General features: G+C 39.2%; 2 protein-coding genes, 1 long non-coding RNA gene and 1 other non-coding gene across 25 annotated transcripts; 2 read left to right on the top strand and 2 right to left on the bottom strand.

Moving 5' to 3' along the window:
• The first annotated feature begins 58,868 nt into the window (after positions 1-58,868).
• On the top strand, positions 58,869-62,431 carry LOC18430637 (peroxidase 9). Its single transcript, XR_016051058.1, has 4 exons — positions 58,869-59,264; positions 59,806-59,997; positions 60,210-60,375; positions 61,826-62,431. It is a non-coding gene; the product is annotated as a peroxidase 9 (transcript).
• Positions 62,432-62,898: 467 nt separating this feature from the next.
• On the bottom strand, positions 62,899-129,505 carry LOC18430636 (G-protein coupled receptor). Of its 22 annotated transcripts, none has more exons than XR_016051048.1 (19): positions 129,437-129,505; positions 127,735-127,803; positions 127,485-127,573; positions 127,312-127,350; positions 126,417-126,470; positions 97,891-97,965; positions 95,474-95,542; positions 95,328-95,373; positions 90,026-90,074; positions 83,032-83,125; positions 82,864-82,916; positions 81,489-81,573; positions 81,302-81,404; positions 81,138-81,230; positions 67,027-67,093; positions 66,526-66,672; positions 63,734-63,800; positions 63,556-63,609; positions 62,899-63,410 (listed from the first exon to the last, which is right to left on the bottom strand). XR_016051048.1 is itself a non-coding variant. In XM_020665106.2 (18 exons), exons 5-18 carry the CDS (start codon positions 126,417-126,419, stop codon positions 63,273-63,275), a joined length of 996 nt encoding a protein of 331 aa, XP_020520765.1. In that variant the 5' UTR covers positions 126,420-126,470; positions 127,312-127,361; positions 127,485-127,573; positions 127,735-127,803; positions 129,437-129,505; the 3' UTR covers positions 62,899-63,272. The 22 variants fall into 22 exon arrangements, 12 of the variants coding, with proteins under 12 accessions (XP_020520765.1, XP_088716635.1, XP_011622053.1 ...); XR_016051051.1 differs by having other exon boundaries at positions 81,315-81,404; XR_016051053.1 differs by having other exon boundaries at positions 81,337-81,404.
• A 1,729-nt stretch (positions 129,506-131,234) lies between these two features.
• LOC105420359 (pentatricopeptide repeat-containing protein ELI1, chloroplastic) lies at positions 131,235-133,721 on the top strand. The gene has a single exon (XM_020665113.2). The coding sequence runs from the start codon at positions 131,305-131,307 to the stop codon at positions 133,276-133,278; it is 1,974 nt and encodes a 657-aa protein (XP_020520772.1). The 5' UTR covers positions 131,235-131,304; the 3' UTR covers positions 133,279-133,721.
• Positions 133,722-136,626: 2,905 nt separating this feature from the next.
• Positions 136,627-141,725, bottom strand: LOC148782833 (uncharacterized). The gene is made up of 2 exons (XR_016051047.1): positions 141,594-141,725; positions 136,627-136,848 (listed from the first exon to the last, which is right to left on the bottom strand). It is a non-coding gene; the product is annotated as an uncharacterized LOC148782833 (long non-coding RNA).
• Between the last annotated feature and the right edge of the window lie 2,454 nt (positions 141,726-144,179).

Raw genomic sequence — 144,179 nt, 5'->3', positions numbered from 1 at the left:
CGTGCATTATGGTTTAAGGTCACACAACTGGACCATGGTCGTATAGCTTTTAGTCGTGTGACGAGGACTAAACAATTTAAGGTCGTGCAACTATACCTCCGCTACAGTTTAAGGTCATGTAGTTTGGACCCCGGTCGTACAATTTTGATTCATGCGACAAAGACTAAGCAGTTTAAGGTCGTGCACCTAGACTTCCTCTACAATTTAAGGTCATATAGTTTGGACCATAGTGGTGCAGTTTAAGGTCATGCAGCACAAACCGTTAAGTGGTGAAGGCATGCGACTCCATGGGAGACGGAGCCGTCACCGGATACTAGATTCCCGGAGGCGTGAGACTGTGGCTCAAGGAATGAACCTCCTAAGGCAATAGGACAGTGGTCCAAATGGCAGTGTCGTGACATGATCACGACACTAAGTGTTGGATGGAGAGCACAGCATTAGGGCTAGATGATGCGCACAAGGCAATAGCCACCTATTGAGGCGCACGGCATTAAATCCTAAACGAAGGGCATGACGATAGCCTCTGAGCGAAGCCGCAAGGTGATGGCCCTTGATGAAGCCATGCGGCGATGGCCCTTCTCTAGTAGGGCGTGACCTGCCCCGGCCCGGTCTTTTTTCCATCTGAAGATGAGGACTACAGCATCTTTTCAGATTTGTCAAGAGAAGTTTACAATACTGCTGAGTATAAAAGGGGGAAAGACCCCTCTTTACTGTTTTATCAAAGGGGAAAATAGTTGAAGAGCTTTCTTCTAGAGAGAGATAAGGCCTGAGCTTTTGGTGAGAGATTTATCGACTAGAATTTCCCGACTGAAATCTATAGCAGAGAGGGAGCTCTTTCTGGCGAGCTTCAGTGGGTTGTGGGCCTTCGCGACATGCTTACGAGCATCTTTGGAGAGTGTTGAGGCTCTATGAGTAAGGAATAGGGTTTCTCGGGGCCTCAGCCAGGTTCCCAAAGGGGCCCCGCAGGAGTTTGAGTGCTCCTTCGGTCGTTCCGTGGTTGAAGGGGAGGTCGCAGATAGTTCAGAGGGTTCTGTCAGTCCTCTAATTATTGGAGGAGAAGGAGGAGGAACAGTAGTGGGTTCACTGGGAACTCAGTAGAATTTCGATGATCTTGTGGCAAATTGCCGAAGTGCAAAAGCAGGGAGAGGGAGAAGGGAAACCTGCAGGGTCACAAGGAGCTTTCGGGGATTTTCGATGGTGTTCGTGGTATTCCTGTCCGTCAGAGAAGGGGAAAGAACAGGGTCAGATGGGGATTCCCATTGGACAAAGAAGTGTTTTCGAAGGGGAGAGGCTACATCGGTAGGGGAAAGAACAAGGCCAGGTGAGGATTCCCTATGGTTGAAGAAGTATTTTCGGTGAAACCCGAAGGATTGCGAGGGAGGCAAAGGGTCGTGACAAGGTTGACCATCACTGCGGGGAGATAGCTGGGAAATCGAAGAAATACGAGGGTTAATGCCCTATGGGAATTGGGGACTGTGGGAACCGAGGTACAACGAGGGCATGTGCGCCATTAAGTAACATACCTTCACATGTCCCTAAGCCATGTACATTGATAGCCACGTTCTAGAGCATGCTGGTCACGGTGATGGTCTCGTGCAGTGATGGCTTTCCCATGGTGCTAGTAGAATGCAACATTGTGTTGCGCACGACGATGGTTGTGCATGGTGTTGAGTCATGCGCGGCGATGATCATAGACGACGATGTCTTGCGAGGATCAAGAGTGATGGCAAACGAGAAGGTTGTGTCACCGTGGTTTGTTGGAAGCCAAGTCCTCCAGCAAAACCGTGAAGTCCACGTTGTTCCATCTGGTTCGGTTCCCTGGAAGCTAGCCATTGGCCTGTAACCATCCTTTTTTGTGGCACTGAAGGTAACTTTCTTCATGAGGAGAGCATTTGCTTCTTCTTCATGAGGAAGACATTTCTTTTTAGCCTGTAACCGTCATCTTATCCTCAAATGCAAGGGCTTTGTAACTTCCCTAGTAACGGGCTTTCGATTGTAACTTGTAACTCGTTTTAATGCAATGAAAGAATTGAACTTCTTTTGAACTGGCTTAATGTTCTTCTTTTCCATTTCCTTCTTTTCTTACTACACGCACCGCATTTTAAGGATTCATCAAGGATAGTACTTCTTTAGGTATCATCCATTGATAGGGGGCATTGCCTCTCCTCCATCCGAGTTCGCCAGTACATAGGCTTCATTTGGTGTGACCTTTTTGACTATGAACAGACCATCCCACTTGGGTTCGAATTTTCCTTTGCGGTGCCCATGCATGACAATCGGTCTCTTGACTACTAAGACTAGATCCCCGTGAGTGAACGAGCAAACCTTGACAGATTTGTCAAAGGCTCTCTTCATTCTTCCTTGATTGAGCTTGAGGTTATGCTGGGCCTCTAGTCTCTTTTCGTCAAGGGCATCCAACTTTTGGTAATGGAGCTTAACCCTTTTATCTTCCGCCAGTCCCTGATGTATAGCAACACGGAGTGAGGGTATTTGAACCTTGAGGGGTAAGACCGAGTCACCTCCATAGACCAGGGAATAAAGAGTGGAATTTGTAGAATTTTGAGTGGTGGTGGGATAAGCCCACAGAGCTTCAGGCAGTTTCCCGTGCTAATTCTTTTTTGACTTCCAAACTGACTTCCGGAGCATCCCACTTAGCGTTTTGTTGAACGCCTCAGACAAACCGTTGGCTTGAGGGTAGTACATCGTCAATTACTTCCACTCGAAGCCGAACTGGTTGGCTAGGCAATCAACATGATGGCTTCTGAAATAGAGGCCATTATCAGAGATTATTTGGTCCGGAAGCTCGAATCGGTAGATGATGTGGTGATGCACGAAGTTGGTTACCACAGTCCCTGGAACCTTCTTGAGGGGGACCACTTCAGCCCACTTGGAAAAGTAATCTGTCGTTGCTAAGATGAAGGCATGACCCAAGGTAGAAGGAGGATGGATGGGTCCCACAATATCCATACCCCACTGGGAAAAAGGCCATGATGTCACTGTAGGTTGGAGAGGTTCCGGGGGTTGGTGAATGAGGCTTGAGTGAATCTGGTAGACCTGACATCTCTTAGCATAGTTTTGGGAGTCAGCCACCATTGTAGGCCAATAATAGCCGAGCCTGCATATGCACTCGTAGAGCTTAGGGCCGGACTGATGCAGCCCACAGATACCAGAGTGCACTTATTCGAGTACATTGCTTGCTTCTTGTGTATAGAAGTATCTGAGGGGAATTCCTTCAAACGACCGACGAAGGAGAACATCCCCGTTGAGAAGGGTGTACTTGATAGACATCAGTCATATGCTATTACATTCCGCCCGATCTTGAGGTAGCCTTCCATGTTTTATGAAGTCTATGATTGGCTCGCTCTAGTCTTCGACTTGTTCAACTTGTGCACACATCGGGTTTAAAAATTCAAGCTCCTGCTCCTTGACCTTGGATTCTTTACCTTGGGGAATCTCTTGCTCTGCCTCAATGATGTCTTTGGCCACGAGGAGTGCCCCAAATGAGTAAGGCGGGCATTCCGGGAAGACGTCCCTCTCATCATCTGCATCAACTTCAGTTCTCATGTTGACATGTCTCCATTTGGTTATCCAAACTGGAGTGGGCCCTGATGAAGACAATTGAATGGTGGCATCGAGCTATGAGAGCGCATTTGCCTATGGGTTTAGCCTTTTAGGGATGTGACTCAAGGAGAAATCATCCAACTAGGCTATAAAAGATTTGGTTGTGTCATGATAAGGCTTGAGGGTATCTTTCCTTGGGTCATAAATCCCCTTAAGCTTCTGGATGACCAGCTCAGAGTCGCTGAAGATGTTTAGGTGCTCCAGGTCTAGCTCTTGGGCGATTTCCAATCCTATTATGAGGACTTGATACTCGTCTTCATTATGAGAAAATGCCTCTACAGGTGAGAAGGATAAAGGGATTATTACGCCATCGGGAGTTAAGAACACAACTCCGGTGCCCCCTCTATTAGACTGGAATGCTCTGTCAAAGTACATATCCCACGGCAAAGTTAGCGCCATATAGAAAACTTCCTCATCTGGGAGGTCGCTCGACAGGGGAGATTTTGAAGGGACAGGGTGAGCTGCGAGGAAATCTGTTATGACTTGACCTTTAACTGCCTTATGTGGTACATACGTTATGTCGAACTCCATCAACAATAATGCCCACTTGGCCAAACGTCCTGGCAAGCTTGGCCAGGTCATAAGGAACTTGACTAGGTATGCCTTGGAGATTAACTTGACCTCTTGACCGAGTAAGTAATGGCGGAGCTTTTGTACTGCAAAGATCAAGGCTAAGCACATCTTTTTGATGGGAGGGTAATTCTTCTTGACTCCTTACACTCTGTGGCTGAGATAATAGAGCATTGTCTCTCTCCCTCATCATTGTTCTGCGCCTAGAGTGCCCCGAGTGACTCATCAAGGGGGGTCAAATAAAGGATAAGAGGCCTTCCGAATACTGGAATGGAGAGTATCAGTGGGTTCAACAAGTACTGCTTGATGTCATCGAGCGTTGCTTGGCACGCTTCATCCCATGTGAAAAGAGTGTCCCGCTTCAGGAGGTGTGAAAAGGGTCTGCATTGCCCTGAAAGGTTTGAGATGAACCTTTGAATGTAGGCGAGCAGTCCTTAGAGAGACCGCAGTTTATGGAGGCTTGTAGGTGGCGGTATGTCCTGAATTGCCTTGATTTCGACTAGCTCAATCTCCAGACCACGGTATCTCACAATGAACCTTAAGAACTTTCCTGAGCGTACGCCAAAGCCGCATTTCAGAGGGTCATCTTGAGTTGGTGACGCCGTAGTCGTTCAAAGACCTTCTTAAGGTCTTGTATGTGAGTATCCTTTGTTTCAGACTTCACCACCAAATCATCCACATATCACTCGACTTCCTTGTGGATCATGTCCTTGAAGATGGTCATCATGGCTCGGTGGTAAATGGCACCGGCATTTTTAACCGAAAGGCATCACAGTGTAGTAAAAGACACCTTTTGGGCTTAGGAACGCAGTGTCCTCCTCATCTTCTAGTGCCATCCTAATTTGATTGTAACCAGAATATCCATCCATAAAGGAGAAGATCTGGCAATGAGTTGTGGAGTTGACAAGCATCTCGGTGAACGACAGGGGGAAGTCATCCTTGGGGCAAGCGGTGTTCAAATCTTGAAAGTCAATGCAGACCTTGATTTGACCATTTTTCTTCTTGACTGGGGCGACATTTTCCTACCATCTTGAGTATTTGACTTCACGTATAATCCAGTATGCCTGAGTTTATTCATTTCAGCGTCGATCTACATCTCGAGGTCAGGTTTAAACCTTCTTGATTTCTGCTTTATGGGTTTGATGGACCGATCAATGTTGAGTCGATGGAGAGAAATTTGAGGGTCTAGATTGGGCATCTCATGATAATGTCAGGCGAAGACGTCTCGATTTGCTCGGAGGAGGGAAATATAATTTTCTTTCTCCTCTAGGGACATCTTCGCTGAGATGAAAGTTGGCCTCAGGTCTGCCTCATCCCCAGGTTGATATCTTCGAGCTCGTCAGTCATGGCCTGACCGCCTTCTTGCTATTCTTCTGGAGCTTCCTGAAGTTCCTCGTCAAGGGACTCACAAGTATTTCAGTTGACCTCGAGTGCAGAAACCCATGATCCTGACATCTCGGCTTCTAGGAGGGTCGAGTGTGGGAGAGGGCCGGTCTCTGGCTGGTCCAGGCGAAATAAGGGTCAACTTTGAACGAAGAGTCCATGATCTCGTGGATGTGATCACTTGGTTCTTACCTCAAGCTGGGGGCTTCATGCACTTGGATCATGTGGCAGGCATCGTGGGATCGGGAACATGAGAATGACTCCATTTTGGCTTGAGGGGACAGAGCTTCGGCGACTGTTGAGACTCCTGCTGCTTGAGTCAGCATCTCTCTAAGGTACTCTTGCTGCATCTTACTAAGGCTGGTGCCTCCGAACTCTCTATTTAGAGTGTCGAAGTCTAGGCACCATAGAGCTGCACTTGTGGAGAAAATAGAAGAGGAGAGAGGAGAAGAAGAGTTAGAACATTTCGGGCAGCTTTTTACGTCATCGCTGGAATTTGATGCTTGTAGGGGGTATTTTAGGTCTTGCCCCAGCTTTGACCATTATGGGGTGCTTTTAGCATCATCACCCATATTGGAGGAATCCCGAGCTGCTGGTGGCTCAAGGATTAAACGAAAGGAAAAGGCAAGTTGTGCCTGGGATGAAGTCTTGCAAGGTCAACAGTGGAGGAAGGGGCCTGAGGAATTCTTCCTCGACTGGTGATTGAGGGATGGGATTCCTTCGGCAGGCTGACCTACGTGCTTGCCATCTCCTTCTGGATCCATGAGGGGGTGTTTGGACCGCCCTCCCTGGCTGGTGAGTAGTCCTAGCTAGATGGACTGCCTCACACTTCAAAGACTTGAGCCTACTTCTCCTATGGTATGGCTGAAAGGTCGAGGGCTCTAAAGTGTCCAGTGTATGCTCACGAGGGGCTTGTAGTGTGACTTCCTCTTGAACAGGTGTGATGGCCTGGGCTCGTTCTGAGAGAACCGCATAAATGATGTGGCCTTGCTGGACTTTCTCCACGACTATAGCTTCGAACCCAGAGCACTCATTTAGTTCGTGGCGCCATACTTGGTGATATGAGCACCAGAGATTTTTTGTGCCTTGGGAAAGATGCCTCAGCTGCTGGCAGGCTTGGGAGTGACAAGGCCCTGTCAAAGCATTGTCTCGAAGAGGGCCTATAGAGGGTCTTACTCGGCATTTCCCTCGGCTAGTGCAAAGAGGTCTTCTTGCACAGGCAAAGTTGAGGCTTGAGGGTGTCATTCTGGGTTACCATAAACTTCCTGACACTGCTGGATCTTCCCTGCTAGAAGCTTACGGCGGCCGGTGCACTCGCTGACGTCATGGCCTCGTATCTGGTGATATGCACACCAGAGATTCTCAGTTCATGGAGGCAGGAACTTGGGCTGCCTTGTCCGCTTGGGAGTGACGAGTCCTTCTTCGAGCATTATGGAGAAAAATGCATGGATAATAGTGGGTGCCTCGTCACCCTCTTGGATTGTGACTATGTGAGAAGCCTCAGTTGCCTCGAATGCTTTCTTCAACTCTTTGAGCTTTATCTGACCCTTGTTGATAAGGTCTTTGATAGTGTCATGGAGCTTATAGCAGTCATGAGTAGGGTGGCCTACTCTCATGTGATAAGCGCAGTACTTCTCATTCTTCTCCGGCCTAGCTGACTCTACAATATTGGCCTTCAGTAGCTAGATCATGTTCTGTTCTAGAAGCAGTCAAAGTAGTGCAGGAGTCCACTCCTTGTCGAAGGGGTAAACCTTATTCTTGTGCTGGGCCAAAAATCGTTGCGCTTAGTATTTTTAGGTGGCGGGATGTTGTTGTAGGTCTTCTGCTTGCCTCCGGTTTGAGGCATTTGTGCCTTGGAGAGGTTCAGAGTCTGAGGGGCCACGCTCTTTGTGTCAGTCACTATGACGACCGCGCTGATCACTGCTTTTTCGTTGCCCCGACTGTTGAAGTGAGAGTTTGGGCTGGGGGGTTGCTGACGAGGGCTGCCATGGTGCTTGAACAACCCCTCATACGAACTACCTTAGAGATGAGCTCTGACATGGAGGGTGGATTGGATGCCTCGACATGCAAGGAGATCTCAAGAAGCATGTTCCGTATGCAGGTCTGGACCGCTTCCTTCGCAGTCATGGGAATGGCGTCGAAAGTTGCCAACTATCTCCATCGGGTGATGAACTTGTCAACCAGCTCACCAGGGTCTTGCATCAAGGTGAGGAGTTCGATGGTCTCCACATTCCTCTGGACTTCGGAGAAGCATTAGTAAAACTACTTCTCCATCTTGCCACGTGTGTACCAAGTTGGGAGGCATCATAGCATACCATTGGAAGGCTGGCCCTTCAAGAGTCTTGACGAACTGGCGGAGGAGGAGGAGTCCGTCAGTTGGCGAAGGAGGAGGAGACTGTCAGTTGCCGTCTCTCGACAGGCCGCCTGGAAGTGAGCAGTATGCTGGTATGGAGACGTAGTACCATTGAACAGGGGGAGTTTCCCCTTTTGATAGTTTGGAGGGAAGGGTACTTGGTCAATGTATGAAGGATATGGCTTCTGGTAGAGCGGTGTCTCTTACATGCCTGGGACCTTGTTCTTGAGGCAATGGGCGAACATAGTATCTATGTCGGTTTGGGAGACCCCACGAGAGGCAGAACTTTCTTGGGAGACCGATGGGGGAATTTTCCTAAGAACTGTGTCTTCACCAATCGGGGAATCGGTCTCATGGTGAGAGGAAGTGGGCCTGGAGGCATCTAAGCATTCCATCTTTTCAAGGATGGATTGCATCATTACCTCAAATTTGGTCATTCTGTCTACCTGGGCTTTGTTCAGGTCATTGATCACCATGAAGTTGACCATCTCTTCTAGAAGGTTAGAGCCAGGAGGAGGAGCAGACTGCCGAGGTCAGTGAGTCATGGGTGGCAAGTCAGTCTGCAGGGGCTCACTTACCCCAACTAGATTCGGGCCTTGTATGCCGATCGTATGAGGACTAGATCTCGACGGTCTTGGGACCGTGGCTTCTGGGCAGTGAAGACCAGCAATACTCTTGGACTCGCTCAGGTCTTGGAGTTTGAAGAGGTAAAAAGGGGTTACGAGGCAGGAGCTCATCAAGGGTGGCGACCTCGACTGCCTTGGAGGCTTCTTTGGTCAAAATCTAAAGGCCTCTCTTATGCTTAACCCTGAGAAGGTTGTAGACTTCATTCTAGAACTGAGCTTGAGACCAGGACTGCCCCGCCGTCTTTGAACATGTAAGGTCGTTTCTATGAGTTGGAGCAAGGAGAGGGGTGTAAGGACAGAAGCAGCCTGGGTTTTTACCTTGGAGGCTGGGGGCCTCTCTGTCTGACATCAGGTCGTTACCCCGAGTTCCTTTGTGGGGCCCATGTGCATGGCTGGCTCAAGATGGTCCTCTTAGGGAAGACCTTTGAGTACCAGGGCTCGAGGTGTTTGCTTGGTGTCGGGTGAGCGATAGAGGAAGTAGCTGGTTCATAACTCCGCCTGAGTCTGGACCAGGGAAGAATCTGCAAAAGCGGTGTGTGTGAACCTTTAAGGTTAGTCATCCGAGTGACTTGAGGGTCAACCCGGGCTCGGTCAATTGGTTCGACCTTGGGAGGTCGAGACCCACGAGCTTGTGTTTTTGAGGGACGAGGCGGAAACTCATCTCTCACAGAGTGGAGTCATGTGAGCTGAGAAGGAGGACGAAGTGGTCGACCCTCGTGTGATTGAGGTGGCATAGAGCTAGCGCTGCCCCAAGCTGGGGAAAGCGAATGCATGGCGCATGCAATGTTTGGACCAAGAAGGCCTAGCCCTTGATGCGAGCTCAAGGCAATGTGGGGGTTGTCTCGAGGTGTGGCTCGAGTGAATAGACCACGAGCCCTTGGGTGTGTGCAAGAGATGGAGGCTGCTGGGTCTCCGCCTTGGTGTGCGGAGCCTCTAAGTCTAGAGGTTCGAATGGGTAAAAGAGTATAGGGGGTTGCCTTGGAGTGAACCTCAGGAGCGACGGCAACTTGCTTGTCTCTCGCGAAAGCAGTTAGGGCAGCCTTCCGGCATGCCCCAGCAATATGACCGACAAGAGACTTGCCAGTAGCAGAGTGCGTGCTATGTACACTGGCAGATGTGCCACCGCTGCAATGGGCCTTCCAAGGCAAGGAAGCGGGGAGTTAGGGTCCCCTCTTATGCCAACCCACGCAAGAACCTAAGAGTCAAACTGTGAGTCTTGATTCAGAAGGAGAGTAGGGAACGAAGCTTGAGCAGCTCGCTTCCCTGAGACAGTCACGAGTACGGGGATAAGGAAGTCCCTGACTCAGATGAACAGGTTGAACAACCCAGGTGCCATAGAAATTAATGCAAAAAGTAAAAGAGGATACTAGTCAAACAAGAGCGAACCGACTAAGGGGTAGTAAGTCCCCAGTGGAGTCGTCAAGCTGATTAGGTGACTTGATCTCACCCTCCGGATCTAGATGATATGGAAGCACATATCTCGGGTCTAATGAACCTGAGATTTGAGATCACTCTCTCGGAACCTTGCTTAAGAGCAAGGGCAGGTATACCGACAGATGAGAGAGGAATTTAAGGTGGGTTCGGGACTTACTGGGGCTGGCTCGCTTGGGTGCCTTCTTAGATCATGTCAAAAAGCGCCCCAGCTGCTTTAGCTGGTTCAAAATTACCTCCCTTGACCTGTAATCTCCTTGTTTTTCTGTACAATACTACTATGGTTAATTTTCAAGACAAGTGGGTCGAAGAGATCCACCCTTGTCTTAGGGCGTTACACATCCTTATAGCTAAGAATGTGCAGGGTTAGAGTGATGAAGTGGAAGTTTTGAGCAAAGGTACAAAAAAAAAAAAAAACTTGATGAAGGGATAAGACTAGCTTGATAGCCGGACAGTGACCAACTCGGAGTGGTAGCAAGACGGACATGGTACTCAAGACCAGCACGGCAGTAATACTACTCAAAACCAAGACTGATGTGGCGATGCTAGGTTAAGTCCACCTCAATCGAGTGAAGAGAGAAAACAGTGAAGAGAAGGAAAGAGAGAGAGACGGCAGAGGGGATAGGGTCCCGACGGTGCTAGGCATTGTCACCCATGACCATGGAGTAGCAGTGTCACGGCCCTAGAACGGCACTAGACACTACTGCTCACAGCTAGAGAGTGAGTAGAGGACTATGAACAGCACTAGACATCGTTGTTGGCAACATAAGAAGGTAACATACTCCTGTGCGGGGGACGATATCCTCTCATGGAGCACGCAACGATAGCCATTTGTGAAGCGTGTGGCGATGAGTACTGATGGCATGGAGGAAACTGGTGGACGGCAATAGGCACCGAGTTCGCGAAGGAAGCTCGTGGACGGTGATAGGTGTTGCCGAGGCCTCTTACGAGCGGCGATAGGTATGGTCATCTACGATAGGCACGAAACAGGGGAAGACCCCTACGGGTGGCAACGAGTTTCACCATCATGGCTCTTCATAGAGACGTCGAAGCTACGTTTGCGGACTGCGATGAGTAGCGTCATCTGCAGGTGTCACTGAGAGAGAGAGACAGACGAACAGTAGGGGAAGAAGACTCACGCATGGCACTACCATCACCATGCGCGACCTGTGAGACCACGGGAGAGGCACAGCATTGCCACTGCCTCACATGGCCTCCGCAAGGAATTCAGACGGAGAAGAGGAAGAAGAAAGATAGGAAGAGAAAGAAGAAGAAGAAGAAGAAGAGCGAGAATAAAAGAAAAGGAAGAGAGAGAACATCTACCTCAAGCCTTGGGGTACCGATCAAAAGTTTCTCCCACCTTGTTCTCTCTCCAAATGTGACCCAACAATGGTAAGAAAGAGAAACTGTATTAAGTAAAATCTCCCTCTTTTATGAAAGGTTGAGTCCTGTTGTGCGTAGAATGATGGTACGTATATATAGAATTTTCCCCAAACATGGGTGAATGATCAAAATTAACCCTAATTTTTTAAAATTAAGATTAAAATGAATTAAAATAAATTTAGGGTGCAAATTGACAGATTTACCCCTTCCTAACAATTCATAGAATTTCATAACAGTCCCTATGTTGCTCTAGAATGTGCATGATTTTTCATGGATGATCCAGGGTCATTCCGATATTCGATTAATCAAAAGATGACTGTTTTCTTGTAGGGTTCAGCATGGCGATCGATTTGATACCAACTTAGAGTCATGGATTATGTTTTTAGTGCACGATCAAGTGACTTGAAATTTGAATGGATCAACAGTGTGCTCGTTCTTTGATGATTTCTTCACTAGATCACGCTGAGAATGCCATTACAATTGTGGGACAACAAACACATCTCGATTTTGTGCCCAAACAAAGATTTTGCAACCTTGGAATTTTGGCCGAAATATGCAATTCCGCCAACAGAATTTGCAGTAGCTTCATCGATTTCATGTGTGGAATCTGACCATTCATCATGTATGGGGTTCAGGTCAGAGATGGCCCGAGACCTTATGCACGCGATGGAATTGGTCTCACGTCAATTGGGCTCACGAGCGGCATGATTCGTCCGCTCGCGCAAGGTACGATGTTGTTGAAGTTCCTGCACTTTCTTCATGGATCAACAACTGCTCTCTAGCTTTCTTCACGCTTAGGTATCCTCACGAGGCGTGCCACATATCGAATCATTAGTCTTGATTCTATGAACATGCTCACCAAATTTCAACGTGATCCGGAAGGGCAAGATATGAGTGTCGAAAGTTACTATTCGTGAGTGTCCCTTCAATGGTGTAAAGTTGCAGGGTTGCCGCATGGGAATAGCGTGCGACTCCTCCTGTTTCCTTCTTTTTCCTATAACTTCTTCATAGAGTGTCCATTCGAGTTGAAATTTGACCCCTGGGAGTTTTCAACCATATTAAATCTAATGGCGGTGATCTTAAAGTAAATTGAGATACCAAAAATGTAGCTCTAGTTATAGGGTCTGTTTCATGGTGCAAGAGGCCGATCTACTGGAACTACTTCTCAGTCTGCACTATCTTAATCGTGTTGAAATGTGACGAAACTTGGCAGGAGACTTTTAAGAAACCTTATGAAGATCTTGACCAGTTTTGGGGCTTTTATGAAACTATCAGAATTTCCACTGTCAGGCTTTATTGAGCAGGGGCCCCATGATGATGAAAAATATCTTCCAACAGAGGCTATTCTTCTATGCAAACAATGAAGGAGGCCAACCCCTGCTTCTATTCTTACATTCTTGTCATTGTCTTGTCTAACTTCAAAACGGACGGGGTCACTACCAAAGGTGATGGCCACCTTGGTTTACACAAATTTCGGTGAGCCAGATTGGTTCACCCCTCACCAAGCTTTCGCCGGTGAATTCATTAGTACCAAGCCCCTACTCGTGGGAGGTTCTTCACGTCAAGAATGACGCTTGAAGGGTGGGCCATGAAGCTGGAGCAAAGGCTTCATCGCCTCACAAAAGCCACTAAGAGGCTGGACTATGCCACTAAGAGGCTGGACTATCGCCATGCGTAAAAGGCAGAGCTATCGCCGTCTCATGACTAACGGGGCTATCGTCGTCGCACGACTAAAGAGGCTATTGCCATGTGCAAAAGGCAGTGCTATCGCCATCACACGACCAAAGAGGCTATTGCCATGTGCAAAAGGAAGGGCTATAGCCATCTCACAACTAAAGGGGATATCGTCGTCTCACGACTAAAGGTGGGCTAACGCCATCTGCGTTTAACACCGGCTGCGCTCAAGCTATTCGCACGCATCACACTTGCATGGACACACCGCCTGACACTCGTGACGTGGTCTGTGATCGTGCATGTAGAGGGCGACTGTTCGTCATCTCACGGCCCTTTGCCTCCCTAGCTGTTACAGGCAGTCCCCTACCGGTATTTCCTCTGCTCGTCAAAAACACTTCAGTCCTCTTCTCCAAATCGAGATAAGTCCAGGCCGGGGCGGGTCAATCCCGAGGCCCAAATGTGAGTCAGTACCAACTGTGCTCCATGAACTTGCTACCATCTATGGCTTAACATCATTTGATGTTAACACTGCATGGTCTACTAAAGAGGCTATCGTCGTGCGCTTCATAAGAAGCTACCATCGTGCGCTTCACAAGAAGTTATCGTAGTGTGCTTCACAAGAAGCTATCATCATGTGCTTCACAGGAAACTATCGCCATGTGCTTCACAAGAAGCTATCGTCATGCGCTTCACAAGAAGCTATCGTCGTGCGCTTCACAAGAAGCTATCATCGTGCGCTTCATAAGAAGCTATTGTCGTGCTCTTCACAAGAACCTATCGTCGTGCACTTCACAAGAAGCTATCTTTGTGCGCTTCACAAAACGGTATCGTCGTGCACTTCACAAGAAGCTATCGTTCTGCGCTTCACAAGAAGCTTTCTCCGTGTGCATTATCAAGGCCTAACGAAGCGCCATATGCATGGCCACCATTCTGCATCCCTAGGGAGTCTTCAATTACGGCTCTGTTCCCCATGGAACCACATTTCCTTGCCACCTAAACAATCTAGGTGCTCCACCCTAAAATGCATGGTCCAAACTATATGACCTTAAACTGTAGCAGATGTCTAGTTGCACGACCTTAAACTGCATGGTCCTAGCCGTATGACTTTAAACTTCATAGCCATGTCCAAACTATATGACCTTAAACTGTAGCGACGGTCTAGTTGCACGACCTTAAACTGCATGGTTCTAGCTGCATGACTTTAAACTGCACAACTTTGGTCTAAACTATATGACCTTAAACTGTAGTAGAGGTCTAGTTGCACGACCTTAAACTGTGTGGTCCTAGCAACATGACTTTAAACTGTATAGTCATGGTTCGAGCTACAAGACCTTAAAATTGCAACGCACGTCCTTATGGCAAGACGTTAAACTGCGTGACAAATAGTCCATGCGCATGACTTTAAACTGAGAATTGGACACACCTCTCCACCAGGAGTATTCTACCACTATCCCTAGTGGGGTTACACCTGTGCTCCGAACTGTCATTCCTAGTGGAGATACATGCAGGCAACTATCCCTTATCCTCAGTAGGAGTCGAATTCGTATTGCAACCCATTATCTCCAACGGAGTTAGGCTCCCCAGTGTGGTTACATCTGTGCTCCAGTCTGCCATTCTCAACGGATTTACATGCATACCAGTGCTCATTATCCCCATGGAGTCATATTTACCCCATAAATCCCTAGTGAGTATGCTTCTAACCGGGCCACTCTATCCCCCCACAGAGCTTTACTTACATGGCAACCCACACAGCGGTCTAGATGCACGGCCCTAAACCGCATGGTTCAAACTATATGACCTTAAACTGTAGCGGAGGTCTGGTTGCACGACCTTAAACTGCATGTTCTTAATTGCATGACTTTAAACTGCACAGCCAGGGTCCAAACTATATGACCTTAAACTGTAGCAGAGTTATAATTGCACGACCTTAAACTGCGTGGTCCTAGTTGCAAGACTTTAAACTGCACGGCCACGGTCCAAGCTATGTGACCTTAAACCATAGTGCACGTCCTGGCCGCATGACATTAAACTATTTTGCACAGGTCCAAGAGGCATGATCTTAAAGTTTCCCCCACAATACGCGCACACACCCTTTACATGCATTTTCACGCATCTCTTCCCTAACCGACCCATCCGTGTGCGCACCACCTTCATCAAACTCCCCAGTAAATCCATCTTCCTCCATTACTATTCATCATTCCCCAATGAGTCTCACCCATGCTCACATAACGGTGAACCATCCCGCAATCCACATTCGTCGTCAGCTAGTGGGTCACCACTATCTACCTCCCATTTCCCCAAAGTGAGTATAATCACCACCATGCTCACTCCATGGCCTCCAAATACTGCCATTTATCATTACCATGGTCCAGCTGTATGACCTTAAACTGTAGTGCACGTCCTGGTTGCATGACATTAAACTGCTTTGCACAGGTCTCGAAGGCATGCCCCTGAACACGCCTTCACAAAAAAAAAAAGAGAAAATAAAGGGCATGGACTATACCTAAACAAGGAAACGTCATGAGTAAAAATGACAGACAGGCATGGTCACGAAACCATGAGTAACAGAGTTCCATGAAAATAAAGCACGGGCACAGTGAAAACCCTAAAAGGGCAACCGTGAATAAAAAAGGATGAAAAGGGGTGGACATGGCTGCAAGGTCATGGGTAAAACAGCCTAAAAATAAAGGAGGTTGGTGAAAATCATCTTTATGGCACCACTTCCCAAGCTAGGTGAAAACCTGCAAAGGGCTCTTGGACAAAAAAAGCAGGTTGATGCAGCATCACAGCCTCAGCTGGCACCCAATTGCTAAACAGGTGTAATTCTGGCTAACAAGGTCCACACAAAATCCTTAGCTGTCAGGAGCCAATCAAAAACACAAGATGACTCACCCGAGAGTGAGAGCATCACAAGATCTCCCAAACACCAAAAATAAAGAGAGTCTTTTAGGGTGAGGACGATGACCGAAAGATCCCTTCAAAAACAAAGAGTCCTTAAGGGTGAGGACGTTGACTGAAAGATCCCTCCAAAAACAAAAGAGAGTCCTTGAGGGTGAGGACGATGACCGAAAGATCCCTCCAAAAACAAAGAGTGTCCTTGAGGGTGAGGACATTGACCGAAAGATCCCTCCAAAAAAAAAGTGAGTCCTTGAGGGTGAGGACGATGACTGAAAGATCCCTATAAAAACAATAAGATTCTTTGAGGGTGAGGACGTTGACCAAAAGATCCCTCCACAAACAAAAGAAAGTCCTTGAGGGTGAGGACATTGACTAAAAGATCCCTCCAAAAACAAAAAAGAGTCCTTGAGGGTGAGGACAATGACCGAAAGATCCCTCCAAAAACAAAAGAGAGTTCTTGAGGGTGAGGGTGAGGACATTGATCGAAAGATCCCTCCAAAAACAAAAAGAGTCCTTGAGGGTGAGGAAGTTGACCGAAAGATCCCTCCAAAAGCAAAAAGAGTCCTTGAGGGGGAGGACGATGACCGAAAGATCCCTCAAAAATACAAAATGTCCCTCAAGGCCATCCGATAGGATGAAAACTGTAACTACCAATCTCTCCATGTCGCAAACTCGTTTGACAAGGTGAAGACATTAAAAACTAACCCCTATGGTTCCGTGAGGGTGAGAACCGTGACAAGATCCCTCAAAGTCTCATCTCCCCCTAAAGTCTCCACAGATAGGCTTGTACATTGCATTCAAACATCTGAGCATCCTAGTTACAACATTGCGTGAATCTCCTCGTTGTTCACGTGGTCTTGTGGCTAGAAAGAAAAAAGAAATAAAGCCAGAGGAAAGTTTTTTAATGTTATCCTTCTCGCCTCTCTCGAAGCACAACATTTGGTGAGGCATGCGATTTGAAGACATATTTCAGCACCATGGATCCCCGATGCGGAATAGAAGAGAGAAGCCGGTCAATAAAAGACTAACAAACAGTGGAAATTATGACAGTCTTAGAATGGCTCCAAAACTGGTCAAGATCTTCATAAAGACTCTTAAAATTCTCTTATCAAGTTTTCTCGCTTTTTTACATCTCTAATGCAGTGCATACTAGAAACAGTTTCATTATAATCGACCTCTAGCACCTTGAAAAGGACTCCTATAACTGGAAACCTACTCTTGGAGCATCAAACGGCCTTATGACCACCGTCATTAGATCCGACACGGTTGAAAACCCTCAGGGGTCAAATTTGAGCTTAAACGGACACTCTAGGAAGAAGTTATAGGGGGAAGACCGAAATAAAAGAGGTTGTACACTATTCCCATGCGACCACCCTGCAAGTAATCTCCATTAAAGGGACAGTCACAAACAGTGACTTTCGAGATCCATATCTCATTCATTCCGAGTCAGATTGCCCTCATTTTGTGAGCGTGTTCATCTCGTTAAGGCGAGAGTTTCGATATATGGCACGCCCCATGATGATGCTCAAACAAGGAGAAATGCTAGAGAGAACTTGCTGATCAGTGAAGAAAGTTGCAGGAAAATCAACAACAACATGTCTCGTTCGAGTGGCCAAATCATGGTGCTCACCATCGAATTGACACAAGACCAGTTCCATTATATTCATAAGGTCTAAGGCTATCTCTGGTCCAAACCCCATACATGATGAACGGTCGGAGTTTGTATACGAAGCCAATAAAGTGACTATAAATTCAAGTGCCGGAATTTCAGATTTTGGCCAAAACTCCAAAGTTGGGAAATCTTTGTTCGGTCACGAAGTTGAGCTACGTTTGTTGTCACACGATCGTGACGGCATGATCAGTGTGATTTAACGAAGAAATCACATAAAAACATCAAAAAATGAGCACATTATCAATCAAAAGTTTTCAAGATTCATCTAAACTTCAAGTCGCATGATTGTGCCTTAATAACACGATCCATAGCTCGCAGTTAGTATCAAATTGATCGTCATGCCAAGCCCTACAAGAAAATAATCGTCTTTTGGACAAATGGGCATCAAAGCAACCTCAGATTATCCACGGAAGATCACGCACGTTCTAGGGCAGCAACAGGGATTGTTTTGAAATTTCATGTATTGTTAGGCGAGGGCAAATCATTCATTTTGTAACCTATTTTCTTATTTCTTTTAATTCAAATAAAACTTAATTATCATCAATTAGGGTTATTTTTGGGTGATCTACCCACGTTTTAACCTTAGTCTATAAAAAGATGCTACCTCTTATTGAGATGAGGTTGGAAAATCATTGTAAAGGATCCCCCTTTCTTTCTCTACATTGAGCAATAAAATTTGAGATTCTTCCTTGAATTCGTGAGTGTGCCTTGAAGAGAGAGAGATGAGAGAGAAAGTTTAAAACGATACCCCTCCCACCTTCAAGGTATTTTCTATCTCCTCCTTTCTTCTCTCTCTGGTTTTCTTTTCCACTCTTCTTCTCTCGTCTTCTCTTTCTTATTCATCTCCTCTGCTGAGTCTTTCTCAGAGGTGTCATGCATGACAGTAGCAGTGTCGTGCATGCCTCTTTCTCTCTTTCTCCTCCTGTGACTTCGCAGGTCGTGCATGGCGATAGTAGCGCCATGCGCAAGCTACTCTCTCTCTCTCTCTCTCTCTCTCTTCATTCTCTCTCTTTCTTCAACATGGTTCGCGCATGGCAATAGTCGTCATTGTGCGTAACACCGTCTGAAGGAGCACACAGTGAGCCGGGCCGCGCTCAAGTAGTGGGTCGGGCTCTTGTTTCAGTTTCAGAATTGGCGTCACGCATGGCAATGTGTATCGCCGACTGCGGACTATCTTTATTCCTATTACGGGTCACATATGGCGATGCCTATCGTCGCCCGCTAGGATCTCACCAATGCTTCATGCCCATCGCAGACGGTGATGCCTATCACCACCCACGAAGTGGCGATGCATGATGCCGTCCACAAGCTTCTCTTGCAGCCAGGGCCTATCGCAGACTGCGATGCTTATTGCCTCCCGCAAAGGGTCGCGACGATGTGTAACGCCGTCCGCAGGCTTCTCGTGGTCCCTGTGCCTATCACTGCCCACGAAGGGTCGCAGTGATGCGTAACGCCGTCTGCAAGCTTCTCTTGCACCCTACGCCTATCACAGAAGGCGATGCCTATCACCACCCTTGAAGGGTCGCGGCGATGCATAACGCATTCCACAGGCTTCTTTCATGCGCTCTATACCTATCGCCGCGCGCTGCCTTCTCATGTTGTCGACGGTGATGGCTAATGCCGTCTGCAGTTCACTACTTGCCCTTTCACCGCAAGCAGCAGTGCCCAACGCCGCCCAGGGACCATGACACTGTTACTCCATGGCTATGGACGTCAATGACTAATTCCATCTGGGACCTTCTCTCTCCTTTGTCTCACGTCTTCTCTTCGCTCTCTTCTCTTCTCTTCTCTTCTCACTTGATTGAAGGATAGACTCAGTCTAATATTGTTATAGCGGTCTAGCTTTCGAACAGTATTTTCGTCATGTTAGTCCAGAGTACCATGCCCGTCTTGCTGCCACACCAGATTGCCTTGGTTTCGAGTAGTAATTCTGTCGTGCCTATCTAAGTTACTGTGCCCGTCTTGCTACCACTCCGAGTCGGTCACTATACTTGTTCAGCTATCAAGCTAGCCTCATCCCCTTGTTGAGTCCTCTTCTCTTTTCTCCTCTTATTGATCACCCTAATTTCTCGTCTTCTTTGCCATATGAATGTGCATCGTCCTAAGACAAGGATGGGTCCTTTAGCCCACTTATCTTGTAAATTAACCATGTTATTGTTGTATAGAAAATAAGGAAATTGCAGGTCAAGGGAGGTGAGTCTGAACCAGTTAAAGCAGCTGGAGGGCTTTCCGTCATGATCTAAGAGGGCACCCACACAAGTCAGCCTGAGTAAGTCAATGACCCCGGTGAGGTTGGTCCCCATCTCACGTTCAAAATTCCTCTCTCACCAGTTGGGTACATGTCCTTGTTTTGTGAACATGGTTCTCGAGAGAGCAGTCTCAGGTCTAGGGTCTTTCAAACCCGAGACATGTGTCACCCGATCACCTAGATCCGAGGAGGCGAGATCGAGGCATCCGACCAATGGGTTATTAAGAAAATATTGTGAAAGTGGCCCAAGTGGACCCCTTAGAACTTCTAGGGGCTTGAATTCTTTTAACAATTGTGGAGGTGTTGGATCTTTAGGAATGATCAAATTTGGATACCTCTCTTCTTCAATGTTGATTGCTGGATCAATCATAAAAACGAATGTAATTGATTGATTTGGGCTCAACTCTTAGGATTTCAAGAGGTTCAATTTATTTCATCCATTCATAAGGGCATGGATATTCTTTTGGGTTCACATTAAGGAATAGTTCAATTGAATCCTCTAACCTTATCCCCTTTGTTTCTTCTTGAATTTTATTTTTGAGATTAAGACATTCCTCACTAATGTAGTCCTGATAATCCCTAGCTTCGGATCTCAGTTTAGCTCATGGATGACTTGAGCCTCCTGTAGGTCACCCATTGTACTTATTTGAAAGATGAGACTGATTGAGTCATTTTCTTTTATGGAGACATGTATCACAAGGATGTCCTGAACGTTTTTTGGACTCTTTTCTTTAATTGGAATAGAGATTTTTCTTGTAATTTCCTCACTTTTTTTAGTTGCAAAATTCTGGCTACAATTACTCTACTCAATTTTAATTTGAGAATCTATAACCTCAAGATTTGGGTCATCTAACCCTACCCTGCTATCTAGGATAGGGGTGTCTTGAGCCTTGTGTAAGTTTCTTCCTTCCACTTCAATTGGAACTTCTTGTGTGGAAGTTTGCTCTTTCATTCTCTATTGGACCATGGTCCTTGTGCTAAGGCAATCCTTGGCATGTTTTTTATGAAATTCCCTAGCCATAGGGTTTTGAGTGTCCTCATGCTCATCTGGTATTTTTTTCATAGGGTGGATAATTTGGTCCCTTTGTTTCTTCATATTCTCGACTTTTATTGGGACTGTTGGAATTGTTTCCTCCTTTTGTGGGTTGGACTTCTCTAATTCTATAAGATTTCCCCATGGAATAGATCCAAACCCAAGGTAATTTTTATCATCCGGTTTTTGAAATACGTCAATCTACCATTTCGGTCTTCATTTTCAAGCGTTGCCTCCTGTGCCCAAAGGCCATACTAGATGATTTTTAGGCTTAAGCATGGATTTTGACTCATCGATCTTTATCAGGTTGATACCGGGTAGGACTTCTTCATCTTCGTCAGTCATATCATCTGATATTGCCTGGGTTTACTTTGAGTAAGCACCATCTATGTCCTTAAATGATTTTGGTGATGGTTTTGACATGGGATAGGCTACACATTCTTCAATTGTTTCATCGGGCTCTTGCCCCAACATCATTGGTGACCGATCTCAAGCCCTTACCTTTGCTATCTCATAACATGAAACTATTTCTAATATTGAGTCAAAAGAGAAAGGCCGAATACTTTTACTGAGGTAGAATTTTGTAACGACCCCAGATTTGTTCCAAGTCAGAGAAAAAGAAAAGACATACATGGCTGGAAGAGTGAAGCAATGTCATTTGGAGAAGAAAGAGAGAGGTATCGCGTGTGTAATGGACCAGCGCCAGTTGTGAAGAGAGAGAAAGAAGCAGTGCCGATTGTGAAGAGAGAGAAATACGTAGCACCAGGTGTGAAGAGAGAGAAAGAGGCAGTGTTGGTTGTGAAGAGAGAGAAAGAGGTAGTGCTGGTTGTGAAGAGAGAGAAAGAGACAATGTTGGCTGTGAAGAGAGAGAGGGAGGCAACGCTGGCTGTGTAGAGCAAGAAGTGTAATACCGTGTGTAGCACTGTCGTGCATGGTCAGTGTCTACCACTTGTCTAACTGCATGGGGGTTGTTTTCTACCTGTCAACTTTAGGCTGCCGCCTGCCACCTGAGGGAGTATTTAAGTCCTCCTCCTCTCTCTCACACCATTCCACTCGCACTCTCTCATTTTCTCTCTCTCTCTCTGGAGCTAACTCTTAAATCCCTTACTCATTGTTACCCCATTATTACTCACCAAGAGAAGCTTGAGAAGACTGTGTAAGAAGAAATTAGGAACACCATTTTCTCATCTTGCAAGTGGATTTAGAAGCTGTGCATCATTACTTTATTCAAGCATGAAGTGTAGATTAGTAGAATGTAAAAATATATGTATGAATGTGCAATAGGAAGCTTGAAGTCTTGAATTTAAGTGCTTGAATCCATGCATATTTAGTCCATGCTAATAGTAAAAATTCTGACAAAATCCTCCTGTGAATCTAGTTTAAGTGAAGTAAGTTTTGACTGAATACTAAATTGTAGATTGAAAGATATTGTTATGCTTGTGTATGTAGTAAAAATATGAGAAAGGAATGGGGAAATGAAATTTCCAGTAACTGTGGGTGTTTTTGTATAGAAGCACTCAGTGACCAAACGGTGTCCAAATGGGCTCAAATTACTATTGAATGAAATATATGCTTGTCTACTACAACTTTACTTGTTGTATAATCTTGAAATTCTTCATATTTTAGGATTTACACTCTAAAATGTATGATTATGTCACTGTTAATAGATAGCAGAAATTCCAGCTACTGTCATCTACTTTGTACCGAACTTTTCGACAACTATAAGTGTCCAAATTCCTCCAAATCACCACCATTTGAACCACATAGGTGTCTAATACAATTTTCATGGCCAAACCTTGTTTAAATCCATCACGAATGAGAATATATAGTCTATAATACGCCACTAGGTCACTGTGGACAGCTTTCATAAAATCTCAGAAATGATGCCTCTATTGCCACGGTTTTTGACTGATCAAAAGGGACTTATTTTCTTCCAAACCACCGCCATTTGAAATATTTATGAGAATAATTAAAGTTGCATGAAAGATCATCTTGAAAAACCCCCTAGATTAAAAGTTACACCCTTTTTAAGGGGAGTATGTCACTGTTGGCAGAACTTCCAGAAATTGTGCTTGCTAAGTGTGAATGTTATTTAGTGAGTGCCATGTGATATTCAAGTAATGAATGTGAATTCTACATGATGAGTACCATGAAATATTCATGTGATGAATGTGAATGCTATATAACGATTTCCAAGTGATATTCATGTGATAAGTGTGAATGTTATTTAGTGAGTACCATGTGATATTCAAGTAATGAATGTAAATGCTACATGATGAGTATCATGTAATATTCATGTGATGAATGTGAATGCTATATAATGATTTTCATGTGATATTCATGTGATAAGTGTGAATGTTATATAATGAGTACCATGTGATATTCATGTGAAAAGTTGTGAATGCTATACAATGAGAGTCAAATGGTGAATTGCATGTGTGAATCATGTAATAGGCGTAAATGCCAAGTGATGAATGGCAAGTGATGTGTGATCTGACGGTATGCTCCAGGGATGACCTCCATTTTTGTGTTTGAAAATTGTAAAGTGATTTAAGAGATGCCACACGTGGGTTACCCGTGGTAGTGTGATGCGATCTAAGAAGAAAGTGAGACCGACAATGTTCCCTAACTCCTTATGATAGGTGGGGAGTTAGTTGAAAGTGTAGTGGGTGGGTCGCGCTCCCCAAATTTTAGTGCATTATAAAAAGAAAATAGTGAACCGTGTCTTGCAAGGCAAGTGGCTATCAAAAGCCCCAAAGCACGTTGGGGACTGTTTGTGTGAGTGTGAGGGCATTATCAAATGGGGCACTCATAGTCATTGCCCTCCCTCCCGAGTGATGGTAGAAGTCCTAAACAATGGGAATAGCCTAGCCTAATGAATAAGGCTTCTACTTCAGGAATAGGTGAATCTAAAGAGTGAGTGGCTAATTATTAGATGTGTGAATGTGAATGATGCTAGTTATGCTGATTATATGATAGCCATGATATTTGATATGTCGTCCATGATTAATATATTGATAATATTACTAAATTGAATGTTTTTCACCATGATTGCTTATAGTCAAAAGAATTATTCCTGATGCCTGGAGGGATATATCACTTATGCATAGCAACTAGATCCTCTTACTGGGCTTTATAACTCATTCCTCTTTTTCCATCCCCATAGAGTAGAAGCTGCCGGTCAAGAACAGCCGGTGGGGTGATCGATCTAGTCGACGAAGGCTTGTACCTGTCGAGGAGATCTTTTGCTTGTATGTGTCTGATGGTCGTGGGCCATGTCTTTTTTTGTATTGATGTTAGATGTTGTATACCCATGCCATCAGTGCCTTGAATAATTGTATTACTCCAAGTTGTTTATGTAATAATATAGGTTTCAGTTTTATTTTACCCTGATCTTGTGCTTTTTGTTTAGAGTTTTTACTTTCTTGGTTTGCTTGGTTTATCACTTCATTAAAGAACCGCGCCACTCCGACTTGAATAGCATTCGCTACATTTGAATCACGAACCCGGACCCTGCCACCCTCTAACCGAAACGGTCGGGGCCAGGGAGTGGGGTCATGAAAGTTATGGTATCAAAGCAATCAGGATAGGATTCTTGGCTTGGGGAGTCTTAAAAGTGTTAGGGCAGTTTCTGGATTGATTAGTAATTAAGTGTTTCTCTGCTAAGTTGACGAGGACTCGTGCTAATAACACAAGCTCCAGCAATGAGAACACTGAAGCATTTGGAGAATTCTTAAGGACACTCGGGAACATGACCCAGATCATGAAAGATAATATGTCAGCCATGTCCACCCTTGCCTCTAACCTAGCAAATAGTGAGTTGATCGAAAGATTCAGGAGGTTGGCACCTCTTGCATTCTCAAGGCATGGGGTGTAGAAAAAGTAGAGAAATGGAAGAGACAGATGGAGAAGATTCTGGAAGTGTTGCAGTGCTCAGAGGAACAGAAAGTTAGACTCGGAGCCTTCATGCTGAAAGGGGAGGCGGAATATTTATGGAATTTAGTGAAGCAATCCTGGAGGGAATCAGGGACTGAAGCCACATGGGACAATTTCCTGGTGGTGTTCGATTAGAAATACTTTCCTGAGTCTGTCAGGGAAAGGAAAGAAGTTGAGTTTATTGAACTCCAACAGGGGAGATTAACAGTCGAGCAGTAAGTCGCCAAGTTTGTGGAGCTTTCTCGCTATACGCCTGACATCATCAATATAGAGGCACGAAAGGCAAGTAAATTCGAGAGGGGTCTTCGTCCAGACATCAGAGGAAGGGTGTTAGCGGCCAATCTTAAGTCGTATGCCCCACTGGTAGACCTTGCAATTAAAATTGAAAGGGATTGCGAAGAGTATCGCTCGAGAAAGGAAGGAAGGGCACCAGTAAAACAGTCATAGCTACAGATACTATTCTGAATCAAAAAGAGAAAAATGTAATATGTGTTTATGTAGCTATTGGTCAAAAAGCATCTTTCGTGGCTCAGGTAGTGACCACTTTCCATAAACAAGGAGCAATGGAATACACTATTATGGTAGTTGAAATGGCGGATTCACCTGCTACATTGCCCGATCAGGGAATTTTGGGAAGACAGTTCGGCCACCCACGAAGATAGATTTTAGAGGAAAACCCTACCCGGGAAAACTGAGGACTTAGGGGACTTTGCATGGCAACAAAGGGGACAACCGACGCCCGACGTGGACATACTGTGGAATAGGTAGTCACACGGAGGCTGAGTGTTACAAGAAATTGATCAAGTGCCTTGAGTGTGGTAAGCCTAGCCACTGGATCCGAGACTACCCCATGATAAAGCCGGAGAACCGACCAAGGGCTCAAGGTCGGGTGTTTGTGTTGATAGAACATGAGGCTAAGGCATCTACCTCGGTGATAAGAGGTACACTTTTTGTTTGCGGTAGGGAAACAAAAATCTTGATTGATCTTGGTTCCTCTCACTCTTTTGTTGCACCCATTTTACATGTCATCTAAATGATAGACCTGCATGTCTTAATTATACTTTAATAGTACACACACCGGTGGGAGATTCTTTAGAAACTGATAAGGTATTCAAGCAATGTGAATTCCTGGTAGAAGGATGTGTCTTACCTGCAGACTTAATATTTTTAAATATTCGAGATTTTGATTTTATTCTAGGTATGGACTGGTTGTCTACCCATCGAGCTACTATTAACTTCCATGATAAGACTGTGGCCTTTAGGCGCCCTGATCAACCTGAATTACTCTTTATGGGCACTCCAGACGTTTCCCCCTACATCTTATTTTGACCCTTTAGGCTTCCCGCCTTTTGGCTAAAAGATTTGTGGGGTTTGTAGCTTATGTAGTAGAGAATCAGGGTGTCCAATCTAAGTTAAAAGACATTCCAGTGGTACGAGAATACCCAGAAGTCTTCCCTGAAGAATTAGCCTCTTTGCCTCCCATGAGAGAGATAGAGTTTGAAATAGATGTGGCCCTTGGTACTATTCCCATCTCTAAAGCCCCTTATAAGATGGCTGCAGCTGAATTGAAAGAGTTGAAGGGCCAATTATAGGAAATGTTGGATAAGGGGTTCATTCAATCAAGTGTGTCTCCTTGGGGTGCACCAATCTTGTTTGTTAAAAAGAATGATGGATCCCCGGGACTTTGTATTAACTATAGGCAATTAAATCAGGTTACAGTGAAAGACATGTATCCCCTGACCAGGATTGATGACCTTTTTTATCAGTTACACGGGGCCCAAATATTTTCAAAGATCGATCTTCGATCAAGTTATCACCAATTACGGGTCAAGGAAGAAGATATTCCCAAGACCGCATTTAGAACCTGTTATGTCCATTATGAGTTTCTAGCAATGCCATTCAGTTTAACTAATGCCCCAGCTATTGTCATGGACCTAATGAATGGAATGTTTCGACCTTTTCTGGATAATTTTGTTGTAGTCTTCATTGATGATATTTTGGTGTATTGAAAGAATCTGAAAGAACATGAGCAGCACCTGAGAATGGTCCTTCAAACTCTAAAGTCAGAGAAATTGTAAGCCAAGTTGAGTAAAAGGGAATTCTGGCTTCCCAGCGTGACCTTCCTGGGGCATATCATTTCTAAGGATGGGATCGCGGTCAACCCTTTTAAGATTGAAGTTGTGCTTAAATGGGGAAAGCCGACAAACATAACCAAGGTCCAGAGTTTTCTGGGGTTGGCAAGATTCTACATGCGATTTGTGGAAGGGTTCTCAAAGATAGCACTCCCTCTAACTCGTCTGACTCAGAAGAATGTGAAATTTGTGTGGTCAGATAATTGTGAGGGAAGCTTTCAAGAATTGAAGAAAAGATTGACCACAACCCCAATTCTAAATTTACCTTAAGAGAATGAGGACTTTGTAGTCTATACCGACGCTTTTAATAAAGGACTCGGGGGTGTACTTATGCAAAGGGGAAATTTTATTACTTATGCCACTAGACAATTAAAGTCATTTAAGCAAAATTATCCAACCCATGATTTCGAGCTTGCGGCAATAGTGTTCGCTTTAAAATTTTGGAGACACTACCTATACGGGGCCCAATTTAATATGTTTACATATCATAAGATCCTCAAATATCTATTATCTCAAAAGGAGTTAAATATGAGGCAAAGAAGATGGATGGATCTATTAAATGACTACGATTGTACCATTGATTACCACCCGGGCAAGAATAATGTCGTAGCTGACACTTTGACCAGAAAGCTCGTAGTATCGATGGCATATTTGATGATTCAAGAGATGGAAATGTTATAAGATGTGGTAAATTGGCATCCAACTTTACCTATGGGTAATGAGAAAGGAATGACTACTGGTATAAGAGTAAAAGCCCGACTCTTCCAACAAATTCAATTGGCGCAAGAGAAAGATCCCCAGCTTATAAAAATTCGGAAAGAAATGAAATCAAGAAAGAAGGATGATTTCTCTATGAGTATGATGGCTTGTTAAGATTCAAAGGTCGAGTCCATGTTCCAAAGGATGAGGATGTAAACGGAACTATTCTAGAGGAAGCACATCGCTCTCATTATTCTATCCACCCCAGGAGTGCTAAGATGTATCAAGACCTGAAAAAGGATATTCTGGTGGAACGACATGAAGAAGCAAGTGGCCCTATTTGTTTTCAAGTGTTTAACGTGCCAACAGATGAAAGCTAAGAACCAAAGGCCCGTCGGATTATTACAGCCCTTACCGGTGCCCCGAATGGAAATGGGAGCGTAGTACCATGGATTTTGTCTCGGGCTTACCTAGGACGAATACCGGGATGACAGTATTTGGGTCATTGTGGATCAATTAACCAAGGCTGCACATTTTCTATCAATCTACACCACTTACACCTCAGATAAACTGGACCAATTATACATTAAGGAGATCGTCAGGTTCATGGTATACCGGTCAGCATCATGTTTGACAGGGACACTAGGTTTACTTTCAAGGTTTTAGGCTAGTTTACATTCAGCCCTAGGGACAGGACTTACTTTTAGGTTACAGAAGAAGTGACCTTAAGTTTGAAGAGGCCGACCGGGTTTTCTTGAAGGTGTCACCAACGAATGGCATTAGGAGGTTTGGTAAGAAAGGGAAACTGAGCCCACGTTTCATTGGGTCTTTTGAAATTCTGGAAGAATTGGAAGTATGGTCTATTGACTTGCCCTACCACTTGAGTTGGCAAACATTCATAATGTTTTTCATGTGTCCTTTTTAAGGAAGTATCTGCCTGAGTCGTCCCATGTTATAAGGTACAAACCAAATCCGGTCCCACAAGACTTGTCTTACATTGAGCAACCAGTAGAAATTTTGGATCAGAGGATACTAGTATTACGTAACAAAGAAATCCCTCTGGTTCGTGTTTTGTAGCATCACCATTCACCAGGAGAATCAACTTGGGAACTGGAAAATGAAATTAGAAATAAGTACCCTCAGTTATTCATGGTAAGGTTTTGAGGACAAAATCCCTTTTTAAGGGGGGATGAGGTAACCAACATTTTTTCCAAGTCAGAGAAAAGGAGAAGACATACAGGGCTGGAAGAGTGAGCCAATGCCATTTGGAGAAGGGTGAGAGAGGTAACACCGTGCGTGTAATGGACTAGTGTCGGCTATGAAGAGAGAGAAAGAGGCAGCATCGACTGTGAAGAGAGAGAAAGAGGCAGCACTGCCTATGAAGAAAGAAAGAGGCAGCACTGGTTGTGAAGAGAGAGAAAGAGGCAATGTCAGTTGTGAAGAGAGAGAAAGAGGTAGTGTCGACTGTGAAGAGAGAGAAAGAGGCAATGTCAGGTGTGAAGAGAGAGAAAGAGGTAGAACCGGTTGTGAAGACAGAGAAAGAGATAGCACCGACTGTGAAGAGAGAGAAAGACACAGTGGCAGCTGTGAAGAGAGAGAAAGAGGTAGCAGCTATTGTGTAGAGAGAGAAAGAGGCAGTGTCAATTGTGAAGAGAGAGAAAAAGACAAAGACTGTGAAGAGAGAGAAAGAGGTAACATCAGCTGTGAAGAGAGAGAAAGAAGCAGCATCGAGTGTAAAGAGAGAGGGAGACAGTGCCGACTGTGAAGAGAGAGAAGTGCAACACTGTGTGTAGCACTGTCGTGCATGGTCAGTGTCTGTCACTTGTTCAGCTACATGGGGGTTGTTTGTCATCTGTCAACTTTAGACTGCTACCTGCCACCTGAGGGAGTTTTTAAGCCCTCCTCTCCCTCATGCTATTCCACTCACACTTTCTCATTTTCTCTCTCTCTCTAGAGCTAAGTCTCAAGTCCCTTACCCATCGTTACCCCATTACTACTCACTAAGGGAAGCTTCAGGAGACTGTGCAAAAAGGAGTTTGGAACACCATTTTCTCATCATGTAAGTCGATTTAGAAGCTATGTATCATTAATTTATTCAAGCATGAAGTGTAGATTAGTAGAATGTAGAAATATGTGTATGAATGTGCAAGAGTAAGCTTGAAGTCTTGGAATTTAAGTGCTTGAATCCATGCTTGTTTAGTCTATGCCAATGGTGAAAATGTTTGCAAAATCCTCCTGTGAATCTAGTTTAAGTGAAGTAGGTTTTGACCGAATACTAAACTGTAGCTTGAAAGATATTGTTATGCTTGTGTATGTAGAAAAAATGTGAGAAAGGAATGGCGAAATAAAATTTCCAGGAACTGTTGGAGTTTTTGTATCGAATCACTCAGTGACCAAATGGTGTCCAAACCAAATTGATCTTGAATGAAAGATATGCTTGTCTACTACAACTTTGCTTCTTGTATAATCTCAAAATTCTTCATATTGTAGGATTTACACTCCAAAATGTATAACTATGTCACTGTTAATAGACAACAGAAATTCCAGCCATTGTGATCTACTTTATACCAAACTTTTGACCAACTATATGTGTCCAAGTACCTCCAAATCACCACCATTGGAACCGTGTAGGTGTATACTACAATGTTCATGTCCAAACCTTGTTTAAATCCTTCACGAATGAGAAGCTATACTTCATAATATGCCAGTAGGTCACTGTGGATAGCCTTTGTTGCCATGATTTTTGACTAACCAAAAAGGATCCATTTTCTTCCAAACCACCACCATTTGAAAGATTTATGGGAATACTTAAAGTTGCTTGAAAGATCATCTTGAAAAACCTCCTAGATTGAAAGTTATGCCCTTTTTAAGGGGAGTATGTCACTGTTAGCAGAACTTCCTAGAAATTGTGCTTGCTAAGTGTGAATGTTATTTAGTGAGTGCCATGTGATATTCAAGTAATGAATGTGAATGCTACATGATGAGTACCATGTAATATTCAAGTGATGAATGTGAATTCTATATAATGATTACCATGTGATATTCATATGAAAAGTGTTAATGCTATACAATGAGAGCCAAATGGTGAATTCCATGTGTTAATCATGTAATAGGCGTAATGCCGAGTGATGAATGGCAAGTGATATGTGATCTGACGGTATGCTCTATGGATGAGCTCCTTTTTGTGTTTGATAATTGTAAAGTGATTTAAGAGACACCACACACGGGTTACCCATGGTAGTGTGATGCGATCTAAGAAGAAAGTGAGATTGGCAATGTTCCCTAACTCCCTATGATAGGGTGGGAGTTAGGATGAAAGTGTAGTGGGTGGGTTGCGCCCCTCAAATTTAGTGCATTACAAAAAGAAAATAGTGAACCGTGTCTTGCAAGGCAAGTGACTATCAAAAGCCCCAAGTACGCTGGGGACTGTGTGTGTAAGTGTGATCGCATTACCTAATGGGGCACTCATTGTCATTGCCCTCCCTCTTGAGTGTGGTAGAACTTCTAAACAATGGGATTAGCATGGCCTGATGAATATGGGCTTCTACTTCAGGAATAAGTGAATCTAAGGAGTGAGTGGTTAATGATTGGATGTGTGAATGCAAATGATGCTAGTTATGCTTATTACATGTTAGTCATGATATTCTATATGCCGTCTGTGATGAATATATTGATAAGATTGGTAAATTGAATGTTTTTCCACCATGATTGCTTATAGTCAAAAGAATTATTTATGATGCATGGATGGATTTATCACTGATGCAAACCAACTAGATCCTCTTACTGGGCTTTATAGCTCATTCCTCTTTTTTTGTCCCTATAGAGTAGAAGCTGCAACTCAAGAACAGTCGGTTGGGTGATCGATTTGGTCGACGAAGGCTTGTACCTACCGAAGAGATCTTTTGCTTGTATGTGTATGGCAGCCGTGGGCCATGTCTTTATCTATGTTGATGTTAGATGTTGTGTACCCAGGACATCGGTGCCTTGAAGAATTGTATTACTCCAAGTTGTTTATGTAATAATATAGGTTTCAGTTCTATTTTACTTTAATCTTGTGCTTTTTGTTTAGATTTTATTTACTTTCTTGGTTTGCTTGGTTTACCGCTTCATTAAAGTAACGCGCCACTTCTACTTGAGTAGCATTCGCTACCTTTTAATCACAAACCCGCACCCTGCCACCCTCCGATGAGAACGATAGGGGCCAGGGGGTGTGGTCGTGACAAATTTATACTCAGGGGAAGCAGTTTCTATGGCCATACTGATCTTAGAGGCTTCAGAAAGCGTGCAATCAATAATTTGATGCAATATCTCTAAATCTTTAAGACAAAGTCAGTGAAAAACTCTTCATGATTTTGTCTGGTGGAGACCAATTCTCCAAGGGGTCATTAGTCTCTCTTTGGTCTTGTGATATTTCTTAACAAAACATTGAAACAACTCATCGGGAGTTTGATTCAGGTATTTAGTAACTACCTCCCGAAAGCCCATTAAAGGTTGTCCAGAGAGAGTGTATGGAAACATGGACTTGAGACGACGAGGTTTCTCTTCAAGTGCAGGAACAGTCAATAGGTAAGTGATGATGTGATTTTCAGGATCACGTTTCCCATTAAACTTGTTTTTAAACTAAGGGAATTCGAAACCCGGAGAAAAAGATTCGACATCCCAAAAAACATCCTTGAGGTAAGATCTTGGAGAAAATATATTTGGAACTCTGATCTTGGCCAAGGTCTCTTTAAATGTGTTTAGTTCGCCTTTCAGTTGGGCGAGCTCAACTCTCTCAAGGGTTTTGACTTTAGAAGTTCGTTGGTTGCCCAAAACTGATGGCACAATCTATGGCGCAAGAGATGCAGCTGATATGTGATGCACCAGACTAGGAGCAGGTTCAACCTGCGAGATGGCTAGATCCGGATAAAGAAGTGGTGCAGACATAGGGGCTTGAGTCGGGAGACAATACGGGTAGATCTGAGAAGTGACCTGGATTAGAGGAGCTAGGGGCTGGAAAGCCGGTGCCAGCACATGAAAATGGACAACGGGGGATTGGTGCAAAGGATATCTCAATAAGGATAATTGAAGGTCGGCGGTGCGGTCAGAGGGTATGTAACCAACAAGTACGGTTGGCTCAAGGGATACTGAGTTGGAACATGGGTTGAATAGGCCACCTGCAACTGATGATATGAAAGTGGGGTGGCCTGAAGAGGCTACACCGGTGGATGACTATACATGACCTGTTGTCTGGACTGATTATGGGATGGACAGTCCCGTAGTCGAGCCGGTTCTATAAAAGGTGGAGGATGAGAAGATTGGTTGTACCGGCTCGCTAACGGGGTGGAATTCACATGACTTTGTTGTTCAGGGGCTAGAGAGTTCCCTTGACTCTGACCAAACTGATGACTCAACACACTAGGCGGGGCATGTGACACAACAAGGGCATCACGGCTCAAGAAAGCCTTGACCTTAGGTAAGTTCTTAATACACTCAATTGGAAGGGACTCGTAGTTCATAGAATTGGACAAGGGTTAACTTTGAGGAGTAGAGGCATGGCTTAAAGAACTCTTAGGTTTAGGTGAAAATATATTACTCTCTAGTTTTCCTTGGTGGCTGACCGTGCTTGGGCCTTGACTTAATCTTCGGTAGTACTTGAAGTCTAACAGGTTAGCTGGCTTGATGAACTCGTCATCTAGGTTTCTATAGACCTTATTGAGTTAGTGGCCCCTAGAATGGGCCTTTTGAGAAGGTGGGTAGTATGCCCCTAATTGGGTAGCATCAACTCTAGGTTTTGACATAGATGGGCAGTGTGCCCCTAGTTGGTCAGCGTCACCCTTAGACATGGATATTTGTCAGAGGTTCGCCCCTTATTGGGCCACATATTTCCTACAACTAGACGTAGAGATGAGTGCGGGTTCAAACCTAGTTCTATAGTCTTGGGTCGAAGGCCCTGACTATTTTGAGTAGCTCAAGCCATGCATATTTGCTAAACTACTCGGCTTGGCTAGACAACAGATGGGCTAGCTAGGCTTAATGCTGGATGTGGGATTATGGACGTACTGAAACTCGATCGGCTACCCTGAGACAGTGTAGACACATGGAACTGAGCCATAAGGTCTTGTAGATATAGTCATCTAAAGGAGTCTAGACTATGCAGTACCCTAAATAACTGATTCACCACGAACTATGGATATAACTACAAGACTAGAAGATTTAAGAAAAGAAAATCCTTTCCTTTCTTTTTTTTTGAATTTTATCCCCTTTTGTTTTTTTAATCTATCTAAGAAAGGTGTCTTTTCAAAAATGAGATAAAGATGCTTCTAAAAGAAAAAAGGATTTTTTTTTGTCCTAAAAAAAGAAGATAAAGTCAAGAAAATGATAAGCTATACAGATAAGGCTTCAAAGTAAAAGATAAGATAAAAAAGATGAGATCTATTTCTAATCTAAACAGATAAAGCAGAGAAAACCTATATCTATCTTTTTCTTTTCTCTTTTTTTTTTATAAAAAAATTATTTTATCAAAAGAGATAAAAATTCTTCTTTTATTTTCTAGGAAAGAGAAAAATATTATTTGTAAAAGATGTCTTCTAAAAAGATAAAGATACATTTAAAAAAGAAAAGCATGCTCTAAAGAAAATAAAAGATGATCTAAAGATGATAGAGATTAATGAAATAAGATATAAAAAAGATGATATAGATGATATCAAGATGAATCTAAAGATGTTCTAAATAAACAAAGATGATAAAGATGATCGAAAGATGAAAATAAATGAAGTTGATCTAAAAAAATAAAGATTATCTAAAGATTATCTAAAAAGATGACATAAAAAGGTGAATATAAAAGATCTAAAGATAAAGATGATCAAGATGGATCTAAAATAAGATTATATAAAAAAGGTAATAAAGATTAATCTAAAAGATGAATCTAAAAAACGATCTAAAGATAAAGATGATCAAGATAGATCTAAAAGAAGATTATCTAAAAATATTAATAAAGATTGATCTAAAAGATGAATCTAAAATAAGAAGATCTGAAAAAGATGAAAAAATTGATCTAAAAGATAATCAAGATTGAAAGAGATCCTAAATTTTTTATGGAGAGAGAAAAATAAAATAAAATAAAATAAAATAGGGAAAGAAAACATAGAATTTAAAAAAGAAATATTTTCAAATCTACCTTAAATTTATATTTTTATTCTTTTTTATTTTATATTTTTGCTGAAAAATAAATATGAGAATGAAAAAGAAGCTTTTTTTTTTTTTTTAAACTCTAAAATACATATCTAAAGCTTAAGTTGCCCCATGGTGAGCGTCAAACTTTTACGCTTCGATTTGTGCCGATCTCTGAGATGAGATCTACTCAAATCTTAGCAAAAATTGTTTTATTTTTTAAAAAACGGCAGAGAAAGTCGGGTTGCTCAAATTAGGGGCTCAGAAAAATGTCAAATCTATACAAATCTGATCTTTTTCTGAGTCCACTGGCCGCGCCTGGTCCAAATATGTATTTTGACTAAAAAACGCTTCTAATTTTAATTAAATTTTAGTAATAAATAAATTTTCAGAAAAATAAAATAAATTAGATAATTAAATGAAGAAAAACTAACTAAATTAAGCAAAGAAAAAAATAATTAGCTTTAAGGACCCGAAACCTGGAGTTTCAGGCTTAGATTAGGCCGCTTTTCTGATTTGCGTCACCATCTTCTTTTTTGGATACATTTGCTTATTGGAATTAGTTGATCTAAGTCTCTTTAACCTAGATCTAGGGTTCTTAAGGTAGGGAGAGAAGCTAAGAATTTTAGGTAGGATCTACCTAGGCTTTACTTAAGATTTCTTGGGATTCGAAAAGAATTTCATTAGTTTTTTAAGGGTTTTGGGATCTCCAGAAGTTGATTATGAATTTTGAAATTTTTTGTGATTTTTTTAGATTTTTCCTAATTTTTCAAAAAATTTCTAAAGGTTTTTTTATTTTTGTCCTATTTTTCTAATTTCGATAATTTCTAAAAGATTTATTGATATCTTTTTGTTTTGGTCCCACTTTGGAGTTATGAAGGGGTGTATTTATATGATTCAATTGGTAATTTTTCTTGATTTTTTTAGAATTTTTTGAGAATTTTTTAGATTTATCTTGAAGTTTTAGTTTTATCTAATTAAAAAAAACGCCTTTACTGTATCATAATTATTATAGTTACGAAAATTTACATGTATATCCCATATAAATATTATAGTTACGAAAATCCCCACTAATTTTTGTATATTGAAAACCCAAATTCACATAGCCTGTTAATGACTTTGGACATTCCATATCTGTGGTCATCTTTGAATTTTAATGGGCTGTATTACAACCATATAGAGGAGAAAATCTCTCTCATGGAGAGAGAGGTGGAGCTTGTAAGTGGAAATGATGATGATGGTGCTGACGTTAGGGAGCACCTTCCGTTGTTGTGGAAGAGGGAGTTTTGAAGGAAGTGTTGAAGAGAATTGTTCTCTCGAAGTGGGTTTTTTTTACCTACCATCAAATGATATCTTTGGATTAGAAGATTGGGCAAAGCGAGCATGGAGGATGTCCTATGAGCCTAGGTGCAGATCTTTGTAGATCACGGGATCTTGTTTTGCCTTGGATGGGAGATTGATGTGAAAAGGCCCTGTCTCAGATACATTGGAGAGCAATGGTTTAAAAACCGGATCGGTGATCCGGATCGGGCTTTTCAAAAACCGATCCGGATCGGCGAATCGGCGATCCGGATCGGAATCGGGTAAATCGGTCAGAATAAAGCTTCAAAAAAATCCGAAAAAATTATTAAAATTCATTATAAATATTAGTTTTTAGGAATTCAATAAAAAATGAGGGTACTCCATTAAGAATTTTCATGTTTTTGAATGAATATGCGAATATTGATATGTTCTTTCCCTGCATGAACCGCCATTCAGCATTTAATTTACAGTATTTCGTGCTCATCCCTACACTGTTGCTGTTGGGACTCGATATGTGAATAATATGGCTGGGATAGGGTGGCCTCAGAATCATCATCTCTCTCGTTTTCTCTTTGAATTATATGGATTAAAAAAAAAAAAAAACAAATTTTCAAAAAAATCGATCATGGATTAAAAAAAAAATCACAAATTTTCAAAAAATTCTATCATGGATTACAAAAAAAAATTCGATCATGGATTAAACAAAAAAAATCACAAATTTTCAAAAAATTCAATCATGGATTACATAAAATTCGATCATGGATTACATAAAATTCGATCATGGATTACATAAAATTCGATCATGGATTACAAAAAAAAACAAACAAAAAAAACAAAAAATTCAATCGTGGATTACAAAAAAAGAAAAAAATAGTTCGATCATGGATTACAAAAAATTCAATCATGGATTACAAAAAACTCTATCATGGGTTACAAAAAAAGCAAAAAACAAAAAATTCAATCATGGATTAAAAAAAAACAAACAAACATTTCGATCATGGATTACAAAAAAAAACAAACATTTCTATCATATATTACAAAACATTCGATCATGGATTACAAAAAATTCTATCATGGGTTACAAAAAAAAAAAAAAAAACAAAAAAATCGATCATGGATTACAAGAAAAGAAAACAAACATTTCAATCATGGATTACAAAAAAAAAACAAACATTTCGATCATATATTACAAAACATTCGATCATGGATTACAAAAAATTCTATCATGGGTTACAAAAAAAAAAAAAAAAAACAAAAAAATCGATCATGGATTACAAGAAAAGAAAACAAACATTTCGATCATGGATTACAAAAAATTCTATTATGGGTTACAAAAAACCAAAAAATTTGATCATGGATTACAAAAAAATCTATCATAGATTACCAAAAAAAAAAAAAAAAAAAAAATCCGTACGGAATCGCAGATTCACTGTTCGGACTCGCCGGATTACATAAAGAGGCTGAGTTTGTGCAACCAATTTCCTCCATCCTAGCAGACGTGGTTGAGGGCTCGCCTGAGTTTATAGCTCTTCCCTATAAATTTGTTGAAGATGAAGATGATGCTATTGAGAATATGTTTAGGGACATGGGGGTCACCTTTGACACGCCCATGTCTATTGTGCTGGAGGCCATGAAGGGCCCTTCCGAGATCCAAGTAGGAAGAGGGGGAGAATATTAGAAAGTCTGAGGAGGATAGTCGGATGGTGGTAGACAAGACAGAGGCTTTAGGTGCGAAGTCTGAGGCAAATTCAAAGCACAAAGAAAAAACCAATGCTAAGTCAAGTAGATCATCAGCTAGGATGGTTGCGAAGAAAGAATATAAGGGAGGAGGTGGCATTATTATTTTGAATGATGATAGCAGGAGAGCAAAAGAAGAGGATTACAATTCTAGATCCATCTATGTGTCTGCCGATGAAATTCCTACTGGGATCAGCTTTAGGGTTCCATGAAGATTGTTGGAATGCGTGAGGCTTGGAGATGTTTGCAAAAGAAAGATGCTACTATTTCTGGAGGAATGTACGCAAGAAGTGGTGACATTGCAGGAAACGAAGCTCCCAAGTCTATCGGTTAGTGATATTAGGGAGATCTGGGGTTTAGCTGATTTTGGCTTTTATAGCATAGGTGCTTTAGGTGCTACGAGTGGTTTGTGGTTAGTATGGGGTTCCTTTGTTTTGCATTATGTTGAAATTGTAGTGAAGGAAAAAAATATTAGCAGTTGTCTTTAAGAGTCCTTTGGGTTCTTTAAGATGAGCTTTATTAAATGTTTATGGTCCAAATGCTTATGTATTAAAAAAACCTTTTTGCAAAAAATCTCTAATATTTCTTTGGATGTGAATTTGCCAGCATGTAAGGGTGGCTATTTAAATTTTATCAGAAAATCTTCTACATGGCCTTATAACTCAATGATTCAATGATGAGAATGTTCAATTACTTTATCATGGAGCGGGGACAAATTGATTTTTCCCTGCAAATATGTAGACACCTCCCCTGAAATTTTGGTCAAGGGAATCCCCCAAAACTTGTAATGAGTATCGTAGTCACTTCTCATACCTAAATGTAGACCTTAAGCCCACCTAATACCCTCAATTAGTCATCTTAGACACCCCTGAGCTTAATGGACATAGGAAGCCAACCCAATTTGATGCCCAGAACCTTGAAAACCAACACCTTAAAGTCCAAGCCTTTTTAGCATCCTTATGATTGATCCAAATTTTGCTAAAACCTAGCCTAAATTGTAGGGTAGATCAAGAGCTTTTCAACATCCAAAAATCACCCAAATCTCAAAATATCTAACCTATTTCTATTAAAATTTCAGCAAATCAACTTCTCAAAGAGAAGCATCCAGAGCAATTTGAAGGAGCGTAAAAGGCGGCCCGATCCGAGCCCGAAACTCCGGGTTTAAGGTCCTTTAGGTAAGTCCTCTTTTGTTTTATTTATTTTCTATTTTTTGATTTATTTCATAATTTTGAAATTTTATTTATTAGTTTAAATTTTAGAGACCCATTTGATGTGAAATTTATGACTGTCACTGCTAGTTTGTCCAAAGAGGCTCAAATCTATCAAATTTGAATTCGTTTGGCATCTAGAATTGGATTGGCCCCATGTTTTCCACCGATCCATAAAATTTACATTGTTATGTATGAATTTTTAGAGATCTCACTTGATATCAGCTTAGATCCACACATAAATGAATTGGCACTCATTTATCTAACAATAATGTGAAGAATTTGATCATGAGCAGATTGGATAGGCTCCTGGTTTCTTGTGATTGGGAGGTGCAATTTCCTCTGAGTTGTGTTAAAGCCGTACCCAAAATATCTTCAGATTACCTTCCCATCTGTTTGCAAACTGATAAGGATTTAAAAGGGACCAAAACCTTTTAAAATAGTTGTTGCTTGATTGAAGGAGATTGAAGTAGTTAACGTTATTAAAACTATGTGGGTTAATATGATTGTCCGTGGATGGGCTGGTGTTTTACTGTGTAATAAGCTATTAAATGTCCAACATAATTTAATCAAATGAAAAAGGAGAAGGGATTTTGCTTAAGAGAAAGATTGATAAAATTTTGTCGTGCATACAACTTGGACATTATGAAGTATAGGCAAGTGGAGTATTATTAGAGAAGCAGCATATTGAAAAACATGAGTTGATTTTGACTTTACATGACTTGCTGAATATAAAAAATTTATTGGAAGCAAAGGTCTAGAGTGAAATGGTTGAAAAAAGGAGATAACAATTTAACAATATGAAATTCTTTTATGTTACAATAAGTGCAAGAAAAAAACAAAATGATATATCAAACATAGTTGTTGATGGCGTAAATGAGGGAGATCAGGTAGCTTGCGATAATGAATTTGTCAATGATTTCCAGCTTTCTTTCTCGAGTGAGTTGGACTGGGGTTCAAGATGGAGGAAGTACCTTTTAAGAAACTATCGAAATTGGAAGCAAGGGAGTTTGAGGTTTCTGAGGAAGAATTGAAAGTTCTTTTTTCTTTGTTTAGTGACAAGTCACCGGTACTTAATGGATTTCTGTTGGCATTCTTTCATAGGTTTCCAAGTCAGGTTAAAAGTGAACTTTTAGGGACGGTGAAGGAATTTTGGGAGGGTGGTAATTGATATCGCCATTAACTCTATATACATCGCTCTTATCCCAAAGAAGACGCGTCCTTGCGGATTAATGATGTTCAGCCTATTAGTTTGCTTACTAGTTTGTACAAGATCATTGCTAAAATATTAAAAAAGAGATTTAAAAAGGTTTTACCTTTTTTTATTACTAGTCCTCAAACTATATTTATTTACAATACAATGGTCTCTAAAAGTAACTTAAGTGCTCAAGAGTGTATCTTTTTAGAGCTTTAGGATGAAATCATGGCGTTTTGATAAAAATAAATATGGAGAAGGCCTATAATCGTGTTGACTGGGGGTTTCCTTTGAAGATCATGAATTACATAGGGTTTGGTGTAAATTGGAGAACGTGGATCACTGTATGTCTTAGTAGTGCTCAATTTTCATTCCTTGTTAATGTTAGCAATCTAATCGTAGCAATTCTTGCCACATGCATATATGTATCAAAATAATCGATACATTCTTTTTGTTTAAGTCCTTAAGCAACTGATCATGCTTTATATTTATTAATTGAACCATCAGAGTTCCTTTTCCTTTAAATATCCATTTATAACCTATGGGTTTAGCATTAGGTGGAAGATCTATTAATTTTCAAGTTTTATTAACCATTATGGAATCCATTTCACTATTAATATCTTCTTTCCAAAAAATTGCATCTTGAGATGCCAAGGCTTCACTTAGTAATGTTGGATCTTCCTCCACATTTGAGAATATAGGTATTGAATTAAATATTTTATTTTGAGTAGTATCAACTAAATAAATATAAAAATCAGGTTGAATGTTGTAAGATGGATCACATCTAATTCTTTTACTTCTTCTTGATTCTATTTTCTCATTGTCAGTATTTTTTACATGTTCTTCATCAACATTTTAATCATTCTCAAGAATAATGTCATTTATTTTTCTACTTGTTTTATCCTCTTTACTTTTACAAATGAGATGTTCAAAAATATCATCATCTCTAGATTCCATTATTTTCATAAAAATTATTAAAATCATTTGATAAATGATCTCTACTCCTATCACTTCTTATCATTTCAATTTTCTTGTTTATATAAGGGATAGAAAAGTTCTACTCCACTAATCAGAAAAACACCATGCAAGCATGGAGAATACAAGAGATTACAAGCTCTCTCTCTCTCTCTCTCTCTCTCTCTCTCTCTCTCTCTCTCTCTCTCTCTCTCTCTCTCTCTCTCTCTCTCTCTCTCTCTCTCTCTCTCTCTCTCTCTCTCTCTCTCAAGCCCTAAAACGTGGTCTTTCTCTCAATAGAATACCAATCCAGGACTAAAGAACTAACCTTTTTTTCTAATAATAATTTCTCTCTACAAAGACTTAACTTATATAAAAAAGAAAGCCTAAGGGAACACCCACGTGATGCCTCATTCTTTATCCCAATCTTCCCTTCTTACGTTTTAGGTGTAGAAAAGATTCATTCTCTCAATAGGAGTCACATGACATACACACCTCTCTAATTCCTATTACGAATAAGATAACACTATCTCTCATAAGATTTACGTGATCTTCAATTTGAAGAAATTTACCTTTCCAATATTATAGGATATCATACCTCATAAATAGGAATCCAAATCCCATATAATAGAAATACAAAATCAACATAAATCTTATCCACCAAAATAGGAAATATCCTAGTATAGTGAAAATATTGGCTTTCACATATCCAACATTCTCCCACTTGAAGACATATTTCTATTTTGACTAGTCTACTAAAAGAAATTGCTGCCCACCAGTTACTAATCGTCAAATAACCACAAGCCCCAAGGAAGTCATGTACCAAGTAAACTTCCCTTTCCTTATGGGCTTAGTCAACATATCCACTGGATTGATATGAATTTTTTGTCATAAATTTTTTTCATCTTCTACCACATCATAAATAAAGTGATATTAAACATCAATATGTTTAGTCGTATCATGGAAGGCTTGATTCCTTGTTAGAAACAAGGCACTCTGGTTATCACAATGAAGCAATATACCTTTTTGCATAACTCGGAACTTACCGAGTAGCCTGTTTAGCCAAATTGCTTCTTTAGATGTATAGGTTGGTGACATATACTCAGCCTTTGTAGAAGACAACAGTACCACAGACTACAACCTTGATAACCAACTAACTGCACCACCTCTCAAAGAAAAAACATATCTGGTAGCAAACCTTCTTTTATCCAAGTCTCCTGCAAAGTCAGCATCGACATAACCAGTGACTTTCAAAACCATCCTATTGTAACAAATACTAGCATCACAAGTTCAATTCAAATATCGAAGGATCCACTTCGCAGCAATCCAGTGATCATATATCTGCTCGCAATTCCCACTTCTTGTGCTATGTTAAGTCTGGTGCTAATCATAGCAACTATGAGGCTCCCTACTATAGATGAATACAGTACTTGAGACATCTATGTCTTCTCTGCATCGGTGCTAGGAATTTGTTTCGAAGACAACTGCATATGCACAGGAAATGGAGTGCTAACAATAGCATTCTGCATGTTAAAGCATCGTAGAACCCTCTCCACATAACTTTTTTAACTAGATTTTCCTATTGTTCCTTTTCTAAGTACACTCATCCCAAGAATTCGATTAACAACTCCCAAATATTTCATCTCAAATTCCCTAGCCAAATGAACTTTATGTGTTGCAATACTCTGCTTGTTTGGTCTTGCAACAATCAAGTCATTGACATATAACAACAAGATTATAAAGCTTCCATCACCATAGCCACTAAAATAAGCAGAGTGGTCAGATTCACATCTACGAAAATTCAAGCTCAACATGAAAGAGTCAAATCATTTGTATCAACGTCTGGGCACTTGTTTCAACCCGTACAACAATTTCTTTAGTCTACAAACCAAATTCTCCTTACCTTCCTCAATAAAACCCTCAGGTTAGGTCATATAAATTTTTTCTTTTAAGTCACCATGCAAAAATGCAGTTTTCACATATAATTGTTCCAACTCTAAATCAAAAATAACAGTCATAGCTAAAACAATTCTAATAGTGGACATATGCACAACAAGATAAAAAATCTCATCAAAATCAATGCATGATTTATGAGCATAGCCTTTCACAACCAATCGAGCTATGTATCTTTCAACAATATCATCAGGACATTTCTTCTTCTTGAAGACCCACCGACAACCAATTGCCTTTCGCTTCTCACGTAGTTCTACGAGGTCGCATATTTTATTTTTCCATAGAGTCTCCATCTATTCTTCCATAGATTCTCTCCATTGACTGGCTTCATCGACCTCTCAAGCCTCATGAAAAGAAATTAGCTCACCCCCCTCTGTTAGACAAGCATAGGATAAGACATAATCGTTAAGCCTCATAGGATCCTTGTTAGGTCTATCAGATCTTCTTAATTCAAGATCTCATAAATATTCTTCAAGCTCTTGGACGATTTCAGGCACTTGGTCCTGACCACTATCTCGCTGGTTTTCATACGTGTATTCCGCCTCAACTGTTTTTTCATCTGGCTCATCTTTCTATTTTTGCATGAAATTTTCACTAAAAATAATTGGTCGGGGCCTGGTCTTCGCCTCAATCCTCATGCAGTCGCTTGATGTGGTACACGCGCATGGTGGAAGACCCTCTCTCAAACAACCGCGAGGGATCTGCGAGTGCTGGGCACCTGTGGGTGAGCGGGCGCGCGGGCTCTCCTGTAAGCAGATAGGAACCAACAACGAGAGAGATTTTATGGCGGGGGTGGTGTGTTTGCGCCCTTTCCTCGCCGCTTGGGGTTCATGGGACACGCCCGGGCGTTTCGCCCTCTTAGAACAATCACGAAGTCCTCCGACTATCCGCCAGTACGATTTGGACAGGGACTCTTTTCAGGTCAAAAGGTCTACTCTCTCTCTCTCTCTCTTTCTCTCTCTCTCTCTCGTACAACTGCAATAGGGCTCGGTTATCCCCCTTTCACAATGGTTCCCTCTTAGAGGGGGACCGACTAGCTGGCTTAAGAAGGTGTAAAAGAAAAGTGAGGCTCGGCACTCGCAGGAGTGCTCGCGACCGCGTGTCCCTGACGGGCTCGGGCTGCTGCCTGGGGCAAACAATGCATAGAGGAGAGGAGAGAGAGAAAGGGCACAGGATGTGACCCGGCTTGAGAGAGAAAGAGAATGCACTTGCGCGGGCAAAGATATTTTCTCGCTTCGAGAAGATGACCATGCACTCAGGGGTATTTTCTCTCTCTGGAAAAGTTTTCTCTCTCCTCTCGTCGAGATTAAAGGTTCAGAAGCAAAAGACAAGTGAAAACAAATGTTATGTCTATGTTTTAACTATGAACGATGCTCAATAGTCAACCCTTTTACAAGTGGCTTAAGCTTGTTTATATAGAGAATTCACCAAACAGGGGTGAATGCTTAAATACAAAGCTTAATTACATTTAAAGAAATTAAAATAAAATCTTGAAATTTGGTACAATGACCAAAACACCCCTGAGACTTTTTATGCTAATGATGAAACCATCCTTGCTTGAGAGTCCTTCCGCCATTGCCAGATCTGAGAAGCTTTTCTATGCACTTGTAGCGATAGTTCAGCCGATTTGTTGTTATATCCTCAATGCGTGTTTGATTTTGAGCATTTTGATGCCCTTTAGTCGTGTTGAGGCAGCCTTTTCCCACGTGGTGGAAGTCCGGTCAGATTTGTTAACTTCGTTCGCTAGTGCCCTTCGACCTGTGATGCTTTGAGTCTTCATTCTGCTTGCATGTGAATGACGAGATTGTCACAGTCGTTTTGCACCAAGTTTGGTCTGTTTTGGTCTTCATTTGCAGCATTTCCTAATTTGGGAGGTCACGGGGAAAAGGGATTCTGGTGACCGAGTGGGTTTGCTTTCCTGGCAAGTTGGGGATTTGTACCTATCGGGCCTTGGATGATGTACGATAGTTATACCAGTTTGTAGCTCTTCGCGAGGTGGTTGCATTGAAGTCGCGATTATCCCATGCGCGGATTCCGAGTTGTGCTTCACGAGGTTCGAGATGTCTTCTTCTTAAAAACCCTGATTTTTTTTGTTTTGTGATCACATTCTTTCTAGAAGAATTTTGACTCTGGGTCGCGCCAAAATGAGAGGGCTGACATGATCTAAAACATGTCAAAGTCTAAACTTTTTCTGCTTCTTGGTGAAGGTATTGTAGGTTCTTCGAAGTCCATCTCGATATGCGATGTTGCAGTCTCCGTGCTTGGGGCCTGGTTCAATGAAGCCGCACTGTGATAGTTTAATACCTACCGGTTTTGAGGCCGTATGGGTGTAGACCCCCTTTGGGTTGTCCGATTGATCCAAAATTTGATCCTTGAGGGTTTTCAGACATTCTGAGTGCCATGGTGGTGGTCTGGTACTGCTCTAAAGCCGTTAGCATAGGGCTATAGTTGTAGTGTCTCTCTTTAGCGCGACAGCATTCCTCCCAGGTTGCCTGGTCCGAGACTTATTTCGCAACATGACTTTGGTCTGTCGGTGTTTTGAGGACCAACAAGACCAAATTGTTACCTGCTCTCTCCTTATTCGTGTGGGAGGTATAAGTACGTCAAAAATGACGTATAACAATAATATCTCAACTAATTATAACATTATGGTCAGTAGGATCTCACAATCTGTACCCCTTTGTATCATCAACATAGCTACGAAAAACGCACTTCTTGGGTTTTCATCCAACTTAGTTCTTTTCTCCTTTGGAATCAAATATTATGCATCACAGCCAAAAACATGAAGGAAAGAATAATCAACAGGTTTACCTGTCCAAATCTCTTCTATTGTCTTGTAGTCAATAGCAGAACTAGGAGACCTATTTATTAGGAACCAAGTTGTACGAACTGTTTCAGCCTAGAAACATTGCTCTAACCCAACATCACTCAACATATGCCTGGCACGCTCCATAATGATACGATTCATCCTTTCAGCAACACCATTTTGTTGAGGGGTTCGGGAAACTATCAAATTCCTAGCAATACCATTCTCACTATAAGAATTATTAAATTCACCAGATCAAAACTCTCCCCTATTCTCAATTCTTAGACACTTGATGCTCTTACCTTTCTGATTTTCTACCAAGACATTAAATTTTTTGAAACAACTGAAGGCATCTGATTTCTTTTTCAACATATAAACCCACATTTTTCTTGAAAAAACATCAATAACAGTGAAAAAATATGCACCCACCCCATTCTGAAGGCATCTGATTTCTTTTTCAACATATAAACCCACATTTTTCTTGAAAAAACATCAATAACAGTGAAAAAATATGCACCCACCCCACCCCCCCCCCCCCCCCCCCCCACCCCCCCCATTCTAAAGCCGTTAGCATAGGGCTACAGTTGTAGTGTCTCTCTTTGGCGCGACAGCATTCCTCCCAGGTTGCCTGGTCCGAGACTTATTTCGCAACATGACTTTGGTCTGTCGGTGTTTTGAGTACCAACATGACCAAATTGTTACCTGCTCTCTCATTATTCGCGTGGGAGGCATAAGTACGTCAAAAATGATGTATAACAATAATATCTCAATTAATTATAAAATTATGGTAAGTAGGATCTCACAATCGATACCCCTTTGTATCATCAACATAGCTAAGAAAAACGCACTTCTTGGGTTTTCATCCAACTTAGTTCTTTTCTCCTTTGGAATCAAATATTATGCATCACAATCAAAAACATGAAGGAAAGAATATTCAACAGGTATACCTGTCCAAATCTCTTCTTATTGTCTTGTAGTCAATAGCAGAACTGGGAGACATATTGATTAGGAACCAAGCTATACGAACTGTTTCGGCCCAGAAACATTGCTCTAACCCGGCAGCACTCAACATACACCTGGCACGCTCCATAATGATACGATTCATCCTCTCAGCAACACCATTTTATTGAGGGGCTCAGGAAACTATCAAATTCCTAGCAATACCATTCTCACTACAAGAATTATTAAATTCGCCAGATCAAAATTCTCCCCTATTGTCAGTTCTTCGACACTTGATGCTCTTACCTTTCTGATTTTCTACCAAGACCTTAAATTTTTGGAAACAACTGAAGGCATCTGATTTCCTTTTCAGCATATAAACCCACATTTTTCTTGAAAAAACATCAATAAAAGTGAAAAAATATACAACACCCATCCCCCCCCCCCCCCCCCCCCCCCCCCCCCCCAATAGAAACAACAGGTGATTCCCATGTGTCTGAATGAATCAATTGTAAAAAATTCGTACTTTTAGCTGTGGATAAAGAAAAGCACAATTTGTTATTCTTTCCAAATAAATATGAATCACAAAAATCTAAATTAAAAAAATTTTAAACCAGGGAGAAGGTCTTTATCGAGAAGTACCTTGAGTTCACTCTCTCATATGACCCAAACGTGCATGCACGTTGTAGACACCCTGATCTCAACTGCAGAAGTTATGGATAGGTTGAAATTTCCTAGGCAAACCACTCGGATATTTCAAACTATTCACCCCACTGAAATCCCTTTTCCGTAAACCTAGCCTCCACCAAACCCTTATTGCTCCAGTGGGGCCAAAGACAGCAAGAGACTAGACAAGGCAAAACAGACTCATAAAGACCTGACCATGAAGCATTTCAGAAAGAAGGCCTCTGACGTTACCTCAATGGACACCGATGCCCTATCAAAAGTCTAATGGTAAGATACCAAAGGCACCTCAGTCGCAAAAATGTGTGATCAGTGTAGGTAGACACTCGACACCATTCCCATTGGCGTCAGCGCCCATACCCAGGCCTCTAGTGAGCTCAAAAAAGCCTAAATGCCTGACGATAGTGTCAATGCTACCAGTGTCATTTCAACTAGCGTCAGGTCCCGAGACCTCCAGTAAGCAGGAAATAGCCTGGGCAACATGACTGAGATGATGGGCTCACATATCAGTCCGTTGCATGGCAGGCCCCATACTAACATGTTAAACATTAATACGGCTTAAGGTTGTCGAAATTTCATTAGTTGATGATCAAACGAATGTGTTATATGTAACTTTTGACTCACTTGTATCCCTGGGGCGAATAAGGAGTGAGCCGGTAGTAACCTGGTCCCGCCGGACAAACCATGGGAACATTATAGTAATAAATCTAAACTTGGGCGACCTCTGAAGAAGTGTTATAATGGCCTCGAATTGCATGAGAGGGTATTTTTTGATACCCTATGGACACCCACAAAGTGTTATTGTGTTCTGACGAGTTTTGATATGATCCAGACAAAACTTAGTTTTCAAATCCAGTTCCTATCATGTTGAAAATGGACTCTATAACTATAGCCCCATATTTTAGGTCTCAAAATAGTATCAAACCCCTTCCATTGGATCTAGAACGTCGAATAACCCTTAAGCACCAAATTCCGGCTCAATCAGACCCTCCGGGACCATTCTGGGTCTAACTTACCATAAAAAGGTAGGTTTTACACTATGGCGGTGCATTCTCGGTGAACTAGTTTCCATTTTATGGAAACTATGTTTTCTCATTTTGGGATGATTTTCAAATGCTCATAACTTGCTCGTTTTGAATCCAATTAAGGTCAAATTCGGACACGAGCTAGAACTTGCGATTCACTTTTTTTTTTATATACAACACGCATCATAGCGTGGCCCGAAACGAGAGAATTTCGAGAGCTCGAAGCATGAAAATTCAGATTTTAAAAGAACATCAAATTCAAGATCCCGATGCCGGATCGTCGTAAGTATGGCTTCGTTGCGACCGTGCTTCGAAGAACTACAGTTTTCAACAAATGACAAAACCATCCCTTCATGAGGGGCCTCTTATCATTGCTAGGCTTTGGGAGCATTTCTTTAGACGCTTACGGTGGTAATTCGAGTGATCAATTATCGTAGAATTTATGTTTGAACTATTGTGCACGTTTTGATACCCAAAATCTGGCCAAGTTCCATAAACTTGTGATTCTTCGACCACCAATCTGGCACGATCTATGACGTTCCAAGCCTTCATTTGGATCACAAATTGAAGATAATACTATCATGATCATTTTGTGATAAATTTCATCCAGTTTGGTCTTCGTTTGAGCATGTTCCAATTTTGGGAAGTTGAAAATGGGATTCCAACAACCGGAAAAGTATGTCATCTTCAACCTCTAATTCATGTCATCCGGCCTCTGATCATTCACAAAAATTATGTCAGCTCAATAACATACGACTGCTGAATTCCCCTCTCCTTTAGAATTTTCATTCTTTGCAAAGTCGTTAAGATTTTTGCTTCATTTGCCGTCTTTTCACCACAAGGCCCCCCATAACACAGAATTATTTCCTATCGAGTTTCTCACTGTATTCTTCCCCCCCCCCCCCCCCCATCCCCAAACCAGCTGAACCTGAATTCTCCAATGAGTTGTCGTCAACATTCAATCTCAAACTACCCTCTACTGGCGCTACCCATCGATGGGGAAGACAGACCCCTACCTGTTTTTTCAAGCAGATTAGGAGTTAGCTTTTTAAAAGGTATTAGTGGGGTCGCATTAGTAATGGGAATGGAAACCACAACATGGTGACTAGGGTGTGGGGGTGCTACCACTACGTCCCCAGCCCCATTCCCAGCATAGCACCACTAAATGGTGGAGGAAAAGTGCCACATGTCTCACCCATTGTTTTTCTACGTCCTTTCAAATGGAATAATAATAGTTCTTTTAATTTTTGACATTTTGTTATTAAAAAATTTACTAAGTTGTATCAATTTAAAAAGTTTTATATCACGCAAAAATAAATTTTACTCATGAAAACTAAAGTGAGAACTTATTTTTATTGTAGTTTTGAATATAAAAATATTTACTCAACATGTGAGACACATTAAAATTTGTTGTATTAATAAAAAAAAATATAATTCCATCTCTAGGCAAAAATAGTTCTCAAAACTATAAATTTAATTTTGATAATAAAAACTACTTTTTAAACAATATTGTTCAAATCATTATTTATAAGTGAAAATTTTTCCTATTTTTTAAATTTTGGCACTTTGTTAGTTCAAATTAACTAAGTAATTTTTAATATCAATTAAAAAAGTCATATACAACACAAAAAATACTCATGAAAATTAAAATGAAAATTTATTTCTGCACCATTGGTCAATGCCGAAAACTCGGTCCAGGCCTAGTGTACTCGGCTGAGTTGTTGAACATTGCCTCCTTATAAGGAAATATATGGCTGGACCACGGCTTCACATACTTATCCCTCAAATCCTTCTTGAAAATCCAATTCCAATGCCAAGAAACTTGCAAAAAAACAAGGAAAATTATTAAAAAGTATTCTTTTTTTTTTCTTTTTTTTTTTCTTTTTTTTTTTTTTTGCAGATTGTTAGACATAAACCCCAAATTTTTCCAAATTTCATTTGTATCCCTTTCATCACTATTTGTATGTTTTTGGTCAAAAATACTTTTCATGGTAGTCTTAGATCCGTTAAACCAGAACCATGATGGTCAAAGTGGATTTTAAATGACTTTGTATTGGGTTGAAGTCATCATGGTTCTGGTAGAACTATGTTTGAAGCAGTTGTTTAAAAAGAGGATCGGTGACCCGGATCGGGCATCTCAAAAACCCATCCAGATCGGTGAATCGGCGATCCGGATAGAGAATCGGCTGAATCAGTTGGATTAAGCCTTAAAAAAAATCCGCAAATAATATTAAAATTCATTATAAATGTTGTTTTTTAAAAATTCAATAAGAAATGAGGGTACTCCATTAAGAATTTTCATTTCTTTGCATGAATATGCGAATATTGATATGTTCTTTCCCTGCATGAACTACTATTTACCATTTAATTTACATCACACAAAAGGATAAACATAGAATTATCATGGATTAGGTATATCATCATACATGGACTACAAGAAAGCATACAATTTGTAACATACGATCTAAAAATAAAATGACAGACGATGTCGTTCTTCATCATGGTCACGCTGATGCCATTGATTGAATTCACGTGACAATTCATTGACTCGATCTAAAAACAAATCATCCAAATTAGTGGGCACCTGACTATTTTCAAATCCCTGAGTGTTAGTGTTTTGTTGTGGTCTTAATCCAAAATCCCCGAAGCTTGTCTATCCTTCATGCTCACCTATACTATCGTGCTCATCTCTACCCTCTTGTTGTTAGGACTCAATATGTGAATAAGTTGGCTGGGATTGGGTGGCCTCAGAATCATCATCTCTCTCATTTTCCCTTAGACTTGCTTCTCACTCTCCCTCATTAGGTGCAATATCACCGACATCTCTGACGAATTGTGGATATGTTGGTGGGCTGCTTCCTCTTTCATGCTGCTCATCACCTTCTTCAAGATCTTCCTCACGGATAGCCTCAAGGAACGCTCTGTTGTGCAACATTAGCTCCTCTTCTTCTACTACACATTGCTCTGCTGTGTCTGTGACAAATATTGTGTCCAAGTCTATCGGCCCGTAGTCTTCAAGCTTCCTTCTTATTTGTCGCTCTCAGAGGTTTAAGTTGTAATGAACGTAGACTATTTTATGAAGCTTCTCCGAAGAGAGTCGATTCCTTCTAGTAGTGTGAACCATTGGAACGTACTCCAGTTTCGCTCACAGCCAATAGCAGAACATGTCTAGGAGAGCACCTTGATTGCTATCCTATTTAGGTGAGGTGCATCACTACCATATATCTCCCACCATTCAGCTGGATTAAAATGCAAAAAGCATTGTAAGAGCAAGAATAATTTATAAGATTAAATATATGAATGAACAAAAAATTAGTTAGGAGATAACCTGGATCCATCTTAGTTCGAGAATTCCTGGCAAGTTTAGTTTCGAAGGATCCTATAGCATCCCTATACATAGCAAGCTAAAACAAAATATTTCGTTCTAATGCATTATTCCTCACAAATATAACAATTCAATCAAGTTCTTACCAAAATATTAAATAATACCTCATGTATTGCTGCTACCTGGTTCATTGGCTTCTCTTCAACCTGACAATAATGTATCTGACCCCTTTCATAATCTTGTGGGGATGTTCAAGTGCCAAATAGAAAAATTTTGGATTGAAGTAATAACCTGAAAAATATATAGATAGAGAAATGTCATTTAAAATTTCATAAAAAAATAATTTACGATGAAACATTCTAATGATATAAATATATATTTACCTGCATAATGAATTGGACGTCCAAATTTTATGCTCCACCTTCTTTCTATAATCTCGATATTACACTTCTCCCCAATAGCTGATTTGGCCCTCTCGATACCTTCATAAAATATGCCTATGGTAGCTTTCTTGTCAACATCCATCATTCTTAACACCGTGACCAAAGGGAAGGTGGCCTATACGATACTGGAACATTGAGACCAGAACCTCCTATTTGAGGTCATGTCGTCCACTTTTAGCCCGGTACTGGACTTTGAGAGGCAGTCATTAACCACTCTTCACTGGTAAACAATATCTTTATTGCACCTTCAGATTCCCGAATGGAGTCCACAACCAAGTAATCTGTCACAAACTAGGTTATGGTAGGCCTGATTATCTATTTTTTCTTAGACTGTTCTCTGAACAAAAATAAAATTTTAAAATGGTTATATATAAATCTTGACACCAACCTTGCTTCCTGTAGAGTCTCCTTCACAATTTTGATCTCACCGATCTCTTCTAACATCATATCGATGCTGTGTGCAGCACACGGGGTCCATACTAGACGCTTCCTCTTATCCATCAACTTGCTGCCCGCAGAAACACATGCATGTGCATTGTCTGTAATAAACTGGACTACATACTTATCTCCGCCTCCTCCACTATCTGATCATATAGTCGTACGTAGAAGTTTGCATCTTTTTTTGTCTCTGATACGCCTTTGCTAGACAAAAAAGTTCTACCTTTTGGGGAATAGGCCAAGAAGTTTACAAACTTTTTTTTGCTAACTTTATTCAACCAACCTTCACTCATTAGAGTAATGCCTGTTCTTGGCCAACTCTGCTCATATTCTTCAATCCACTTTCTAACTTCCTCCACCTCTTCATCCAATATTGGTCCACTGAGCTCATATGCCGTCGGGGGTTTGACCCCGGGCCCGGCTCTCTAGATTGCATTGACCATAGGTGGAAAATATGGGCTATTGGCTGCATCAAAGGGGATCCCTTTATCGTAGAACCATTTTCTTATATATTTGCCCAACATGTTTCTCGTACCTTTCACCATGCCTTTGAGGGTCATTTGTTCTGACTTAGGCTTTGAGAGAAATGGGTTTATATGACCATGACCAGCAATACTGGCACTCCTAGCTAAGTTAGAAACAATTTCTTCAACGTCCGATTCCTCTTGATACATATTGCCACCAACCCCTCCATACATATTTGAGCTGAGCTTGCCATACATGCTCGAGTTGGGCCTGCCATGCATGTCTGAGCTAGGCCCACCATGCATGCCCATGTTATAACCACCAAGCATTATAAACGCACATTCCCTCTGGTATGTTTCATGTGAACTCATTCTTGTGGCCATCTCCAAGTCATTATTATATTGCTCTTCTGGATCATTCCCGCTTGATGGCGTATATAAACTAGCTATCTCCTCATCCATCCTCTACTTTGCAATTTTTTTACCTTTGGTAGCCTTAAGAAATGCCTCCATCTGCTTTCTTACATTATTAAGGATATTATTGCATGCATAAACATCTCCCTTAACCCCTGCCAAGTATTGCTTGAACCTATGTACCGCACTACTTATCACTCTTTGGCAGTAATTACAAATAATTTTGTCTTTTTTGTTAGGATCAAGTCTGACCCCATGTTGTCATGCAGGGTCTTCCGTAGATCTTGCCATGGTTCAACTTTAAAATGTAAAAGTTTAAAAATTAACCTGACAATTGAACATGAAAAATAATCACCATGTGTAGTGATAATATGTAAGGGTGGTTCATGAAGTTATATTTGTTGTTAATGCAAAATACTTTTATTGACAAAAATATTTTAACTCCTACTGAGAAAAATAATTTATTTATGCAACATTATAGATAAAAATAGCTTATATCAGCTACTACATATAGAACAATAAATTTACATTGATATAGTATCAATAAAAAATATATTTATAATGGTATAGTAATTCACAATGCTAATGCATATGGACTTCTTCGACAAACATGAATTAGTTCCTACTGAGAAAAAAAAATATTTATGCAACATTATAGATAAAAAAATTTATGTATAAGTCACACTTAGAATCAAGAAAAAAATTACATTAATATAGTCATCCATAATGCCACTACACGTATATTTGACACAAAAAACATTTACAATGATATAGTCATTCACAATGCCACAAATAAAATTTACAATGATATAGTCGGCACAATCTCAACTCGATTGAAATGATCACAAATATTTATACATCTCAATTACAAATATGAAAGATAATATATAAAAAAAAACAAGCGCCAACATAGCTACAATTCAATTATCAAGAACATACATTTTTTGCATTAAAAATTTAATAATAAAATTAAAAATTACAAGATAATATAATTCTCATATATGCCACGATTTTTTTATAATGATATTCACTTTAATTCCTCATGATAATACAGATTAACAACATGTATTTTTTGCATTAAAAATTTTAAAAATTAAAAATAAATTTTTAATACAAAACTGCATTAAAAATATAATACAGTTTAACAGCATGTATTTGTTAATGTATTTTTTTGCATTAACAACAAATTAAAAAATACAGTTTTACATTAAAAATATAATAACATGCCACGATTTTTTTACAATGATATTCACTTTAATTCCTCATTATAATATAATTTAACAACATGTATTTTTTGCATTACAAATTTTTAAAATTAAAAATAATTTTTTAATGCAAAACTGCATTAAAAATATAATACAGTTTAACAGCATGTATTTGTTAATGTATTTTTTTGCATTAACAACAAACTAAAACATACAGTTTTGCATTAAAAATATAATAACATGTCACGATTTTTTTACAATGATATTCACTTTAATTCCTCATGATAATACAGTTTAACAACATGTATTTTTTGCATTAAAAATTTTAAAAATTAAAAATATTTCTTTCATGCAAAACTACATTAAAAATATAATACAGTTTAACAGCATGTATTTGTTAATGTATTTTTTTGCATTAACAACAAATTAAAAAATACATTTTTACATTAAAAATATAATAACATGCCATGATTTTTTTACAATGATATTCACTTTAATTCCTCATGATAATACAGTTTAACAACATGTAATTTTTGCATTAAAAATTTAAAAAATTAAAAATACTTCAAAACCGCATTAAAAATATAATACAGTTTAACAACATGTATTTGTTAATGTATTTTTTTACATTAACAAAAAATTAAAAAATACAGCTTTGCATTAAAAATATAATAAAATATATTTTTTTGTATAAATAATCTATCAACATGCAATTTTTTGAACTAGAAATTTAACAATAAAAATTAAAAATATTGTTTAGTTCCTAATGATAATCAAAAATAAATTTTCGAAAAATCACGATTTCTCAAAAAAATTGATCATGAATAATAAAAAAAGAAAACCCAGTTCTTTACAAACCAACCTAACATCAGTCATTCCAACTCAAAAATCCGCCTCAAATCGAATAAATTACATCAAAATGAGTACATATTTTGATAAAAAACACTATAAGGAATCAAAGCCCTATAATATTAATACATTATCATCAAAATATTAAATAAAATCGATTGAATTGAGGAAAAAAAAAAAAAAAGCAGTTCTTCACAGATATCAGTCATTCAAAATAAAAAATGAAGCTCAAATTGAATAAATCAGATAAAATTGAATACATGTAATGATAAACAACACTATAACAAATCAAAACCCTATAAATTCAACACATTCTTTGCAAAATATTTACTGAAATTGAGAAAATGGCGGAAAAAAAAAACACAGTCCATTTTTTTTTAACAGACATCACTCTTGTTTTCTATAAAATCCAACTCAAATTGAATAAATATAATCAAATTGAATACATGTGATGATAAACAACACTACTACGAATCAAAATCCTATAAATTTAATACATGATTTACAAAATATTGACTGAATTTGATCGCATGGAGGAAAAAAAAAAAAACACAGTTCTTATCTGTTCTTCGTGCACCTGTGCCGTTAAACTCAAAATTGATATGTATTCCTCCAAGATAATCACAAATTATGAACACAAAATTCTGATCAACACTCTTACGATCACTCACCCTGAAATTTTGCAAAAAATGATGCGTTCTTTCCATTGAAATCAGTGAAATGGCAGAAACCCTAAAACTCACTCTTTGATCCAAATTTGTTGATAAAAAATGGTGCTTTTTAATTCGTTTTATTGATTGAAATTGATGCGAAATTTGAATTAAAGCCTGTAAGATTCATTCATAAGGCTGAAAAAGTTGAAAATCGATAACAAAATGACAAAAAAAATTGAAATCCCGTGAAGAATAATATGCAGCCCGTGTTCTTGCGGATGATGCGGTCTGACTCGGCCTGACTCGCGAGTCACTGTTGGGAATCGTCCGGTTCTTTCTGGAAACAGGCGATTCCCAGTTTATTCGTGGAACCGGCTCGTTCTCTAGCGATTTTCCAGTCGAACCGGGTGAGTCCTGCTCAACTCGGTGATTTTTTAATCCTTGATTTGAAGCATCATGGCACTTAGAGCACCGTAATGAGTTATTCAACTATCACAACTCTAATTAAACCGTGAAGGATATCACGGAGGTACAAGAACCGAGATACTCAAGTTGATCAACACGGTTATGAAAGTACCATGATGATTCTAATGCTGCCCTATCGTCATGGTCCTAATAGAAACGTGATGACTTAAGCCCCACACCAACAACGTTTGAACCCATCATGACCATCACGGTTCTGCGTTTACCGTACTGCCTTCATGGACCTAATACTTCCGGGAAGGGTATTTGGGTCAAAAAAATGTGAAAAGTGGTGAAGAAAATTTTGGGATTTATTCCTAATAACCTTATAAAAAAGAATTTTTTTTATTATTTCTCTAAAGAAATAGACTTCAACCTTTTGAAAATGGTTTTTACAACTTAAGCCAAAAGGATTTTAAAAAATTCTTAAAATATTTGACCCTGCAACACATTTTCTTACACTGTATGTTACCGTTTTTTGTGATCGGCCGCATTTTGCACTATTTTTTGAACTTCAAATTCCACAATCTGAGTTGGAAGAATATTTGTAGGACATCACCGGAATTTCAATGCCGGGGAGAGCAATTTCTGATGCGCTTTTATACGACTTTGCCAAATTCCGTAAAGGCAAAACATGCCGCCAATTTTTAAAGCACGAATATTTCTTACTCCTGTTCGATTATACTCTCCGTCTATTCCCTAAAACAAAACTCACTCTAAAAATATTTTTTAGATCGCAAATGTCATGGATGTAATCTGTATAACCCAATGAACACCCTCTATGCGCTTAAAGAAAATGACATCCCAATATTGCATTGGAACTGCCCAATTTTTCGAAAACAAAATTTAGTGATACTTGGATCTCAAAATCCAAAAAAAAAACAAAAAAAACTTGAAAACGATTATCTAGTAATTCTTGCATCTCAAAATTTTGAATCAAAAGAGTCCAGCCAAATAGTTGTTTTTCCTGAGGGATTTGTTATACAACATGCTCCTGCGGGAGCATGCTATACGCGCTTATTTTTAAATACATAGTTCAAAGTGGTGGCAATTAAGCTATGCATTGTCCTGTCTAATGCACCTTTTGGAGTTATAAACCACTCCACACAATGAGATTCATGGTAAGTGGAGAAGGCATTACCCACACCAAGTCAACAACTGCACCACTCCACTACTCTTTTAATATCTTTTTTACCTATTTTATTTCCTAGTCACTTCACAAACGTGGTGGATTGATCAACTTAAAAATTCTGAAAAAAGATGGGAAAAGGCCGAAATCTCTTTGGTCATCTTTTTGGAAAAGCTTGTGCGTGAGTTTAGCAAAATAATCTTTCGGAAGGGATTTTTTGTCTAGACCAAAGTGAAACGAAGCTCAAATAGCTTTGGGCCACTTCAGCTCAATTCGTTCTGATTGGCCTCTTCAACAGAAGCACAAAATTGTCATTTAAAAAATTAATTTTGTACTTCGGCTCTCTTCGATGTGATTCTGCCTCCTCGGCTTAAACTTCTAGCCCAACAACCAAAGCATATAATTGTATTTTTTATTGAATTTTTTGTTTTAAAATTTTTATTATTTTAATATATATTTTATTAATATTAAAAACCTTAAAAATTCCAAAGTCTTCCTCTAAATTGGCTGAAACATCAAATTGCTTCGTTTTTTCTGGCCAAATCGAAAAGGACTCCCGGGCAACACTGCACTGCTCCTAACAGCTCAAAATCGATTTACTCAAAACTTTTTAACTTTTTATCAATTTTCAACTATTTCAACTCTTGATAACAATCTACATTTCGATGATAGGGCTTTTAAAATTGAATCGGGTAAACATTTAATTGGCCATCTCTATACATTTTGATAAGTTTCCATTAAAATACATTTTGATTAGTTTCTCATTATTAAATTGAATTAGGTTAATAATGTAATTCAACTTTATGAACGGTATGCTTGTCCTTACTAGGGTGAAAAAAAACACTCACTCTCTCTCTCTCTCCGAGTGTTATGGATGATCATAATAGAGTTAGTGACCAAACATGGGAGGGTCATCTGGGCCTTATATATATCCCTTGTGCCCAGCCTTACATAACCATCCAAGAATAGGTGAAACTGCAATAGCCATGGATGGATTTAAAGCTTCACTGTGTCTTCTCATGGTTTCTCTCTCCTTCTCCCTCTCTCTAGCTTTTTTTCCCGACTATTATTATTGGGGCGATGGGGATGGTAGCCGATCCAATGTGAATTATAGTTACAATTACCATGGACTGAGTCCTTATTTCTACGACTATACATGCCCTCAAGCAAATGAGGTTGTGATTAGAGTGTTGGAGAACGCCTTTGCCCAGGATCCAAGGCTTCCTGCTTCATTGCTTAGGCTTCACTTTCATGATTGCTTTGTGCAGGTCTCTCTCTCTCTCCCTGATATCACAAGATTTTGTCTATAGTTGTCAAGATTTGGACCAAGATGGGCTGGTCCCCTTGGTAGGACAGCTGATTGGTGTCTCGGTCTTTCTAATTTCGAGATTGATCGAAAACTAGTCAAAATTGATATTTGATTAGTCAAAGTAGCTGATTTTTGGTTAAAACAAAGTTGAGCAAATATTTTCTGATGCGGTCCATGTTTCTAAACTTTTATTCTTTTTTCTTTTATTTTTTCATATATGATATTATTGATTCGACCATCGGTCCCACCAGTTCTGATTAATCCCTAACCGTATGGTGACCAGTCGAATCTTGAAAAGCCTCTTGGTCTTCCTATTTGAACCAACTCTGAACTCAACCATCCTTTTTTTAGCTCTACGAAGCCAGTTAATGTTGAACATTTATCCATGTTGGGAAGGTAGGCCTCTTTTTCTTAAATATGTTGTTTTGGGCCTCCCTCAGTGGTTCTCTCAAAAGAAGGTCCTGACGTTTAGTTTGTTCTCTCACCATGAATTTTTTTAGGGTTGTGATGGTTCGCTTCTGTTAGACAACAGCGAATCGGTGGCGAGCGAGAAGAAGTCGGGCCCAAATCTTAATTCAGTGAGAGGTTTTGAAGTGGTTGATTTGGTAAAGGCTGAACTTGAAGCAGTATGTCCTGGAGTTGTTTCATGTGCTGACCTTCTCGCCCTTGCTGCTAGAGCTTCTAGTGTACTGGTAAAATAACATACGCTCCAATTGTATCGAGAGAGAGAGAGAGTGTGCAATTAGGGATGAGTATGTGAAATACTTATTTTATTGTAATTTCACATGCTAAAGATGTAAGAATCTCAATTTTTACTTTTTAAGAGTTATTTTTAATCTCAACCTTTACTTTCTAAGAGTTATTTTTAAGTAGGTTAAGTTGGGGCATTGTTTTGATGGTGTAGAGTGGTGGACCGAGCTGGGAGGTTGCAGTGGGGAGGAGAGACTCGAGGACAGCAAGCCTAAGCCTTTCAGACGCCAACGTGCCCGCACCAAACTCTACTTTCCAAACCCTTCTCCAACAATTCAGTAAACAGGGGCTTGATGAAGTCGACCTGGTTGCACTATCAGGCATCTCTCTCTCTCTCTCTCTCTCTCTCTCTCTCTCTCATGCATATGGTAGCATCTCCGTTACATAATTATTTTACCGTTGCCCCAAACAAATGAAGGCCAAATATACCAACCCAATTACATGTCTTGCAAATTGAGACGCATTGTTCGGGCCTGTCTTATTTAAAAATGGGAAAAGTTTATATATAGCCAAGGCTCTGAACAGTCAAATTTGAGCCTCTCTCAAAACGTTCATTAGAAGTTGTTTTGATGCTCAAATATTTTTAAATTGATCATCTCGCCATCAAGATGCATGGACAAGGTAAAAAAACGGATTTCAAGTTTTGGAAATAGTACATTTTATAACGTATTTTTTGACCGTCAATTTTCGAGATTTTCATGTTTTTATAGATTTGTCTATCTATACTATTTTTTAAGCTTTAAAATTTATAAATAAATATAAAAATATATTTTAAAACAATCACAAAGATTTTCCGTATTAAAAACACATTTCTCGACATAAAGTAGGCTCTAATTTTATTGTTTAGAGCCTAGGCTCTATACAAACCGCACCCTTTAAACAATATAGCGAACAAAATCTAGTAGCCCTTAATTCTTGCTTGAAGATGGAATAATCCACCTCTTTTTAATTGCAAAATAGGGGGGCCAAACCTATCCTAGGTGGACCAAAAGTCCCTTCATTTTCGAATATCTTCAGTAGACACGGGTTGCAATTTTTAAAATCAGCTCATCAGCTCATTTTTAACCTGCTAAACATTCCATAATCTTTAATATCGGTACTATTACATGAAAAATTATCCAATAAGGACCTTCTCCCACTTATGTGTGTAGGATCCTAAAAGATCACCATTAAATTTAGTACGGATCTATAAAAAAATCAAGTTTTACACTTATGTGATAACTTTTTTAAAGATCCGTGCCACCTTTAGTGTAATCCTTTGAGGTCCTATACACATGAATGGATGAGGGTCCTATAGGATCACTATTCTTATTACATATTCATGTATGAGCCATTAATTTTGTCAAAGTTCCGACAGTGATTATGTAACTGACAATCATATTAATGGCTATAGTTTTGGCAAAACATGATCATGTATGAGCCTCATAGTTCAATATATTTTCTTATACGCCACTAGATTAGGCAAAATTTCAAACCATGATCATGTACCACTCGGTTTAAAATGATGATCATGTTTTTCCATTTGGATAGGCGCCAGTGTTTTTGTACGAGAGATAATTCTCTGTATCATCTACCTCCTCATTTAACAGAGTTTCAAACCATGAGCATAAGTCGGCAGCTAAATGGTTTAAATTCAAAACTGGAGCATATAATGGAAGCTAAATACAGCGGAATTCCCAACGGTGACCATATCGGTCACTAAACAAGTAAACTTCACAGTGATCTCATCACTTCACCCATCTAAGCCTTTATTTTTTAACCTTGTTTCAGGGAGTCACACACTTGGAATGGCAAGATGTGTGACTTTCAGGCAGAGACTGTACAACCAGAATGGAAATGGGCAACCAGATGCTTCTCTAGAGGGAGATTTCTATAACAGGCTGACATCATGTTGCCCAAGTTCAGGTGGAGACAATAATCTCTCTCCTTTGGACATGGTGAGCCCCACAAAGTTCGATAACTACTATTACAAGCTGCTCCTTTGGGGAAAGTCGCTTCTGAATTCAGATATGGTGCTAGTTACTGAAGTGGGGGCAAGACCATGAATTTGGTCCAGAGCTATGCAGAAAATGAAGACCTCTTCTTTGATCAATTTGCAAAGTCCATGGTGAAAATGGGTAACCTTAACCCTCTCCTTGGAAGCCAAGGGGAAGTAAGAACTAATTGTCGCCTAGCTAACTAAGCTGAACTGTGCTCTCTCTCTCTCTCTCTCTCTCTCTCTCTCTCTCTCTCTCTCTCTCTCTCTCTCTCTCTCTCATTTGGTTTTGACCATGTACTTCCTTTGTGTGAAACTTGTGGTCTGTATATTTACGCATGACGCATCATTGTAGAGTGCTTATGTGAAATGTCTTGAGATCTATGATAGTCTTTCGAAAATTTTGCCCATTGTAACCATTCGTCAGCATGGGAAGCCATTGTTTTTTCGCCCGGAGTAACTACAACTCTATAACAGAAAATAGAATATAAAACATCTGAATAAAAAAGAATAGGAGTGAGGTGTCAAGGTTTCAAAGCTCCAGAGATATATATGCAGGTCCAAAGATTGCATGTGAAAATTTGGAAGCGATCCCTGACAGTCATTTGCAGTGAGAAAGGCTGATACCATGTTTTCATTCGACACAGCTATGTCCAAAATAATATTCTAGCTCGCCAAAATGATAGTATTCATCAAAGAACAATAAATTCTACTGGTTTTATTTATGTCATCACCTAGCATTACATCTAGAAATAGTAAAAAACAGTAACTTTTAACAATTAAAGTCTTGAAGGATTCTCATGATGCGTGTGCAAATGCATTCAGCCACCAAAGGAAATTATTGTTAAACTAAATCAATGCAAAAGAATGATGATGCAGTTTCCACTGGATGACATTTCTTTGGGTAATAAACTTGAGAGAAAAATCCATCGTATCCAAAGTTGAAAACTTCAAGTCACCTCCCACTCGTTAACATAGTCAATGGTAAGCATTAGTAACTGTAACTTAAACATACAATGAAGTCACAATTACTTTTCATTTATCAATATTAGGTAACATGTAAGTCATTGTGGAGAGTCGTCCACAGCGCCCTGCGATCTTCAATAGACCCTCTCAACCAAGAATTTAGGAAGCACGAAATTCCCCATTCTTCAGGCAACAGCATATTCAATCAGTTGCCCACTCTTTTCTCCCTCAAAAAGACAGAAATCCATAACCCTCAAAACACCTAGAGCTTCTGCTTCACATGGATCCATATTTTCTCTCTCCTGTTCTTTGAGTTGCTTGTTCAGTAACAGGCAAGCTATCCCATGATGTGGAATTGACAAAGCTACCATTGAGAGTATCAGCCCGTGAGTAGCCTAACTCTGATCCAGTCACCTATTTTAATGTCAACAAGTCAGTCTAACACTATATCCCTTTACCATGGCAAGTATTTATACATATATATGTCAAGAGAGAGAGAGAGGGGTGGGGGGATGGGGGGGTGTATATTGATAATGGATGGTGGTTTTGATGCACTTACAGCTTCCAGGCAGGCAGATAGCACTGTGATGCCAGGCAAGGCATCTAATCCTCGCTACAAAAGTTGCAAGGGAAATTTTTCATCATAGCCATATCATTATTTTAATTGTCAAAACAATTATCATTCTTTTCACCAGCCTGATATCATTGTGCATATGCACAAACACAGGCAAACTCACCTGGTGCTCAACTCGAATTTTGTAAACGAAACCAGCACAGCAGAAGATTGATGCTAGCACAATGAACCTGCATGAATGAAGTTCACATAAACAACTATTAAAATTTTACATAAACGGGACTTATACAAAACCCAGTACAATAAAGCCTTGGGTAAGTACCACAGTTATAAGGCTACAGAATGAAATACTGCTAACCAGGTAGATAATATCTTTTCCACAAAAAGCAGAAAAAGAAAATTATTGTCAATTGGACTTCTTTTCGAAGGAAAGAATCATGTTTGTGCGAGGGAAGTCGAGACTTTAGAACACTTAAAATTTGTCTCAAAAATCAAACCAAGCTGACCCAACCTTTTTCATTTCTGTGCCTTAGGCTGCAGCCTGGTGGTAGGTAGACATCCAGATTGCTCAAAAGATGTCAATGATTCGAGCCTCTGGAGTTTGTCCCATAATTCTAAGCTACCCTTTTTTCGGTTTCAGACCGAAATGAGTTTGAACTCAACCAACTTACCCAAGAGAAAAAAGGAATTCATAACATAATATATAAAAATATGTTCCATGCAGTGGTTTAAAAAACGGATCAGTGCCGCGGACCAAGCACCCCAAAAACCCATCCGGATCGGTGAATCGGCAGATCGGAGGGGAATCAGCCGAAACGGTCAAATTCGGCAATAAAAAAATCCAAAAAAATTATTAAAAATCATTATAAATGTTGGTTTTTAGGAATCCAATAAGAAATGGGGTACTACATTATTAACTTTCATTTTTGTGAATCAATATACGAATATTGAGATGTTCTTTCCCTATATGAACTTATGCTACCCATTAAATTTATATCACACAAAAGAATAATCATAAAATTATCATGGATGAAGTATATAATCATACATGGACTAAAATAAAGCATACAATTTGTAAAATATGACCTAAAACCAAAATGAAAGGCGATGTTCTTTTTTATTTTGGTCATGTTGTTCCCATTCATTGAATTCGCATGACAATTCATTGACTTGATCTAGGAACAAATCATCCAAATTAGTGGGCGCCTGAGTATCTCTGAGTATTAGTGTTTTTTGTTGCGCTCCTAGTCCAAAATCCCCGAAACTTGTCCATCTTTCATGCTCACCTACACTGTCATGCTCGCCCCTAGCCTCTTATTGTTGGATACACAGTTGATCCTAGAGAGGATATTACGTGACTTCGTATTAAAAGAAAAACTTATCTCATATTTTCATTTTTTTGGAAAACGGAAAGATGTTCAATTGTCAATGAGATACTTGCAGCCCCCAAAACTTCTGGGTCATCAGAAACATGTTCAAATGGATATAATACTGATACCCAATGCTACTACAAGAACATCAGAGAAAGATGAAGATAATTTGATTTATAAAAGGTATCGTGATATTCAATAATACGTTGTTTTCTTGCTGGGACGGATTAGGATATAGACTGCGCTCGTGATATTCAATAATATAAGCAGCATGCAACAATTTTAAAGATAAAATAAGAAGAGGTGCAAACATCCTTCAAAGAGAAACAATTGTGAGGAAGCCATAAGAACAATATTGGACAACAAGCTGTATTTAGAGAAAATAAATACTTGCAATGTCAGCCAAAAATGAAATATTGTAGTGATAGAAAATGTAGGCCCCTTCTTTATTCTGAACATGAAAGTGTTGCCCAATCCACATAGGAAAGTTAATTGGGAATCCAAAGGATACCACAAAAGCTACTAACAAAATAAACATTGCAACTTCATTCTGAAAGCAACGCCACATGATCAAAGCCAGTCCAAGAACCCCAAACAGAAAAACAAAAGGAAAGAAAAGGGAAATAGAGAATGCAACCCATTTTGAAAGAATAGTTTTGCTTATTTAGAACTTTAAAAGACAAGCAACATTACAGTACACTTTTAGAGTTAGAAATTGATACCTGAAATCTCCATAACCCAAAGAAGCTCATAACAAATCCGCAAATAAAAAATCGGAAATTGGGCAGAAAACCCCGTAAAAATAATAGCTCACAATGACTACAACTCTATATCAGAAAAAAAATAAAAAAAATAAAAAAAGAAATGTTCCCCCAATAAACATCAAGAGAATATGAAAATGAAAAACAAGAATAAAAATGAAAACCCAACAATGATTCAAACAAGAAAAATCAGATTTCATACAATCAGACAATCTATAAAGGAAATTCATAAAATAAATAAAAAAATAATCCAACAATCAACCTTATAAGTGTTCACATGCAGAGACCCCAAAAACAAAATTCGTACAAAAAGAAAATACAAAACCACAAATTGTGTTACCTGGTTCTAGTGGAATCTAATCTTAACATGATCATTAGAACAAAAAAAAAAAAAATGGATCAAATCGATGGAGAATGACCCCATGATTTACGGTTTGGTTTTCAAAATCATGAATCTCGCCCCAAAAAAAAATTCGTAAAACTAAAATACAAAACAACAAATCATAGTACCTGATTTTGATGAAAGCATGTATTACCATGATCATTAAGAAAAAAGAACGGATTAAATCAATGAAAAAATGGCCACCAAAATATCGAATTGGCAAAAAACCCTAATCCGCTCAAAAAAAACCCAAATTTCAATCAACAAATTCACAATCCGGTATTTTTTTAGGCTCAATCCAAACCCAATCAATGTTTTACGGACCTAAAATATGATTCCCCTCCATTGTTCATCAAGAAACGATAAATTTTGATGAATTTTGATGCTTCCAGCAGTTTTTTTGCTGAAAAAGGGAAGAACAATGTTTATTGTAGCGACTCACCGTTTTACTGTAGCGAGTTGCCGTTTTTTCGGTAAAAAACGTCGTTTTCACTCTAAAACCGCCTGATTCCTGTATTTCATGAGAATCGGCACGGGGTGGCTGATTCCTGTGTCGACCCGGGCGATTCTAGGGCCGGTTTTTAAATCCCTGATTCCACGTGTAAAAGATTACACATTGACCTAAACAGAGCACCTAATCCTAATCCTATTACAAACATAATGGGCAGAACTCAGATTAACTAGGATATATATTTGTGTAGTTCTTTTTTCTTTTTTTCCCCTGATCTGCTTGAGGGACTGATATTCCAACAAGAGCTACTTACTATATCAAGGAAAGAGAGATGTTGGTAGACAATATACTTGCTATATATGATTCTGTTTTCCACCTGTATTTGATATTGGAGTATTGCTAGAGAATTTTAAAGTCAATACTTGTTGAAGAGAATAAAAAATAAATAACCTAATTTACAGCTTGTCTAACTAGGATCTTTTATCAACTTACACACAAGAGAGTACTCCAAATGTAGCCCATCCTCTAGTAGCATCAGATCCTCTTTCCTGATCATATTCTGCAAAGAAAAGAAGATCAGGGTCAATCGTCACTTGTTAAGGGAATTGATCTACACTTTCATAAAGTACTAACCAGCTAGACCAAGATGGTTATCAAAAAGGAGCATAACCATTTGTCTTCGTATTACTTATTTCAGATGCAGTGAAAGTAATCATTTAAGCCAAAAACACCTTACTGATAAAGTGTACAAGACACAAAAACAAGTATAACTGCAATTTAACCAAGTGCAATACACAGAATTGTATTGTTAAATTCTCCAGATTAAGAAGCTAAATTTGTCAGCAGCATTTATCTTCATTAACAATTCAATGATCCATGTTAAAACTAATGGCCAATAGAGAATTCCAAACAATTCCAATGAGAGCTCGGCAAGAATTATTTTATGGTTGTTTGCACAAAACATTAAAATGAATATATTCCAAACATACAATAACAACAATAATTCATAAGGTTTAATATAAATGAGTAGATAGATGACTTCCACGTTCCTTCACATGAATATATTCCAAGTTTTAATTTTTAAACCTCTAGAATTACGAGGTCCAAAGAATATAAGCATTATTTTGTCTAAAATGATCTAAACTAGTGTTTAAAAAACCAATCTGATTTGGGAAGGAATCACTCGTGATCAACCCGGTTCCTTGTTAGAACTTGGAATTGGTCCGGTTCCCATGGAACAAGTCTTGTTTCCATGGAATCACCTAGGTCGATCAAGGAACTAGGCGAATTTGTCAGGGAACTAGGCTATTTGGACCAGCCAGATTGACCGGTTCCCACACATTACATTATCTTAAAGACATATATTCCTTTTTTATTTTATTTTTTTAAAAAATTAGGACGAATTCTCACACAAGAGAATCACTCCAATTCACCAACCCAGATCAGTGCTTGGCCAATCTTGGCCAAATTTTGGGATGGCCAGCTCACCCAGGCAATCTGGGATTTAAAAAGTGAGTTAAAATAGTTGAAAATAATGTTAGGGAAAACTAAAGAAGAGAAAAGGAGAAAAAACAAAGGTAAGCGACTAGAGAGTAGTAAGAGAGAGAAAAAGAAGGAAGAAAAAGGAGGAGAGAGGGAGATTGAGAGGCAAAAAGAGCGTGAGGAAGGGAGAGAGAGAGAGAGAGGTGATGGCCTAGAATGACCAACAGGTACCTCCTTTTATGTCAACAAAGTGAACCAATTACAGTACTACCCATGCACAATGAAATAGGACATATATGACCTAAGCAAAAATAAAGACATTTATACCCATCAAATATAGCAATAATTAATTATTTCCAACGCTCCCTCCCCCTCAAGTTAGTGCATAGCTATCAATCATGCCCGACTTGCTTGTGATATCTTGCAGTCTATCCCATCCAACAGCTTTAGTGAAGATACCTGCAAGTTGATCTTTAAGCTTCACATGAGGAGTATGAATGATCTACGCAACAACCTTCTCTCTAATGCGGTGACAATCTACTTTAATGTGTTTAGTCTTTCATTGTCACATTACAAAGTCAAGGACGCTTAACTTTAACCTCCCAAATCAGATGAAACATTTTGGACCCGCAGTACTTCAAATGTATTATGAGCCATAGCCCTATATGCCACTTCAGCACTTGATCTTGCCACCACATTTTGTTACTTGCTTTTCCAGTAAACCAGATTTCCTAAAACAAAGGTGCAATAGCCAGTTATGGATCTCCTATTAGTTGGGCATCTAGCCCAATCAGCATCAATGTAAATAGCAACATAACAATGCCCTTGATTAGAGAAAAATAACTCTCTTCCTAGAGCAGACCAGAGATATCTCCATATCCGATACATTGTATCAAGATGTGGTTTACGTGGTGCCTGGATAAATTGGCTGACCACACTAACCGCATAAGAGATGTCCGGTCATGCGATTGTGGGGAATATGAGCTTGCCCAGTATTTGGAACTTTCCAGCAACTCTCCCCCTACTCCATAACGTTTAGGATTGATTTCTATAAGAATATCGGCTTGTCTAGCTCTGAACATTACAGTTTGTTGTAATAGGTTCAGTTAATAATTTATTTGGGAGATGGTTATCCCTTTCTTTGATGTTGCCACTTCAATTCCCAAAAACTACTTAAGGGGTCCTAAATCTTTGATATTGAACACCTTGCTTAGATATGATTTAAAATCTTCAATATCCTTCACATTGTCCCCTGTCACAATAATATCATCGACATTCACTATAAGGGCTAAAATCTCAATACTATTCTTCTTTACAAAGAGCATATGATCAACCTGACTTCTAAACCCATATTTCAGCAATGCCTTAGTGAATTTTCCAAACCACACTTTAGGAGACTGTTTAAGTTCATAAATCTCCTTCTTTAACTTGCACACCTTTCCTGTCTCCGAATAAATCTGAATACCTGGAGGCATGGACATATAGATCTTTTCTTGGATATCTCCATGCAAGAATGCACTCTTCACATCTAGCTAGTGGAGAGGCAAAGATTTATTAGCAGCTCGAGAAAGACAGATCCTCAATGTGTCTTGGTAGTCTATGTCAAGAGTCTGATTGAAGCGCTTTGCAGCCAATCTGACCTTATGACTTTCAATGTGCCATCAGCCTTGCACTTCACAGTTTATAACAGTTTATACCACCAACATCCTACGACCTTCTTTGTTTTAGGAAGATTGGTGATTTCCCATGTATTATTTTGCCCAAGGGCTTACATCTCATCACCCAAGACAACCTTTCATTGAGGTTGTGAAAGTCCATGTGCAACTCAGGAAGGTATTCGAACTGAAGATGGGGCAATTATGAAGCCACGATAAGAAGACACAGATTTATAAGATACAAACCTCCCTACAGGATGTTGAACAAAATAATGCTTATCCATGCATACAATAATGGGTAAGTCCAACATTAGGATTCTCATAGAAGCTGAAAGAATTACCGAAGTTAGGAACAGTTCCTGATTCCAGGTTAGCACTGGGGTATAATTGTTTAGAACTTTGGGTTGTACCCATCTTCTTGTCGGAATTATGTCATTTCAAAGCCTTAAATTCGACATTTTCAATCGCTCGTAACTTCAGTGGGAGTAAAAGAGTGACATGACTCTGGGATCTTGACACACTGGGACCAAGAGTCATGGAACCCCGATTAAGTCATAAGGAGGATTTATATGTGGGAGGTACCAAGAGGGTTGATCGTTACGTCTTAGTCAGAGTCAGTTACTATATTTGTGCCTCATGACTGAGTGATGGGCCAAGGAAATACTATTTATGTATGAACTTGATGACTAACAGCCTTGTATGGGAAGGTTACGACCAATAGAGGACATTGGCCAAAACCCCTGATTCCTAAAACCTTTTCATAACATATGCATATACATTCGCAGTGCATGGGAAGCCACTCTTCTAGGGATCCACTTGTTAGAGTTATGCACATGTGCCAAGAGAGGAACCCCCGCACATGTGTGTGCATGTCCTCTAGGGGGTGCACCTGAAATCCACTTATACTTGAGGATTCAGATTCGCACATCGGTTTGACTTTGATAGGCTCAAATCATGAGCCTCTGATTATATACTGTGGGTCATGAGTTTGTTGAGTCATACCGAGAAGGCTTTGGATTCCAAATCTAGCCAAGTGAAATGCTCCGTTTCGTAATTCAACTCCAAGGATCCTAATTTTCCTTGTAAATATTTTTAATCAATGCCAAAATGATTTAATTTGATGGAAAATCATTAAAATGATTTTTATGGGTTTATGGGAAGTTTTATGGATTCTTTGAGCAAGGGGGCTTTGTGCACATGTGTGGAGGATTCTAGAAGGGGTATACAATTTGTAATTACAAGCCAAACTCTAAGGGTATATGATAAATGTGCAATTAACCACCTAAGCTTATGTGGCATGCTTTCATTAGCTCCACATGCTCTTATGAAATGGAAGGAACTTTTAAGATTTTCTTTTTGCTGGAATTTTTAATAAATGACCATAAGGGTATACCCTCCATCTTGGTTTTAGTTTTATTAAATGTAAAGAGCATGGGCGTTTTGATAACAAAGGAAATTTACGTGAATTAAAAGAAGATAAAGGCGTTTAAATTCATACCACACATCTTGATGGCATGATGATGGATGGTGGGCTAGGATCATGTCTCTCTTTGTAGCCATTGGTTGATGACATGAAGAGCCAAGATTCATTCATCTCGAAGCATCTCCACACTTGAGAGTTAGAAGCATATAAATACCTCACAAGCCTACATTTTCTCACACATGAATTCACTTCACAAATTCCCTCCAAAAAGTGGCACGCCCCTCTCTCTCTCTCTCTCTCTTCTTCCATTGAATGGCATGCCCAAGCTAGTCTTCTTCTTCCCTTCTCTCTAAGATCCTCCTTCATGTTAAGGCGAGAGAATAGCTCCATTGAAGGTCTTATATTACTCCATAATGGTGATCCAAAGCTCAAATTCAAGCCATGGATGATCTAGTCTTCAAGCCCTCAACAATTGAGTTAGATCATTTCTATTTCTATTTATTTCCTTCGTTTCTCCTTGCAATAAATTTTTAATTACAACATTACTTTGATCATTAGATCTTTGATCCTTTGAATGATCTTTGATCTCACTAGATCCATATAGTTAAAGGCTTCAAAGATGCATTTTAGTATAGTTTTCCATGAGCTTTCTTCCTTGGATTTTGGAATTTTTTATTGCTGATATGTATCTGAGATTTTTTTATCATATCAGTCACTTACACTTTGCTTCTTAATCTCTTGAATTGTTGCTTTTATAAGAAGAGACTATGTCAGAATATTGAGAGCCGAATTGTGAAGTTGATTGAACCGGTTTTGTGTTTTAAGAGCCCGATTTTCTCCCACGATTTCTCCACTTGATTTGATCTTTAGATCTCTGCAAATCCTTCCATGTTTTAATTGGGTATCGGTAGATGCTTGACTTCCCACTTTATTAGATGATGAATTAGGTCGATTTTGAGATATGTCATTGCATATAACCCAGTAACACATAGCTAAGACCAAAGCCCATAAACCGGACACTCCAGAGCCCCGATTGGCTTCCCATGGTCATGTTGCATTGCACACTTGAGCATATGTATGTTGACGTAATAGAGATCATGTTATAATGAATTTTATGAAGTCCATTGATGTATAATTTTTCTTTGTAAGTTTGAGTAATGCTGAATTTCAAAAGCACACTATACATATGTAGTTTGATGGTTTCCTTTTGTAAGTTGTCTTGTTCATAAGCAAGGTACCTTAATAGATCTGTATCCTCTTATTTGAATGTATTTGGATGAAAGTAGCTCACTGTGGTTACGGTGACCTGGCTGTAAGTTGAATTTTCGAGTTGTAATTGTGAGTGTATTGTAAAATTTCAAGGTATATTAGCTTGTATTTTTTGTAGTCCAAGTCAAGAATATTGGTTTCTATACACAAGTGGTATCAAAGCCAAAACTCTAAGAGAGGTCCCTTTGAGTCTTTTTGTGAGTCCTAGATTGTATTAGAACTTTGCTCAAGTGTTTGCGCATGGCCAACAAATCGATAGTTACCATATTGCTTAAAGAAGAGAAGTTCAACGGGTCGAATTTCCTTGAATGGCGAAGGAAAGTGGGATATGTACTCCATGAGGAGGGTCTCATACCCATGATCACACAAGACCCTCCAAATGTGCCACGTTTAATGCCGCTCAAGCCACACGTAATGCCTATGAGACATGGAGCACGGAAAATCAAAGTGCTAAGAATGTGCTCTTAGCCACTATGTCCTATACTTATGCAAAAGAGTATGAAAAGTGTAGGACAGCCAAAGAAATAATTGAAAAGATGAAAAAAACCTTTGATACTCTATCTTACTCTCACAAGGTGATGAGTATGAGAAGCTCATGGATTGCCTGATGCCGGATCACTCAAAAATTGGTAATCATGTGAGAGTTTTCTCCATATGGTGAAGGACATTGAGTTGGCCTGCATGGAATTTGATATGCCAACTCAAGTGACCCTCTTCTTGTCCACTGTCTCCCCTTCATAGAAGAAATTTACAGCCACCTTGGTGGCATGTGACACCCCAATGACTCTTTCACATTCTCACTTGAAGCGGAGGAAGAGTTCCGGACTGTGAGCATGCATGGACCTAAGACTATGGTCCATATGGTAAACACTAGCCCTTCCTCTTCTTATTTACCTTCTCATGGTATGCATGTGAATGTGTGTGGGAATGCTCCAAATCATCTGAACGGGGATGGTACTTACTCGCTCTCAGGCGGATGCAGAAGCCGCTATTGCTAGAGGGGTAGCTAAGGCCCAACAAATATCAGAAGGGGCACGAAAATCAGTCACTCTTGTGCAAGAGTAGCTAGCCAAGCTCCTAAAGGATCCGCACCCTTGATGCATGTTACTTTCCTCCACCTCTCACTCCTTCCCTTTCCTTTAAGTATCGGCTTCAACCTTTTGGTTGTTGTTGTAGCGTATTTTTCAACACTAGAATCCCCGATGCAAATAAGGAGGAAGCCAGTTGCGACCTAAGCCTACAGGTACCAAAATACCTGCGAACTGCGGAAGCACTGATAGAATAAACCCTTATTTTTTAGAGAATTTTGAAAGGTGTTGGATTGGTCCCAAAAAGAATGTGGTTACGGCATTTGACTCCCTAAGAGCATGACTCCCTAAGAGCACCCGCCAAGTTTTATCGTGATCTGACGAAGTTAAAGCAGACCAAACGGAAAATCAATTTCCAAATTAGGCTCCTAACATGCCAAAAAAGTGCTTCATAACTACAGACCTATTATCAGGGTCTCAGATGGGTACTAGAATGCTTCCATTGGATTTGGAAGGTCCAAAAACCCCCAGATAACAAATTTCAGCTCATATGGGTGCTTCTAGACCATTCTCTGGCCAACTTACCCAAAAAAGGTAGGTTTTACACTATTCTGGTACACCTTCGGCGAACCAGATTCGATTTTTGGAAAAATTGTGCCTTCTAAACTCGAGATCATCTTCCAAGAGCCATAACTTCTTCGTTTTAAGCCTAATCATGCCCAAATTTCATAAGTCGTCTCGTCAACGCGTACGTTTTGATATATGGCACAGTGACATAGCCCAAGACGAAAGAAATCCTAGAGAGAAGTTGCATAAAAAAAACTCGTGTTGCAGATTTTTGCAAGATGGAGAACCCTTTGATCAAGTGGTCGTATCACGAAGCCCCGACCTCGAATCATTTTAAAAACGGGTCCGTTGCGACCGTGACGTCGAGGGCTTCGATTTGAGGTAAACATCACAAGTGATGAAATACCAAAGATGCCCTATTTTGAGGTTACAAAAAGGGATATTTTCTGGTGACCGAAATCCCATATTCCAGCAACTTCCCCAATTCGGAAAGTGATGATCTGACAACCAAATCGAGTCATTTTTATCATGAAATAATCATGACGGCTTCCCTGTCAATCTATGATGAAAAGATCAAACCAAAACATCAAGAAATGGACAAGACCAAGCACTCAAGATTGCAAGTTTCCCATTTTTCGCCGGATTTCAAGAAGGGTTTGAAACCTCAATTCAAGAATTAAATCATATATCAAAATGACCGTCTCGCCAAGACCATCACTTTTACGATGTTATTTCCACCAGAAGGTTGTTGGAAGAGCGAAATAGGCCCCAAACGATCACCATAGCCTATGATGCCTTTTTGGGGACCATCCGATCATTTCCAAGATTCTAGGTGGAGCCAAAATTGTCATTTTGGCCCAAAAACGGGATTCAATTTTTGAAAAATTTGGCTTGTTTTTAGTCATTCGGCAGGGCAAGTTGTTGTAAGGTATTTTTCGACACTTGTATCCTCGGTAAGAATAAGGAGGAAGCCAATTGTGACCTAAGCCTACAGGTACCAAAATACCTGCAGACTGCGGAAGCACTAATAGAATAAATCTTGATTTTTTAGAGAATTTTGAAGGGTGTCGAATTGGTCCCAAAAAGTATGTGGGGACGGCATTTAACTCCCTAAGAGTACCAGATTGCTTCCATTGGATTCAGAACGTCCAAAAACCCCTAGATATCGAATTTCAGCTCAATCAGGTGCTTCTAGACCATTCTAGGACCAACTTACCCAAAAATGGTAGGTTTTACACTATTTTGGTGCGCCCTTGGCGAACCAGTTTCCATTTCTAAAAACCATACCTTATGAACTCGGGATCATCTTCCAAGAGCAATAACTTCTTCGTTTTAAGCCCAATCAAGACAGAAGAAATCTTAAGAGTAGAAATCTTAAAGAGAAGTTGCATAAAAAACAACTCGAGTTGCAGATTTTTGCAAGATGGAAACCCCTTTGATCAAGTGGTTGTATCATGAAGCCACGGCCTCGGATCGTCTTGAAAATGGTCCGTTGCGACGATGATGTCGACGGCTTCGATTTGAGGTAAACATCGCATGTGATGAAAGACCAAAGATGTCGTATTTTGAGGTTACAAAAAGGGACATTTTTCAGCTACCGGAATCCCATATTCCGTCAACTTCCCTAATTCGAAAAGTGATGATCCAACAACCAAATCGAGCCATTTTTATCATGAAATGATCATGACAGCTTCCCCATCAATCTATGATGAAAAAGTCGACCCAAAACATCAAGAAATGGACAAGATTAAGCACTCAAGATTGCAAGTTTCCCATCTTTCACCAGATTTCAAGAAGGATTTGAAAGCTCAATTCAAGGATTAAATCATATATCAAAATGATTGTCTGGCCAAGACCATCACTTTTATGATGTTATTTTCATCGAAAGGTTGTTGGAAGAGCTCGAAATAGGTCCCAAACGATCACCATAGCCTATGGTGCCTTTTTGGGAACCATCCGGTCATTTCCAAGATTCTAGGTGGGGGTCATTTTGCCCTAAAAACGGGATTCAATTTAAATTCACAAAAACAGTAATTTTTTACAATTTGGCTTGCTTTTAGTCATCCACCCTTGTTTCAAGGGCATGATATATAAGCACCTTATACTCATTTGTAACCCTAGGTTGGGTGTAAGATCAAAGTGTTGGCAAAAATTAATGAAATACATTGAGCTTCCCTTTAGTTTGTGATTTTTGGACTCTATCTTCTTCACACCAAAGAGAGGAGAGAGAAAGCTTTCACCCATTAAGAACTACCCCTAGAACCCTCCACTTCTATCCTAGAACCTTCCACTTCCAACCTAGAACCTTCCACTTCCAACCTAGAATCTTCCACTTTCAACCTAGGATTTGCCACTCCCAACCTAGAACCCTTCACTCCCACCTTCTGTAGCCCTTATTCCATACACCTAGGTCTACTTTCAATAGTCCCTAGTGCATAAGCCTTAACCCTACACGCTCATTTCCACACCAAGGCACTCAACCCACCTTGAAGGATACACCAAGAAGGCTAGGAGCCTAGCCCCCGGTACGGACCCAAGGTTCAAATTAGGTAACCAACATTACCCTCCCTTTCTCTCTCTCTCTCTCTCTCTGATCGAGGACTAAGTCCCCAAGTCCCCTCTCTCTCTCTTCTTCTCCCTCTCTCTCTCCCTCTCTTTCTCTATCTCAATCTCGGACTGAGGGCTAAGCCCTCAGTCCCCTCTCTTTCTCTCTTTCTATCTTTCTCTCACTTCTCCCTCTCTCTCGATTTTCCCTCCCTCTCTCGGTTTCTCGCTCTCCCCGTCTCTTTCTCTCTCTCTCTCGGTCTCGAACTGGGGGCTAAGCCCCCAGTCCCCTCTTTCTCTCTCTTTGTCTTTCTCTCTCTTCTTCTCCCTCTCTCTCTCAATTTTCTCTCTCTTCCCTCTCTCCCTCTCTTTCTCTCCCTTTCTCTCTCTCTCGATCTCGAACCGAGGGCTAAGCCCCCAATCCCCTCTCTTTTTCTCTATTTTTCTTTCTCCCTTTCTCTCGATTTTCTCTCTTTCCCTCTCTCCCTCTCTCTTCCTCTCTCTCTCTCTCTTTCTCTCGGTCTCGAATCGGGGGATAAGCCCCCAGTCCCCTCTCTTTCTCTCTCTCTTTCTCTCTCTCCTCCAGTCCCCTCTTTTTCTCTCATGTGCACTCTCCTCACCCACTCACTCGGATCAGTGGCTAAGCCACCGGTCCCCTCCCTCTTTCCTCTCTCTTTCTCTCTCTCTCCTTCTCACCCACTCACTCGGACCGGCAACCTAAGCCATCGGTCCCCTCCCTCTTTCACACTCTCTCTCCTCCATTCTCTCCCTTGCTCTATCGGTTATTTTCTTCTCTCTCTCAATTTTACTCTCTTTCCTTGTCGGCTTTTCTCTTCTCTCTCTCTCGATTTTACTCTCTTTCCTTGTCGGCTTTTCTCTTCTCTCTCTCTAGACTTCCTCTCACTCTCTCGGTCTTACTCTCTCTTCCTCTCACTCTCTCAATTTTACTCTCTTCCCCACTCTCTTTCTCGATTTCTCTCTCCCTCACTCTCGGTCTCTCTTTCTTGATTTCTCTCTCTCGATTTTCCTCCTCTCGCGGTTTCTCCCTCTCGTTTTCTCTCACTCTCTCCCTTGATCTCTCCCACTCTTTCTTACTCTCGGTTTCTCTCTCCCTCGATCTCTCTCGATCTTTCTCTCTCTTTCTCGATTTCTCTCACTCTCTCGATTTTCCTCCTCTCTCTTTCTCGATTTCTCTCTCCCTCTCGCTCTAGGTCTCTCTCGATCTTTCTCTCTTTCTCGATTTCTCCCACTCTCTCTCTCGATTTTCCTTGCTTTCTCAATTTCTCTCTCTCTCTCATTCTTGGTCTCTCTCTCTCTCTCGATTTCTCTCTCTATCTCGATTTTCCTCTTCTCTCTCAATTTCTCCCTCTCTCATTCTCTCTCACTCTCTCTCCCTCGATCTCTCCTATCTCTTTCTCTCATTTTCTCTCACTCTCTTTTGGTTTTCCTCTTCTCTCTCTCATTTTCCCTTATTCTCTCTCTCTCTTGGCTTTTCTCGTCCCTCTTTCTCCCTCGGTTTCCCTCACTCTCTCTCTTAGTTCCTCTCTCTCAAGTTCTCTTACTCTCTCTCGATTTAGTCTCTTATTCTTGGCTTCTCTCTCCCTCTCACTCTCGATCTCTCTCTCTCTCGATTTCTCTCTCCCTCTCCCTCTCACTCTCACTCTCAATCTCTCTCTCAATCGTTCTCTCTTTCTCGATTTCTCTGACTCTCTCTCTCGGTTTTCCTCTTCTCTCTCAGTTTCTCTCCCACTCTCTCTCTCGATTTCGGTCACTCTCTTTCTCTCCCAATCTCTCTCTCGAGATCTATCGATTTTCCTCCCCTCTCTCTCTCTCGATTTCTCACCCTCTCTCTCCCTCGTTTTCATCCTCTCTCTCTATTATCTTTGCTCCGTCTCCCCCTCGTAGTCTTTTCTCTTTCTCTCTCACTCCCCCTTTTACGTTCTCTTTTCAATCTCTCCCTCTCTTTCATGTTTTCTCCTCCTCATCTCATCTCTTCTTCTCTCATCTCTATCTCTCATCTTCTACTTCTCTCCCACCCCCATATCTCTCGTCCTCTTCCCTTTCATTATTACAGTACTCTCTCTCTCTGTCTCTCTCTCTCTCTCTCTCTCTCTCTCTCTCTCTTTACCCCTTCCATGAGATATTTTATTATTGTTATTATTATCAATAATATAATTATTATTTTTACCACTATGGGGCTATTTGTTAAGATGATGCCGAAAGGCTGTCAAACTAACAAGTGGTCCTTTATTCTTCACCATCTCCTTTATCTTTCCCCCCATTATACTCTCAATAAATCACTCATTTAACGACAAGTCAGGGTCTTCCAACCCACTTGTCTGTCCATCTTACACATGTGTGTTCATAAGGCGCAGAGTGCAGCAAGGGAGCCAGAGTCGAACCAGACTCAGGCTAGGGGGTTTTCAGTCGTGATCTAAGAGGGTCTCTGCAAGCCCGAGCGTGTCACAAACCCACCGTGAGGTACGTCCCACCTCACACCCCATAATTCTCTCTCACTAGTTGATACCTATCCGAACGCGCACCACACACAGCGGTTTCCGAGAGAGCGATCTCGGGTTGGACCCCACATCCGGGTCCCCATTCACGGTCCTTAACCCCGACGAGATCGAGGCCCAACCAATTGTATCTAATAAAAAGGAAATTATTGAAGACTACATTGACTCTCTCTTTCTCATTTTTATTTGAAAAGTGCTAACGTTTATATATATAAGAGAAAGTATATTACAAAAGATCTATAGGAAGAAGGCATCCCACAAGCAGGGTGCTCCAAGTATATATGCAGGGGTTGAGATTATAGACAGATTGAGAGAAAAACGAGATGAGGGGGAGATAAGCATAGAAAACCTATAAGGCTGGGGAAATTAAAGCTAAAAAGATGAATGTCTTTGTCTTGGATTCTTGCCTTAATGAAACCTATGTTTCTAGCATCATTGAAATACATTGTGGAGCACAAATTCCTACTGATTTACAGAAGCCCCATTCATTATAAATCAGGTTCTATTCCTATCTTTTTAGGGAGAGTTTGATAGCCTACTTGGCTTCCCAAAATTTGGAGCACGGAGGACATTGGTCCCAGCACTTTGATGGCAGAAATCCTGAATGGGATGTGCCAGTCCCTTGAGGTAATCTTGGGCAACTTTTTCTTGTTGTTTTAAGGCTTTCCATGGTCCATTTTTTTTTCGTGACTTCAATAACATACAAGTTAACTGAATGCAAGACTGATATTGCATTCTAAGCAGTTGTACTGGAACTTGTGTAGGTTTTATGCACTAGAACTTGTGTAGGTTTTATGCACTAGTCATGTTATACTTGTGAAGGATTTTGTGTGCAAAATGTTTTGTTCTAAGCAATCTCAATTGTGTTCTTGAATGGAAAAGAGAGCAGGGGGCAAGTTAGAGGAGTATCTTAGGCCCTGTATCAACAACATTTGAAGTGGTTTTCCTCTTCAAGAGTCTATCCCAATCTAATGTGATAATCAGGCTACCATACACATAGCAACTGACCTAGTATTCCACAAGTGCACTAAACACAATGAAGTTGACTCTCACTAAGCACACGACAAAGTAACTGCAAAGAGTATCTCCACTCCTCATGAAAGAACCTCTGAACAACCTGTTGACATTTTTAGTGGAGGAGTTGGGCACGGTTGCAAGAACTTATGAGGAAGTTGGGTATTCATGACATTCATGCACAAATTTGTGGGCGAATCTAGATAGATGTGTGACCCATAAGGGTACATTTGTCCTCTATGTATACTTTTGTACTACGCATATGTTGTATTCATCTATGGCACATATAAGGACTTAAGTGTACAATGTAAAACATTCTGTTTTTAGGAGTCTTGCTTTTGTCCTTCATCATTGTGATGTGGGCGACAATCAGTTCATCCCTATCTCATCAAATAATCTATTGCAACAATGACCGAATGAATTCTTCAGTGAGAATGTTTTTCTTTTTTTATATTTTTTTGTGAGATTGAAGTATCAAATTTATGTTATGAATATCAGAGTAGATTCAACAATATGACTACACAATGCAGCTAGCCATAATCAAGGTCAAACCCTAGATCAAATCAACAAGGGAATTACTCAAAACCACACAAATCACAAAACTCTGAAGTGATGAAACAAGGAGCACTAAGTAAATTCCATATAGATGATCTTCTATGGAGAATTCCAGCTCATCACTTGCAGACACACTTGGACCTTAATACCATGTCTAAACAAAATAGAAAAGTGTTTACTCCTTCAATTCAAAATGGTATATACATAAATACATACAGAAATACTACCTACATGCACAAGAAAAATTTTTAATAATTCCAGTGCCTTCTTTAGAACAAGTCAAAGAATACCACCATACAAGTCAGGTAGGACAAAATGAGATCGTTTTAGCAATAAATGCAATTTTGTAAAATTAAAAACACAATTGTAATTTGGAGAGCTCTGTTTTCGGTTTAAATCAAAGGTCTTCGTGAAGGTATCATTTGATTGGAGACATTGATTTACAAATAAATAAATAAGAGGAGCTTTCAAAGCAATTAAACATAAGCAAAGAGCATTACTGGTATAATCAATATATATCAAGACTAAAAGGCAACAGAAGAAAAAGTACCACATGTTTTTGTCAGAGAGAACTTGATAGGCTCATAACCATCTATTGGGATGGTAAAAACAACTTCATATGGGCTGCTGTTAGCTTTATCACCTGTAAATTGAAGATTTATGAATTCAGGTGTCCTCAGATGAAGCAAATGAAAACAAATAAGAGAACAATACATCTCCAATTCACATTCAGTATGGTAGGTGACAACGTTGTTGGGGGGCTCCCTTTTGCCCCTGAGCCTGACAGTTTAACCTCCAAACCTTTGCTTGGGTTAACCTGTTCCATGACGCAACAAAAACATAAAAAACTAGGTGATGATGCAGGGACCAAACAAACAGGGAAACAAGATTAAATTTATACCTCAAAGCTTGGTTTTCCAACCAAATTGGAAAGAGTAGAAATTGCAGTAAGATAAAGAGATACTATAGTCTGATCTGTTCCAAAGCTGTAAACATTGAAAAGCATTAAAGATATGTAGGATGGGTTAAAAAAAACAATGGACTTGAATTTTCTTTAGGCAATAAGAAAAAGTTATCAACATCCTTTTCAGAGAAGAATCATATAAGTAGGGAATTACCTAAAGAATCAATAACGACGGGGCAGAATTTATTGATCAAAACAACTAGGAAAGAGGAGTCCATGGACATAAATGCATGTATAGCACCAGAAGCCCACTAATAACTCTCCACACAACATCCTCTACAGTAGTACACATCCTTTATTGGCAGTTTATGCATTCCTAAAATGCTTCGCTAGCTAAGTATCATTCAATTTCTAGTGTACAGATGACCGTCACAAAGCTTGCAAAACAATTATCTTGTGATTTTACATATGTTTTAAAAGTAACCAAGACAGATATAGCACCCAATATTGAAATAGCAGATAAGTAAAGGGATGGAGGCATGGCAATGCATTGGGAGTGACCGTAAATTGCTTAAACAAAAAAAGCAAATTCTCTCATTTAGCTGGTTCTGAACAATCAGGTTATTCTACTTTTTCTCTAAGGCCTGCCTGAGTTCATGAATGTATCAATCCGGTAAATGTAACTGATCATGAAACGCTTAATAGAAACAGGTTTCGTTTATTGTTTTCTGTTTCTTCTTTTGAGGCTCTACTGATAGTGCAAAATTTGAGTTAGTTTGACAATGAGTTGCCATAGGCCAACTAGCTATTTGGCATGTCAGTAAGGTAGTCTGTAATTTCTTTTGAGTTCAACCCTCATTTGGAGTAGAAAAAGAGAAGGAACTAGTCAAGAGCATAACCCAAACACCATCTTGAAAAAAGATATTTGAAAATTTTTAAAGATAAAACTTCACATTGCAATCCTCAATATATTCAGTATGTACAAAATTGATGGTTTTACTTCAAAAGCGAGTATAAATATTTCAAAATCTCAACAATTCACCTTAAGCCTCTTTAATTTTTCAGTTGCACTAGAGCACAGCCAAAAAAGAGTCAAAATCTAGATCCCCTTAGGAATTTCCTCAGCATCAAATTGAAATTTACAACCACATTCTCAGGAGATCATTAATGCAGAATCAAGAAGGGAAAAATGAAAAAAACTTCTGATCTTCACCAGAAATAAACATGCTGGAATTCGCCACTAAAACTGTCTCCTTAATCATGCCAATTCTAGTTTATCCCTAAACAAAATAAAATACAGAAAATTTAATGGTTGTATAAGAAAAGTACAATGGTGAAATTTTCAACAAGTTCAAGAAGAGTAATTCCTAACCTGAATTCATGATAAGGCTTTTCAAAACCCATCTGAGTCATGCCATTGTAAACCTAAAAGATCATAACGCAAACCGTTATTATTGCCAACTTGATAATATCATAGAATAATTTATCAAGAAGTAAATAAAGAAGAGGCACCACTATGATAAGCAGAAAACGTTCATACAACTTCCCATGATCGTGGATGAAATCCAACTGTGAAACCCTCAAAAACTCGTGAACCACGATGACCACAAGAAATAGCCAGCTCAACAAGAACCCTAGATGGGAAGAAAAGTGAGATAATAAATAAGAGTCCGCTTATAAGAAATTTTACAATAAGACTAGTGATGGTTATCTTCTTGTGATGTAGGAACACATTCAGAAAAACAGAAATCAACAATAACTCAGGCCAAATACACGCAACAAGAAGAAGAAAACTAGGGTTTCTCTGTCAAACTTTAACAAGGGAGCAATAGCTTCCTTCTCATTATTCCTCTTTTCTCTGAAAAAAATCAAGTGAATCTCCCATAGGGATCAACACACACACCTCTCTTTTATTCAATACTTTAATTACAAAGTCAATAATGCCGCCTAACCAAAACTAAAATGAGTAACTTAAAGTAAAACTCTTAATGACAATTTTATCCCCGATAAAATAAATTATTCCATAAACACTAAAGTATTTTTCTAAACAGCTCCTAAAAACCCTAAAAATGTAAAATAAGCATGGGATCTCCAAAAAACTTAAAAACCCTAAAGTCAACACTAAAGTTAAAATTAAAATATAATATTTGGAATTGAATAAAAATTAAAAATTAAAATAGATTTGTCATGCATCAACCTCCCCTAGTTGGAGAAAACTTGTTCTTCAGTTCTGAAATAGGTTAAGATGAATCCATCATCAAAACCACCTTCTTCTTAGTTTAATCAAAAATTATTCGTGGTAAGAAATCATCAAGAAACAGATCCTGATATGTATATTGAGGAATAGACACAAATATATCAAATTCAGCTATCCCCTGAAGCCACATTAACAATTGAGTAGGAAACGTCAAACTCAGTTTTCTGGCCTGTCAAAGAGTAATTTGTTTTGCGTATTGGGGCATATCTGTTATTTATATATATTTTAAAATACTTATTTTCATTTAGGGTATTTTTGTCCTTGCAAACCTTAAACGAACATTACAAATAAAGAGATTAGTGGGGCATGGGGTGGCTGAATCTAATGTCAGTCTCTCCTCTCTTCTCTTTCATATTTCCTCTTGTCTCTCTTTCTTTTCCTCTTTTCTTCCCTTTCTCTCTCTAGTTTTAACACATTTTACTGTTCACAGTATTATTCATAGCACTCTTCACAACATTTTACAGTAATGTTCACAGCATAGTTCATGACACTGTTCACAGTAATGTTGATATGGTATCAGAGCACTGATTTGGTTATTGTCTCCTCTCTTCTTTAAAGAAATAGCTACCTTTTTCTAAAAAAAGGAGAGAGGGAAAATCCTAATTCTCTTCGTGCTGATTTCGTCAAGAAATATTCCTTTGTGTGTGTGTGAGGCCAACATGGTGGCATTTGTGTGTTGTACATGTTTGTGCCATTGTGAAAAGCCGAGAGAAACAAGTGTGAAATGCCGCAGGGGGTGTTGAACAAGTTGTGAATGACTTGTTTTGGGGTTTCATCGTGAGTTATAATGGAAAGAGCTTTATGCTATCCGCTGTTTTGTGCTTGTGAATTGTTGGATTTATAAATTTCCAGCAAGTTTTTGAGGTGTTTTTAGTGTGGGACCTGACATATAGATTCATACCTTGCTCATTTGAGATTGTTGTATTATGGCCGAGGAAAGTAAACTTGGAATTTCTAATGTCAATGACATAATAGGAATTTCAGCTATCTCTGAAAGATTAAATGGGTCCAATTACCTTTTATGGGCCCAATCCATAAAAGTTTTTCTGGGCAGAAGGGGTAAGATGAAATTTTAAACTAAATATGGCCCAAAGAGTTGGAATGTGGGTAAAATGAGTGGCTTAGGGAGAACTATCAGATTATGACATGATTATGGACAAGTATGGAATGTGAATGTTGATATTATGTTCTATGATACTGCTAAGGAAGTGTGGGAAGCTGTAAAGAAAATATACTACTCTGATAAAAATATTTCTGGATTTATCAATTTTAGTTTATGTCATTTACAGCAAGGAGATAAAAGCCTCAGTGATTATTATAGCTTTGTTCAAGGTATGTGGGAAGAGTTGAATATCTATCAACCCCTAACAAATGATATGGAACGTCTTAAAAAGCAAAGAGAGAAATTTAGAGTTGTAATTCTCAGTATCATGTTGTGGTGTCCAGATCTAGTGCAGAGATTGAGTATAGAGCTATGGCCTATACCATATGTGAACTAACGTGGATGAAAGCCCTGATGCAGGAAATGGGTTTTTCAATTACTGAACCAATGAAGATGGTTTGTGACAATCAAGCAGCCACTTATATTGGGAGCAATCTAATTTTTCATGAAAAAACGAAGTATATTGAACTGGATTGTCACTTCATTCATGAGAAAGTGACCAGCAAGCAAATAACCACCCCATAGTGAAGTTGTCAGACCAATTGGATGATATATTCACCAAGGCGCATAGTCGTAACCAATATTAGGACATTAGTTCCAAGCTAAGCATGGGTGACATCTATGCTCCAACTTGAGGGGGAGTGTTAAAGAATAACTTGTTTTGTGTATTGGGGCATTTCTATCATTTTTATACACTTTAGGATATGTATTCGTTTTTAGGGTATTTTTTGTCCTTTGTAAACCCTAAACATACATTAAAAATAAAAATATTAGTGGGGCATGGGATGATTGAATCTCATGTCACTGTCTCCTCTCTTCTCTTTCATATTTTCTCTCTTCTCTATTTGTTTTCCTCTTCTGTTCCCTTTCTTTCTCGAGTTTTGATGCTTTTTACTGTTCATAGCACTGTTTATAGTACCGTTCACGATACTATTCACATTAGCATTCATGATACTATTCACAGCACTGTTCACATGGCCTTTATAGGATTTCTCAACATCTATTTTCTCTGAATCCAGGGTCACAATTTGCAGTTTATAAGTTAATTGTGCTTCCGCAGCGCTACTCTAATTCCAATGCCCTAAATCTCTTGAGTACTCCAACTCTTTGATATCATTGACTAATTGAGATCTTCGACTTGAACGCCATCATAAATCGGAACTCCTAAGAAATCTTGTTGTTCATCTGATTATGTAATGAATATTGGTAGCGAATCCCAATCTACAACCAGCTAATCTAGATAAAACTGCCTTTTGAATAACCACTCTATTTCATTCGCTTATTCTTTCGCTGACTAGTCTTCCTTGCCAGGTTACATTGTTGGTTTCCCTGTTCTTGGTAGCATTTAAAGAGGGAGAAGTTATAGCTTGCTTAGCTTAGAGCTTGTCTCCTATGTCAAAATCAAGAATGTCCTCCTTTAAATCGAAAATTCTAAAGGATGTTCCCCACGTCTAGGTCTTCTATCACTTTCTCTTCACTCAACTCTTCAGACAAAGCACGGCAGCGAAAAGGATTAAATTCAATATCTTCATAGTGGAAAGATCCCCCTCTTGCCCATGAGTGATGTCTGCGAGTTGTTGCATAAGCTGCTAAACAATGCCTTCTAAGGTCTTCAATCACCTCGTCTCCAGGATCATGAGGTAGACAGAGGAAAGCCCCCTTCCACGGTCCCTTTTCGCTGTCAGGGGTTTATCGAAATCACAAACCCTAGGGATAGAATGAACAAAACCTCGCTCAAATTAGCAAGATCCTGGTTGAATTTGGAAAACCCTAGCCAAAAATCTGCAAACTCTAGATTTGGCCATAATTCCCTACCCTTGTTGTTAAAGAAATCAAAGCTCTTATAACAAATTGATGTAGGAAAATTGATAGAAGAACATAAAAAAACAAAAATCAGGCTAAATATACGTAATAAATAGATGGAACCCAGGATTTCTTCCTCAAACCTTAAAGGGAGCAATAGCTTCCTTTTCCTTATACCTCTTTTCTCTAAAAATCAGGCGAATCTCCCCATAAAAATCCACGTACCTCTCTTTTATTCAATACTTCAGTCACAAAGTCAATAATGCCCCCTAACCAAAAGTAAAATGAGTAGAACAGTCTCAACTTAAAATAAAGCTCATAATGACAATTTTTTCCCCTGATAAAACAAAATATTCCATAAACACCATGTACTTTTCTAAAAACTCCCAAAAATCCTAAAAATGTAAAAAACAAAACCCTGGAATCCCTAAGAAAACTTTAAAATCCTAAAAATAAATACTAAAATTAAAATATACAGCACCTGAAATTGAATAAAAATTAAAAATGAAAATAGTTTTGCCCTTCGTCTTGTTATCATGAATAACTCTCACAAAAAGAAAGGAATAACAATCTCTGTTCCTTACAAGTTAAACATATCAATGAAATAATTCACAGAAGAGAACTAACTTCATGACGATAGACAAGAAATTTAGCACAAGAAATTAGAGAGATGTTATCAAACGAAATGTAGTTAATGAATAAAGTGAAGCTTCCTACAGTACTTTCACATTGCCCCAGCCATCCTTCGCTGAAATCAGACAGTTGGGTTGAAGTGAAAGTACCGTAGGAAGTTCACTATATTTAGTGCATACACAGCCTTATCAAAAGGTACAATGTCAAAAATATTTTAAAAAGCAATAGCTTACTGCAGGGAATGGAATTTATATTTGTAGAATGTTTTGAGTATTCAACTAATTTTCAACATTTATGGAGCTTTTATCGCACTCCTTCGATATTATTATGCATTCATCAGCAATGGGTTCATTTCACAGTTTCAAAACTTACATGCCTAGACTTGAATCAGCAGAACCAAGCCTCTGCCAAGTTATATGAGACTCAATAAAGTCTCAATTTCCTCTTCCAATTTTTTAAATGACGTGGACAAGTCATGGTTGATTTAGCACATTGAGTCTGAGTGACTCGCATTAGTATTACGTGGACACCAAAACAAACACGGCATCGAACATGAGTGGCAGGCGTCTTAGTACTTCAGCTTGAAATGTTGATACATCAACACACCTGTACACTGCCTGTTTTAACAGAAATTTATCACACCGAAGAGATGCACTGTTTAACATCTCTCCCCTTTCTTTTGCCCATCAAATGACACGTCATCAGGCATCAGAGCTTGTGGGAAACTTGTGGGAGGGGCACTTTCCAATTTCATCACTCCACTAAAACCAAGTGGTTTTTAAGAAAACCACATATCCTTCAAAATGATAAAGAGAAACCCACTTACTCCTCAATACCATTTAACCATCTCCCTCTACTTGTAAGCCAAATTGAGATCCCCCTTGATCTATAGGAGCTAATCAAAGCCTCGAAATTGTTACCTAGATGTGACACTCAACAATCCCCCATGAAGAAGCTCTCTCATTCTCAGCCTTTGCGAAAAACCACTTCCAACCTATTTTCTCACTCGCTCTCTCAAAACCAAGCCCCCAATTCTCTCTCCTCCAATTAACATTCAACCCCAAAACCGCACCTCCCCCACCAAAAACAAAGAATCACACAGTTCAATTTGGAAACACCCAACCAAATCTTCTCTCACTAAACTTAGCATCAAAAATGTTGACAGCAAATTTGGGAAAAAGGGGGGGAGAAGAGAGTTTTCTTTTGACAACGAATAAGTCTCTCACATTGAAGAGTGCTTGAAAATAGCATTGAACAGTACTTTTCTATTTATTTTTATGTAACAAGCTACAATACAATGACGATGTATTCTTGTACACAAAAAACCACCATATACAACCAGGTTCCTCCTATGGGGGTCACTTCCAACTTCCAAGTGAGAGATCCATCATCAGTACAAAAGAACAAAAGCAGACCAAAACCCACCATGAGTCATATTTGCCCCGTCTTCTAAGAGCATAGACTTCACCCCTTCTTCATTATCTAATACTCTCATTTGAGAGGATAAATGCTCTCATTCTCAGAGAGATAATCAGGCTTGCAGCTCTACTGGAACACACTCCACATTACGAAATCAAGCATGGTCATAGTGGTGTATATGGAGATGAGCAATAGCCCCTCCCATAAAGTATTCGTCCAAAATAATAGAAGAAAGGCGCTGAGAAATAATACCAAGCTCTGACAACCCTTTACTTAAACAGGGCCCCAAGTGCAACCAAGCTGAGGGTATTATGCAAAGAGATTAAGAGAGAAGAAGCTGTTTCTCTCCCTCTTTACTATAAGGGCCTTCCAAATGGCTGCAATTCACCTGCAGTTCTCCATATCACTCACCGCCATGGCCAAGTTGTTGACCACTTGGTGAGGATTATGGCAGCAATCAAAAGGAAATAAGAAAAATTGGGTGGGGAAAATTCCAGAGAATCGAGAGAACAGACAAGAGGGTGGCATTGACAATGAGGATGAAGAGAGAGGAGGAGATGAGCAGTCGGGGTGCACAGAGAGAAGAGGATGTTGGTGCTTTATTCATAGAGAGAGAGACTGGTTTGGAAGAGGTAGGCTTTTGCGAGGAGGAAGAGAGAACAAAGGGGAGAGAGAGGAGAGTGAGGGGAAAGAGAGGAGAGTTTGCGAGAGCTTGACGAGATAGGTTTTGACAGATAAATGGTTTTCTTGAAACCCACTTGGTTGTGAGGGAGGAAATATTTTGTACAGTGCCCTCCCACAACTTCTGAGTTCTGAACCATAATGCGTCATTCGAGGAGGTTTTGAAACTAGATCAAAATATATGGTTAGAAGTTAATTGCGTGGTTTGATAAACTTCCCTTATTTCAACATAAAATAACTAGGTATACATAATAAAACTTCCTAATTCATCCCACAAGGAAGTGGTTGCTGAAGGGGTAGAACATACAGCTTCAATGCATGAAGCCTTAAGTTCAAACCAAAGCTTGAGGATATATATTATTTTTATCATTCCCTGGGTCTAGAGGTGTCAACAGGTGCCAAAGTATTGATATGTGTTGGCGCGCTACACCAGTCCAAGGCTGGAGTGTCAAGGCAGACTGCCCAGCCTAGTCAGCCCAAGTCAAAAGGCATAGAAGCGTGACATGTTCCTAGCCAATTCATGGTTCAGGACTATGTCTTGAGGACTAAATATGCTACTGAGCTGAGTTGAAGAAAAACCTGCACATTGTACCATCATAGGATACACTGCATACGCAGCCACGCTTCTCTAAGACATAGCAAAGAGTAAATGTCAGAAAAACCTGTTTCACTTAAAAAAAAAACAGCATTCTTTTTTCAGCAACCAGAAATAGTGGAACAGCTAGAGACATGAAGCATAAGACACAATTCTGTGTTATGTTTAAAGGAAATAGAATATCCCTATGTATGTTTAATAATTAGACATTTCACTACGTGAATAAAATAACATGAAACTTGCATGCAACAATCAAATAAAATAGGCAAATAAGATATCCATGCAATAGTAAGACCACCATACTAATCATTACATAGCAAAACTGGACTTTCAGTGCCTTGAAAGAGTTTCTATAATACCATTAATCTACCACATTACTGATGACCAAGGTTTCATCCAAGTTTAAAACCCAAAATCTGGATACAGGTACTACGCAATACGGAAATGAGATAAGTAGTTCCAGTTCATTATTTATAGTAGAGAAGATTTACCATAGAGCAAAATTTTGCTTTTGAACAAGATTAAGCTAGTCTGCAAGTTTAAGTCATGCTTGGAAAATGGTTTCGGATATCTGAGTGAGAGGATTTGTGTGGAACAAGGCAAAGCAAGGAAGGTCTTCACATTGTATTTGGGTCACAGAAGCTAGCAAGAACCACAATTGTCTGACCATGTTTGTCATTTGTCATATGGGGCCCTTTGTTTATTTCACACTAGTGCATCTCCTTTAGGTTCACGCATGAGGAGGCTTCATTCTACTTGGTAGATCCATGCGGATTGTGGACAACTACTAAAGCAACCAGCTGTATTTACTATGTATAATGTATATTCCGTCAAACTAACATTCGAAAAATCACTCAGTGAATTCATCACCAAATGTTAAATCATAATCATCTCCTTGGCATAAGATTTGCATCAGCAAGCCACTTTGATTTCCGGCCAAGAATTGACACCAGCTGAGGAAGAAAGAAATGAATGGCATCATACTCTTTAAGTGTTTCATCTCGTCATATATATTTACCAGAAAAGTTGGGTAATTAAGTATATCATCCTGTCATAGTTAAAATACAGCAAACTAATATGTGACAGATGAAAGAGTATAAGAGAGATTAAGATCTATAAAGTGAGGGACCTTGGGCTAGACTAAGTATGAGCTAGCAAACCATAAAATATAAAGCTGCCTATAATGGTTGCCTTTGATCACTCATGCATTAAGGAAAATATAAGAAAAATGCAGCATCCAAGCGATTGACTGACTCCCAACCAGCTCTGAACATTTTGACCAATCAGCTAATGGATCCTCTCATAATGATATTGAATTATGTAATGGAAAAAGTTTATATAAGGATGCTACCTTATAATGTAGAACTACAGATGCCCCTCAAAAATGCATTGGAAAAGGTAGTTTTAATGTTGAAAAACCCTTTGATTGATTATGAAAAATAAAAAGATTTTAAGTCTCAAAAAAAGTGCATTTTACAACATATTATCTACACCGTCTGTTTTCAAGATTTTCATATGTTTATAGATCTACTTGATTTTAACCATTTTTGAAATTTAAAATTTTATAATTAGATATAAATATAGATTTTGAGATAATCTTAATAACATTTTACATCAAAATTATATACCATGATAAAATTTGAAGGGCACCTTATCTCTACACCTACCAAGGCATCCGTATGCCAACTGCATCCGTATGCCAACTGCATCCTAATGTAATTGTCCGTGGGAGAGGAGAGAAATAACATGAATTGATTCTCCAAAAGAGAAACCCTACAACCACATCTTCACACATCCAACCCAAGACTCCATGGAGTTTAGAGGGTAACTAGCAACATTTTCTAGGACTTGCTACTCTGAGTGGCAAAGGAAGCAATGAAAGAACCCTTAATGTAGTTTTAAAATCTCTACGAATATGTTGTGGAATCATATTATTGTCGATATTGGCCATGGAATAGGCATTCAAGCACAAAATACTTAGTAGTAAGCCATTTTGGAAAAGATCTAACAAATGATGCACAAGAAATGGAGTGCCTAGCAAGTTTTTATATGTCAGTTTTTCAAAGGGAGCAATGCAAATCAATCAAAGATAAGTTTTCAAAACAAAATTCTATAAATATTCAAGCAAGTCTACTTACATAGGCCACTTACAATTCAAAAATAATAAAATAAAACTATACTACAATCTAAGGATCCACTCTTACTACCATAAAAAAAATTATTCATAAAAGAAAAAGAATTACAAAATCAAAGTGAATCAAGAACAAAAGGAAGCCTTTTACAGGAACAAGTTGGTTAGGGATCACCTTCGAAAGACTTTGGTACACTCCACTCTGGATCACCAAGGTAGATGGTGCACAGAGTTCTAACTATGTGTTGATGTCGTCTTTATACTTTTATTAATCAAAGCTATGTCATCTGCAAACAACATACACCATGGCACCTCATCCTGCATATGCCTAGTTAACTCATTCATAACCAAAATAAAGAGATATGGGCCCAACACTAACCCCTGGTGTGGCCTACTGTCACAAGAAACTGATTAGTCTCTCCATTAGTTATCATCACTCGTCACACTAGTTAGCGCTCCCTTGTACATATCCCTCATCATGTCAATATATCCTCTAGAGACTCATTTATTTTCCAACACCAACCAAATTAACTCTCTAGGCACCCTATCGTATGCTTTCAGTAAATCAGCAAAGACCATGTGGAGGTCTTTTCTCGTCTCCCTAAACTTCAATAATTACCCTCAATTGTTGACCTCCCACACATAGAACCAATTTGATTTTCCGATACACTCGTTTCATGTCGTAGTCAGTGTTCTAAGACTCAGCCGAGTAACTCTGCTTTGCCCTATGGGCAAAGCGAGTTTTGGGCGAGTAGGTTGTACAACATACTTGCAAAGTTATTTATATTAATGTCGACAAATTTAAGTCATGTGTGGCTCCGTGGTTAGTCCTAACGCCTATGTTATAGCATGATCAGGGTTCGAATCTCACTAGCAAACAACACTTTTTAAAGGCTGTTATTTTTTTCATATGAAGGGAGTTCCAAACAAAAAGGGTAGCCCCTAAGAATTGAACTCTACACCTCTTACAAAGAACGAGATTTATGTGAAGCAACCTAACCCACATGCCATTAGCTTTTTGATTGAAAACGCTGCCCGTTAATTAAATATTATGTTTCCGTGTTCATTTTCTTTAACAACAAATTGAGATAGACTTGGGCAAGTTACTCGAACTCGCCCAAGTAACTCGCCTCAGCCAAGGTCGAAGTACCTTAGCCGAGTCAATTTTCTAAACGCCAATCGTAGTCATTGCTCAATCACTATCTCCAACGGCTTCATAGTATGTCTCATAAGTTTGATCCCTCGATAGTTTGTACAATTTTGTATGTCTCATTTTTCTTTCTTTTATTAACACTAATTGTTAGTAATGGGTTAGCAAATTTTTATTAATACTTTTCAAAAGGGGTTAGCATTGGTAGGAATGGAAACTGAGACCGGTAGCTGAGTCACAGGTAGTGCTACCACCTTGACTTCAACCCCATTCTTGTCTCCTTTGTTCTTGTATATAGGTAGCACAATACTTTTTTTCCATTTGTCTAGCACTTTCTTTGTTCTCAAAATCTTGTTGAACAGCTTGGTCAACTATTTTTATTCCTTTCTTAAAATACCTCGATATTTTTTAATGCTGAAAAATACATTTGTTTTGTATTAAAAAATTCATGATGCAAAATAAAATACATAATGCACTTCCAATAGCTCTAGTGATCCATAAATTTTCTAAAATATAAGCAAACATTATTAGAAGAGAATTGGATCCATCGGGTCAGAGTTACGCGAAGTTACTAAGGCACCCCACCAATGCTAATCCATGTAATCCACAGTCTACCTTCTTAAACCAACCCAACAGATCCCATTACCCAAAGTCAATCGCAGCGGCTCATGATTGGTCCATCAAAGTTGGCCAAGAAATAGTGAGTATACAAGTCTAGTGTGTGGATTACATGTTCCCCCCAAGGGCAGGTCATGTCCCGCATGAACATGTGCACAATATCGCGATGGTGCAAGGGGTCCTCTCTTTAGCACATGTGCATGCACTATCTTAACGGGTTGTTTCCCATCGATGCAGCCATTATGTATACATGTCGTGCAGTAGTAATGCTGAGCATTCGGTCCTTGCCCTCACAAGCCACCAACAGCACACATGAGACTGGCCACCTCCTAACAAAACCACCTTGGGCATCTCTCCCTCAATAAGGGATTACTTTGCAAACCCTCTACAACTTGCCTTATGCCCACGGCTAAAGGGTTTTAAACTAACTCCACACCTAGACCACCCAACCAAGGTGAGTTGACTGGCACCACGAAATATGCCCACACACCCACTGGATTACACTATTAATATACTCGTGAGTTTTTTTACAAGCTCTCAAGGCCTATGAAGGCCACAAACCCCAATAATTTTTGGGGGCTTAGGTTCTAAAAATTCCCCATTATCCATTTCCATCAAAAGGATAATGCATGGTTTATTGATTTGAAGAAAATTAACAAGTTGTTGTAGGTAAAATGTTTATAAAAGGGGCTGGGAGAGGTGTCCCACTCTGTTTGTACTTCAGGTACAACGTGATGTATACATTTTCAAAGCATGAATAGCAGTTAATTATGAAAACATAAAAAGGAGTGGAAGCAGGAAGGAGGAAATGTTCCTCAAGGAACACCAAAGGAGCACGACAATATTTGTCCTCTTTTATAACCAAAGGGGAAGTTGGTTTTAAGGGGGTGCAGGGGGGCGCAAACTACCCTAGTCAAGGTTCCTGCAACTAAGTTTCATGAAACAATATTGGGAAACAAGAGTTCGACATACATAGAAATCATTTCACGAACATGTATATCCAATATAAATAAAGAACAAGATGAATTCATGATCACTTAATAGCCCTGGCAATTATTTGAATTTAGAAGATGATTCATTTATGAATTCATGATCACATAATAGCCCTGGGAATTATTTGAATTTAGAAGATGATTCATTTCAGAAAACTACTTTTTCATTTGAAGGAACCAAGCAATGCAAACAATGTTAATCATGCCAAAAAGTGAAGAAATCATCACAAAGTAGCAACTTCAAAAAAGAGGCCTATAAAAGAAAATTAGCTTACAGAATCCTTGCAACCAAAGGTTACAAACCCGACAACAGAGACCCATAAATGTAAGCTTTCATAATCAAGAGGCCCATAAATGAAATTTAGATTACAGATCCAGAAATTAATATCGCGCACCTTTACAAGTTTCTCTATCGGAACAACGGCCACAGAATATGTTAACCTATTAAGCCATACACAAAGACAAGCTGGTCATAGAGCTGCAAACACTGAAGATCTTAGCATACTCTCTAAGTAGGTCAATAAAAATTTCCCCAACCAACCTGAGCAGTCCGGCCCATTTTATCAAAGCTATGCAATTCACAGTTTGTCAGGTCACCAGAGTGGAATTCCTGTACTTGGGAATGAAGATAGCACTATCAAATCAGTATGTAACACATATTGGTAGAAATTCCACAATAATAAAAATGAAAACATTGCCTAAATGCAAACCAAGATTCATCTGTGCTTTGGTGGTTCATATACACAGCTCTCTTTTTCTAGATTTAAGAATGGTTGCCCCTTTGATACCTATCATTGGTTGTCGGGTCATTTATGTAACTTTTCCCTAGCTCTAGAGCATCATAATTTTGTTAAAAAGAACTAACTTATTTGATCCTCAACCACTTTTAGATGGTATCAGAGTGCTTGTGAGGAGGGCACAAAACCTAGGATTCATTTTGCAGATCCTCTCATTTAAGAGAGACAAATCCTTGGTATAGAAATAAGGTTCAATAATAGTATTAAATATGAATTTCCAAAATGAAGCCAGAAAAGTATGGCCACGAGTTTATAGAGCAAACGCATCTTATGGGCAGCAAATCCATAGCAAAGTCCCTTGGCAGAATGTCATATTTTTTACAGCAAACCTTACTCCTTTTTGGCAGTCTCCGTCCACTAGACATTGTGCATGCCACCCATATAGTTGGTACGCAATAGCTTATGGCTTCTTCTCATAAGCGACATTTTTCAGTAGTTCATAGCATAATTCATCATGTGTTAAATACACGTCTCTAGGAACTAGTGATAACTGCAGCACCATTTTAGTTTATCACCAATTAGAATTTAGACTAGGCAAGTTGCCAAAATACCAATCACCACAAGGTATTGCTTGCGTCATGTACTTTCTCTTATGTCATTGATTAAGAAACAAGACATTGCTGCAAAGTCATTAGCTGGAGCAGAGTATTGCATTGTTTCAAACACATGTTACAAGACTTTTATACATATTCTCCTTACGGATTTTTGACATGGGATATTTGCATACCTTCACCCCAACAATATGCTAATCTCATCCCATTTAGATTGTTTTAAATCCAATCTTTGTGCAAAGGATGAAGCATATTTGAGGATTTGCGGTTAATATGTCAATTTTATATAGAGGTTCTTTGTGGTATTGCTTACGCAAAAAAGTGAAGTTTCTCCGCATTATTTAATGACTTCATATTCCACCATAGCTCAGCCAAACAACTCCTTCATCAAATCATGAGATGCGAGCTTTTGTGAGCAAAGACTTCCCGCATGACTTCTATCCTCCAAATTCAGTATGAAGGCTGAGCTCTTGGTCTCTTATCTGGTATTGCTCATGCAAAAAAGTGAAGTTTCTCAGAGTTATTTAACCAGATTCTGCCATAGCTCAGATAAACGACTCTTTCACCTAGTCATGAGATGGATCAAGATTCAGAGCCTATTTTGTGAGCAAAAACTTCCTGCATGACTTCTATCCTCCAAATTCAGCATATTCAGCATGAAGGCTGAGCTCTTGGTGCCTTATCTTTATTTATATGGTACATTTCAGAGTTTCTTGTAAGTGCGTTTTATCTCTTATTTTATGGCAATTAACTTTGGAATCCTCAAGTACATAAGGTAATTAATCCCTCATCTCATATTAATAAAAAACACTTTACATAGACTACACTTGCACCCAAGTCTTGACACGTTGGACCCTTTATCATCAAATGCCAAAAACCCACACAATCACAAACCTCCAAATCACTCAATCAATGATATAATGTCTCTTCTAATTTGGCAGAGTTGAAAATCCATATGGAATTCACCACTTCCATTAACTACTTAATTGTAATCATTTGATGCAAAATATAGAAAATAACACAACTAAATACAAGTATCAAAGGGAGCATTTGTTCTGGACCTTTATTCCCATTATACGATTTGTAAGCATCATATGATGTAGAAAACTATCTACTTCAGAACATAAATTGGTTTTTATGTTTTACAAAGTACAAAGTGTAGGCTTCATATAACACAGTATCTTAGTGGCAAGAGTAACAAGCAATACAAATATTCCTAATACTTAGTAGTTTAAATTCAAAATATAGCAACAGGAATCATGAATAAAATCACGAGCATGTCAATTAGATCAAATCACATTGCTCACGTCCCTTGAAAAAAGTTTCACCAGCCTACATCTTGAACGATGTTATGCAGCAATATTTTACCAGTTTTTATTGGTCTCTTAGTCCAAAACATAAAAATTGAACCATTTGCGAAGTACATTGATAGTGGTGGCAATATCTTCTTAACCTAACACCCCTGATCCAAACCCAGCTTTTTTTATCAACTAAACCAATTAAAATACCAGGTTAATTCCAGGTTAATGTACCACTGAACTATTCACATATCTAAAATATGAATGATAGGTATATATGCAAATGGAATTATGTACCCATTTCTCACTTACTTGAACAAAGTTCCCTGATCCAGAAGAAGCAATAAAGTAAAGAGAAGGTTCATATCGGCCAAAGTCCACATAACCCTGCACAGTAATTAACACAGAAGATACATAAAAATTTTCAAAATGATAGGCAGAAGAAGAAAGAGATATAACTGGAAGGTACCCACCAACGTACTGCTGGGAAAACCTGTCCAACAGCAGAAATGAGAAAATATTCCAGGAATAGTTTTCCAGAAAGGGCCCTAAATCGATTATTATTTTTTACATTGACAATGCATCTGCTGCTATAATCAAAAAAAGGAAGGAAAACTACAGCATGTTGACAATGCATTTGCTGGTATAATCACAAAATGAAAGGAAGACTCTCTCTCTCTCTCTCTCTCTCTCTCTCTCAACCCTTATAGTTTCCCTTCACCCAGAAGACAAAGCTGAACCTCACGTCTGGTTTTAGTTTCCCCCCTCTCTTCTACCGATTGAGGGCTCAAAGACCCAATCATGCAGGATATCCCCCTATGAAACCTATACCATGATTACTTAAACCTCATTAATCATTAATGCCCAAAACGTAGGCTGCCAAAAAACTATTACCGACCAGTGTTACATGGAGACCAACATGCGCATCATTATTTAATGTGTCAAGATGTCTAGTACCTATCATGTTCCTGACATGTCCGTACAAGCACAAGTGCCGAGAGGGTGGGGATGACCCCTCTTACAACCAGTGTTACATGGAGACCAACATGCGCATCAATATTTAATGTGTCAAGATGTCTAGTACCTATCATGTTCCTGACATGTCCGTACAAGCACAAGTGCAAAGAGGGTGGGGATGACCCCTCTTACAAAAGATCACACGTTCAAACCCCCCGCTAGGTAACACTTTACTTTGAGCAAGAGAAAATTTATTCTTATGCAGTATCCATTTATTGCAGCAAAGTAAAATGGCAGCGGTGTAGACCTTACCATATGTGCTCATGAGGTTCAATTTCCTAATATCATGAGTAAACCTATTTTCTAATGCAGTGTCCATTTATATTAAAAATGTTTAAATTGAGTAAAAAAAATTAAAATTAAGCTCATACACGACAAAAACATGCCAAGATTTGAATCCTAGACCTCAAGGTGTTAAACACCTGTTCGCTCTACTACGTTAGCCTTGGCATATCAATGTATTAAAAAAGAAAGACACTTTAATACGGAAGTGTTGTTACATACTAATAAGTGATGATTATCTGATATGTATGGTCAAAGTGTCAGCACGGCCTACAAGTGTCGGCAAGTGTCGACATGTTGATGCTCAATCCTCAACCCACTCAGCGCAACACTACATCCAACAACTCTCAACTTATCCTCCCCCTAACCCACCCATTGATAACCAAAGAAAACCAAAAAAAAAATCACCTCAGATTAGCAGCACATAGAAATAAATTGAACATCTCTCCTGAAGGTGATTTCCTATCAAACCATGGAAAAGTTCTGCAAGCCTCTCTCATAGGATCATTAACCCAGCAGAGATGACCTGAGGGGCATCCACAAATGGATAAACGATACTTGGACATTCCCATGCCTTTCCTGCAAATGCCTGTCAAGAAATGATTATCTCGTCATTTCCCTCTAAACAAGTAGCCCTACAAGTAGTCTCTGCTGCAAAATATGAGTTCAAAGGGAGAAAGCTATCAATTTGGCCATGGTCACTAGATATTGGCACCATTCGCAATCACAAGGGGGCATCCCTCCATATGCCTGGCACATACAAACAGTCCAGAAGATAGGCAATAGCTGCAGGGGTTTTTAAAAGATAACTCAAAGTCCTCAGGTTCTTTGCCAATACAGTCTGTTCTCATTGTCGAAACCTGGATTCAACATCCACCTCAGATGCCATCTTCCTCCACATCAATAACCACTCCCATCCAATTTCTCTATCAAGTGAGAGAAAATACAGCTTCCATGATAGCCAGAGATCTAAAATGCAGAGCCACGGCGATGTGGACCACGGAGACCTCAACTGTGGTAGTCCTAATCAAGCAAATCCCAAAGGATGGAAAATAGTGGTCCACAACCTAGATGGCAGGAGGAACCGCATATTGCCTAATTGTAGGGGGGTCAAATATGATAGTGGGAGAGCCACTGAGAGTGTGGAGGCCGTTTTCTAGCTGCCAGTCCCCCAAAGGCAAGGAGGCTTTATTTAATTGCTATCATTTGTTAAAGTGCTCAAAGAAATTATTTTTGTCCTAAGAAAGACTAAAAGACCAACAGTGACCTTTAAATCAATTAAATGATGTCATTAATAAGCATATAAGGGAGTTATATCCACTACCATCAAACTATAAAATAATCTAGTGAGTGCCAATAATTTCTTATCAACCATATTTAAAACTCCTATAGCAGCCGATCTTCAAAAAATATTTATGAGCTGACAATTTCAATAAAATAAAGAAAAACAGATTTATAGGCCCTAATGAAAGTCATATGATACACCAAAATACTAGATGAATAATCCTGACTTCTAAGAAGTTTATAGAAGATTCAAACTAATGGAAATTAAGGAAAATAATCCACACACCAGAGTACTGAATAAATAAGTCAAATATTCGAGAAATTGTTCTATATCATCACACACTAATGTACATACGGTTTACCAAGCTTGCCAAAATTTACAATATTAGGGCAGGTTTGTTCGTTTTAGTAACTCTAGAAATGCCACTTTTCTACTCAAGGCATAAAAAGAAAATGGTTAGGTCTGCTCCTGCTTGCGTAAGATTTGGTCGTTTTTCAGCTTAACTCATTTTAACTTTAAAATTCTAATAAGCCACTTTTTCTATTACATCATTTGCGCTTGCAAATTCAGAAACCTATTGAAAGATTATAACATTACTGTCCCCTTATATTGATGAGGGAAAACTAGACAGCAGCTAGGAGAAAGAACAAACAAGATAGGAGGAAAGTGCAAAACACATGCGAGAATGTTGCTCAACCATAAAATCCAAATTTGAATTTGAAATGAATACAATCGGGAGAACTTAGGTGTGACACCAATGGCGATAAGATGAGAGAGTAGACTTAGGTGGGCTGGCGATGTGCAATGCAGACCCAGTACAGCACCTATTAGGAGGTACGAGTTAGTTCAATTGGAAGGCTGAAAAAGGGCAAGGGATAAAAGGATATGGTTGGAAGTAGTGAGAAAAGATATGGGGACTTATGGCCTCACCGAGGGTATGGCCCTTGATAGAGCAAAATGGCAGACCACGATTTGCGTAGCCGAGCCCAATAGTTGAAAAAAGGCTTTTGATGATGATGATGAAGTAGACATTGGTAAGAGCATGCACTTCGCTGCAAATGCAATGTCAGGACGATTAAGGGTAAGACAATGAAGCGCAATTGCCATGTTTCAGAGTTTTCAGGATCATCAACTAATTTTCCTTCACCAGCTATCAATCGTGTGTTAAACATCGAAGGTATAGCTGATGATTTGCAATTCAACAAATTATACCGCTCCACTAAATCTAGTGCATATTTAGGTTAAGATATTTGAAATTTTGTCCTGAGTCCAACCCAAACAAAGTATCTCAGCTCCCAAATCTTTCATTTTAAACTAAGCATGGAGAAATCTCTTGATATTGTCAATAAGGTCGCAAGAATTTCCTGTGATTATTATCATCCACATATAAGAGAATGATCCTGATACCTACAATGCTCTTGTGAAAGAATATGAAATGGTCCATTGTCGTCCTCATATAACTATATGTCTTTATTGCATGATAAAAACTTTGAAACCAGGTACCAAATGCTTGCTTTAGACCATAAATAGATCTCTTTAGTTAGCATACATATGGGATCCTTTTCACTAAAACCAAGTGACTGCTCCATATACCTTTCTTCCTTTAACTCTATGAAGAAATGGAGCTCTTTACATGAAGCTATAAGAGAGGCCAATCATGTATCAGTACTAAGGATATTGTTAATTTTTATTTCAAAATTTGAAGTTTCAAAATCTTTTTTAATGTTAAAATTGGTGATGGTCCATCATGCTCTTTTGGTATGCCATGGACCACCACTTCTTCCTCCCATCATTTTTGTTTTTGTCGTATATGCCTTTAATGTTGCTTTGTCAGAATACCCTCACCTCCTTGTCCCCTATGGGCCAAGTGTCCATGAACTTGGCATTACACTCTCTCCATGTGTCTCTCTCTCTCACTCTTGTAATGCCACTTCTCTTCCCTCCTCATATTATATTATTACTATAGTATATAAGCCTTGGGAAAGAGAGAGAAAGGATATGAGTGATGGGAGTGAGGTTAAAGGAAAAATGGATTTGAGGTATTTTCTAAGAACAATGAACTCATAGAATTTCTTCTTGACGTTTCATTTTCTTTAAGTAAGACAAGTTTAGTTGCTATGATTTTTTAGAGTTTTTTAGCATGCAACTCAGTAACTTTGAGAGTCTTTGATCTGGCTGTATCCTAAGGTGTGTTCACCAGATATCCTATTGCATCTCGGTTTTGTACTGCGTAGGGGGTGATCAACAATTCGAAATTGTTAGCTTTGCTAATGGTGATAGCTGACGCACAGTTGATAGTGTAACTGATAGTCGATAGCTTAACGCATGCCCGATAGCTTGAACTTACAGTCGATAGCTTAGCGCACGCTCGATTGCTTGAACTTACAGTCGATAGCTTAACGCACGCCCGATAGCTTGAACTTACAGTCGATAGCTTAACGCACATCCTATGGCTTGAACGCACAATCGATAGCTTACTTACGTCCGATAAGTTTAACTTATGCTCGATAAATCAGACTGCCACCTGATAAGTGGAACTTACGCTCGATAAGCCTTTCACTGACTATCATCTAAGGAAAATTCGACAGCACCTCCCCAAGACCAGGATAAAGTGTGAATAGAACCAGAATGCTCCTAATTCCAATCGAAATCCTGTAGAAGTCAGAGCATGATTCAGAGATTATATTTAGAAATCGAAACACTCCAAGTACCAGTCAAATTCTAGTAAGAATCCGAGCAGGATTCGAAGGTTAGTTATAAGGGGGTCTCACCGTGGTTTACCAAACATCACAGAGGACATGAACTCCCAATACGCAGCCAAAAAATAGAGGATCTGGAGGTACGAGAGGAGCCCGCTTTTTTCGAAGTGTTAAACACCCCCGTCTTGGTAAAATTCCTAGGTACAAACGGGTTTCGACGAGTACACTCCCAGGATACAGCCAGATGGAAAATAAATTCTTGAGCCCCCGAGTTGCACACTCAGAAGACCCGTATAAAACCACGGTAACAAAATACTGATATGACTTTCCAACTAGTATGATACTATAAACATCAATTGGAAATAAACATCTCTCTCACTACAAAATCATCATCCAATCGGTATAATTAAACATCGATTGGGTAATGACACACATGCATAATCATCCCGTGCCAAAATAAATCATAAATCTAACAAAAAATGTTACCTGAAACTTATGCGAGGCTAATGCTTCACTATCTCTTACTAAAGAGAGAATATGAACCTTATAAGAGAGAGAAAGTTCATTGTTTTCATCAAAAACCCAAAGCCCTACCAACATTTTCATTTCTCTCCTATTGTTTCTCTCATCCGTACCTCTCCTGCATCCCATTGATCTGATAACTTTTTTTCTCATCCCAAAGGCCCTTTTATAAGGGGAAAGGAATATTTTAATATCATGCCAGCGATGTGGCAAGAAGAGAGAGAGAAAGAGAGTCACTTGGCAAGAGAGAGGCCAAGTGGGAAGTTATGTGGCTCAAAAGGAGAGGCTTGTGGTGAGGGTGATGTCAACATAATGAAAGGTGTAATAAATGCAAGCGAAATGTGGTGTAAAAGTTTGCGAAAAAGTGGGTGTGGTCCAACAAGACCACAAAGAGACATATATGACAGCAGTCAAACAATGTTGTTTTGAAACACATTTTTAGGAAAAAGCTAACAACCCCCCACCTGTTTTAAAACAACAGATCTCTCTCATAAACATATCAGGAAAGACGATTGCATAAGTGAAGGTGCCTTTTGGACTTGAACCTTCCAGTAGTGTTATGCGGAACGCATATCAGGACAGTGAGTGGAAACAACTTGAAATGTATCCTTTATTGATAGGCCTCCCACATACCACACATTCTCTTTCAAAAACTATGGTTTTCTAAAAGGCTTGCGCTTTTTAGGCCCTGCACCAATCCTGTTTTCATGAACGCTCTAGAGAATGCTCAATTCCCATAGGAATCGGCCTCTACTTCCACACTCATATAGATGAACCCATGGAAGATGTCCTACACTGCGACACCCCAACCTAAGCCTTCCATCATCTAGGCAAATGAAATCATTAAGAGCGAAGCTCAAGCTCTCGATTCATTGCAGTAAACGTACCACACAGCCAAATATGGGGTAGAATTCTATAAATTTCCTTAATATAAAACTTTCGAGGTACCCACAACCATCAGACATCACACAAGCGACTTGTTTTCCCCTTGAACTTTGAACTTGGAATGTCCTTATCCTAGGTAAGGTTCCCATCGCCCTGTAGCACAAATTCATTTGGGCTCAATCCCATCCCTCTAGCTTTGTTCCAGACTTGGTGTCTTGCACGGTTTTCTCAAAACTCTACCAAGTGCTAGGTATCGCTGATATGGAGTACAACTGTGACTTCATTTCAATCATAAGTCTCAACTGACAGTACCTCAAGCAAGTATAATTGGATTTCTCGAAGCAAATCCCTAACCATTCGCTTGGTATACAAAACTTCAGAGTCACATCGTATGAGACTGCAGGCCTAGATCCTGAACAGGTGGTACGTCTACCAGCAAGCTCCTTAGCCACTTAGCCTTCACACAAAGGGTTCCAAGGCAATTTTCTCCAATCATTTGGAGATACAAGTCTTCCTCTTCGATTCCATAAAATACACCCCACCACATGTGGAGATACACCTGAAAGTCATAGATTCATAAGAATCCTGAAAACATCATTGTACCTTCCAGTACAACAGGTTCATCCACATAATGTAGACCACAGTCTATGGTTCCTCTAGGATAACTCAGTACCCTATAGACTGCATTCCAATGATCTTGACCTAAGTTACTGGTATACCTACACAGTTTACCCAAAGCTAAGGCTATATCTAGTCTAGTGCATGACATTGTATACATTATACATCCAATGACTCTGGCATAGTCAAATTGGGAAACAGGACCTTCGCAGTTCTTTCTGAGTTTAATGTGAGTATAATAAGGGGATGAAACTGGCTCAAAATCAAAGTAATCAAAGCTTTTGAGCACTTCCTCTATATAGTGGCTCTGGGTTAAAACATACCCAGTCGGATGTCTCACTATTTTAATTCCAAGTATCACATCAGCTAACCCCATGTTTGTCATATTAAATTCAGAAGACAAAGTTCGTAAAGTCCTTGATGCATGCAGTATTGATGTCGAGTATGAGCATATCATCTACATATAGGTAAATTATAACTACTGCACTAGCACAAAAACCTAGCGTACACACACGTATCAGAGTCACGAATCTGAAATCCATGTAATAAACTAATTCTATTCAATTTTTGTGCCATTGCTTGGGTGCTTGCTTCAAACCATATAGGGATTTCAAAAGTTTGCCAACTTGTGCTCATGTTCCTTAAGGACAAATCCCTCCGGTTGATCTACTTGAATGATAGAATACAAGCAACAAGTGCATAGGTATCAAAGAGATCAACACCTACCTTTGTTTAAACCCTTTCGCAACCAGTTTTGCTTTATATTTTCAATGGTACCATCCACCTTTATTTTCTTTTTGAAAAACCATTTACATCCCAAGGGCTTAGCACCGAGAGGTAAATTTCTCAATATCCAAGTATCATTCTCCAGTATTGATTTCATCTCATCGTTGACTACCTTCCTTCAAAAAGGAGCATCACGAGTACATGGCCTTTTGAAAGTTTTAGGATCTTCAAAAAGATACAACTGGAAATCAAGACCAAAAATAGTTGGCTTCATGATACTCTTGCCTCTCCTAGGTTCTAAGTACTCAGGGTTTTCACGCTCACCAACTTTACATTTACAACGTCGAGCTTCATGTTCATTATCCTGCTCAAGAATGAATGTGTGTTCAGAAAACTCTGCATCCTTGGACTTTATTACCACGTTTGACTCCAGGTCCAGAAGTCTATATGCTTTGTTTTGTTCAGCATAGCCTACAATAACACACATAATAGAATCAGGTCCAAGTTTCGGCCTTCTAAGGCATAAAAGCAATAACAAAAATATCTCCAAATATCGGGAGCAAAAGGAACCCACCGGATGTGAATTTAATTCAGACGTCCCTATGCCAAAGTCCTAACAGTGATGGGGCAGTCCTTTTATAGGACAATGTCACCCCACCATTCTGTAGGTCCCAAAAGCAAACTTCAAAATTGAACAAGACATTTGTTAGGCTCATCAAGCGTAAGTTAGCTTATCAGGCATCAGTCAGACTTCTCGGGCGTCAAATAGAATTATGACCGTGCGTCAAATTATCGACAATGCGTCAAGGCTTATTGACTGTGCATCAAGGCTTATCGACTAAGGATTATCGACAGTGCGTCATGCTTATTTACCACAGGCTATTTATTGACTGTAGGTCAAACGATTGACTGTAAGTCATATTATGGACTACAAGTAATACAGAGACAAGGGCGTTTAACACTTTGAAGAAAACGAGCTCCTCTCATACCTCCAAATCCCTGTTTTTTAGTTCCGTGTTGGGAGTTCATGTCCACCGTGATGTTTGATAAACCACGGTGAGACGCCCATATATCTAACAATTACTCGAACCGTGACACTTATAACACTCAGTTAAAAGTTTCTTCATGGCACAATCAAATGTCATTGATTGAATCCTTTTGCCACTAAATGTGCTCTCAATCACTTCATACTTCGCAGGCTCCTTATATTTAACAGCTTCTCAGATAAACACCTAATAGTCATGTGTAAAGTCTCCCATAACTTATCCATCAGTCCATAGGGTGGCATACAAGAGTAGACCTTCAGACATTCTGACTTGCAGCAATGACCCCGGTACTATCTTCTTGTCTCTCCAATTCGTCAACCCCATTTACAAGAATGTTGCCCTTCAAGTATATATGTGGAACCAGCCTCCTCCCCTTTGCTCATCTACATAAACAATTATCTCCTTAAGGGCAACATCAGGTTGTAGATCAAGAGGGTCCTCATCATAAATACATATGAAATCTTAGCCAGGGTGATAACGGACATCCTCATCAAAAATGCTCGGGTGAACGGTGTCACTGAGAATACATCTAGATATATCAACTTCTTTTTATTATGGAATCCTATCTTGAACTATGCCCCCGTTGGACTTCTTTTCATCTTGCTGCAAAATAGTTTTAGGTGGATTACACATCCTTACTTCATCAATGGTCACAATCTTAAGATAAGAACACGTTTAAGTCGAGGGCTGCCTTATAACCGTCTTCATATCCAATAAAAATGTACAAAACCACAATAGCAAAAGGTTTCTTCCTTTAATCTCTATGAACATAAATTTGGCACTCAAAAGTTAGAAGAATCTACATGCTTACCATAAAACATATCCTAAAGAGTTACAGCCATTCAAAGCATTAGTGGCCAACCTTGTTATACGTCATTTTTGACGTACTTGTATCCCCGGGGCAAATAAGGAGAGAGTCGGCAGTAACTTGGTCCCGCTGGTGTCCAAGACACCGCCAGACCACGGGAACACTGTAGCAATAAGCCTAATATTGGGCGACCTCTGAAGAAGTGTCAGAATTGTCTCAAATTGCATGAGATGTTAGTTTTGGATATCCTAAGGACACCCACAAAGTTTCGTCGTATTCTGACAAGTTTTGAGTTTATTAGGAAGAAACTCAGTTTTCAAATCCAGTTCCTATCATGCTGAAAATATACCCTATAACTATAGCCCCATTTGTCTCAAAACATTATCAGACCACCGCCATTGGATCCAAAACATCGAAAAACTCCCAGGTACCAAATTTTAGCTCAATCGGACCCTCCAGGATCATTATGGGCCCAACCTACCATAAAATGATTGGTTTTACACTATTGCAGTGCAGCCTCGGTGAACCAGTTTCCATTTATGGAAACTGTGGTTTCTCATTTCGGGAAGAATTTCAAATGCTCATAACTTGCTCATTTTGGTTCCAACAAAGCTCAAATTCGGACACAAACTAGATCTTGACAATACGTTCATTTTGACATATGGCACGCGTCTTGGTATGGCCAGAAACGAGAGAATTCTTAGAGAGAAGATGGGCTTGAAACATGAAAATTCAGATTTTAAAAAGAACATCCAATGCTTTGAGAGGCCATAGCTCAAGATCCCGACGTTGGATGGTCGCAAGTACGGGTCCGTTGCGACCGTGCTTTGAAGAACTACAATTTGATATAATTTTTGCGAATGATCGGAGGCCCGATGACACCGAATTTTGAGGTCAAAGAAGGCATGCTTTTTCGATCCTTGGAATCCTATTTTCCAGCAACTTCCCAAAATTGGAACGTGCTCAAACGGAGACCAAAAAAGACGAAATTTATCACAAAATGATCATGATATTATCCTTTTCAATTTTTTATCAAAATGAAGTCTCAAAACATCATGGATTGTGCTGGAATATGGGTTCTTCCTTAAAAATCCATTTCAAGACGATCAAAGGGTATTAAAACGTGCGTTATGTTCAAGCATCGATTCTACGACTTTTGATCGCTCGAATTTCCACCGTAAACGTCCAAAAAAAGCTCCCGAGGCTTAGCAATGGCAAGATGCCACTCATGGAGGGATGGTTTTGTCATTTGTTGAAAAGTGCTGAAAGGTATTTTGGTCATTTGATCCAAACACGGGATTAATATTTTAATTCATTAAATGTCTATTTTTTTACAATTTTGGTTGTTTTTGAGCAATCCACCCTTGTTTTGGGGTTGTTATATATAAGGAACTTAAGTCATTTGTAGCAGAGCTCTTGGAATCTCCCTTGGAGACTTGAAAATTCTTGAGAATTAATGAGAAGAACTTGAAGGTTTAGGCTTGTTCTTTTGCTTTGATTCCAAATCCAAGACTTAAGGAGAGAGGAGAGAGAAACAATTCCTAGAGAGAGAAAATACCCTTAGGAACCTTTTACTCCCTACCCCAAAATTCCGACTTCCCTAGGATTCCCAACTCCCAATCCTATCCCATACAGTCTAGCTCCTATAGACCCTAGAACTCCCAATCCTACTCCATACACCCTACACTCTACCTTAGTCTTCCTATACCCTACCCTATTCCATACACCATAGTACCCCATACACCTTAGCTTTCCTACACTCTACCTTATCTCATACCATCCCAACCTATATACTCTAATTTCCATACAGCATATCTTACCCCAACCTACTTAAGCCATACACCTAAGCCTAGACCCTAGCCTTGACTCACAAAGACCAAGGCTTCTCTCTCCAGTGCATGCAACGGGACTGTTGAAGGTGCACTAAACCCGAGCCACCTAAGTCCACTCTCTCTCCTCTCCCTCCTCTCCCTTTCTCTTTCTCTTTCCCTCTCTTTTTCTCTCTCGGATCGATAGCAGGTTCGAGCCTCCTCTTTCTCTCTCTTCTTCTCTCTCTCAATTGCACGGACCAGCAACAGGTCCGTGCACCACCCTTTCCCTCTCTCTGTCTCTCTCTCTCTCTCGGTTGCACGGACCAGCACCACTGTTTCTCTCCATCCCTCTCTCTCCCTCTCCTTGTCCCAGACCTGCACCCCAAGGGGCAAGTCTGTCTCCCTTCAATCTCTCTCTCCCTCTCGAAGCACGGGACAGCAGTAGGGATGTTGCCCCTTTCTTTCTCCCTCATCTTCTCTCTCTCCTCTTTTCAATCTCTCTCTCCCCCTCTCTCTCTCTCTCCCCACCTTCATGGGACACGGGACAGTAGCAGAGTTGCTACCCCTTTCTTTCTCCCGTATCCTCTCATTCTCTCTCCCTCCTATGTCACGGACCCGAGCCAAGGGTGGGTCCGTCTGCACTCCGTCACCCCCTCCTTCATTCCCTCATACTCTCCCTCACTCTCTCCTCTCTTCCTACTTTGCACGAACCCACAGTGGGTCCGTGACTTTCGTTTCTTCTTTCTGCTTTCTCCCCTTTCTCCACTCTCGCTCGAGCAACTGCCCCCTCTCAATCTCTCTTCCTCCTAAATTTTCTCTCTCCGTTCTCCCTTTCTCTTTCATTCACCCTCTCTTCTCTCTCTCCTTTATGCAACTATTCTCTCTCTTATTTTGCCCACTCTCTCTCCAAATCTTTCCCTCCTAAAAAGTCTATCCACTTTCTCTCTCTCACGTTTTCATCTCTATCTCCCTCTTTCTTCTTTTAATCTCTATCCCCCCTCCTTTGTCTCGTCTCTCCTTCTCCTTATCTTCTTTCTACCCCTCTCTCCCTCACTTTCATCTCTCCCTTTCCTTATCTTCTCTTCATCCCAACCTCTCCCTCATTCTCTCTCTCTCTCTCTTCCTCCACTCTCTCTGCCCTTTATCTCTCTCCCAACCTCCACCATTATTTATTTATTCTCACTCTTCTCACTCATGTCTTCTCTCACCCTTGAGCACTCGAACCGGGGTTTTCTTGAGATAGTTTCTTAGGATTCTAACTGTCGGACTGCTACTCTAACCATTAGTTAACTTAGTGTTGTCGAGCTATAAAGGACACTGATTCTCTTGCACTTGATCACTCGGGCTGGGGTCATCCTGAGATAGCTTTTATTAGAGTTTTAACCCTTACACTACTCCAACCACCGGATCACACAGTGTTCGAGCTGTAAGAAATTTTGGCCCCCTAGATCACGTTTTAGGGGGCTCTTTGGGTAAGTAACAGTTACGGGCCACGTCCCATAACTCCACTTTTCCAATTCTCTAGGTACCAAAGCTTTGAGCCTGGTACTTTTCCTTGTCTCCGGTAATACCTCTTAGGAGAGGTTACACCGGGAAGGTGTCCAATTTTTGAGTCATCCCTTCACTTCTTTTATCTAACCTTCTTCTTCTTACCTCTAAACCAAACTCTCATCAACCCACTCCCACTTCTCTTCCTTTTCTTTCTTCTCCATCTCTTACTCTTCTTCTCTATTACTCTAACCCCTAGGCTAGATGCCCCCAATCTACCATATAATTACCAATTGGAGGAGATCCCAAAAGGTATACCCTAAAGGCCATTTTTAGTGTGCATATCCAAGTGTTCTGCAGTAAAATGCGAGAGCCGAATTCAAACCGCGCTACGAGAACAGCCGGAGGGCTTTCGAAATGATCTAAGAGGACGAATCACCTGCACGTCCCCGAAACCCAAATGACGAGGTAGGTGCTCCAACCCTTCTTTGTCGATTAAAATCTCTCTTTGTTGGTTCCTTTTCGCACTACACACACACGCACACACGTGCATGGGCCTCACGTTTTGTTGTGCTTTTGTTTTGCAATATGGTGGTGCTTTCGTTCTGCCACTCCGTTTTGTTGTGGAATGTGCAAACACAAAATTTATTGTTCTATCCTGCTATTCCTTAAATAGTGCTTAAATGTATGAGATGAGAACTCACCACCCTTATCAATGAACAATTTGGTTTATGAAAATCATTATCATTATCATCATGTTAGCCTTTTCCCAACTAATTGTGCTCGGCTACATGAATCATGGTTTTCCATTTTGCTCTATTAAAGATCATAATCCTCAATGAGGCCATAAGTTCACATATCTTTTCGAACTACTTCTAACTACATCCTTTTGGGCCTACCCCTTGCCCTTTTCAGTCCTCCACTGGACCTAACTCGCACCTCCTATCAAGTGTTGTACTTGGTCGGCACAACACATAGCCAGACCACCTAAGTCTACTCTCTCTCATTTTATCGCCTATTGGTGCCACGCCTAAATTCTCTCGAATGGATTCATTTCGAATTCTATCCCTTCTTGTCTTGCCACTCATCCATCTCAACATCCTCATCTCCGCTACACTCATTCTATGGGTATATTGTTTTTTCTCTGCCCAACATACCGCCCCATAGAGCAAAGTTAGTCTCACCGCTGCCCTATACAATTTTCCCTTCAGCCTCATTGGTAAGCGGCGATTACATAAAATTCCAATTACACATCTCCACTTTGCCCACCCAAATTTAATTCCATGTGCAACATCTTCCTCGATCTTTTTATTTTCCTGGATTGTCGACCCAAGATATCAAAAATGCAATCTTTTTTGTACTTTTTGACCATCAATCTTAACTACTTCCTCGTCTCTACTCCTTTTATTACTAAACTTGCACTCCGTATACTCTGTCCTAGTCCGACTAATTTTAAAACCTTTGGATTCTAGAGCATCCTTCCAAAGTTCTAACTTTATATTGACATTGTTTCGGGTCTCATCAATCAAAATTATGTCATAACCAAACAACATGCACCACGGTACCTCATCCTGTAGATGGCTAGCTAAGTCGTCCATAACTAAGACAAAGAGGTACGGGCTCAATGCTGACCCTTGATCTAAACCTATTGTCACTGAAAATTCACTCGTCTCTCTACTAGTTGTTCGTACACTAGTTACCGCTCCATCGTACATGTCTCTCACCAAGTCGATGTAGTGTCTAGAGACGTCTTTCTTTTCCAACACCTGACAAATCAAATCTCGCAACACTCTATCATAAGCTTTCTCTAGATCAATAAAGACTATGTGGAGGTCTTTTCCCTCCGCGCTAAACTTCTCAATCAATTGCCTAAGTAGGAAAATAGCCTTAGTTATTGACCTTCTTGGCAACAAACCAAATTGGTTTTCAGATACACTTGTTTTATGCCTTAATCGTTCCTCAATGACTCACTCTTAGAGCTTCAGAGTATGGCTCATAAGCTTGATCCCTCAATAGTTTGCACAATTTTGTATGTCCCCTTTGTTATTGTAAAAGGTCCCACAATACTTTTCCTCCATTCGTCCAACATTTTTATTGTTCTCAACACCTTATTGAACAACTTCGTTAATCAATCAATGCCAATTTCTCCCATGCACTTTCAAACCTCTATCAGAATACCATCGGGTCCTAAAGCCTTTCCGCTCTTCATCCTTTTCAAGGCTTCTTTCACTTCCAACGTCCTAATCCTATGAATGTATCTATGACCTCCCCCTTCACTTGTACCAACAATCTCATCTACTACTATGCTCCCATTGTGTTCGTCACTTAATAATTTTTTTAAAATAGACTCTCCACCTTTCGTTGACCTCATCATCATCCTTCACCAAGACCCTTTGATCCTCACTCTTAAAATAGACGCTCCACCTTTAGTATTTGTTGTCTTGTTTTGGTATCAAAATAAGCACAAGCTACTATAATAGAAACAAAATAAGCACAACACAAACTACTATAATAGAAACTGATGCGTAGATAAGCACACACACACAAACTACAAATAAGCACAAGTACAAAATACACACAAACAACTACAAGCTACTAAAAATAAGCACAAACTACTGATACACATGAACTTACATAATAGGGAAAAGTGAACTGTAGAAGACGGACCGTAGACAATAGCTGATGACACACCACCAGATATAAAGGAAACTTCTCAGAGAGAGAGAGCGAGAGAGAGAGAGAGAGAGAAGGTAGAGGACTCAAAGAGAAGGAATAGAGAACTTAAAGAGAGAGGGAAGCTCGAGGGTAAGCTGCATGGTGTCTTCTTGGGAGGTTTTGCATGCCTTTTATAGCCTTCGATCCCCTGGTGTTGGTGGACTTCAAACCATATTAAGTCCTCCAGGGGTGTCGGTGGACTTCAAACTCTATTAAGTCCACAGATTCTTCACCGTACTTTCATGTGATGGTGGCTACAGTGGATTCTTTTGGTCGATCACCTGGTCATGTCTTATGCTTTTTTCTGGGACACGTGTTCTGGATAGTTTGGAGTCGATTCGTCCCATTATTTATTCATACGGTCTATTCGTATGGTTGAGAAAAAGGTGACATTTCTCTATTTGGTCCTTCATCATTGTCTTCTTTTACTGATCCGACTGAGGTAGACATATCTTCTATTTCTTCTACCGCTAAGGTTATTAGGAGTTGTCTTTTTAGCTCTTGTTTGGACAATTTAGGGTTTTGTTTTTGTAAATTTGCTACATATTTTACGAGATCATTTTCTGATTCCTTTGATTCAGGATTGAGGTCCTTGGTTTCAAGATCATTGGGATTTGAGAATCTTTCAAGAGTTAGTTTCTAAGGTTTTAGAGAAATATAGATGTATCTATCCCACCAATGGACAAGTATTTTCCGTTGCAATTCTGGGATATAATCTCATCTAATATTGCTATCGTTTTAGATCTCATAAGATCATTTCATAATCCAGAGTACCTCATATAAGGCGACAAAATATAAGTGCATACTCTTTTACGGTTATTTTTATCATATTCACTAAACATTCTTTGAGATTCGATTAAGTCTCCTGGTAATATATGTAGTTTAGATCCCCATGTAAGGAACCAATCTTTAAACCAGTTGGGAAAATCCTTTAAGGATTTTATTTTAAATTGCATAAACCAACTATGTGTTTCAGCTTGATTCTGGTAGCGCAATATCATGTTCCATGCTTTGATATAATCATAATAATTGTAAGTCCTTATTTTCAGGCTTCTGTTGCTTAGACATCTCGTCTTTAGAGGATCAAATCCCCAATCCCTATAAGAGATGATTTTTAGTATTTGCAACTTTGAGTATGTCTTGTCAGAAGTGTTTCTGTAATAATGATGAATGAATACCGACTTCGTTTCAGTCAGGATGCTTTCATAATACTCATGGGGTGCATATGGTCTTTAAGATATATGGCAGCAATTTCTGATGGTGTTTTAGTCAAATGATCATTCTCTATTATAATAAGAGAGATATTATATGTTTCTAAAAACGATTAATTTTGGGGGCTATAAGCCTTTTGAGCATCTTGGGGACTATAAGTCCTTCAAGAAGTATTTGGGCAAGATATAACTATTTCTTTATTCAGAGTCCCGTATAAGGACGAAGATCCTGTTTCCTTGGGCACTATTTCCCTTGAGGCTTCGATTTCAGCTAAGGTCTTCTTTCCTTTGTTAGCCCTGCAAAAATTCTCCAGTCAGAAAATCAGGTAGAGAATTTTTAGATCCATTAATATGTTCTATTTCAAAATCGAAAGTGGAGAGTATAGCTTGCCATCTAGCAAATATCTGCTTGGATGCGAAGTTTTCAACGTCTTTTATTAGAATCTCTTTAACAGACTTACAGTCTATTCTAATAAGAAATTTTTAGTTTAATACATCACTTTCGAATTTGGTGACGGAATGGACTATGGCTAGCACTTCCTTCTTTATAGTAGAGTAGTTTTGATGTGCTGGCTTCCAGACCATGGAGGTATATCTAACCAATTGCTCCATATTTTGTCCTGCCATTCTTTGCTTTAGGACACCACCAAGACCTATCTCAGAAGCATATGTTTCAATTATCTTATATGCTTTTGGATGAAGTATGGCCAAACACAACAATTATTTGGCTTTTAATTTTAATTTTCTGACTGCCAGAATGTGCTCCTCTGCCCATTCAGGAGGATTTTTTCTTAGCCTTTCAGATAAGGTACCATCAAAGGCCAAATTTTTATAAAAATCAGCAATATAATTTAGGCTCCCTAAAAATCTTTGCAACTGAGTTTTATCTTTAATTTGATCAGGAAACTTGCTAACAAATTCAATAGCCCTCTCAATTGGAACAATAGTTCCCTAATATATGTTGAGACCGAGAAATCTTACCTTGGCTTGAAAGAGTTTAATTTTCTTCGCGAACACGACTAATCCTGCATCCTTAATAACTTTTTGGAAGATGTTAAGGTGTTTCCAATGCTGCTCTATTGTTTCAGAGAATATTGACACATCATCAATATACAATGGAAAAATGCGTATATAAGTTGAAAATGTCATTCATAATATTTTGAAATTCAGAAGGTGCATTTTTTAATCCGAACGGCCTAACATTCCATTTATAGTGGCCAAATGGTACTGCAAAAGCTGTTTTATATTTGTCTTTTTCAGAAATTTGAACCTGCCAATACCCAGACTTCATATCAAACTTTGAAAAAATAGTGGCGTTGCTTGATCGATTAAACAGATCTCTTTTGTTAGGGATTGGGTACCTTATCCATCTTAAAGCTTTATTTAAAGGTTTATAATTGATAACAAGCCTTGGGACCCGTCTTTCCAATTCAGCTACTTTTTCGACATAGAAAGCTCGGTAACTCCATGGGGAGTGGCTATTTCTAATGAGCTTCTTGTTGAGGAGCTCTTTGATTTCTTTCTTACAGATTTCTAATAATCTACTATTCATTTGAATTGGTTTAGATTTTGTAGGGATTTGCCTTTCGTTGAAATCTAGCTTATAGGGTAATTCTACCGCATGCTGCCTTCTATTCCAAAAGGCGTTTGGGATTTCATAACATACTTCATGTTCTAATTTTCTTTGGAAATTACTTATTTCTTTTCAAGTTTTGGATTTTTTAATGTTTCTTTAATACTTTTGCATTTAATCTCTTCTTTCAGAGATAGCAAAACTTTTCTTTCCCTTCTATTTGATTTTTAATAAGGTTTATGTCATGGATTTTAGGTTTATCAAGAAACTCTAACTTAACCTTATATCCATCTATTTATGATTCGATTCCTGTCTCATCGAGTTTTATGATAAGATACAACATATGTAAAAATGGTGTTCCAAGTATTATTGGTTGACTTAAATTTTTAACGATAATAAATGGCATTATAAAACATTTTCCATTATTACATATTGCCGCTTCTGAAAGTTTATATTTAATAATTATTCTACTTCCGTCAGCAGTATTCAATATTTGAGTTGTCTTATCAAAATATTTTGTAGGGACTAATCCCTAATTAATGCAATTCAAATCTGCACCTGAATCAATAAGGACAAAAGATTTAAAACTATATTCTTTACTAACTACTATGGTAACCAAAGCATACCATTTTTGGGTTACTACTCTATCAACCATGTTAATATATGTCAATTTTTGTAGAGTATTGACATTCGATCCGATTTCTTTTGTCCCTGATACTTGGGGATCATCTATTCCGATTGAAGGTTTTCTATCAGATCTTCAAAGGACTTTTCACTTCTTAAATCATCTTCTCCCCCCTTTTGAGGATGGGTATTAGCCAATTCGAGCACTTGTACTCTGTTTTTACGAGTTACCAATTCATGTTTAACTTCATTGAGTTCATGCTTAAGATCTTGGATGGTAGGTTCTTTATAAATATTAGGTTTTTGGTGAACCCTATTTAATATTTCTTTGAAACTATATGGCTCTTGTTGGTTTTGAACCAGGGGCTTTGGCTTAGGATTCTCTGTAGCCATTTGGATCTATTTATGCAAGGCTTCTTTTTTAGCCTGCTGATCCTCAATTTTATCTATTCTTTCTAATATAAGATTTTGCTCATTAGTTAAGACATTTATTCCTAACCCATTCATAATGAGAATAGCTTTATAGTAATTACAATCACATCCATTTTATCCTCATTTTCTTCCTCTGTTTCAGAGGACTCCTCTTCTATGCTAAAAACTATCAAGTGCTCATCTTCAATGCTACCTATTATGGGTTCTTCATCAGATGTTTCTTCAAACAAAACATTTTTTAGAAATATTTGGCAAAGCTGTTCTTTTAGGCTGTCCTCAATATCTAAAGACTTGATTTTTTTTCTCGATTCTGCATTTGTTTTTGTAGTGCCCTAATTTGCCACAGTTATAACATACTGGAATTTTCCTCTGATTCCCTTTCCATAGGAAACCTAGACTTTTTATTCTTTTTAAATGGTTTATTTCATTTTTTTTTTATAGAATTTGTTTATTAATTTGTCTTTAGACTTTTGTCTTGTCAAATGCCCTGCTTTTAAGAGCTTATAACCATATTATTCACAGAAATTTCCTAGCTTTTTAACGGTCATTCTATCCTTTTCAAGTTGTTTGCTTAGCTTGAGATCTGTGCATAGAGCTAATCCTTCTGCACAGATTTCTGCAGATAACTCTTCTAGGGTATATTGGTTATATGGTATTATCCCATTATGTTTGTTTCTTAGTCTTGTCCTAACCTTTTCAGCAAATAAGTTAGGAAGTCCTGTTATAAACTGTTCCTTTCAATAATCGGCTCTGGCGCCTTCTCTAGTTAGTAACCTTGACCAAAACGACATCTGAGTTTTGATAATTGGTCCTTAGTCTTATCAAACTGCAGGACAGTACTTCCTACAAAGTGAAGGGTAATGGTATAGAGCAGTGTATTAACTGCATCATCTTCATTTACCGGGCTCTCTTGTTTGACTCTTGGTGTTGGTTCAGTGAATATGATCCACTGTTTTTTAGCATTTAGTATTTGTTATCTTGTTGTCTCATCTAAAACAAAATCCCACCAACCTCTTAGTTGACCAGTAAATCCGGTTATTATGGCTTTAGCAATTTATGGATCCCGGTTACCATGGCTTTTAGTGGTCGTTGCATACATGGTAATGTGTTTCATAAGGTTTATTATCTGATATTCGGACATTTCATCTATGTTCCATTCAACTATCGTCCTACCACTATATTCAGCATTATTATTTCCCAAGGTATCCTCCTCAAATTGGAGATCCACAGGGGAGGATATAAGATAGTATGCTTTAGTGGAGATAGTTAGGACAGGTTTAGTCCCATAGGCAATCCTATTTACATTGGGGAAAGCATTTTCTATCTTTGCAATTTCTTCCTCTGAATAAATTGAGGTTTAATTTAAAGGTTTTTAATAATTATGGAGTTAGTTTAAACATCACAACAGTCTTATTAGACTCTGGTCTTTCTTTTTTAAGGGTGTTTTCCCCCTCTTTACTTGATCCTTCTTTTTTTACCATGTTTTCTATTCGTGTTGTTTGGTTACCCAATGATCTCAGATAAAGTTTTGTATAATTATTTTGTTCCACTAGATGGTTTATACATTCTACTGTAAGGAGAACATCCAGCTTTTTATATTCAGATTTATAAGGACTCCAGAGATTCATCTGGTGGATGAATGGATTGTATTACTACTCCTTCTTTAGTAGTAAAAGATTGGTATATTTTATCAAGGGTCTTTATCTGCTTTTCATATTCAGGAATTTTTATTCTTCTTTTCCCGCAATAATATTCCAACCCTTTGAAAAAGCTTAAGTTTTTTCTTTTTTCTTTCATCAAGTCGTAGTGTTGTTTATGGATTTCCCTTCTAAATTTTTCATCAAAATTTTGTATAAACCAATTTTTTATTGCCTTATTGTTTTCTGAATGGAAATCATTAATAACAAGTTCTTTATTTATTCTGAACTCCTCTTTATTTAGAACATGAATTCCTAAATTCATATCAGAGAAAGAAGGAGATGTAGGGGCTTTGGGTGAGGATCCTACAGTTTCTACCCTATAGTAAGACCTTTGGACCTGTTCTGGGGTAGTTTTAAATCCTTCCAGATCAATATTATTATGTTCCTTTTCATAATCAGTCTGAGCCACCGATGAATACGAAGCCCTAGCTGGTATCCTAGGGGGCACATCAGCTAGATTAATCCTTGTCCGTCTTAAGGGATTGAAATGTATTTCTACTTCTCCATTAGAATATTCAATTACTTGTTCTACCTCTTTATTTTCAAGAGGCTGAGGAGGAACCTCCTCCTGCAGGTTCCACCTTTCAGGTAGTCTAATTTCATTCCAAGAGATGGTTCCAAGAACTATCAGGTTGGATATCTCAATATTTGTCTGAAAAAAGACTGTATGTCCTTTCTCATCTATCCTTTTTGCATCAGGAAAGATGGTTATCATGGCTTTATAACAAATTTTGTAAACAATGGCTAGATTATGTGAACCCGTTTCCATATTAAACCCTTGGGTTTTAAGACTCAAGGTCAATACCTTCAGGATGTTTTTATCAATTAATGAGATGGAGAAGTTAGGAAAGCAGTTAAAATATATTGGCCCGTCACTGAAGCTGGACTCAACGATTCCTAATAAGGAATATCTCTTAGACAGAAGAAGACTGAATTGTTCAATCCCGTCCTTACTAATGGTTTGATACCCACTTGTATTAATACTATATGAATATAGTTATGTTTTTTCTTCATGTGTTCATTTAGCATATGTTTTGATAATAGCTCAAACCAATTCTAAGACTCATTAACGGGGATTGTTTGTTCCACAGCTTTTATGACATAATCGATCTTAAAACTGAAAGTACCTTTACGATATACATCTTTAATTGGTACCTTTGGTATATTCCAATTGTTTAATCGTTTTTCAATGTCTTCAATAATTACCTCAGCACTATTATTAACCCTCAGCAAATTAGAAGTAGATGATGATGACATAGTACTACTAGAGGCATGAGACAAATATCTCAAAAAGTTTGCCATTAGGATAGTAAGTACTTCTTAATTTAGCCTTGTAACAAGCCAGCAAGAAGACGAGTCAACAGGACACAGCCCCTACCTTGCCTCTTCTGGTCCTTACAGGTTTCTAGCCTCTTTGGGACTTTGTCTCTGAGACTTTGTCACTTCACTTCCTTAAGCTAAGTCACTATAGCAAACAACTCTAACTTTCCTTGATCTTTGGCTCTGCGACTTTGTCTCTGAGACTTTGTCACTTAACTTCCTTAAGCTAAGTTACTATACCAAACAACTCTAAGTTAATGCTCCATGTGGGTGATGTCACACCCCTCCTAATGCCCAAAACTACCCTTACTAAAAAAAATGCTCCGTGTATAAAACAAGGGTATATAAGTGTCCGAAATTTGTTTCGTACAATTGTAAAATGCTCTACAATGTGAGCACCATAAAATAACCCATAATTAATATATATTAATATATAATGAACCTAACTATATATAATTATAGTAATTGTATAGCCCTTGATAGAGAAGAATAAAAGAACAGTATTCCTGTAGTTGACCCCAAATAATTGGGATAAGGCTTGGATGATGATGATGATGATGATATATAACTATAGTTATTAGATAATTAATTATATATTACTATATATAAGGAATTTGTATGTTATAATAGATATATAATATTATAACATATAAGTAATATTACATGCAATATATAAGGAATTTGTATGTTATGATAGATATATAATATTATAATTTGTATGTTATAAAAGATATATAATATTATAACATATAATTAATGTATTGCATATAATATTATAAGAATAATGATCCTATGAGACCCTCTCACACCCATGTGTGCAGGACCCCAAAGGATCACTAATAAATTTGACACAGATATCTAGAAAAGTTATCACATGGGTGTAGGATTTGACTTTTCTAGAGATCTATGCTAAATTTAACGGTGATCCTTTGGGGTCTTGCACACATGGGTGTGGGAGCGTCTCATAAGATCATTACTCATATTATAATATATAATTAATATATTATATATAATAATTAATATATAATAATATTAATATGCTATAATATGATGATATTTTAATATATAATAAATATAATTAACATTAATTATTGATAATTATAATAATAATTATTGCAATACGTTATTATATTATGATATTTTAATATATATATATATATATAATAAAATATACACAAATATGATATTTTAATATATATTAATTAATATATAATAAATATAATTATATGTAATAATTATATAAATAATTATATAACAATATAATTATATGCACTAATTATATAAATAATTATATAGTAATAAAATAATATGTATATTATATACAATCTATATTTATTATATTACATATAATATATAAATATATGATATTGTACATATTATATATATTTATAAATAATTAGCATACATAATAAAATATATAATAACTAATATATAATAAATATAAACAACATTAGTTATATGTAATAATTATAAACATATATCTGTTGTAACATACAAATTACTTATATATAATGATATATAAGTAATTATAATTATAATATATAATTAACATACATTATATGCAATAATTAATGCCTATTTATTATATAATATTTCTAGAAGTCTCCAGGCATTCCAAACAATGGACAGACATCTTTCAGGTTTCTTACCAAATGTTATCGAAATAGCAGACACATATGTTCTAGGAGATGCCAATTCCATGAGAGGCATCTCCCTAGGATACCTATTTCCAAGGAACCAAACACGAGGCAGGATCTGTTCCTAAGGGAGAATTTGTTAACTAAATCTAGTAAAGCTAGCCTTTCAAGTGAGGTTTTTGGGATTTTGAATAAGAATAGATCTTTTCCTAAGGGAGGACTTATTCCTAAGGGAGAATTTGTGGACTAAATCTAGTAAATCTAGCCTTTCGAGGATGTTGGGTGAAAAAGAAAATGAAACCCTAAAACAGAAAAGAACAATAGGGTTTCAAAGATATCTAAGGTATTGAAGAAGATATTTAGACTGATAGAAGATCAGAGGTGTTAGAGAGAAAATTAGAGTTTAATAGAAGAGGAGATACAACGTTTTGTTAGGGTTCTAGTGGAGAAGAATGACTACTATTTACCAAGAGAAGTCTGAAGAAAGTGGCTGCTGTTCACGAAGAGAAAATTGGAAAAGACAGTAGCAAAAGATCCTTGAAGCGCCTTAAAGATCTAGTATTTTTCAAACAAGCCTTGATACCATGATAGATAAAGTTCGTCTTGGAGAGAAAGAGATAAACAACAAGAGAGAGATGAGTGCGTGAAATCCCCCTTGAGATCTGACTTTGGGGTGCATGCATCTCTTATTAAGTTTGTGTGTGTGTATACATTGTATGATTAGCCCTTGACTATGAAGATTATGGCATCATGGTACAAAACATAATATAAAATGCCTACAGTATACATTATACATTTCAATACATATTCTTAACACTTTTTCGCAGTTGGCGACCATCGGAACTCTTCTCTTTTCCAGTACTCCATTAAGTGTGCTGCAATGGTGATCAAATATTTGATAAGACACCAATAAAATGAGGACAGTCCATGGAAACTCCGCACCTCATGGGCGTTTTGGCCATTGGCCAATCTTGGATTGTCTTAACTTTGTTATCATATGCCCTATCACTTGAAGAGATCAATACAAAGCCTAGAAAGACCACGCAACCCGTCATAGCAGCACTGTTTTTTAGATGAATGTAAAGTTTTCAGCTCTAAGTTGATTTGAACTACACTAAAATGATCGACATCTCTAATTCATTTTGGCTAGCACTTTTTGTTTTAGATAAATGTAAAGCTTTTCAGCTCTGAGTTGATTTGAACTACCCTAAAATGATCGACATCTCTATTTGGTTTTGGCTAGCACTTTTTGTTTTAGATAAATGTAAAGCTTTTCAGCTCTAAGTTCATTTGAACTACCGTAAAATGATCGACATCTCTTTTTGTTTTCGGCTATAAACAAGGATGTCATCAAAATAAACAAAAACAAACTAATCAATGAGGGGTCAAAGCACTTGGTTCATTTCTCGCATATCGTACTAGAGGCATTGGTGAGGCCGAATAGCATGACTAGCAAGCATTTTGAACACTGTTTTCCACTCATCACCATATTTGTTTCGGATTTGGTGGTATCCACTTCTTAGGTTAATTTTGGATAATACTCGGGTGCCTCCCAACATGTCTAGAATGTCATCAAGCCTCGGGATTGGGAAGGGGCATTTGATGGTGATGGTGCAGCGATCAATGCACATCGCCACAAACCATCCTTCTTTGAGGTCAATGAGCCCAGCACTACACAAGGACTCATGCTTTCTCGAATGAACTCCTTTTTTAGTAAGTCCGCGATTTGCCAATACAGCTCCTCATGCTCTTTTGGGCTCATGGGATACTGAGCCTTGTCTGGCAAGCTTGCTTCCAAAATCAAGTCTATGTGATGCAGAATATCCCTTAGAGGAGGAAGTACTCTTGGAACATCATCAAGGGAGATGTCCTAGAATTCCTCTATAAGGGGTTTCAACTCACAAGGCATACTTGTGGAGCAAGTTAGTGCGCTCAACTTGCTCTTTAGCCACCAAAGTGAACATAGCTCCACTCCCATTGCATTTCTCCATAAGTTTAGACAATGTGAGAAATCTGCTGCCCTACTCTCGGACAGATTTGCGACCACCTTCCTTCTTGCTATGCAGGAGTACGACCTCCATATTACCCATTTTGGAATTTGTATGTGTTCGGACGACCATAGGCGTGATACGCCCATCGAACTGCTATGGCCTTCTGAGAAGTATGTGATATACGCCCATACGAATGACACGCACCATAATTGTGATTTCTTTACCCATGGACAAGGAAACAAGGCTTCATTTATTAACTTTCACCTCGTTGCCCTTTTTGAACCATGCTATTCGTAATAGCCTTGGGTCTTGTTCAGTTTTCAACTTGAGCCTGTCCACCATCTCTTGTGAGACAATGTTCTTATAATTGCCACCATCAATAACTGTGGTGCACACCTTGCCACTAGATTTGCAACAGGTTTTGGAAATACTCAATCGTCACCAGTCCTCTCCAAGGTCCGCCTTAGGAGTGGCTAAAGCTCACCAAGCTCTCTCCAACCTCAGGCTAAACTTTTAGCGTGCCAAACCTGGTTTGTCATCATAGATGGGTTCCAACTACCAAGCTGTCCTCCATGAACTCCTCTCCTCCATTATCTTCCGCTAGGTTGACACAGGTGTCAAACCGCCTACCGGGACACTCACTAGATAGGTGACCAATTTGGCCACACTTAAAGCAAGCAATTGGCATGTTAACTAGCCTTATGAGCCTCTCGAGTAGGCTGGCCCTTCTTGGCCATTATGTTGTTCTGTGGAACATCTTCGCTCCTTTGGCATTTCCACTCTCAATTTTGGATTGTCATCCTTGTATGGGCCACGAGGTTCTACACACCTCTTTGCTTCGGCCAAGTTTAGCTTCGACTCTCAATGCCAATTGGTAAGTGTTGTCGATCCTTCATAAGCGATGCATCTCCACCTCATCACAAATTGACAAGCGCAATCCACCAACATACCTCAAAACAAGTTGTTCCTCTATTTCTTGGATGTCATTGCACATTGTAAGTTTGCAAAATTGTTCGGATTACTCAGACACACTTCTGCCCTCTTGACGAAGACTATTAGATTGGGAGAAACATACCTACTTGTAATCGACGGGTAAGAACGTTTCCTTCATCTTGGACTTCATCTTCTCCCAGTACGGGACCTAGGCCTTCCCTTTCCAAAGGCGAAGCTACTGAACTTTATCCCACCGTGCTGCAGTATACCCTCGAAGTCTCGTCACCATGAGCCTGACATGAAGCTCCTCCAGTGTCTCCTTGTAATCGAAGAACTTCTCAATGGCACTCAACCAATCAAGAACCCATTGAGGTGTACAGACCATGGAACTCCGGCAAATCAATTTTGATGGAGTTAATATCAAACCTAATGCTGGTTTCCCTAATTTCCTTGCGTTGTCATCTGTTAGTGAAGGGATTAACATCGGACTCATCACTTGAAGAGCCACGGCTTCTTCTTGGCAGCTCGGGTCAAATTGTCAACTGTTCAACTTGTCGCCACAGTTCCATCAACTCATCATCTCTTGCGTTGTTCGTCATATCGTTTTTGCATCCTCCTATACCTCTAGGTCTCATCGCCACCATGAAGGAAGACTATACTAGGAAAAGAAGAGATTGTACCCCAAGCCTGGACTCAAGGTCTGATACCAAATGGAGAGGGAAGACTAAACAGCAGTTAGGAGAAAGAACAATCAAGAAAGGGAGGAGGAGAAGTACAGAACATGCAGTAGAATGTTGCTCAACCACAAAAGTCAAATTTGAACTATTCTGAAATTCTAAAATGAGTATTACGTTATGTCAAAGCTTGGCATGCCATTCCTTTTATAATCGAGTTTTTTCTTTTCCAAGAAAAATATTAAAAACCCAGCACCATTCCCATAAAATATCAGGAAATTTCCTAAACATCCCTACAACTCCCTAGATGCCCGTACAACTTCCTAGGCAAGTTACGAGCCCTATCAACTCCCAACAAAAACTTCCAACCTATTTAGTTCTTACATTGTTTCCCACATTTCACCGTCGTCTATGCATTAACTCTCTTTGGGACTTTCTTTACAATTAAATGACATAGATACTAGTAGTCCATGCTGGAAATTACAGGCCCTCATGCTGATGGACTTGCGGGACCCCATCAACTGCCCACACCTAAGATTGTGGGGCCCACATGGTACCTACATCATATATGGAAAGCATTGAGGAAAATAAGCCAAACTTCCAATAAGATGAGAGAGTCACAATGCACCTTAATGAATAACGGAATCAGTAGGTCTTACATATATATGAATTTGGGCACAATGACTGGACTGTCTTACAACTAATGACGACCAAGATAAATATATAATACAAACATGCCCTCATATGATGCACAATGGATTATCATCCTCTATATTACAAGTACAATTATCAAATAATACAATGAACAAAACCAAATCTTGCCTTAGAAACTATGTCATACCATTTGCGATCTGCTCTCCACGTCTTTACAAAATCGAACAACCAAGTCTGAATCCTGCAAAAAAGAACTTATAGCACAGTAATTTGAACATTCAATTTTCTCAATGACTTCCCAGCAAAAAGAAGTCATAACAGTGTATAATTCATGCATCATAAATGGAATTAATTATCAAGTGAGCAAAACCTTCTGCATAATTGCAGCTTGATGGGGAATGTCAATGTCGTATGCAAAACCAATAGCCCATATTATCCATGTTTATATGCTTAATGTCATGTTTAATCATAACATACACATATATCTTACCACATTCAAGTTTGTATTAACATATGTAATTGCCCTTAGAAGACCTAACTTCTCAAAAATCGTTCATTTATCACAATCTTAACAAAGGGGAGAGACCAAAACAAAGGAAAACAATAACTACCGGGATTCCCAATGATGTTCACTGAAATAAAGAATGGTTGAGAGGCCCCATAATATTGAAAGGAATATGGCGTCCATTAGGAAGAATCTATTCCAACAACAAACCACCTTACTGTGACACCAAGAATGGGGACCAATTGCAACCAATGTAAATAGACATCCAATGATGTATAGTAGCATTTTGCCACTAATGTTGGCTAAATTATCAAGACCAGCAGTAAGTTGAAGTGATATATGCTCTGAATCAAAGGGGAAGCTACTGGACTCAAAATTAATCACAAAACAAGTTCTGTGCGCCAGGGAGGGCAATGACTTCTTTAATTATGGAAATTGAATGCCACCAATTTTCAATGATTACATCCAATTACTGAAAAAGTGACATGAAAATACATGTGCATTTCCAATGCCAATTGTTCCTTGTATGAGGCCTGACATAGGTAAAATAACAAGGATTCAAAAGAAGATGTGTTACCTTTTGACTGTATTCGAAAGGAAAACCAATCCATTCAGTCTGAACAACAGCTCAATTTGCAACATTGAAGTCAAAGAAATAAAATAAAAATGACGATTGTGATAAACTTAAAATTAAAGAATTTGCCATAGAAAAATAAGTATAAGCTGACAAAATATTAGCAAATAGGATACAAAATCATAAATGTAGCTACTGTTATCAATGACATAGCAATTGGAACTTGGCACTGCAATTGAATCAACCGAAGATACCAGCCAAACCACTGCAAACAACCAACAATTTGTGAGTAAATTTGTGTGGTGCAGAAATCTCGAAATAATAAAATATAAATAAACCTGGTGTATGTTATGCACGAACATATGTATGCCAAGGCAAATTTATAAACTTATAGTTGCACATGTATCAAAGGTGCTTTACGCTCACCAATTAGCGTGGAGCAGAAAAAAAGACTGAGATGATACATAGCCATGTTGCTTCACGGATGGAGCAAACCTGCCAAAAATATTTTAAAATGCAAATTGTCAACATTTCTCCATGATCGGAGACAGCTCTTTTCATCGCTTTTTTTTTTTTTCACGGGCTTGATTGCACCATAGTTGATAATTGAAGATTAAAGATCCAAAGTCAGTGAGCGTGAAAGTTCAACAAACAAAAGATCCATCCAACAAGACTAGGTACTTGTTGCCTATGGTACTGCAGGAACTCAACACGTATATGTTCAGCATTAATCGAGTGATAAGCAAGATCCAATTCAACTTAAAGATAAAGTATGTTGCCTATGGTACTGCAGGTACTCAACACGTGAATGGAAGAACCATGTATAACTCATACAACAATTGCACCATGCATTGTAATTCAAAAAACAGTCATGAAATTTAGTATACCCATGATTGAGTGAAAAGATAAACGAATTTTGGAATACCCATGCATGTTTAACATTAAACATATTGTTCAATGACAATCATCATGTGCATAGTTTGAATACTTGTCTATTTACAACTTTTTTGTGTAATTTCAGTAATGAAACATGCATGGTTATTCTAAAAAAAAAGTTGAAAGAAAAAAGGACAAAAACTCTTTCTTCCATACTTTTGGATGTCAGAAGTTTTATTTGGCCATGACTAAAGAGGTAACTCAACAAAAACATTAAAAAAAAATTATTTTTTTTTTTGGGTAAGTCACTGGGGGAGAAGGCCCCCTACCCAATTTTCATCAATAATACAGGAAACTACAGCTCATATTTTTACAGCCATTGAATAGGGAAGTTGTGCCATCACGAAGTAATGAAAGAGAAAGAAAATCCGGCGGTCTAGATCACCAAACAGTGGAATCTGAGAAAGCGGTGACATTCAAACATATTTCTCGAACAAATAAACGATTTTCTCCAATGAAACCCATACTTTTCTCTAAATAAATAATATCTTCGGATTGATACACTATATCCGAAATATGATATCTACAGATAAACTACCCAAAAAAATAGACAATGATAAAAAATCCAAATAACATCTCTCATAACAGATGTAGTGATAACGAACGTCAATGTCCTACATCATGCCATGAAATACAAGATAAAAAAACAAGAATGATGCTAATATTAACTCCATAGATACATGAGCAAATTGTAACCCTGATCTCCCAGGAAAACCCAAAGTTCAATTATTTCCCAAATAGTTGGGAAAAGGCTCCGATGATGATGACGTAGCATGGGTTTCTACTCTCCAACTAGACAAGATTTTGGACACAATGCATTGATTCTCATATCGCTAAGAAACAAGATAATCACCTGGAAAACTCATTTTGTAGCGCACATTTCAATAGGGGAGACTATTACCCAACTATAACATACGCCATCAAAACCCATTACAGTTTTCTGATTTAATGATAAAGAGAATAATTATCCTCCACTTGTAAGAAACAATGGTATTCCTTGGAAATATACTAAAAAAATGTGTTACCTTTCCATTTTTGTGACCATTTTGACCAAATTGAAATGCAAGAACCGGATGAGAATTTTCGTTTAGAAGAAAAATGCACAAAATAGTCATTATTGGCCATGTTTAATCGGATTTTGAGCAATTTAATTATCTAAAAATCTATAAATTTGAATAATCAAGAAAAATACCTGGAAGAGAGCTCAAGAGTGCCTTTCGGAAGGCCCGGGAAAACGAGAGTCTGAAGCGCCCCCCTGCGATGTTTTGGGACCCTTATTCCGTTTTATAATAACAAAACAAGTAGACAATGCTGCCTTGGGAGCATACTGTGCATCTACTCCCTTAGCCACAAGACCTAGAATTCTTTCGGTTCGAAATTTTGGAACAGATGATTATTTTCAAATGAAAAAATTGAATATTGATTTTTCTACCTTTTAGATCCCGCCCTTCAAAAAATAGATAATCCTTATTCAAACATTAGTTTATTTTTTCCAAGGAAAATGTTTTCATAGGGTTGCAACACTATTGGAATAAGTAAAGTCTCACTTCAAACTTGACAAAAAAAATTGCAATTCTAGTGTCATAGAATCTTTCAATCAATCACTTCGGCCTTGAGCATTATGGTTGTGAAAAATTAGGATTTCAAACCCTAAAAATAGTGTATATATTATAACACATTATCTAGGTCGTCTATTTCGATCTACAAATAAGTATTCACATATCATACCCCATAGAATGAATATAGCAGAGATGAGAATATTGATATGGATGAGTGGCAAGACAAGAAGGGGCGGAATTCGAAATGAGTATATTCGATAAAATTTAGGGGTAACACCAATAGGGGATAAGATAAGAGATAGTAGACTTGGTGGGTTGGGCATGTATGGTGCAGACCCAGTATAGCACTTGTTAGGAAGTGTGAGTTAGTTCTAGTAAAAGGCTAGAAAAGAGTTAGGGGTAGGGCTAAAATGACATAGCTAGAATTATTGAGAAAAGATATGAGGACTTATGGGTATGTTCCTAATAGGACAGAATGGTGGACCAAGATTCATATAGCATACCTAAATTATTTGGAAAAAAGTTTTGACGATGAGATTCGCAAGATCTGTGCATTTTTTTAGCTTCAATTTTTATTTTTGGTATTGGAAATTGAGTATAAAGCTATTATAGAGATTTTCGATGCCCAAAGTGTTTTTTGAATTAGGATAAGAGGTGAAGCTTTACATTGTTTTCATAAAGCCTAGGCCTTAGAGAAAAAACATCTTTTTTTCTAATACCAAAAAATTTGCTACTCCCAAGAGAATATACTATTCATTTACTCCCTTGAGTAAAACTTACACCACCAATATCTTTTAGATCTCAAATTTTGGGATGTGATCTCCAATAACTGCAACCAACCTCAAAGGAAAACAAAAAAGAAAAAAGAAGGTCTCACTATTTATGTGCCTAAAAAAGGGCATCTTTGGATTTGCACTAGAACCATCTAATTTTTTGAAGGAATGAGATCTCAAGAACTAAAATCCAATTTTTTTATTTTGAAAATAATCATCTAGTTATAGTTATAATTAAGATGGATCCAAAATTTCAAATAAAACAACATCTGTAAATTAGAATTTTTGCTTGAGGGATTAAATTTATTAGATACTCACTATATGCACTCCTTGACGGTTCAATTACGAAATTTCCTTTTGTTAATTTTATTGGATTGAAGAGGTCAAATCTACAAAATTTGATGTCCAAAAATTACTATTATATTCGAGAAGGGTCTGGGGTCGTAATGGTAGCACCCCACATCCTAGTCACCCTATCGAGGTTTTCATTTCTACCACTAACATCACCCCACTCATACTTTCAAAAAGGTAACTCCTAATTTACTTGAAAAAATAAGCAGGCTGTCTCCCCCACTGAATTACCCAAAACTAAAAGTACTCTTTTATTCGACTTTTCCTAAGGCATTAAAGGGACAAAATGCTCCCGCATGACTATAAAATCTTTTGGGGGGCGGGGGTGGGGGATCAGCTGTAGAGAGAGCTATTCCCTTGCATAGAACTGCGACGGCATGCAGTGCAGTTGTGCAACACACAAACAGAAACGCAAGTCGGGCGGCGCAGCCCACCGTCCCCTCTCAGTCTCTCTCATGAGAATCCCACCTCTTGTCTGCGGAAAACACGACCATTTCCTGCGTAACTCCACTTTCAGCTTTGAGAGCTGCAGAGCCAGAGAAAGCCACATTCTCTCATTCCTCTCTCTCTGCAAATCTCCACCCCAATTAATCCAAACCCACGCTTACATCATCAAAACGGGCTTTGAGCAGCACCCCTTTGTTGCCGCCAAACTCCTCGAAGCGACTGGAATTTTAGGTGACACCAACCATGCGTCCCTTATTTTTAACAATCTAAAGCAACCCAACGTCATACTTTGGAATATCCTCATCAAGTTACTTTCTCACTCTAGCAGGTTCCAAGCAATATCTTACTTCATTGCAATGCGCAGAAAAGGTTTCAAGCCAGATAGTTACACATATACCTCGTGTGTTCAGGCATGTTCACGCTTTGAAGAGCTTAATTTGGGCAAATCTCTTCATGGGCAGGCCTTAAAATCAGAGGAAATCAAGCTTGATTTGGTTTTGCAAACTGCTTTGTTGGATATGTATGCAACTTGTCGTCAGCTGGATAGTGCAAGGCAAGTCTTTGATGAAATGGTAGAGAGAGATTTAGTTTCTCAAACTGCATTGATTAGCGGATATGCGAAGTGGGGCATGATGAATGAGGCTAAGCAGTTGTTTGATGAGATGCCTGAAAGAAACGTGGTTTCTTGGACCACCATGATAGGTGGGTACTCTCAAAGCAAAAGGCCAAATGAAGCTCTTCGATTGTTTCAAGAGATGAAATCAGTAGGGGTTCAGCCTAATGAATACACGATGGTTTGTGTGCTTTCGGCTTGCGCAAGCTTAGGAACGATCGATATCGGAAAGGATGTACACAATGGCTTGAGGAGAGCTGGAATTCAACTGAACGCATATGTGGGTACTGCACTGATAGACATGTATGCTAAATGTGGGTGCATTGAGAGTGCAATTAGGGTCTTTAATGGCTTGCCCAAAGAATTTGTCTTCATTTGGAATGCGCTGATCTCAGGGTTAGCCATACATGGGCTTGGAGAGGATGCTCTAATGGCCTTTGGTGATATGAAAAGGGCCAAGGTCTTGCCTGATGAGATCACATTTGTAGGGGTACTATGTGCATGTAGCCATTCAGGATTAGTTGACGAAGGCCTATTGTGTTTTGATATCATGGTTAATGAGTATGGGGTCGAGCCGCAAATTGAGCATTATGGTTGCATAATTGACCTTCTTGGTAGGGCAGGTAGGCTCAATGAGGCAATGGAGATGATAGAAAAGATGAGTGTTTCACCAAATGCTATTATTTGGAGAGCAATGCTGAGTTCTTGTAGGGTCCATGGAGATCTAACTCTAGGTAAGCTTTCGCTTGAGAGATTGCTTGAGCTAGAGCCTGAATGTAGTGGGAATTATGTGCTCTTATCAAATATCTATGCTCGGATAGGGCGGTGGGAAGATGTAGATGAGGTAAGGAAGATGATGAGTGAGAGGGGTGTCAGGAAATTGCCAGGATGGAGCTCGATTGAGTGTGAACATGTTGTTCATGAGTTTGTAGCTGGCGATAGGTCACACACCATGTCTGAGGAAATCTATGTGAAGTTGATCGAGATCTCTAAAAAATTGAAGTTAGAAGGGCACTTGGCAAATACCATGACAGTGTTGCATGACATTGAAGAAGAAGAAAAGGAAAGCTCTCTTGATTATCATAGTGAGAGGCTAGCCATTGCTTTTGGGCTCTTGAAGCTTGGCCTTGATGAGCCTATAAGGGTGGTGAAGAACCTTCGTGTGTGTGCAGATTGTCATGAATGGACAAAGCTTATATCCAAAATCTATCACAAAGATATTTTAGTTAGGGATCGTGTTCGGTTTCACCATTTCAACGATGGTTTTTGTTCATGTAAGGACTATTGGTGAGTCCATCTTTTGATTCAAATGTGGCATCACAGCAAGCAAGTCAACAAGGCGTCAAGGAATTTTTGCAGAAAGTGGCAATGGATCGAAGTAAGCAAAAAGAGGCAAAGTCGAGCATGTGTTATGGTGTGAGAAGAGTCATTACAACTTTGGATTTAGATGCCAATATCTGAGAGGAAGGATGAGAGGGTATTATTTTGCTCATGAAATGGGAATAGCACAGAAGAACAAGTTGGAAATGAGAAGTGTTCACATTGTAACAATATTGATGGACATAATCACATAATTATTGTAATTTGTAAATTACAATCTCAATATTATTTTTGTTGATTGTTGTAACCACCCAAAAATGCCAGCTCTCTGGCCACCATTTTGTTGTTTGTTTAAAGAAAATACTGGGTTAAGTCCGTCAATATATAAATTATGGGACTCTTTTTCTTCTTAAATCTTAAGTTCTTAATTTATCTATATGGGCTGAATGTTCGACCAGTGTGATCTTTACTGAGGATTTTATTTTTTTCTCACTACTTTTCTATTCTTTTCTTTGGCAAAGATCACTTGTAAGTAGTCTTATTATAATAACTTTTGTTTCAAATAAAATAAAAATTTACCAATCCAGGATCTTAATAACTTTGATGCCAATGAACCAATTTTCTTTAATCAAAGAAAATAAACTCAAATCTTGTGCTTGAGAATATAAAGACTATACAATTAAATATGCAAGAAACAAAAAGAATGTTGGAGATTACTTCAACCGGACTTATTATACCCCACACCAAGTCACCACCATCCGATGGCACGGGATCGAAGGTCTTCATTCAATCTCAATCGGGAAAGCTATTTTCAGCCAAGCTCTTCAATGGAACCCTTATGCTCACGCTAGATTCTTGTGATCAATCCCCAAAATATTAAGACAAAAACTCTCCCTTCTTTATTTTTCTTAATCCCTATGACTTTGAACAAAATTGGGAGAGATGCGATTTTTTAATTCCCCTTCGAATGAGAGACGCACTCCTGGAGAGAGAGTAGAGTAGATATTGGGGAGAGAAATAAGAGAGAGAGAGAGTTTATCTCTACGTGGGGTATGCCCATTAAGAGAGAGAAGAGGTATAGGTGGGGCGTGAGGTATTTGCTAGAGAGGGATGGGAGAAGTGAGAGGGGCGTGCCCCTTATGAAGAGAGATATGAGAGAAGTGGAGAGTGATTAGAATGAAGCGGGATTACCCCTTTTTATAGAGAATTGAGTTAGGGTTTTCATTAGTTGTCTCACAAGATTCAATCTGAACTGTCGATCAATGGTGATTTGTGAGGTGAGAGATCTTAGTCATTCATTCCATAGATGGGTCATCAATATTACAGAATGTGCTCAACCGTTATCCCCCCTTTCCCTTGACTATTATCCCATCAAATAAAAATTAATAAAGAAAATATTGTCCTCTATCCAAAATATATATTCATAAGCCTTATAGGCCTTCTAAAATATTTACTCAAATCTATTAAGGATAAAACACAACTCAAACAAATTTGAGATTAAATATATCAACAAATCTCATAAAGAGGGGGAGGTGCTACCCATGAAATAAGCCTCCCCTCAAAAGGCAGCGTGCCACCCAAGATAGGGACTTATGGGCCGCACCTTCTAGAATATGGTGGACCCATGTGCACAATGCGCCCCAATAAAATTTCATATATTTAAAAATAAATTTTAAAATATTATTTGAATATTTAAATCATTAAAAATTAATATCTTTAATTTTATAAACCCGAATTTCATAAATAAATATCCAGGGATTTATAAAAATTCAAATAATAATTCTAAAATAATATGTTCCATAAAAAAAAGACAATTAAATTAATTTGATAGGAAAATGATCCATATGGTCAAGAAATTATATCAATAATGAAGCATTTCATCTTTAACTGTGGATTACATATCACACTTGCTTTATCATGTCGACTCAGTGTTGCCCATGACCCACAGTTCAAGCAGAGGCTCATTAGTGGGTCACCGAAATCTGGCCGATGAGCCAAAGGATGGTTATACCAGTCTGTGGATTTCAGGTTCTCCCCTAGAGACGAGTCAATGTCAACTAGACCTAATGCAACTACATGGTGAATAGGGGTATTTCTCGCACATGCATACGCTTCACCCTAAAAGGTGGCTTGCTCGCTTTCCTGAACAGTCTATCAATATGCATACCGTATGATGGAACATGGATGAGGCTTTGGCCCCCATCTCTGTAGGCCACCATCACACACAAGGGTCACACAGTCCCTTGGCTCTCTCATCCGGGCATATTCTGACCTCATCAAGGGATAACCCACTAGAACCCTTCTTGGTTTATTTTCTATACCCAAGCAATATGGATTTTTCCCAACCGACTGGCCTCAACCGTCAAGCACAGTCCGATATCTGCAAACATTGTTTGCATGATATGGTCTGTGAGGGACTACACTCTCACTGAGTCCATGATCCATTGTATCAAATGTCTCCTCACAATCACTCATAAGGCCTTTAAAGGCCACATAAACCAACATCTCTCACTTGGCCTTTAAAGGGCTTACATTCTCTCTTTCTCACTTTTTCTCATCCCCATCTGTCTGTCTTCTTCACAATCTCTCTCAATACGTGAATCATGGCTTTTACTATCAATCCTTTCACAAAAGGACTCATAGAGGCAACGCCTCTTTCTTTTTATTACTCCGATCTCATCCTGAAAGTCATGATAGTCCATCTTTCATATTGCATCGCGAATCATGGACCTGCTATTACAAAAGATCATCACGTATCCGCATCGCATAGGGTCAAATCCTCATGGACTCAAAAGAGTTTTTCAAACAAGCTGCTTCTTTCTATAACCATACAATCAGTGCCACACATCTAGGTTCCATTGGTAAATAACATCATACTATGTTGTTCCAGTTGGCTTGTCAAACACTAGGAACTCCCACTGAAATATTTAATCTTATACGTTTATAGTTATTATGGAATTGTGGCTCCCTTTTACATGCATATCGACGCCATGTTGTTGCAGAAAAACTTCACTATCTCACAACGCATGGGTTGAAAGTTCAGTCAATTAAGAAATTTCTTAGTCCATACGGCCTCCTTGGTTGCCAAATAGCACGCCACGTATTCTGTCTCCATAATGGACAATACCATTGTGTCCTGCTTTTTTTATTTTCGATAAATTGTTTATCATGACCTCGCTCCCTGCCCCCTACCGTTCACACTGGAGGTAGCGAATGTCAATCAGGTCGGAGTGCGCTCATCGCTTTTAAAGAAGCGGTAAACAAAGCAAACCACGAAAAAAGGAAAACTCAAAACACAACCATACAAGAAAATAAGCAAAACAAAACAAAAACTTATATTTATACATATTCAAATTTAGAGTATTACAATTGTTTAAGACACCAAAGGCCCAGATACAAAAATACATATCTCCAAAAAAAACAAGAACATGGCCCACGACCATCCAAACACATACAATCAAAGGTCTTCTCAACAGATGCAGGTTCTCCGAAATACCAAAACACTCACCCAACCAACTGCCCTTGACCTGTAGTTACTACTCTACAAAGATGGAAAGTGAAAGAATGAGCTATAAAGCTTAGTAAGTAGAATCAAATGGCATGCTTTACTAATATATCCAGCAAGGAGTCATGAGTAATTCTCTTTGGAGATAAGAAATAACAATCACACATGCATTATTCAAAACACCAATCTATCACGTCTTATCAGCACAAGTATCATAACGAATCATAACACTATAAATTTGAACCAATACTATTGTGTAACAACATCAATATGTACATTAACCAACTCACTCTCTAGGTCACCTACTCCCAAAGTAGAGGCTCTATTCATCAGGCCAACCAATCTCATTGCTTACGACCTCTACCATCACTTAGGAGGGAAGGCAATAACAAGTGGGTGTCCCACTTCGTAATGCCGTTGCACATGCACACACACAATCCCCAGCGCGCTTTGGGGTTTGATAGGCGGTGGCCTTGAAAAACACGATCCACTTATTACACAGAAAGTTGGGGGGTGCGACCCTCCCATCACACACTCTTCCTAACTCCCTTCTTATCATTGGGGAGTCATGGAAGCTGCTGGTACCAGTTGGCAATGCAATACGCTCAAAGCACGCCACTGGATCATAGATCACTTAACACCTCATGGCCATGCAATATGCTCAAAGCATGTCAATCAGTCATATATCACAATAACACATATCAAGGTATCACACATCTCAATATGGTCATACAATTTGCTCAAAGCATGTCAATCAGTCACATATCACAATACTACATATTGCGGTATCACATATCTCAATATAATCATGTAATATGCTCAAAGCAAGCCAATAAGTTACAAAAAAACACACATCATAACAAAGCATGTCTAAAAGTCATGCACATTGATTTGCACATAGCACTTATCACTTGCACTTATCACATGCACTTATCATATGTACTCAGCACGTCATCACATACTACAATTGGATGACCTATCATATTCATAGTCTGCTACATCTGAGTCAGTCATATTCAATAAGAACTCACTCATTCATTAGCATACTTGTCTTTCATAGACATGCCTTGTGAGGATTCGCCTTTTTACAAACAGTAGCATTCACTATTTCATAAGCATAACAGATTTCAACCATGCATAGTTTATGATTACATGAGTACATTCCATTTCACACCATAGGTATGCCTTACTTCAATCATACTTACACTTAGTCAAGTATTCACCGATCTTTCATTTAGAACTGATTTGAGGCTAAATCAGGGGCGTTTTGGTCGACTAATTAACCATTACAACAAAAAGGAAATATTCTTGAATTTTCTACATTCATAACAATGACATTACTCTAGAAAAATGAACACCGATTCCAAATCACAAAAAATATTGACATGCTTTCATAATTAATTTTATACTAGACACATGTATCTTTCAAATGGGGTGGTTTGAAAGCATTTGGACTTCATTTGATCTGTCAAAACCTCCTGCCACCAGAAGTCAAATTCTGAACTCTGTTAAATTCTGCTAACAGTGACATATCCCTTTTCATGAAGGCATAAATTTCAATCTAAAAGGAATTTCGAAATAATTTCAACATGCACCTTTTAGTACACACACAGATATTTCAAATGGCAGTGATTTGAGAGAAATTGGACTTCATTTGGTTAGCCAAAACTCAGGGCAACAGAGACATTAGATATGAATTTCAGTGAAAACTACCAACAGTAACATGTTCACATAAATTGAAGCATAGATTCTCGTTTATAAAGAATTTGAACAAGTTTTAAACATGAACATCATAGTAGGCATCGGTATCTTTCAAACAGCAGTAATTTGGAATCGTTTGGACCTCATTTGACTACTTAAAGGTTCATTACAACAGCATAAAACTTCCTGGAAATTCACAATGTTAATCATGGCATACCTCAAAGAACAGTCAATAACCCACCAATTCATGATAGACAACCACATGAACCCCCTTTAATCTCATATTAGACTCACATATTTCTTGATTCACAACTTTTCATGACCAACAAAAGAATTTCATTACCCCAAATCGTCATGCAATGAAGGGCCAATTTTTCTGGAAAACAGGGCCCTCTTCTAGCATAGTTTGCAACATACAGCCACATGCATAGTGATATTTCATCCATAACCAAACTTAAGCCTCATACAATGTACATTCATGCTCATGCTTATATTCACACACACATGATTTCATATTTGGATGAATCAACTGAAAACATGCATCATGAGAGCATGGAAATGAATCTACTTACTTGAAGTTCCCCGACACCGTATTTTTTCCAAGGTCAAGCTTTCAATGGTACCGTATTTTTTCCAAGGTCAAGCTTTCAATGGTCAAGCTTGAGGCTCTAAGGGCTCAAAGGGGAAAACGTGGCTGGGAGAGGGGGAGAGAGAGAACCCTTGAGAGGGGTGTGAAGGGGTGAAATAAATAGGAAAAGAAGTGAGGTAGCTTGCAACAACAAGTGGCATCAAGGGACCTCCATATGGCACACAATTTACAAGTGGCATACACAAGGCACACAAATTAACAAGCAATGGACAAGTGGTTCATAAACATGAGAGAAAAGAAGAGGAAGTCCCTTGGACCACCCTATAAAGCTGGGCCCGACGGCCCACATCTCACATAGCAGCTCACACCTTCATCGTGCACGGCGACACTCTCCTTCTGTTTCCAACTACTGCACTCTCTCTCACCCTCTACATCTGCTCCTCATACTACCGTGTACGACACTCCCACTGCCGCGCACTGCAGCACACACCTTATGTCTCTTACTGTCGCACTCTCACTGTCATGCGCTCACCTTATGTCTCTTACTGTCGCACTCTCACTGTCACGCGCTCTCTCGCTGCCACCCACTCTCTAAATGTCACGCTCTCTCACTATCGTGTGCTCTCACTGCCGCGCTCTCTCTCACTATCGTGCACTCTCACTGCCGCATGCTCTCTCACTGCCATGCGAGTTCTCTCTCTTCTTCTCTCTTCCTTCGTACACTCTATTAGGCTGGAAAAAATCTGGGTCGTCACATTATCCTCCCCTTAAAAAGGATTTTGTCCTCAAAATCATATACTTGATCATCACATAAATTGGGGTTTGAGATGGGCACTCTACTCCAACAACCTACTAAGGCACAAGCACAAGCACAAGCACACAACCAACCTAAGCCTCGAAGGGTACCAAACGTCTGAACGTCTAAAAGAATCACATCTAGGGGTGAAACTCAACTTCCCAAATGTTCCCCCAGTACTTAAACTCTAAGCCGGCCACTAAAAAGGCATGCACAACCACTAAGGTATAATTAAAAGGCGCAGATTCAATACTTAGGTGTCATAGAAAAAAAATGTGAGGCTACAACAAAGTAGTAAAATAATCAGGGTCAAGCAGAATTTCATTTCTCCTTCCATAAATAAAGAACTTACCTTGAATCTCTAATGTGGAAGCCTTCGCCTCCTGCTCCACAAATGCAAACACCCTACCTTGAGTCTTTGGCTTGGGCTCATCCCTCATCATGGGGCAGTTCCTAATCTGGCTTGTCGCACTTGAAGCATGCCTTCATTTTTAGCCAGCATTCGAAAGCCGCATGACCAGGCTTCCCACAAAGCCATAGTGTACTAGTTGGTTTTACTTAACATCGCCCATAAAAGTCTTTTGGGCTTTACCATTTCCCCGGTCCCCTCTTTCTTGAAAATCTCTCAAAGGAGGGACCCTCGCCTTCAGCTTCTCTCTCCTTTGTCAAAGATCATCACAATCCTTCTCTATCTTCCTAGCCAAGTCCACTAGTGGGGAGAAGGTCTTAAGATTGGCTGATATCATCTTCCCTCTTGTGTCTAGCCGAAGGCCTCTCTCAAATTTGCTCACCTTACGTGCCTCTATATGAATGATGTGTGGCGTGTAGCGAGAGAGCTCTGCAAATTTGGCTGCGTACTATTCTACTGACAATCTTCCTTATTGCAGCTCGATAAATTCTATTTCTTTTACCGCTCAAAGTGAGTTAGGGAAGTATTTTTCATTAAAAGTCCCCACGTCACTGCAGTCCCTGACTCTTCTCAGGATTATTTCACTGAGCTCCATCAGTGCTCGGCGTCCCCTTCTAACATTAAGGTCCCTCATCGGAGCAATGCAACACTTCAAATATCTTCTCTACCTGCCTCCTCCATCTTTCAGCCTTTTCCAGTCCTCCTTGTCTCAAGAATGCGGGAGGGCCAAGTCTCCTAAACTTTTCAATCAACCCACTGCAATCTAGATCTGAGGTGGAGGCAACCGAGGCCAGCATACAATTTTTCATAATTTGGGTCGCCCGCAGTGTTCGGAAGAATTCCCCAAATGCCTCGGTGTTGTCATTACTGAAACTCTTATTGTTGGCATGAGTCCTCGTCATCTTTGTCCTACCACAAAAACACCCAGTCACTAGCCTATCCAAGAACCACTATAAGGACACTTCTAAGACTCTCTAGGCTAAGAATCATATCCTAGTTGTTTTGATACCATAACTGACATGACCTCGCTCCTTATCTACCGTTCACACAGGAGGGCAGCAGAGTGCGGGTCCGTAATCCCAAGGTAGCGAATGCCACTCAGGTCGGAGTGCGCTCATCGCTTTTAGAGAAGCGATAAACAAAGCAAACCACGAAAAAAGGAAAACTCTAAACACAACCATACAAGAAACTGGACAAAATAAAACTAAAACTTATATTTATACATATTCAACTTAGAGTATTACAATCGTCTGACACACCAAAGGCTCTGATACAAAAATACATACCTCCGACAAAAATAATAACATGGCCCACGACCATCCAAACACATACAATCAAAGGTCTTCTCGGCAGGTGCAATGCCTCAGAGCCGCCAGAACGCTCACCTAACAATCTGCCCCTGACCTGTAGCTACTACTCTACAAGGATGGAAAGTAAAGGAATGAGATATAAAGCCTAGTAGATACAATCATATACCATGCTTTACTACTATATCTAGCAAGGAGTCATGAGTAATTCTTTTCGGAGATAAGAAATAATAATCACACATGCATTATTCAAAACACTAATCTATCAGGTCTTATCAGCCCAAGTATCACAACGAATCACAAAACTATAAATTTGAAAACATCAACATGTATATTAACTAACTCACTCTCTAGGTCACCTACCCTTGAAGTAGAGGCCCTATTCATCAGGCCAAGTCAATCCCATTGCTTACGACGACTACTATCACTCTGGAGGGAAGACAATAACAAGTGGGTGTCCCACTTCGTAGTGCCTTCCCACATGCACACATACAATCCCCAACACGCTTTGGGGTTTTCGATAGGTGGTGGCCTTGTAATCCACGATCCACTTATTACACAAAAATTTGGGGGGTGCGACCCTCCCATCACACAATCTTCCTAACTCCCTTCTCATCATTGGGAAGTCAGAGAAGCTGCCGGCACCAGTTGACAACGCAATACGTTCAAAGCACGCCACTGGATCATATATCACTTAACACCTCATGGCCATGCAATATGCTCAAAGCACGTCAATCAGTCACATATCACAATAACACATATCACGATATCACATATCTTAATATGGTCAAGCAATATGCTCAAAGCATGTCAAACAGTCACATCGCAATAACACATATCACGATATCACATATCTCAGTATGGTCATGCAATATGCTCAAAGCATGCCAATCAGTCACAACAGGACACACATTATAACAAAGCATGTCTCAACATCATGCACATTCATTTTTACATAGCACTTATCACTTGCACTTATCACATGCACTTAACATATGCACTCATCACGTCATCACATACTACAATTGGATGATTTATCATATTCGTAGTTTGCTTCATCTGAGTCAGGCATATTCAATAAGCACTCACTCATTCATTAGCATACATGTCTTTCATAAACATGCCTCATGAGCATTCGCTATTTTACAAGCAGTGGCTTTCACTATTTCATAAGCATAACTGATTTCAACCATGCATAGTCAATGATAACATGAGTACATTGCCTTTCACATCATAAGTATGCCTTATTTCAATCATACTTATACTTAGTCAAGTATTCACTGATCTTTCATTTAGAACTGATTTGGGGCTAAATCAGGGGCGTTTTGGTCGATTAATTAACCATTACAACAAAAGGAAAGATTTTGGAATTTTCTACATTCATAACAGTGACATTGCTCTAGAAAAATAAACACCGTTTCCAAATCATAGAAAATCTTGACATGCTTCCGTAGCCAATTTTATACTAGACATACGTATCTTTGAAATGGGGATAGTTTGAAAGTATTTGGACTTTATTTGATCGGTCAAAAGCTCGTGCCACCAGAAGTCAAATTTTGAATTCTGCTAACAGTGACATATCCCTCTTCACGAAGGCATAACTTTCAATCTAAGAGGAATTTCGAAATAATTTCAACATGCAACTTTTAGTACACATACGGATCTTTCAAATGGCAGTGGTTTGAGGAAATTGAAATCCATTTGGTTAGTCAAAACTCATAGCAACAGAAGCAATGAAATGAATTTCCGTGAAAACTTCCAATAGTGACATGTTTGCATAATTTGAAGCTTAGGTTCTCATTTATAAGAATTTGAACAAGTTTTAAACATGAACATCATAGTAGACACCTGTATCTTTCAAACATCGATAATTTAGAATCATTTGGGCCCCATTTGGGTACTCAAAGGTTCATTACAAAAACATGAAAGCTTCATGGAAATTCACAATGTTAATCATGGCATACCTCAAAAAACAATCAATAACCCCCAATTCATGATAGACAACCACATGAACCCTCTTTAATCTCATATTAGACTCAGATATTTCTCGATTCACAACTTTTCATGACCACCAAAAGAATTTCATTACCCCAAATCATCATGCAATGAAGGCCCAATTTTTCTAGCTTAGTTTTGCAACATACAACCACATGCATAGTAAGATTTCATTCATAACCAACCTTAAGCCTCATGCAGTGCACATTCATGCTCATACTTACATTCACACCCACACGATTTCATATTTGGATGAATCAACCAAAAACATACATCATGAGAGCAGGGAAGTGAATCTACTTACTTAAAGTTCCCCTACACAGTACTTTTCCCAAGGTCAAGCTTTCAATGGAGGGTCTCAAGCTTGAGGCTCTATGGCTCAAAGGGGAAAAACATGGTTGAGAGAGAGAAAAAAAATCCTTGAGAGGGGTGTGAAGGAGTGAAATAAATAGGAAAAGGAAAGAGGTAGCATGCAACAACAAATGGCATCAAAGGACCTCCACATGGCACACACTTTACAAGTGGCTTACACAAGGCACATAAATTAATAAGCAATGGACAAGTGGTTCA

The sequence above is a fragment of the Amborella trichopoda genome, chromosome 3, assembly GCF_054954075.1.
Source record: "Amborella trichopoda isolate Santa Cruz 75 chromosome 3, AtrichopodaSantaCruz75HAP2 v2.0, whole genome shotgun sequence".
Lineage (NCBI taxonomy): Eukaryota > Viridiplantae > Streptophyta > Magnoliopsida > Amborellales > Amborellaceae > Amborella > Amborella trichopoda.
Note: the sequence above shows the minus strand (reverse complement) of the source record. Positions and strands in the feature narration are given on the sequence as shown.

What these genes read in the sequence shown, in the direction of transcription:
- LOC18430636 (XM_011623751.3), bottom strand. Translation starts at nt 127,780, where the DNA reads ATGGCTATGTATCATCTCAGTCTTTTTTTCTGCTCCACGCTAATTG. An exon ending in GATCAGGGAACTTTGTTCAA is followed by an intron (nt 95,543 to 97,890) that starts GTAAGTGAGAAA and finishes TCCCAAGTACAG; the next exon opens with GAATTCCACTCTGGTGACCT. An exon ending in ATCCACGATCATGGGAAGTT is followed by an intron (nt 82,917 to 83,031) that starts GTATGAACGTTT and finishes ATGATCTTTTAG; the next exon opens with GTTTACAATGGCATGACTCA.
- LOC105420359 (XM_020665113.2), top strand. Translation starts at nt 131,305, where the DNA reads ATGCAGTGCAGTTGTGCAACACACAAACAGAAACGCAAGTCGGGCGGC.